The following is a 144,179-nucleotide window of genomic DNA, read 5'->3' as shown; positions in this document are numbered from 1 at the left end:
TCATGTATATTAGAATTCATCTTCTTCATTGGAATGTTAATGTCACTTACAAAATTACTGAGAACCCGACCCCTCGGCGTAAAAAGCCTAGTCTTAATTATTAGACCTCAATTCCTTGAATCCCTAATAATCAATTCCGCATTAAGAAAAGAAGCTTAAGACAACCAAAAGTCCTATCCCTATTCTTAGGCAATATTCCCTTTGGATGAAATCCTCCAGATCATGATTCATAAGATATTTTCCAATACTCAAATAAATCAAACATCAAGTCATGAATGGCCAAAACATAACAAGCATTAAGAAAAGGAGAAAATCACTAACATTCAATGAAAGAAGCATAAAATGTTTAAATCATATTCAAATACATGAAAGTTTAGAGGTTACATCATCCCAACAACAAAATGAGTTTAGTTCTCCATCGTCATGGAGAACCTTGGTGAACAATGGAAGAATGAGATAAAAACCCTAGAAAGAGAAGAGAAGAGTTCTCACATCCCCAAATCTACCTCCAAAGGGGCGAAAAATGTGTTTATATGCTTTAGCCATCAAAAGATACCAACCCTAGGGCGTGCAAGTCCTTAAATAGATCAAAATTGGATCATGGGCCAACGTCGCTGGTGCTCAGCGCCCTAAGTGGGGCAACCATTGAAACTGGCGCTCAACGCCCTGGAAGGGGCAACCAAGCAAGCTTGGGAGAAGGTAGGCGCTGTGCGCCCAAAATAGGGCAAGCAGGCGTCATGCGGTACATTTAACTGGCGCTCAGCACCCCTGCTAAGGAGCCCTCGGCACGGGCACACCAGAAATTAGCTTCTGTGCAGGTGGCGCTCAGGGCCCCTGACCTAGGGCCCTCAGCCTGACTAGGTGGTGCTCAGGGCCCATGACCCAAGGCCCTCAGTCTGACTTTTTTGCACTGCATCTTTTTCTTTTTTTCTGCAAATCTGCTTGCTTCTTGTGGTTGGTTCAGCTCTTTACATTTTTGGAGATTCTTCCAAGCACAATGTTAGCTACAAAATAAAGGGATTATAGATGAAATTACATCAAAGTAATCCAAAACACAATTATTCATAGAACTAAGATAAAAGAGAGGATTTAGCAAGCTTCTAAGTCAAAAAGAGTTGATTTAATATCAAAATTGCATCACAAATAACGATATATTTAACCGTTATCAATAAACTTTAACTATTTTTCTCAAGGTAAATATTCATCGATTGAAGCTTTTAAATTCGTATGTTAAACCTCCCACGATCAAGAAGTTTCGTAAAGATATTGGTTGATTGTTAATCAGTGTTTATTAAAACAAGATGAAACAAATTAATACAAAATTTCTCTTGTACAACATGATAATCTATATCAATATGTCTTACCAATTTGTGAAAATTTGAATTCAAAGCAATGTGTCTAGTGTTTGGAATCCAAGTGAGTTTAAGTCCTACATTAGATAGAATTGAGAAAGTGAAACACTATATAAGGGTGAAAACCCATTAACATATTACCTTAAAGTTTTCTGTTGAGAATGATGTCAATTTCCTATGTAATTGGATTTAGATCTCATTAATGTTGTATCTCCCAAGTGAACCTCCTCCTTAATAAACCTAACAATTAATAGTTCTATAAACCTAGTAGGTTTCTTGTCACAATAGAGCTTTCAATGATGTGGAGGTCACAAAGAAGGTAAGTAAGCCATTGTATCTTTCACATAGTTGAGGCAAGAACTCAATACTTAGCTTTTGAAGATGAATAAAAAATCATACTTTATTTCTTATATTCCTATGAAATTAAGGATAATCCCAAATAGATAAATACTAAGTGTTTGGACGTCTCATGGTATACGAAGCCCAATTAAAGTCACTAAAACTCATTAATAAAATGATATAAGAGAAGAACATCATAGCTTATATCAAGTTTGGTGTTTGTCAAATAAAGCGAAAAACCAATGATTCTTCCATATAAATTGGCTTAATTGATGTAACTATTTTTCCCATAGAAGTGTTTTGTGTCTTTGGTTATGGAAATACAATAAAGCTTGACAACAAGCATCCCATAACCGACAATGATGTCAAGACAATATTTTCATTGACAAAGATGTATTCTTTTAGTTATTCGTGATATTTCTAATCCTATGAAGAATTTTAATTTGTCGAGATCCTTGATTCGGAAAACTTTCTTTAAGATACCTTTAACATAATTTATTTCATCCAAATCATTACTTAAAAGAATTTTATCATTAAGACATATAACTGACATTATGACAAAATTTTTAGTCATCTTGATAAATAAACAGTGATGAGAAGGTGATTACATGAATTGAATATTATGTTAAAATGGGGTAAAAAATTTGTTTCAACACATCAAGACTTTGTAAGACGACAAACTTGATTAGGTTTGTTGGAGTTTAAGCCTTGAGGTAGAGTCATGTACACTTCTTCATTTAAATCACTATATAAGAAAGTATTATTCACATCTAGTTATTTTAGGTGTTAATTATTTGTTATGGAGAGGTAATGGACGAATTATGATGACTTCAACATAGGTGAATATTTATCTAGGTAATAGTGATGTATATCCTCTAACAACGAGACATGTTTTGTATCATTCAATATCACTATTAGCTTTGTATATGATCTTGTAGACACATTTGCTTACAATGAGAATTTTTCCTAAAGGCAAATTTGTTATGTACCAAGTTTTGTTGATTTTTAGATCTTTAATTTCACTTTTCATGGCTTTTGCACCATTTAAGAATTTGGATGGCCTCATCACATATTTGTGGCTCAGCGATGAAATATATATAATATAATGTATCTATTTTGGAGAAATATAATTGTATGAAGCATTAACAACAATAAAAGACACCTTGTTGTCCTTTAATATGTCATAGTTTTCTTTTATGTTGTTGAAAATTTGATTATGGTAATCTTGTTAGAACCCAAAAGATTTTTGTAGACCCCACTTTTAAGATTTTTTGCTTCTTCAAAATGTGCATGATCTTATGTATTCTCAATTAAATGTTTTGTATCTTTATTAATGTTATTGTGTGGATAATCAAATAAAGAATGAAAAATATATTCATATGAATTCTCCAATATTTTCTTTAATACTTGTTCCTATATGCATGAAAACATGTTCATAAAAGATCACATCTCTAGATATAAAAATTTCTCTCATATGTTGGTATCCATGACATCATAACCTTTAGTTCCATTTTCATATCCAAGAAAGATACATTGTTGTGCTCTAAGATCTAGTTTATTTATGTTATTTTATAAAGTAGAAGCAAAAATATAAATAAATAAATAAGGATTTCAGCCTTTTGTGGATAGAGAACTTCATATGAACTTTTATAACCAATGATAGGACAAGGTTGAAAGTTTACTAGAAAAACAACATGACACACTATTAGAGAAAGTACGACGAAAGGATTTCATTTGCAAGAGATCATATAGGATGTTAGTGTTTTGTTTGATAAAAATGTATAACACTTTGCAATCTCATTTCTGTTTGATAAGCAACATTTTTCTCAAATAATAAGAACATAGACTAAAGCTACCTTTGAACTTCATGAAACATTCATTATACTTATTATATATTGTAAGGAATGTTTGTTTCCTCCATTTTTCAAGAGGATCCACAAAAGCATATTTGAACATCAAAGATATCTTCTGATATGAGCTAAAGTATTTATGCATTGGTAATTCCTTAGGGCATGTTTTGCTACTCTAGAAAAGACTATTTGATTGTATGATTTTGCATTTTACATAATATCAACTTAAGGCATTATGACCAAGGACGAATAAGTACTTTCAATTATCAGGATGTTGAATCAAGAGGGAAAGAGGATTTACTCCATGATTGGAGCACACTTAATGTCTTCTCTACCTTCAAGATGATTAAATAAAAGGAACATTTCTCAATGGCTAAAAAGATATTTTTAGCACCTCTTTTCTTCAACACTTAGACAAAGACATCATTCAAGGAAACAAAAACAAGAAAAAAAGGGAGCTATAATTTGCAAAGTGCTTAAATGTTTTTGAAAAATTTTATCCTTAAAAAGTTTTATAAAGACATTGTTGTGTTCAGTGACAAAATAGTAGAATGCTTAAACCATGTATACATCGTAATTATCTGTAAGGTTTGACCAAGTTCAAGAGAGGTGAGTAAAACTCACTCTCAATATTTTGTTTGTCAAAAAGTTTTTCAAAAACAACCTTTATTGTCTCTATTTTGACTAATCATATGAAATAAAATTTACCAAAAGAATCATTTTATTTAATTAGCTAAAATTTGTTTTTAGTTGATAAATAATCTATACAAAATTACAACCTTAATGAAAAATATCACAAATATATTAGATTACTTTGCTTGATTAAATTGTCCAATGATATGTACAAACTTAGTTACACAGAAAGTATTTTTGATGTAAAGATAAAAATAAATTGTGATAAGTTGTAAAAGCTTTGTATACAGAGAAATTCAAATAAAGAGAGGAATGAATACTAGCAAGGTCTATACTAGTTCACTCTTTAAAAGATACATCTAGTCAACTTTGCAACCTAAGCAAAGTGTTCCACTAATCATCATGATAGTACAATGTTACAAGATATACACAACACTATATCACAACAATACTTCTTGAATCCTACAAGAAGCCTTCAACAACATGCAAAACCTTATTGCTATCATATGAACCAGTATAAAAATTTGAGAGTAAATTCTTCTTTTCCTTATCTTCTAAAGATTTCATGTTATTAAATCTTTAATAACTTAAGAATATGAAATTTTCAAAAATTCTTTAAAGGTCTTTAACAAATTATATGTCAAGTTAAAAATTATCATCTAACTATGTGTCATTTGATAATAAGTGTGAAAATTTGTAAAAAACAAAAGTGTGAATATACGACGCAACCTCCCTTTTTGTGTATTTGACATGTTTTCACACACATGGAATAAGACTTGAAAGCCCTAAGCAATTTGGATTGGAACATAATACACCTAATGACATTTAGAATATGTTAATATTTTTTTTTAACAATAGAGTTTTGTTGTGATGTTTCAACACAACTAATATGATGCAGAAGGTTGTCACAAAAATATTTATAATCAAAATCAACCATTATCATATCTAATAATTTTCATGTTTTTGTTAAATTGATTTGAAGTATAAGTAGTGAAACTAGAAATAATATTTTTTATTTCTTCATTTCTTTTTTTTGAAGCATATACCCATGTATGTTTTGTAAAGTCAACAACTGAGTGAGGAAATATTTATGTCCATGCATGGAGGCAATGCTAAAGGACCACGTGTCAACATGTATAAAATCAAACATATCACAAGTTGGAGTTTTAGTCAAAGGAAAAGATAGCCTATGTTATGTAACACGACAACAAGAATTGCAAACTTTTTTCATAATAAATTTTTTTAGTAAGATACTTAATGGACTTTACGATTATTCGTTGATGTTCACGAAAAACTAAACAAGAAAGAAAAAACAAAAAAAAATGAAGAAAGGAACAAATAACATAACATAATTAATATAATCTGGTACTATATTAAGAAATAATATACACGGAAGAAAGAATAAAAATGAAGAAAAAATGATAAAAAAAAAGAGTAAAGAATTATTATTTTTTTCTTGCAACTTACCATAACTAAAGAAGGAATAAGTAAGCAACATAAGGAAGAATTGGGAAAAAGAAAGGAAATGAACTCAAACTCACACTAGTAAATAAACAGCTTTTTAATTTGCACACTACACTTTAGTTTCAAAAAAACTGAAGCGTATAAAAACGCAGTGACAATTTTGTAATTTTCGCCTGTCGCACGAATGTTGTTGCCTCTATTTCTCTTGCGCGAACTACGTTGTTCATTGTCACCACTGGTCGTTCGTCGCCGCCTTTAGCCATTCGTCGCGTCCTTCAGCCATTCGTCACTGCCTCGGTTGTCAAAAAAGAAAAAAAAAGTGATTTTGAATAGTCAAAATACCCCCACATACTGCCTTGGCTGCCTCGGTTCTGAACCGAGGCAAAAAACTTACTCATTTTTGTCTCGCCTATATATACCTTGGTTCATGAACCGTTGCATATAGACAAAAATAACCAGTAATTTTTCCCTTTACTACACTAGTGCCAACAAACTAAATAATTTATCCTATTACACATGTAACATGCCAGACAATCAAATATATCAAACATTCCTATTAGACTCATGTGATAGAGAAAACAGAGGTAATTCTGGTTTCAAAAGTTCTTCATTCTCACTATTCAACTTGCCAATAAAAGTATTGTGTGATGTGAAATTTATACAGCCAAAAGTAAAAAGGCAAGAGACGATTCTAGAAAAGTAATAGTACCAGTTGTAATAGAATATGCAGCAAAGCAAAATAATCATCCTAACAAACTAAAAATAAAGCAACAAATAGAATATGCAGTGGACAAAGATAATAGTGCCAACTGCAATGAGAAGCAGAAAACGTGTCTTTCTCACACCCTCCCTCAAGATGGATGGTGAATGTTTAGCAAACCCATCTTGGACAAATTATCATGAAAGGGTCCAAGATAAAGAGACTTAGTTAACACATCTGCCAATTGATGCTTGGAAAGAACATGTGAAATGACAATGAGACCATCAAGAATCTTAACACATATAAGATGACAATCCACTTCAATATGCTTGGTTCGTTCACGAAAGGATGGATTCTTGGCCAGCTGAATTACAGATTGATTATCACAAAAAGTGGGAAATTGAAGTGGAATTTGAATGCACAAGTCATCAGTAATATATTTTAACCACTGCAGTTCATAAGCAACAAAAGCCAAAGCTTTCTTTATATTCAGCTTCAGTAGTGCTTCTAGAAATGGTGGATTGTTTCTTAGATTTCAAGGAAATAAGACAATGGCCATAAAAAACATAATAGCCCGTGATGGATTTGCGAGTGAAGGAACAAGTAGCCCAATCGAAATCAGAAAAACCTTGAATTATGTGAGGATTGGAAGAAGGATAAAATAAACCGAGACCTTGACAACCTTTGAGGTATTTCAAAATTCGGAAAGCATCATGGAGATGAGATTGTCGGGCTTGGACATGAATTGACTAACTTGCTGAACAACAAAGGAAATGTTTGGGGGAGTGTTAGTTAAGTACTGCAGCTTACCAATCAATCTTCTGTAAGTAGTGGGATATGAAACAAGATCACCCTCATAATCTTTGAGCTTAACAGTGGGATTCGAAGGAGAAGTAGTAGGTTTGCAACCAGTTAGACCAAATTCTACCAAAATTTGTAAACAATACTGACGGGACGGCGAACCAAAAACAAACGGGTTTAAGAAAAGATTTTGGGAGTCGCCACCATAAATTATTCTGTAAAAACTATGGAAAACCATCAAATAAGACATGGTCTACGAAAACTGGATTTTAAGTTCGTGAATCGATTATGCGTAAGGAAGGTATTAGCACCCTATTGTGTCTGCCCAAAAAGCAGAACCTTTAATTAAATATATAAAGTTGACGTAGTTTTTCAAAATGTTTAATTTTCCCTAGAAAAAAAAATATTAAGAAAAAAAAATATTTTTTATTTTATGAACCCCGACAAGGATTGATCATGCTCCTACGTATATCCATTTATGATGGTCAATCAGGGATCACGTAGTTCTTTATCTAGAAAACAGTTTGTGAATTTGTTTGAAAATTATTATGGATTGTTTGAGATTTTTGAAAAGTGAACCCGACAAGGATTAACATTTTTTGGTTTTAAAGATTTTGTATATTTTTTTATTTCAAGAATGGTGGGAAGAAGGAAAGAAACCAGCCATAGGCCGACACATACTCGTACTCTTTAATTTAAAAAAAAAAAACATTATTTGTGTGTAGTAAAAAAAGAATACCTTTAGAAAAAAACTTTCAAAGTACAATAAAAAGAGAAAAAGAAGGATTTAGAGATGACATACCTTTTCAGCTTTTAGTACTTCCCTAGTTCTTCCTTGGTAGCTTCTAGTGGCAAAGTCCCTCTAGCGTGAGAACTCATTTTTCTGTATACTCTCTCACTCTTTCTATTTATTATTTCTGAGTATCTCTCTTGTTTTTTTCGTCCCCTTTTTTTTCTATCACAAGATGCGTATTTATATACACAAATTGTAATATTATGGTAATCTTCCCTTAATTGTGAATTAATTGACAATTAACAAAATAGGGAAAGAAATGGTCTTGGTTGCAACAAATCAAAATAATATTCAAGACATTGATTATAATTGTTGTCAGAAGATTTTGTCCATTTTTAACATCATATTTTTCTCTTTAAAAAGAAATTGACGAAGCAAATTATATCAATATATTATTTTAATTATTGCTTATAACTATTGGCAAAATAGTGATTCAAATTATTACCATATTAAGCTAATATTTCAAAAATAATTTTACGTATACATTTTTTTAAGGAAATTTATTTTATTATTTTCTTCTTCCTTTTTTCTTTACCCACCATTAATTATTATTCTCTTATTCTTTATTTTTATTTATTTATTTACCCAGACGAAATTGAGTGTTGACAAATACTTTCTTTGATTTAGCACAAGGCTTTGTTATGATCGAGCAACCTCAAAACCAAGAAAGAATTTGAGAGAGCCCAAATCTTTGATGCTGAATTTATGATGTAAAAACTGTTTGACATCAATAATGGCCTGCGTGTTATCTTCAGTAAGCACTATATCATCAACACAAACCAATAAAGCAATAAAAGAGTCATGATGGGTAAACAGAGAATGATCAACAGAACTATGTGAGAACCCATAACAATTTAAAGCAAACGTAAGCTTGGAATTCCACTGTCGAGAAGCTTGTCTAAGGTCGTAAAGAGACTTGTATAATTTACAAACTAAATGAGGTTCAGGTAGAAGCAATTCTGGAGGAGGTTTCATATAAACATCTTCATCTAAATCACCATGTAAAAAGGCGTTATCAACATCAAGTTGATATAAAAACACATTGCGAGAAACAACAATGGAGATGAGAAATCTAATAGTGGTGAGCTTCACAACAGGGGAAAAGGTCTCAAAAAAATTCATGCCTTCAGTTCGTGTAAATCCTTTGGCAACAAGATGTGCCTTATGTCTCTCTGTGGAACCAGCTGCATTCAATTTAGTCTTATAGACCAATTTGCAACCAACAACCTTCTTATTTGGTGGTAATTTGACCAATGACTAGGTGCAATTTCTCTATAGAGCTTGTATTTCTGTAAGCATGACCTGTTGCCAATAATCATGCTGACAAGCTTCCTTAAAGGAAGTGGGCTCGATAATGTTAGATAAAGACATGCAAAAGGCACTGTGAGAGTTAGAACAATTGGAATATGATAAATATGAATGTAATGGATAAGGAGTACTATAGGAAATGTTAGCAGAAGAAAGAGTAGGGCAATCATAAGCAGACAAATAAGTAGGGGGCTTCCTCTGTCGAGTTGAAACTCTAGGAAGGTGATCAATAGTTTGAACAACATTATTAGAATCATCATTGAATTGCACAACTAGTTCAACAATAGTGTTATCAATATTGAGAGAAGAAACATCAGAACCAAGTATGTCAAAAACAATTAAAGAATCAAAAATTTGTTGTGATGCAGTAAGCCAGTGTTGTGGTGATGAGAAATGGATTCGGAGCATATGGAAAATGAGACTTATAAAAAACTACATTGCGAGACACAAGAAAATTTTTGTTATGAAGATTATATAAATGATAGCCTTTAACCCCTGGTTTAAAACCAAGAAAAATGCACTTAGAGGCACGTTTGTCTAACTTAGTTCTGCCAGCCATGACAATGCTAGCAAAAGCTAAACAACCAAAAACTCTAAGTGTTCGAAAATCAAGGAGGCTTCCAAAAACATATTGATAAGGAGATTGGTGTTCAAGAAAAGGAGTAGGGAGCCTATTAATAAGATGGACAACATGTCTGATAGCATATGACCATAAAACAAAATGCAAGTGAGACTGGAAAAGTAAGGCGCGGGTTACATTCAAAATATGTTGATGCTTGCGCTCAACTATCCCATTCTGTTGAGGAGATTCAATGCATGAGGTTTCGTGAAAATCTCCTTTGGAAGAAAAAAATCAGTTAAGAAAAATTCATTGCCATTGTCAGACCTTATTCTTTTTAGTTTTGTATCAAATTGATTTTCAATGAAATTGATGAATTTGGGAAGAACAATTTTGACTTCATCTTTGAATTTTAAAAGATGAATCCTTGTGAACCTAATGTAATCATCAACAAGTGTTAAAAGTATTTGAAACCATCAATGGAAACAGTTTGTAAGGGACCTCAAATATCAACATGTAACAGTTCAAAGAGATGAGAGCTTTTGGAGATACTCCCACGAAAAGGTAATTTCTTATGTTTAGCAAAGTGACAAATGTTGTAGTAGATATAATTTTGGTATTTAATATCAGAATATTGAAAAGATAACAATTGTACCGTCCAACCTCATAAACTAACATACTCAAGTATGTAAAGAGAAAACAAAACTCAAGTAGGTAAAGAGAAAACAAAACTAAGAGGTAATTCTTAAACTAAATCTAATATAATTAAGTCAAATATATTTTATATCCAACTACTAAAAAGAGTGTCAAGCTTTTAGATATAACAAAGAGATATCTCCGTACTCTATATTCTTCCTTATATATCACTAATAATTTATTTCCTATTGTTCTCTTTTTTACCAAATCATAATAAGAAACATTACATCTAGATTATATTTATTTTTAGGTTTAATAATATTTTGTCTTAAATTTGTAGTAAATCTTATATTTATCTTTAAATTAAAAAAAAAATAGTCCGTTAAGTTTAAAATAATACATTTTTAGCTACTAAATAGTAAATCTAAAAGACTAAAAAATCATGTTATTCCATCAATTTAAATATTTAAGATTTAAAAATTTAAAATAATATATTTTAAAATTTGAGGAACAAAGTAAACTTTTTTTTTTTAATTTGGCAAACTAAACACATATTTATCCTAAATTTTATAAATTAAAAATATAATTAAGTTTTATTTTTATTTTTATTTCTTTTTAGATAAGTTTTTATTTTTTTCGCAAAAAGGTATTAAAGTTAAAGTTAAAAGACTGCTAAAACCTCATTATTTTTTCCAGAAAAAGTTTATTGAGTTGGAATATACTCCACATAATCATATATAAAGATTCTGTACAAATATACTTACAAAGTATCCATCCTAAAGTTTTTACATCGATGACACCAATCCAATTCACGATTTTTATAAATATGAAATTATAATTATAAACTAGGCTAGTTACTGATAACTCATTTCCATACAATAAAGTATGTTTAAACACAGTGTGATCAAATTTCCTGCCTTAGGGCGAAATCAATAAACAAGACCTCACTTTAATTAATTTTAAAACACCTGTAATCTCAAATACATAACCTCTAAAAAATATTTTTTCTCATAAACAACCATATTATTTAGATTAGTGAAATATTTAGATTAACATTGGATTAAATAGGAGTACCTTAATGAGAAAAGAAAGGTAAAATCGTACACTGGTTTGTTTCTTCAGTGAAGCAAGTTTGACCAGTCTTGTTTCTCAATTATCAGGTCAAATTGTGTTGAGAGATAGTTCCCTTTCAGCAAAGCTTATTGGAGAACTAACAGGGACATGCAGCAGAATTGGTGGGTTCGTCTCTAACCGGTCAGCTACCAACATAGCTTCCATCAATTGATAACTATATGCTATCTTGGACTCATTAGTATTCACGAAAGTCACAAGTTGAATTACATGTAAAAGGAGAAAAAATAAAAAAAAAAAAAATTACTGTCAAATTGAATAGTTGATTTGAGCATAATCAAGAAAACTTAATAAGACTTTTAAGTATAATAGACTTTACAATTTTATCTGTATAAAAATTTTAAGAAAGAGTTATAGTTTTATATCTTGTAAAAATTACACATATCACAGTAGATTATATAATAACAAAGCAATGGAAAACTCTAAGAAGAAGAGAAAGAGTACTCAAGTAAATTTCAGTAATGATCACTATGTTGGATAAACAGACAACAACGTCAAAATAAGGAAAGAAATCACACGGTTTACCATCATAACATTACAGTGTTAAAAGAAACCAATATATAAACATTGAAGCGTCGTCACCGAAATCAGGCGCCCCCACTAATAGTATTCGTTGTCAGCAACTACTGCAACAGTACATTTGCTATTCAAGTATAGCTTAGCACTCTGCTTGGACATAGCAAACGAAAATTAAGTTCTTTCTCACAATTCTATTTGGTTGAACATATGATCGATTGTCTTAAAAGTTGGATTACTATTAGCATATATATATATATATATTTTCTTTCATTTACTTTTAATTTTCCTTGTATGTGTATGTGTCTTCCACTGAAGATTTTGCTTGAAAGTGTTGCATGATTGGGTTGATATATATATGACTTTATCATGGTAAGAAAAAGGAGTGTAGTGTAAGGCAGAAGAGCACAAGAAGAGGAAAAGTATTAAGGCAAAGACACTGGTGCAACGGTGTAAAGAATCTTGACTGGCAGAGCGCAGAACTGATAACTTGCTTTTCAAGTATATATATCAGAACGTGCAGAACGTTCCATGCATGCATAAGCAGACGACTTAAATATGCTTATAAAGGAAAAGGAAAATTATAATTATATATTGTTTCAAATTCATATATTTTAGTATTTAAACTGTTAGAATGAATAAATAATCTTTTTTATTTAATTGTTTTAATTTTTTTTACGTGACAAACACTAAGATAAAGTTTGAATTTACATTATTTTGTTACATTGTAATTCAAATATTAATCTAAAACATTATTTAATAAATCTAAAAATATTAATATTATTAGATTTAAATAATTGTATCTATTTATTTTTAAAATTTGAAGACTAAAATATGTTAAAATTTATAATAAAGACCAATTATAATTTTAAACTCAAATTTAGTGACTAAAAACTTATTTAAGTTTAAATAATAATAATTATAATAGAAAGAAGAAAACAGTATCCAACCACAATTATTGTTCGGTTAAGAAACTGAGTTGGTCTCACGTGAACAAATTTGTATTATAGCACTAACAGAATTGGGGACAGTATAAAAGGTACAATGTACTATATGTATATGTAGTGTATTTTTTGTTCTCTATTAAAGTTTTTGTTTCATGAAAATACTAAATAGTGTTATAGCGTCTCATCTTTTAATTTTCTTCAACCAATAAATGATGGAGGTAAAGTTTGCTCTTAATGAATGAGTATATAAGAAGAAAAGTAATGAATAAAGTACACTAAAATATTTCTTGCTATACAAGCATAGTTCGTCTATATTGGTATAACATTTATCAACAGAGATTGGGAGGTTGAAACAAAAATAGATTTTCAATATATAGAGAAGCATATGTTATATTATGAAAATTGACAAGGGGTTCGAAATTAACGTGCTAAATTTTTTTTTAGCACATTAAAGCATACGACCATATTTATTCAATTTCATATTTAGAATACTTTTACATTATTTAATCAACTACATAGAATTAAAACCACAAAAATATAAGCATAGAATACTTTTATTTAACAGTTTTATATACGCTGAGAAAAATTATCAAATTTCACATTTATGGGTTTTTTTCCTATCAACGTATGAGAGTAAACCTATTAGACATGTTAAAGTATTCCAAAAATATTATTTTTTTAAAAAAATTGGTTTAATGTTTTTTTAATGTTTCAGTAGGTCTCTACTTTTGTCCAGAATCTTAAATAGATCCTTTTCTTTTTCGGCGTCTCAATTGGATCTTATTTTTTGTAAAATTGAATCAATAAGGCTTTCCATCAGATTGAGAAGACGTCGTTAAGGAAGGTGTTACGTGGCATGCTGACATGTCTTTCTAAATGATGTGACATTAAAAACGTGTGTGAAATATATTTTTTTTATTTTTGAATTTAAAAATGGAGTGCAAAGTTGGGGAAATCTTTAAATAAGGGCAAAGTGGTCAAAATAATGTAAATTGTAGCAACTCCTTTCTCTTTCGATTACCAATTCGAAATCAGACTAAGGGAAAAAGATTGGGGTCGTGAACGAGACCAGAGTTCCCTTCTACACAACTTACAAAGATTCCCTTCTGCATTGCTGCGAACGTGCCTATTGTGGTGCTATCATTGAAAAATGGAGGTGGCTCGTTTAGGCCAAGGGATATTGATACATCCACGCCATCCTCTATAGCTGCATCCAATGCAACCAATACACTCTTTCCTGGGCAGTCTTATCCAAAACATACTTTGTATATTGCCAGGTGAGCATGAGGGGCAATCCCTGTTGTTGTACCTTTGGCATTTCCTAGTAAATCTGCATTATCAACAAAAGCACTAGCTGCAGTGCTCGTTGTGTGAGTCCCATGCCCATCTTCATCAATTGGTGTCACTGTTTCTTTCGTTGTCTCTGAAGCGAGGTTGAAAGACCTTGCTCCAATTAGTTTATTGTTACTTGTTGTCCCATTAAGCTCGCATCTCCCTTTCCATTTGGGTGGTGGTGGCATTCCTACATCACTGAATGAAGGATGATTAAGCGTGATTCCAGTTTCGAACGTCGCACATGCACTGTTATTTAAAGTCGATGTTCTTCACCCACCAACTTTCGCGCTTCCAATCGAACAACAACGATTTTTTTTTCTCTCACAAACCCTAATACGAAGCCCCAATCTTCTTCCCCCAATCTGATTTCAATTTCGAAAGAGAAAGGGGTTGCTGCACTTAATTTACATTATTTTGACTACTTTGCCTTTATTTAAATTTTATTTCCCCTCTTTGTACTCCATTTTTAAATTTAAAAATTTTTAAAAATTACTTCACACATATTTTTAATGTCACATCGTTTAAAAAGACAATGTCAGCATGTCACGTAACATCCTCCTTAACAGCGTCTTCTCAATTTGACGGAAAGCTTCTATTTAATTCAATTTTACAAAAATAAAAATTCAATTGAGACATAAAAAAAATAAAGTTATTTAAGATTCTAAACGAAAATAGTAACCTAGCAAAATATTAAACCTTACTAATTTTATATTTAATACTGAGAAATAAAAGTTACATATCAAAGCATCTCAAACCATGAAAATAACAAATGTTAGGTTTTTCATTCTTTCACAATTTATAAGAAGTCCTTTTCAACAAGACAGCACTATGTTCCATACATAGCAAGCCATGTTCGTTATAATAAATTTTACATAAATTAAATATTTTCTTCTAAATAAAATTTACACGATAATCTATAATATTGATGTATTGTATGATTTATAAGTGTGTATATTATCATATTCTCTCAATAACGTAAAATATAATAAAACTTCATTAAAATACTACAAAAATATTTAAACTCTAAAACTAAAAAAAAATATTAACTCAACAAAATCTTTTTTAAATTAAAGAATTATATAATCTTGATTTTCATTATGAATGAAAATGTGTAAAAGTGAGGTTCACTCAAATAAATTTTCTTCAAAATATAATTAGTTAAATAATTGTTTAATATTTTATATTCTTTTATTTTTGGGGAAATAAATTTTTAAAAATTACTTTAATTTTGAAATTTTAGTTAAAAGTAATCAATTTTAGGATAGATGTAGGAAGATGCTAATACCTTTATTATGCACAATCAACTCTCAAACCCAAACTTGGTTTCGAAGACCTTTTAATAAGGATTTGTTTTTTTTCATAGTTTTCATTAATAAAATTTCAAATCATGTAGGACATGTATAGGTTATTTGATATTCTTTCACTACTTTGCTTTGCATGGATTTACTTCTTTTATAAGCACCATAAAGAAAAAATTGTTACCATTGGGTGATTTTTGTGTGTTCTTTGTGTTAATGTCTTTTCGGAATGTTCTTGACCTTATGATGACAACTTTCACTACTAAGCTATTTTACATGGTTATATTTCTATTTTAATAGCACGTGATTTGCATGTGTTTCATCCAATGGTTAAGCTTCTTATAGTTTTAGAGGGGCTTTGGCCCCTCAATTTGTTTAATACATGTAAATTAATATATATATATAACAATTTATTTTAGTTTTAGTATATTTTTGTGTATATTTGTTTTGGCATCCTCAAAATATTTATTGAAGATCCGCCTCTAGTTTCATCTAATCTCGAGATTTTTTATGTTTGAAGGCGAGCATATGTTTTTGTTACTTCATCTATTTGAATGATGCTTGACTTGAGAGTGTTTTAATATCAATTAGGACTCTATTAACATTGTTGTTATCAATGTGTTGTTAATATACGTGAACTAAGTATTTCCAATTAACTTCTGTCATAATTATTTTTTTATCAATATTTGTAGTAGGTATTTTTGTATCATCGATATCAATGTTATTCTAATGTTGAGTTTGAATATTTTCAATAAATGGGTGAATTTTTTAGTCACCAATTACTAAAAGTTAGTAAAAGAAGTTTTGAATAACAATATCACTAAAATAACTCTAATTAGCTAACAACTTTAATAATTATAGTTGACATCAACTAGAAATAATTTTATTTGACGTTAATCAAGAAATACTTTTTTAATGTTAATAAAAAATATTGATAAATTTTGACTGAAAAATAATGTTGAAAAAAAATTAATATTTTTAAATTATTAACTTTGGTATTTAAATAAATGTTTACATTGATCATGATTGAAATACTTTATTTAGAAAATATTTAATTCAATAGATTTAAATTTTAAAAAAAATTAAAAAAAAGGAACCATTTAAAATAAAATTAATTCAAAATTAAATATTTAAATGTTTTAGAAATTGTGAAACTTCATGTCAAAAGTGAAGAATGGAAGGATAAAGACAATGATCATCCATTTTTATCGTTAAACTAGCGTCATTTCATTACATTTTTTTTATTGAACTCTTCCATGTTATTTGGTAAATTTATTTTATGTTATTGAGCAATTCTCCTACATGGAAATGTTAGAGTCTATTCACAATGTTTATGTCAAGAAATTTGTAATTAAAAACATATATCATTAATCACTTTTATATTTTTTAATATAAAGGTATAAGTATATAAATACACATTTTTATTATGTTAGGGTTACCAATATCATTAAGAGCGTGAATGATTGAAATCCTTTATGATAAAGAGTGTGTTTGAGATGACATATTATTTTATTAACTTACCAACTTTAGTACATCAAAAAAATATACTCCAATTAGTACATCAAATTTAATTTGATCAACCTAATCTTTGTCTAAATGATTAATTCTGATCCATGCAAAGTTTTTGGATCCATATGCTTTTAAACATTATAAATTATAATTTTAAAAAATTAAAAATAACATTATTTCAGTCACCCACTTTCAAAGTTTGCTGGCTTCAAACAAACACCACTCAACAAACTCAATTTGTTTTCTCTTCATGCGACAAACAAAACCTAATTTCTTGTTTCTCTTTCTTTTATTCTATTTAGGTCTTTTAACTTAAGCACGATCAAGTATTGTAACATTTTTTTCACGTGGGTGTTGAGAGAGGAATCAATTATCAGTTTCATTTCACGAAAAAACCATGGCTAAAATAATTCCATTTCAAAAATTATCTGAAGTTATATTTAATAATTTTATAATTTTTTTATTTTAAAAGAATTTCAATAAATTAAGATGGATGTGTTTAAAAATTACTTTTGATTTTAATTTGTAAGTGTGTATTAAATTTACTACAATTTTAAAATATTATTAATATCTAAAATAGTTTCTATTATTTATAAATATTTATAATTAATTTATGAATCAAAGTCTAAATTGTTCTATAAAGCTAAAACCTTAATAATTGATCTTAAAGATAAATTTAAATTATGATTCACATGCCAATTATAATTTTTTATTAATAATTGAGATTATATTTTAAATACTAATAATTTTAATATTTATAAAATAATATCTAACTTAATTAATATAAAATTTAATTATTTTTATTTTAAATTAATTGTTATTCAATAATTTTCTTTTACTACTAACATAAAACTTTAATCGAAATTAAAAGAGAGTAGTTTAAGTTCTTTGCTGATTGCATATGAATCATGGTTTTAATGTAAAGTAACTTTATTATGACTTGAATAGAGACAGAAACTGTTTGTGAATTATTATTATGACACGTGTAATTGGTCTCAACACAAACTATTGATACTCTGTGATCCTTGATATAAGGCATTTTTTAAATTGACATAAATTAATTAACTATTAGTACGTAATTCATTTTTTTTATTTATGATATAGATCAGAGATTATTAAATTGGTAATGTTTGTTGAAATTTTTAAACAATACATCAAGTTTATCTTTATTATTAATAGCTTTTAAAATTATATTCACATTATTTCTAATAAAAAAATTCATAATTCAATGAAAAAAGAAAAGAAAAAGGTAATTAAATTAATATTTTATATAAACTATAAAATGCCTTGTAAAAATAATCATCCATCTCTTTTAAATTCTATCTTATATTAAAAAAATGAATGGAACATTTGATATTTAGTGCATATGAACGATTATTTGATGGAGAAGATGAATGAAGATGAAGAAGAAGTAAATGTGATAGTTTAAGAAGGGAGAAAAATAAGAAAAAAAAAACTAGAAAATAATAATATTAATTAACTAAATATTACATATATCAAAGTACGTAGTGTATAATATAAGACTATTTGAAAAGAAAAAAACAGAAATATTTAATTTAATTTTTTAATTGAAGCTATTTGTTTGGAGATGGAATGGAGGGTGAGATGGTTTGATTCCATAGAGATAATTGTAATGGGGTGATGTGAGATAGAATAATATTAAAGCAAAAGGGTTGGATTATGGAATGAGAAAAGGTAAAATTGAAAAATGGTGGTGGTGGGTAAGGGTCACTCTATGAGATAGTGGTTCATGTAGAAGATCCATTGTGGGCCCTTATCCCATCAAATAGAAATCCCATTATTTAAAATAGTTGTAAGCTTAAAATCTTCAAATGCATGAAATCTATTTTATTTTTTTTTACATAAAATCAATTCATTTTAACAAAAATTCCCAAAATCAAACATGTCATTAATTTTTTTATATTTTATTTTTTAAGTTTATCTATGTGTGACCCAAAGAGAAATCTCTATGTAAGTGAGAAGATCAAAGGGGGATTTGATTGGTAGCTTGAAAGTGAGAGGCAAGAACTTCTAAAATAATCTTATATGTTTTTCTTTTAAATTGTTTCCTCATTTAGAATACTAAAGTTAACAATTGTATTTTTCTTTTTGCATTTATTAAGTAAACAAAGTGTTAATTAAATACAAATTCATATAAATAAGTAAACTATAGTGCATAAAATTAAAATTATTTAGTGATTATTTACTTTTATATGTAACCCATCATTGTTTTGAAATTAGTCGAATTAGAAACTAATATCTCATTAGGTTTGTTGGATTAGCTTGTCGGTCATTAATTGGCTAATAGAAAAAATTAATGATGATAAATAAGAAAGTAAGGGGGCATTGATTTTAAGCACAAATAATTAAAGGAAGTACTTTTCTGGTGTCTGGCAACAAAATGTCCTTGTCAATTTTTGAGTCAAATTATTATTTATTGTCTCTGAACAATTGAAAATTGGCTAATTAATTTATTCTTAAGAAAATAAATAAATAAATAAATATTTACACCATAATTATTTTTTAAAATTTTCTGATTTTTTAGTCTTTATTTTTATCAATACCATTTTCTAGAGATCATTACCCCATTGCATATTCTGTAATACTTCAAAGCCATTGCTTATTACTTATCTCTTTTAAAAACGTTTAAATTATGTGGATTTTCCATTTTCTTTTAAAAGTTATACTTTTCATTACTTTTAAAGTCATGAACGAGTTTCTTATAAATATATTTTCCTATTATTTTCACTATCATTAGTTAGTAATGTTGAACACTTTTTTTTTGGGAGTGATTAAACAATGTTGACCACTTTATCATTAGTTTTAAGACTTTAGAGAAAAAAAAAAAAAAAGAATGATGCTTTAAACTTTATAGTACGGAATTTGAAACTTTACAAATTCCTTGTGTTAGCTTCTGAGTTTCAACAATAAAAATGTAATATATATAAAAATAATTAAGGGATGAAATTTAATTTTCCCTTACGTGAATTATGTATATCATTATTAATACATTAATATTTTAATAATTAGTTATTGTTAGAATAAATAATTAAAAATCTTATTCTGGTGAATAACATACACAATCATGTTTTAAGGTTTCAAATGAAGTATTATTTATAACCTTTATTAGACCAAATTATGTCTATATTAGATGATATATGGTCTAAATACAAATAACTGTTTTTATGATATATATACGTGTTATTTAATATTGTTCTTGGGATTTTTTTATATATTTTCCTTAACATTAATGGGGAAATCAAAAATTAATGTTCTAAGAGCATAATCTAGTGGAGAAAACATATTCACTTAAAAATAATCCATGGCGTGAAACCTATCAATTAAATACATTAAATATGATTTAGTGTATAATATTAATGGTCTTTTTATTACCTCATTAAGCATTAGACAATAGCAAGTGAGTATAATGACTATCTATTTTTTAGTACTTTTATATATAAGCAATTTCAAATATGAAAAATAAAATAGAACTATTTATCTATGTCTATTTGAAAAAAAATGTCGCTATGATTTTTCTAAACTCTATACTATTGTATCTTTGAAGATGCTTTTAGTTGAGAAAAACATAAGTTAGTCCTTATATTTATCTATTTTAGACGTTTTGGATCATAACTCCTTTTAATTAATTTATTATAAGTGATATTAAAGCCGAATATATTGAAAAAAAAAATTACTTGGAGTAATTGCTTAGAAAAATAAGTAAACCAGAATAATTAAGTTTTTATTTTATTTTTTCTAAAGGTAGAAACAAAAAAATACTAGTTGTAAATTTTGTTTTTAGTGAAACATGGAGATTTTCAAAAAATGAAGGAAGTTTCATGATTGGGACGAATCATATAAATTCTCTTATCCCTTTCTCTCTTTAACTCTTAAAGGAAAAACATATTTTAAAGAAATATAAAAGGAGTTAAGATTTCTAAGTACTTTTAAGAAAAATACAATTCAACCTCTTCTGCTTTGTTTTTGCACTTTATTGAAAACTTTAAATTTTTAATCCATGTTTAATTTTCTGTAATTAGTATTTTACTTGATATTGACAAATTTTAAGAATGCTTATATTTTTATTTTAAAATATATTTCAAAATGTTCTTATAATAAAAATAAAATACAAATATATGGTGTTCCTAACTTGAATTGTCGAATCACCTAAGATATAGATTTTCCAATATTATCAACAAACATAATATAGTAACATTGAATAACAAAGCATGCCCATTTCCCTCCCATATTAAAAACAAATTAGAAAATAAGTTGGGTAGGCCCAACAAGAAATAGTTAATTCAACAGCCTCTTATTTTCTGTACCTCTATAGTTTCTAATTGAACTCCATTATTTTTAAAACGATATTTTACTTACTGACTTATAGAAGACAGGGGCGGTAATGCCAGTGATGATAAAAGTAGTGGCGGTAATGCACTGAGAAAAAATATTTTAATTTTTTTTTTCTGTTAGTATAGAAATGCAATTAGTAATAATAGGAGTGTAGGAAAAAAAGGCCTAGTTCAAACATGACTTTCAGTTCACAAGCCCAATATTTTCATCCTGCAAATGGACCCATACTTTGGCTATTACTTTCTACACCATATCCTTACACCCTATCATTTCTGAATTCATATTTTTGAAACACATTAAAATAAATTTGGAAATTTTTTCCGTAAACAATCACCCAGCTTCTATATGGAAATAAATTTTTAAAGGCTTTTGATGGGGTGCATAAAGAAATTTGATAGGTGCAGAAAGTCCTTGCCCCATACTTTTCCAATTTGTAATAAAGAAATGTTAGATAATTCAACCCACTTGTGTTATTTACCTTGTGTAATTGACTTACTTGTTTGAACTGTGAAGAAATGCATGTGAAGAAAAGTTCGGTAAGAGAAGAATATCTTTAAAATTTTATTTTTCAATTTCTTCATGCTACTATTTTAAATATTGTTAATTCAGTTTTATTTTCTTTTAACAATGCATCTTTTCTATCAAATTAGTGGTAACGGTAAGTGATACGCATAACAAATGACCACTTCACTTTAAGTATCTAACTTCACCTTAATATTTCTTTTATTAAATTATTCGTAATAACTCTTTAATTTATTTTAATATTTATTTTTCTGATTGAAAATTATTTAAAAAGATTCAAATTAGTTTTTACTTTTGTATACAAGAGTTAATGTGACTCATTTTTTAAATTGGCGCGTATGTGCAAAATTCCTAGGTTTTCATGTGAAAATATGAATTATTTTTTATTTTCATATATTAAAATAAGAAAAATTCAAAGAAGATAATCCAAATTTTGACATGCGACAAACTTAAATTTTAATACACTTCAAAATGATGTTAATGTCAAGTTAACTAAAGTGATTACATTGAATTCTTTTACAAAAATATGGATTCAATTAAGTAAAAAACAAGTATAATGACCAAAATGAATCAAAGGTTAAACATATGACCAAAATTAGTAATTAAAACAATATTATACAATGTGATATAAATAATAAATAAGACGTAATAAGTTAAAATTGACTTGTTAACAAATCAACACATGATATACATATGATATACATAGTGAATGTCACATCTCATTTTAATAATATCGTCATTGTAAATGAAGTATATTTAATCAATAATGTATGGTAAAATGTGTTTTAACTATCTATTTATTTAGTAAGGAATGTCTCGTGCTTTCTTTTGAAGGAGCATGCTTATGAACTTATTTGGTGATTGCAAGTTGTGTTTATTATTATATAAACATATAATATATTCACATATATATGTTGTGTTAAATACAACAAAATGTCATATATTTTGTTAACGAATAAGCAACATAATTAAGAAGGAATCAATTATTTTTATATTGCATAAATAGATACTATATCTAACACATAACAAAGATCTCAATCCACAAGAAAATGTTATATTACGTAAGCGTGTACAAACTTCACCTTAGGAACTTATTTTATAAGGTAAAATTATGTCTAAAGTACATTTTTAAAATAATATTGAAGTTATATAAAATTTATTCTCATGATATTTGTTTTTTGATAAACTTATTATATTGTCTATTATCAAAACACGGTAAGAACATTCATTAATATTTAATCTTACATTTTAAATATATATTTTTTTAGCATGAAAAACTTGTATTAAACATTTTACATCAATAAAAATAAAACAAATTTAAGTAAATATAAACTTTATTTATGAACCAATTTTGTAAGATTCACTTAAAACATTATGATTACTATTTCTTTTATTAATAATTTTATTTTTATTAATATAATTTTTATAAACTCAAATGAAATTCATAATTTATTTGATATTAATTATTTTTGGTATTCCAAAATGTAGTAATATAAAATTCGAATAAATCAAATTTGATATCATTACTTAAATATATATGATTATAATTGATTGAATGAGAAATATTCAATAATCAATCATATATTTTATTTATTTTAAATATCTTTTAAATATTTAAGTCTTGACCTATAAATACATATTGTTCACAAGGAAATATTACTCAATTTTTAATTTATTTCATATTCTATAATTTCTCTAAACTCTCAGTGACTTGAAGATAAGGAAATTTTGTGCAGGTGATCTTCTGTCAGTATTCATCAACTATTCCACGGTCAGTACTTTGAACAATACTACTTTTTGCACTTTAGAAGAATCAAATTGTTCCTTTCGGCTAAAAACAATTTAATGTAATTATTATCATAAAAATATATAATTTTTTTATAGAAATATTTAAATTTTTTTAATTACTATAATTATAAAAATAAAGATAAAATGTTAAAAAATAAGAAAACACGTATATAAAAAATGAATGTCAGTCTTATATATTATAAATTACATTAATCATTTATAGTATATATATAAATAGTATTTCAATATACATAATAGTTAATTATTCCAATTGTAACTAATTAATTCGATTCTAATATGTTATCTTTTTATATCAAGTTAATTTATTTTTGCAATATTATTGTATTTTATGTATTAATGTATTAATGTATTAATATATATTTTAATTTTCGGTTGTATATATATTTTTGTACTTATATAGTTATATAAATTTTTTATTTCTATCTTATCTTGTTTAGATTTAATATATTATTTAAAATACGAATATTTTTATTATCAGGTTAATGTGATGAAAACCAAGTTTAAACTTTGAAAAAAGTTTAAATTGAATAAATTTATCTAAAAACAATAGTATTCTAATCATAAATTAAACTTTTTATAAACAGGAATTTCTGAAATAGTTGAGATATTTACTATTATTCTTGGTAGAGAAAATAAATTATATTTAAATTTGTCATTTTTTTAACATTGTAATTTTAAAATAAAAATATGATAATTTTTTTTATAAACAAATGTTATGTAAGTTTTGTTTTCTAACCCAAACTTCTTTTACTCCTTCTAACTTTTACTTCTAGACCAACATTATAGGTTTTGTTTGTTTTTGTGTAAAATAGAAATTATTTTATGATATATATTATGAGATTATTATTAATGTTATACATTATTTAAATTGATATCAGTTAATACAATCACACTAGTTTGACTCATAATTTATTAATCTAGTAAACTAATCATTGACCAAATTTTAAAATTATTATAAAATTCAATAAATAATTTCTTTAATATAATTTACAGTACCAATTAAAATCAAATGGTGGGATTATCAATTATGATTATAAATGTGTACAAATATTTTAGTTGCAGGAGCAACAGTTTTCTTTTTAATGTCATTCTTATATATAATATTCTTCAAAGTGTGTAAATATGTTCATGTTAGAAAGAAAGTTCGTAAATAGTTGACAAATTTCTTTGCTGTCACAGGGGATTGAAAGTTGAAGAAAAAACTACACAAAAATGGGTTTTGCAGTGAAGCATATATTGGCAGCCTTGGTTTTTGTTTTTCTATTCTCACTAGGTACGTATATCAAACACAAGCATATATTTTTAATTTCAAAAGTTAACTTATTTAATGAAAATAATTGAGTAATAAAATAATATCACGAGTAATAATGATATGAATAAAAATAATTATATTAACTGATTTTTAAAATAAATAAATATGATGATTGTGAACAGGTATGAGCAGACAGCATTGTCTGGGGCCATGCCAAGAATATCCAGACTGTTCTGGAACTTGCAAGAAGGCTTCGTATCAGATAGGACAATGTGTTATGGTTGATCCAAAACATGGCTTCTGTTGTTGTGCAAAGTTTATTGTTAAACCTGCAAAACTGGAACAGTTTAACTAAAGAGGACAAAACAATTTATTGTCATTTTAAATAAATGAATTTATAAGATTTTTATTCTTATTCTAGTTGTTAATGAAAAATTATGTGTTCTCTAAAACATGCATGTATAGTTTCTCTACAATTTTATTTTTAAATTGTTGATAATAAATTAGTTTTATTAAATTTAAATACATTTCAAAATTATTACTTATTTAAGAAGTAGACTTTGTTTATTAAAATGAATTCAAATAAAAAATATATTATATTTGAGTGTTCGTATTTAGATTATTAGTTTAAATTCAATGTCTAAATATAATTTGTATAATTTTATTGTTCCCTTAAATAGGAAATACAAACGCAGTTTTTATAAGTATTTATTTTCCCTTCACTCCTACGTAAATTCATCTTATCTTTTACGTGTTTTTTTTAAATGATAAATTTAAAAAATAACATGATAATTTTTAAAATTCTATTTTAATTATCACCTTATTTTACTTAACATGATAATTTTTAATACTTTATATAGATAAAATTCTATTATCAACTAAATTTGAAATTGAATATAATTCTTTAAAATTAAAACGTAATTAAAATAATTTAATTATAAAATGAGTCATAGAATAACATAATAACTTTTATATTTTCAAACATAATAGACAAAAATTAATTATTAATTTCTGAAACATAAATATAATTCACCATTTTTTAAATTATTACTTAAATGAGAATTTTGATCATCAAATAAACTCTACACTTTCACATAATAATCAATAATTTTTAAAATTTTATGTGAATGATAAAACGAGTTTAAGAATAAACAAGATAGTAATGCTATTAAAAAGTTATTATATAAGAAAATCTTTAATTATCATCCCAGTTTGACTTAATATAATAATATAGTTTAAAATAACAAAAATGATCTAGTTAGTGTTTTTTTATGTGATCGAGATATCTAATTAACATGATCCACGAATGCTATAATCTTTCTATTCTTGAGTGGGACTGCAGGCATGGGTAGTAGCTGTGTAATAGCTCTACATTCAATTCAGTAAAATAATTTACGATATTAAGTATATATACTAAAAAGAGCAATTATCTCTGCCTCTCCTCTTGCACCTCCACAATTTCCTTTTTTATCCTTTTCTTATTAAGAATTAATTAGCTTTCAAAAACTAATTAAAAGTTTTACATATTTTAAAAATTATTAAAATTTTAATCAATTTTGAAAAGCAAAATCTTAATTAGTTTTCAAAAATTGGATTAAAATAATTTTTTAATAAATTTTCTTAAATAATTTTTTAATCGACTTTCAAAAACTGATTAAAAAAAAGTTGCTTAATCAACTTTCAAAAATCGATTACAATTTTTTTTTTAATTATTTGTTTTAGTTTACGTTTTTATATTTTATAATAATTTATAAAATTTAATCTAATATGTTTTAGTGCATAAGAAATTAATATATGATCGTTACTTTTCCAACGGTTAACATATTTTTAATTTTTTTTTGTTTTTAATCTTTTAATATGTACTATTTATTATTATTTAATATTATATTTTATAAATTCAAATATTAATGTGTATTAAATTATATAAAAATATTAAATTAAATAAAGGGTTAAATATGTTTTTAGTCTCTAAACTATCAAGCAAATTTGTTTTTGGTTCCTCAAGTAAGGTACATTTTAGTCCTTATATTTAAAAAAAACGTTAATTTTTTATCCTCCCGGCGGTTAGTTTTGGAAGACCTAAAATTAAGGTTTTTTTTGAAAGAGGAGAACTAAAAATGTAAAAGAGGAACTACAAACAAATTCGTTTGATAGTTTAGGGACTAAAAACATATTTAACCCTTAAATAAATGTCTATTAAATATTAAATGAAAAAATATGTTAACTGGTTTTGAAAATCTTGTTAACATATTACTTTATTATTTTTATTATTATTAAATATTAAATTAAAATATATTATTATTATAAAATATTAAATTAAAAAATATATTTATTATACTATTATTAGTATAAAAAACAAAAAAAGTAAAGTAAATTAAAAAATAAAAAAAAATAAGGAACCTTAACTGGATATGTTAAGAATTTTTTCTTAATTTTTGAAAGTCGGTTAAGGCTTCGTTGATTTTCGAAAGCCAGTTTAGATTTCATCGATTTTCAAAAGCCAGCTAAGGTTTTAATGATTTTCAAAATACGTAAAACTCTTAACCGACTTATGAAAGCGGGTTGGTTTTTAATGAAAAGGATAAAATTGGAATTTTAGAGGTACAGGAAAAAAATAAAGAGGTGTTAAGAGAATCACTCTACTAAAAAAGGTGTTTACTTGGTGATTAATCTCTTATATACCTTTTTATTTGGACTATTATTTAAATGGGTCTAACTTACACCTAGTCTTTCCATTTTAAGAATGTGTCTCTATTTTACGAATGTGTAGATATGTATTAAATCTTGTATTACCACATATATTACTATTTTTAACATGGACTATGATGATATCAGCCACTTTAATCCCTGTCTATTAAAAATACCCTTAGTTGTAGATCAGGATCATCTTGACCTTATACAACACTATCCACCCCACCCCCTGCTACCCCCACCTTGTAGTTTCCACGTAATAATGCATAAAGAGTCTTATGCTAAGATGATATTTAGGTGTTACATTATGTTTTATTCACATTGCATAACTATGACCTAGCATATTCAATAACTGTTGATGAAAGAGATATGATAGATGAGAAGGGCAAAGATAACCACTCTAGATTATTTTCTTGCCCTATAAATAGAGGTTGATGCATGGGAAGGTCTCATTAGTGTAATAATTGTTGGAAGTCTCACATCGATTAGAGATAAAAACAATTTATAATATATAAGTGAGGTGCAAACCTCACCTTATAAGCCAATTTTATTGGGTTGAGTTAGGCTTAAACTCACTTTCTAATATGGTATCAGAGCCATGGTTATAGTCTATCCTAACGATATTTCTTGTTTCTTGGGCTTTTCTATTCCACCCGTTATCGGGCCACTATCGGACCACCAATTTCTACTATCACGCTCGAGATGTCTATACCTCGACGTGAAGGGATGTGTTGGAAGTCCCACATCGACTAGAGATAAATAACCCTACAACATCCGCTTGTGACCTTCTTGTGGCCATCTCCCAAGCATACTTTATAGGGAGTAATTTCTTCTTCCCCAAACCTAGTTCTTTTACCAGTTTGGTAGAAATAAAGTTGTGGCTGACACCACTATCAATCAATACCATCACCCATCTTCCTTTTACCTCACCCAGTAACTTCATTGTGTTGGTTGGTGTCAATCCTCCAGTTGAGAATGCTGAAAATTCCATTTGTTTCTACTTTATTTCTTCCATTTCTTTCCTTTCTTGTACTTCCTCATCCTTCGCCATAATTAAAACTCTAATACTCCTTTTGGGACACCTATGACTAGGGCTATAGGGCCCTCCACAATGAAAACATCTACCCTCTTCCCTCCTCTGTATGTACTCTAAATATGGAAGGGGTTTCTTACCCCCTTTTTTTGTTATTTCCTCCATCGTTATTGCCCATCTTGGAACCTCCAATCGTACTCTGTCCGCTTTTGGTTTCTTTGAACACTTCTGTGCCTGAAATAGCTTCATAACCTCCTTGATACCATATTAGAAAGTGAATTTTAAGCCTAATTCAACCCCAAAACACCGACGTCTAAGGGTGAGGTTTGCACTCCACTTATATATATATATATTATAATTTGATCTTATCTCTAGTCGATATGGGACTTCCAACAATAATAGAGATATCATGGTTGAGATAAAATCGACTCTATTTGTCGATAACGTATGTCACACTCATTTACTTATTGTGATTCTGCATTAAGATCTAGAGTTTCGAGGATGGTGAAGCCATATTTATGTCGTCTTCATCACATAGGTAGTGAGGATATCACCTAACTAATGAGGATAGTGATGTCCATGCCTTGTTTCATAGGTGTTATGATGGAGTAGATTTCAATGTAAATGTTTATTTTTTAAGGTATAGTTGATTATTTTTCGTAAATACATTTGTAAATAGTATTGAGATGGTAAAGTGGATGAGGATGTCAACATAGATCAACTAGGTATAATAGATAACATGTGTTGTGGTTACGAACGTGAAGTCAAAAGAAATTATAGTGGGCAACAGACAAAAGAAACATTAACAATGAATAAATCACTAGTTGATTTAACATTAATCGTTAACTATTATATTTTATATGTGGTATAATATTCAATTATAAACATTATATATATGGAATTCATGTATGGAAGGATATGGAGTTAAAAGTTTAGATTATATATATATATATATATATATATATATATATATATATATATATATATATATATATTTATACGTTAACTAGAAAAAGGATGTAATTTAAGAGGGGTTCATTTTTGGCGATATTAAAACCGCTTTAAATTTTCGGTGATTTTATTAAAACCGCAACTAAGTTTTAAATTTTTATTTTTTAAATACTTTTCGGCGGTTCTCAGAAAACCGCAAATAACGCTTTTAAAATGTTTTAAATTCTCGCAATTTCTATTTCTGCAAAATTGTACTCTACTTCGTCTTCGCTTCTTTTTTTTAAAACGCTGTTCTGCTTCTTTTTTTTGAAAACGTTGTTCTTCTTCTTCCCTTCCCATAATTTCTAAGTTCACTTTTTGCTGTTCTTCACTTCCTGCCACCACGCCGTAGAATGGAAACTCGTGTGGAAAGTTTTATTTCTGACTCCCATTGAAGCTTCTCTGGACAAGCGACACAGAGTATCAAGAGAAGTTCACGAAAGGAGAATGTAAGCATGTCTATCTCCGACACTTTCATTCAGCTTCTATGTTCATCTCCAAGGTTTGGCTTCATTGTGCCTTTCTGTTTGTTGCTTGTGGTAATTTTTATCTTTCCTATTTTATTTTGTAGTAGAATGGGGGAACGAAAATAAATTTAGGGTTTAATTGTTTACAAAAGTGGGAAAGAATTTAAGATTTTACTTTTTGATAATTGATTTGCGTTTTCTAGGATTTTCCCTACAAAACGCGATGGAATCAAGCGAACACAGTGAGATAGATGAGTTGTGCATTGTGATGGAAATCGTGAAGAAGCATGCCTATGGAGGACTTCTTTTTAGGGTTTCTTTTTTTTCTTCTTCTTTCTCCACAATCTCATTTCTCTTCTCTTCTTCTAAATTAAATTTCAAGAATTAGGTTGGAAGATGATGCAAAAGCAGTAGTGAATGGCAGAAGTATGAAGAAAGAGAGAGGGAAATAAGCTCTGATCATCCTTGATGTGAAACTTTGGGTACCTCCGAAGGTTGTCGTGATGATAATTGTAGTGGAGTAGACTCCAGAGTGTCCTTTATCAAAAAAGTTCAATACTATATCATCACCAATTAATTTTCTCTGGTATTTGAATTCCTAGATTGTAATTCCTCTCTTTTATTTGATTTAGTTGCTGTAGTAATTCACTATTTTTTAGCAATATTTCATAATCATCTGATTTGTGTTAATGGATAATTATATGAGAAGAATTAAGTGATTTAAGATTTACACACTTGGTTTCTTGGAGGTAACACTGTTGTAACTGTTATCAAGCAGGTCCATTCAGAACTTCTAACAATTGCATTACCACCTTGTCAATGTTATAATTGACCACATTCTTTCCCCCTTTTGTAAGACCCTGAAAACTAGAGGAAAAATTAAGTCTTGGGTCATTAGAAGATTAAGAAACCCAAAATGTATCAAGTTGTAATAAAAGTTCAAGTTAATATGTAAAATACAATGCTGTCAACTTTGACATGGTTTAGTATTTTAATTATAACTGTTTGTACAAATTAGATATTGAGTTGATTATTTTTCCATTAGAAAGTAGACTCGAATAGCTTCGATTCGAGTACTCATACGCGGAATTCCGACATCGGGAAGGGGTTTAACAGGACTGACAAAGTTGTCCCAGTGATTGAACACGTTTTTGACGCGTTTTGAACGCGTTTTTGACTGGGTAAACGCGTTTTTACTATTTAAACGCGTTTTTACTATTTAAACACGTTTTTATGGTTATTTAAGAGTGTTTTAGGGCTGAGAGAAGTTCCTAAGTTGAATCAGAGGTCAGAGCACGGAGGTTTTGAAGCAGAGAGACTTTGGAGTTCTGTTTTGAGTCGGGGGAACGTTCGCAAAGAGTTTTTGGAAGATTAGCTAAGGAGAAAACCGTAAGGGGAGCTAACCTTGAGTCTTTTTGTTTCTGTATGATCTTAAAATTGGTATATGTTTAGGATTTTGATTCTCTTTATGATTTTAGAGTGAAATGTTGTTTCTGTTGTATCTTTTGAATTGATGTACGGTTTGGAATTGGGATATGCTTCTGTTTGGACGATTTTAAATAGATCTTGTTTGTATTAAGTATTTTGAATCGGTGGAAGTTTTTTTAGGTATACTTATAGTTTGAAGATTTTAAATCTGTTTATGGGTCTAAAAGGAGATTAGGTTTTTGATATGAAATTTTGAGTTGTACTATTTATCCGCTGTCTTTTATTTATATGTTGAGTTTAGATGTTTATAAGATTTGGATGAATATGGGTTGTTGATAGAAGATGAGTTTTTGGATGTCTAGAAGGTCCGTATGATGAAAGGAATAGTCGGTATAGCCCGAAAAGTAAATGTTCGTGATTTTGGAATAGTAATTTCGTTGGAGCGAGTTATGTGTGACAGATTTAGTGATTTTGATGTTTTTGATGTTTTGGGAGTTCTGGATGTCCGTTTTGGACGTTCTTTAGGTCGTTCTGGGGGTTTTTGACCCTTCCGGAGCCATTGGTGAAGGTATCCAATCTGTTTGACATACTTAAGGGTTCAAATTAATAGACCATAAAGAATTATGTGTAAATAAGTGATATTAGCGTTCGGTCGTTGGTGTAGGTTAAACCTTGATTTACATCGTTCGGTTGATATTTGATTGAATAGTTTTCGATTAAGTATTGATCTGTTACAGTTAGGTCTTGAATGTTTAGTACCGTTCGGTTAGAATTGGATTTAGTATCGTTCGGTCAGGCTTTGATTTAATACTGTTCGGTTAAGTGTGGTACTGGTTGGTCATGTGTTAAGTTGTGACATTTGGTCAGGATTCTAGACGATCGTCCAATACTTTAGGTGTTCGACATAGTACTCTAGGTGTTCGATCAATATTCAATACGTTCGTCCTTTGGCAAGTCAAGGAGTTTTAATCTTGTTCTTTTTGTGTGGTGAGGTATTCTTTTCGGTTAAGGTTTCTATTAATCCAGTATGATATTTTAAATGAATTATTCTATGTTGTTTTAAGGGTATATGTATGTCTTATCATGTTGGTATTAAAGTAAAAAGGTATGTGATTCAAAGTAATGGAAAGTGTGGTTTTACAAGTAAGGTTAATGGACGTAATTCCATGAATCTCAAGGGAGATTACATGGTGGTGCCCTATTTTATTGGACGTAATTCCATGGTCTTCAAGGAGAGGATACATGGTGGTGCCCTTATTGTGTGTGGAATGATTTGCATGGGAGCTCAGTCTTGGGGGTTATCCTGAAACTCCAATGGTCTGTCATTCTCAATTGGAGAGGATTGATTCATGTGGTGAGGAGTAGCAGGAGGTCCTAGTCTTGGAGGCTTCCAGTATGCTCCAAGGTGAGTGATAACGGACTAACCTCGTGAGTGTGGTAGGGTGAAACCCATTGGCAATGGTTTTGCAAAGCAGTAGAGGCCACCACGAGTGCACGACCCACCATAGCTCGGCAATCATTCAAGTCCGGACGAGTCAAGTATTAAGTTTATTGAGTCAAGTGTAAAGTATAAAGTGTAACAAGTCATGTGTATAGTTTAATTGATCTGTATTTCTTTGCATGTTGTGTATGATGTGATAACATGATTTTCGTATATCTAGCTTACCCTTGCTTGTGTGTTTGTGTTTGCTTGGGTATGCTTTTTCTTTTGTGATGATCATCCACTTGGATGGGAGCAGATGGCGAGGATGTTCGTGTGGAGGCAGCTTTGGAAGGAGGTAGCGATGCTGCTGTTTAGTCTTCATAGGACTTTCTTAATAATTCCATGTATTTCGGAATACCTTTTCTTTCACGTTTCCAACTTAAACTCTAAGTGTGTTTAAGTTTTAAATTCTGACTCTATTTGGGATGATTGTAATCCTAATTACTCTTAACTGCTTTCCTATATTATGTATGATGACGTCTTTATTTTATATGCATGACGTATATAATTTGGGACGTTACACCTTTCAATTTCAGGTGACCAATTAATAATTGGAAATTTGGGGATTCTCGTGCAGGTCGTTTTACACATTTCAGTTTCCTCAAGGGACATTTTGGTATATGCAATATCAAACAAACTACTAGGCTAGTTATGGTAGAGTATGTTTCCTTAATTTTTTTGTATAACTACTGGAATTTAACACAAATTTCATTTTGAAAATTCTAGCTTCCCTTCATTAACAATGAATTTAACTACTGGATATGTCACCTAAACTTTAATGCCCTTACTTTACCATCACCAACTTTACCATCCTATTTATTTATTAAACTGTGGATCATTTGTAATATTAAATCAAGTATAATATGACAAAGCTCTAGAGTATACACCTTTTTCCCAGAGTATGGATATAAATGGTATAAAAATGATTGTGGATGTTTTAATGTATGGTGTTGTGATTATTAGTGGATCTGATGGGTAGAAATGCATACGCAGGCCGATCGTTCAACTTACATTTCTAGAGAGATTCTTTCAACAGTTCCTGATCCTGGTGCTATGGCTGAAGCGACTTGGTTCAGAGTTGCGACCTTAGCTGTGAAGGAAAAACATGAGAGCTAAGCCTCGACATACATAACTCTTCTTACAATCTCCTTCTGTTTGTGCAGATATAGCCAAGTTTTGTTATGAATTTTGTACTCTTGTAACCAACCATTTAGGCTTTCCGCTTATGTCTGTGCCTTTTTTCGCATAAAACTGAGAGAGTCATTGTCAGTCAGTCACTCAACTTTATACACGCCAAATTTTAAAGTGGATGTAAATTTTACACTTTCTCATTATACAATCGATGATAATATCCATCTCATTTTCAACTCACAAGAAATATGCGTTTTTCTGGCGGCCTCTTACCGAAGGCCTAGGAGCCCTCGGTAATGCAATGGTGAATTCAATTACCGACGACCCAGAGGCCTTCGGTAATGTGCATGTCACTTACCGACGGATTTACCGAAGGCTTTTGGCCGTCGGTAAAAAGTGCGGGAATTTTCCCCCCATGATTTCATTTAATGCCGTTACCGAGTGATTTACCGAAAGCTTTATTGCCGTCGGTAAAAAACCGGAAATTTTCGCACCCACTGCCAATATATGTCGCAAACACTCATTTCTCCTTCTCATTTCGCTCAATCTCACTGTAATACTTCCACCACCACTACTCTCCACCACGGCTGCTCTTCACCGCCGCTGTTCTCCACCACCGCGTCTCCACTACCGTTGCTCTCCACCACGGCTGCTCTCCACCGCCGTTGTTCTCCACCATCGCATCTCCACCACCGTTGCTTCCACCATGGCTGCTCTCCACCACCGCTGTTCTCCACCACCGCATCTGCACCACCGTTGCTCTCCACTACCGCTGTTCTCCACCACCGCGTCTCCACCACCGTTGCTCTCCACCACCGCTGCTCTCTACCACCGCTGCTCTCCACCATCGTTGCTCTCCACCACCGTTGCCATGGGAGAGCACCACTGCCGTGAAAGCATCACTGCCATTGGGGATTTTTTGCTATTTTAGGGTTTCTAAAAATATTGAAGGACCTAAGTGTTGTCATTGATTTTGGTTTTGAAATGAATTGGATTGTTGTTTTCGTTTAGAAATGAAGAAAGTTGGACAAAAAAAAAATGAAATTTGGAGGATACAGAGAAGGGAAAGAGGAAGAAGATGAACCAGATCAACATATTTACCGACGGACTTACCGAAGGCTTTTGGCCGTCGGTAATTACCGAAGGATTTTGGCCTTCGGTAAAGCCTTCGGTAATTACCGAGGGCCAAAAGCCGTCGGTAAATGTTACCGACAACGATATTACCGACGGCCTTTGGTCCGTCGGAAAAATCGCATTACCGAAGACTTTTGTCCATTTCTGAAGGATTTTAGTCGTCGATAATAATTGTTTTTTTTGTAATTGTAAATTTAACGCTTGCTTGGTTGCTTCCTATCTTCTTTTTATCAGTTAAACTATTGTTATGAATACACTCGTCAAAAGCTTTCCACTGAACATGTCCTATACAGGATACCCTTAGTTTTTTCTTTTACATATATTTTCCTGTTGATGTTATTTAGTTTCATTTCAATTTCCTCAGTACAAGATGAGGATACTTGTACTATTGTTATCCACAACACTTTAGGTTATAATGTCGTACTCTTCGTTGACAATCATCATCAACAAAAAGTATATGTCTTTATTTTATTCTCTGTAACTCACACAACCAAGAGTTTTTAGCATTGTTCAATAGCATGAATTTTAGTACTCTATACTTATAACATAATGATTAAAGGTATGTGTAAAGAAGGACTGCTAGATGATGCTAAAGAGATGCTCAATAAAATGGAAGAGAATGGGTGCTCGTCTAATAAAAACTCTTACAATGACTGTTGCGAAAATATGATATTTCAAGGTCTAGAGAATATTTTCAAATAATGGAAGATAGGATTTAGAGTAGTGCCATGCTGGCCACTACTAAATTTATTGTATGTTTTTTTTAAAACCTCTAGATCTTTAGATAACTTTCATGAGAGTGACAGATGTATCATGACTAGCAACAAGACTCCTTTAGAACTTAAGATTCCTTTAGAGATTCTTGCCTTGCTTTTTGACCTCTCCAAAATGTGGCACCAGGGAAATTGATGGGGAGAGAATGAATTGTTTTAAATGCTAAAGTGAAATCCACAAACAAAGCTTCCTTGGTATGCTCATCAATACATTTTTGGCGGTTCATACAAAACTCCGGTCATTTCTGGCTGTTTCTATAAAACCCCGGTCATTTTCGACTGTTTCTATAAAATTTCAGTCATTTCTGGCGGTTTCTATAAAACTCAGTCATTTTCGGCGGTTTCTATAAAACTCCAGTTAGTTCAGACGATTTTAACAAAAACCCTTACAAATATCGGATGTTTCTGCGAAACCCTCGCTAATACCAGTAGTTTTCTCAAAACCCCTGAAAATTGTGACGGTTTTTTAAAAAATCGTCGATAATTACTTAGTGATACAACTTTTTCTAGAGGTTTTCCGAACTGCGGGTAATGTATTTTTTGGAGGTTAAAACCGCCGGAAACAAAAAAAAATAACCTCGAAAAAATTGTAAATTTTTATACTGGCTGTGGATATTGATTTAAGATAAATTCTACTCAAATTCTCTTATTTAGATGGATCATCTTAATTCATCAATTACTCAAAATCAATCCTTCCAATAATACTACTTTTTACATATTGGAAGAATCACATTCTTCCTTTTAGGTAATAACAATTTAATATAATTAGTATGATAAAATTTTATAAAAAATGTTATAGAAATATTTAAGTTTTTTATTAATTATTATAATTACAAAATATAATGATAGAATAGTGAAAAAAAACACGCATATAAAAAATGGTTTAAAAAAATAGTCATATATATTATAAATTATATTAATTATTTTTATTATATATAAATAGTATTTCAATATAAATAATATTTCAATTATTCGACTTGTACCTAATTAATTCGGTATCCTAATATGTTATAATAGTGAAAAGACACCAGTATTAATGTAAAGGTACATGCATTTTTTTTATATTATTTTTTTACATCAAGTTAAAATTTAAATTTTTGTAATATATTTGTATTTTATGTATTAATATAAATGTTAATTTTCTTTTTATATATTTTTTAAGACGTATATCGTTATATAAATTATTTATTTCTATCTTATTTTGCTTAGATTTAAGATATTATTTAAAATACTTAAATTTAAGAAGTAAGGAATTTTGAAGTCTATCAGTCGGAAAAAGAATAAATACAGAAAAGTTGAAAAGTTTAAAAAGCAAACACAACATGAGTGATTAGAAGAACTCAATTTTGAAGGAAAAAGACAGAAAAAGAAAACCGTTTTAAATATATTAAAGGTTATATTAGAAAAATAAAATCATTTCACTATAAAAATGATCTTTATATATGAATAAGGGAAACATATATGTTAACTTTGTTCATTTTCTATATGATGTCTTATTTTAGTGAGTTAAAATACAAGTATATTAATTTTATAAATTGAATAAATTTATCAAAAAAATATATTATTATGTTTAATACTTAATTTTTGTAATCTATAATTTAAATGAAAATAATATTACTTTATTTAAAAATTAAACTTTTCATAAAAATTTCTGAAGCAGTGGAGATATTTATCATTATTTTTGGTACAAAAATAGTTTATATCTATTATATTTTAATATTATAATTTTAAATATAAATAAAATAAAAATATAAAATATATAATGTAACATCCCAAAAACATAATATTAAGCAACTATTACATATTTAATATAATAGAAAAGTTAATCAATATAGGAACTAAAAGTTTTCATTATAATTATACAAAACATAACTAAAAATTTAACTTTATATACCAACTAAAATAAGACTATATACTTATATAACATAAATAATATATAACGTAAATCAAATCAAACATCTTAACATGCAAGGGTTAAATTGGACTATCCAGATTTAATATAAATGTCAAACTATAGCAGGTTGTGCACTTGTGGTGACTTCTACTGCTTTGCAAATTGTCAATGGGTTTCACCTTACCACACTCACAAAGTTAGTCTGTACCACGTCTTAGGCCATACTGGAAGCACCTAGACTAAGATCTTTTGCTACTCTCACCACATGTATCAAATTTCTCTATTTGAGAATGAACGATCATTAGAGTTCAGGATAACCCCCAAGACTAAGCTACCTGCATTCATACCAATAACACTTTGATACAACACCTAAGAATCCTCCTTATGAATCTTATACATCTCATTTCATTCAAACATAAGTTATAAACATTTCTACATATCATACATCAAACCAATATATCTTTTAAAACCATACATATAAGTAAAAAGATTTGAAAACACTTAAGAGCACATACCCACTTGCCCAGCTAACAGACTCTGCTTGCCTAGCAAGAGCCAAAACAATGAGTTTCCCAACCTAAGTGAGCTAGCTCGCTCAACCACTCCAACTCTCTGCCAAAAACCTCAAGTACTCGCTCAACTAGCCAATTCTATTCGCTCAACGAGACCATTTAAAAACATCACCAATTGAATACTACTTTATTGTAGATCATAAATTTACCAAATTATCAACGCAACAAGTCCCAATTAACCATTCAACAAAACTTAAATTACCATATCTCCATTTAGACCTTTATTTCTCCAACTCACTTATTAAAACCTCCATTTTAGACTAAAAACTAACTTCTAACTAAATCAAAACCTTATTTCTCAATGTTACACAAACTTCACACCAAATACATTCCAAAATAGCATCATACATACAATCATTCAGTCTCATTCACCACCATTCATAACAACATGCATCAATTTATCAAACATGCTCATTATACATCATTTTCATTATAACAATCATCTCAATCATAACCAAATAAGTATTACCAATCAACAACTATTATTCACACTACTCAATTTAAAGCTAAAGAAAATTATTAGCTTCTCTTACCTCACAGAGAATTTCTACAGCTCTAAGAACGTCCACTTGTTTCTTAAAATGCAAGGAACTCTAAAAACGCCTACAAATCACTAAATTATGATAAGAGTGATTTCTTAGGACCTCAGACTAACAAGAAACTAGGGAAATGTCCCATATGACACATGCAACAGATAATCAACACGCATTATTTTGACCTAAGAACGAGAGGAAAAAGGAGTCAAAGCTTACTTGCTCAATACTAGGAACTGATCGGGTAGAAAAGGAGATTACTCCACCGTAGGCACCTCCTGATCGTCAAACATATGATCGAGGAGTTAAAAATGGTAGAGATAAGTGGGAGAAGAGAAAGAGAAATAGTTTTAGAGATGATTTGTGTTTTAAATAATGAGACGAATTTAAGAAATTTTATATGTATTATTAAATTATTTTAAAATAAAATACATAGTTTTCTTATTTTAAAACATTTATCTACTATTAATATTATACATTATTTAAATTAATATCAGTCAATACAATTTAATAATATCACACTAGTTTGACTCATAATATATGAATTTAGTACGTTAGTTGACAACTAAAATATAAAATTATGGTAAAATCCAATAAATAATTGTTAAAATTCATTAAATTAAGTTAAAGAGAAGATAAACTAATGACACTGAATTCATTGTTTATAGAAATTCCATGAGCTGATTGAATTGTTGTTTTAATGAAATGAATAGTACCAATTAAAATAAAATGGTGGGGTCAAATATTATTAATTATAATTATAAATGTGTACAAGTATTTCATTCCACCAGCAACACTTTTCTTTTCAATGCCATTCTCGTAAATAATAATCTTCAAAGTGTATATAAATATGTTGCTGTTAGAAAGAAAGTTAATAAAAAGTTGACATATTTCTCTGTTGTCACAGGGGATTGAAAGTTGAAGAGAAAACTACAGAAAAATGGGTTTTGCAGTGAAGCATATGTTGGCAAGCATGGTTTTTGTTCTTCTATTCTCACTAGGTACGTAGATCAAACACAATTTTCTTCTCAGACATGTATTTTTTAATTTCAGAATGTTTGTAATTTGTAATTTTAATAATAATTATATTAACTAATTTTGAAAAGAAATAAAAAATAAAAAATATTTTTAAAAAAATGATGAAGGTTGTGTAAATAGTTATTTTATATAAATAAGTAGTATTATGATGATCTGAGCAGGTATGAGCAGTCAACATTGTATTGGGCCATGCGAAGTATATCCAGACTGTGATGGAACATGCAAGAGGGCTTCGTATCAGATAGGGCAATGCGTTCGCGTTGATCCAGTCCATGGCTTTTGTTGTTGTGCTAAGTTCATTGCAGAAGTGGAACAATTTAACTAAGGGGACTAAACAATGTATTACGACTTTCAAATAAATTAATCTATAAGAACTTTATTCCTGTGAATCAAAGCATATATAATTTTTTTTTCTCATTCTCATTTCTATCAAATATAAGATATACTGTCTTACTTGTACCTATACTCAATTTTTTTAATATTTTATTATTAATTAAATATTTTTTATAAAAAAATAAAACTCACATTAAAGGAAACATAATATTATTCAATGTTCAATATTAAAAAGATGTTTTTTATATTTTTATTCGTTAAATATGTAAAAAGAAATTATATTGATATAAATTTTAAATCAAAATACCAAATAATAAATGGATAAAAATAAAGTAATTATATAAAATATTTCACATTTAATACAAAAAAAATTTTATAACTGAAATATTTACAAATTTTACAAATATTAATAAAACAAAGTTCACAAAGTTAAAAATTATTTTTTTAAATTATAAAAAAAATATTTAAGTTTAAAAATATTCTAAATGTTTTCTTACTAATATACTTTATTATACCTTATAAATATTCTACTCAAAGAAATCGTATAGAAGAAAAATATTAAATTAACATTAATTCAAATTTAGACATAAATATTTTACTTTTTGACTTCAATCTCGATTGGATGATATAAACAAAATTTATGAGAATAATATTAATTCATTATATTATTGCAAATAAAATTGTTAGAAATTTTGGATTATATATATATATATATAACAAATCATTAAATGTATTAAGTTCATTGTGTAAGCATTTTATTTTAATAGTATAAAACTACTAAAATAAGAGCTACAAGATGACAACTATTAAGGAAAAACTACCTATTTTTGAAGAAGAAGATTCTACATTTAAAGAACAAAACCCATCTATGTTGCTGTTTCACCTTTAATCTCGCGCGAAAACAACTGGAAAGATATTTCGCCTAAGCTCATACCATTTAAGGTGATCATTGTATAAGAGAAAACACACACAGACTTGCAAAGACAAAAGCAAAGGTAAATTAATGATAAAAAGAAACTAACAAGATAGATTAATATTTCATCAAATATCACATTTCACTCAGAGTAAAACAACCATCCTAATCATGCCATAGAACTAAACTTGACCATCCGTATATAGTATAAGTGTCGAACTGTGGTAGCTCATGCACTTGTGTGATGGAACAACTGACCCACTCAAAGCTACCACACAAGGTTAGTCCGTTAAAGTGCTTAAGGTCATGTAAAACCTCTATACTAGGATGTCCTACTACTCTCACCACATGCCTCAACCCTCTCTACTTGAGAATGAATGACTATTAGAGTTTCAGGATAAATCCCTAATACAAAGCTCCGTGCATTCATACCAACAACAATTTGAAACCACCAACAAGAAGTTCCTCCTTGTAAATCTTGTAAACCTCACATCCATTTAACCACATGTTCCAAACCATACCACACATTCTATATGATATATCAAACACACATTAAAGTATTAGTGTAATTATCCTTCATAAGAAAATACGAGAAAAGAACACAAAACTCATCATCATCATATATCATACATAATCATTTACATAATCCTGTTTCCAATTCATATTATAAATCCATTTATACTTCAAAATAAGTATTATAAACCAATCATTCAAACAATCACATACATTGAACACACCTTAAGAAGTATATAAAATCTTAGTTGAAAATTATGATATTTTCGCTCAGCCATGAAATATGTTTGGTCAGCTAAAAGTGTCTTTTAGTCCACCCGCTCAGCCACAATGGCTCGCTCTACGAGTACAAAAATAGTGAGTTTTTCTCGCTTAGCGGCTACACTCGCTTAACTAGATATAGTTCTACTCTCTCAGCGACTACACTCGCTCATTGAGACTGCATAATTCTACAAAATACCAGTTACGCAGAATTTGCACCCCTCAACTTCTCATGACCTGTCCTATGCACTTTTACCAAATTCTACCACTTATAGATGAAATTCTAAGCTACAACAGCCCTAACCAAAAATATATGAACCAACTTAAACTAGTTTTAAACTCATTTTACAACCCAATTGTAACTCAAATTAACTAAAATACCACTTTAGAGACCATAAATCCACTCTACAAGTTTTAGCTCATAACTAGGCATCTTAAGGGTTTAGACAAGTCACAAATGACTCAAAGACAGACCCCAAACACTTCAACCTACCTGAAACCTTCCAAATCAAAAAATTACTCTTCATAACCTCTAAAATGCTCCTAAAAGTCACAAAAATACCATTAATTATATACCATACATTTCTAAACCATTTTTCTACTAACTCACTATCCAAATAAGTTCCAAATGACCATAGCATAGAGCTTAAAACATTATTTTTCCACTTAGACCATTTGTCTAAAACTCACCTATTAAAACCTCCATTTTAGACTAAAAGTGACTTATGACTCCACATACTCCTTTTTCCTCAAAATTGCACCCAACTTAACACCACAAAATCTTCACAACAACAAAATTTGTAACAATAAGCATGTCCACACAAATCATCAAAGTACACCATCATCATTCAACCAAATGCATTCATTCAAACATACTCAATTCTTATAACAATAATGTCAAACCTAACAATCAACATGCATTAATCTCACATACTATCAAATATCAATTCATACTTTATAATTCAATTAAAAGAAAATACTAGCTTCCCTTATCTATTAGAAACTTAAACCAGCTCTAGAGAATCCTAGAAACTCAAACTAGCTCTAGAGAATCCTACTATGCTTTCTCAACTCAAAGAGACCAAACAACACCTATAGACATCAACAACATGATCAAGGGATGCCATTAGAACCACTAATCAATAGAGAATGTAAAAGAAGACTCAAACCTTACATGCGATAGAACCAAACATCACATGCATTGGAAAACATGAAGCCATAGAAAAAGAGTAGAAATTAACTTACTCTTTTTGGGAAATTGTTTTAGTAGACTTGAAGATCTTACGACGAGGATCACAATGGCAATCTCTAATCTTTAAACAGGTGAACAAGGTACATAAACTGTTGAATTGGCATCGCACAACAGAAAGGATTTTAATGCATGTTACAGACAATAACCAAGAGGAGAGTGGTGAAATGGTTCTTTTAAAATTATGATTTTCTTTCAGTAATTTTATCGAACAATTTGTAAACAAAGAGTATAAGGATAGAGAAAAACACACAAGGAATTTTATCATGGTTCGAATCAACAAATTCTACGTCTAGTCGTTACTCACTATAAAAAGTGATTCTTTTCACTAGAAATTAGTAACAGATTACCATACAAAAATAAAGATTGAGATTAGAAACCACCTCTCTTAACACATAAGAGATGAACGACACTTCCTTTTGACGCACAAAAGGATAAACAATTTGACTCTGCTTTGTAGGTATACTCCACCACTTAGACACACCAAGAAAGAGTACTTCCTCTAACAAGCACCAAGATCACAAGCTCCGTTTTCACATACAGGGAGTTTCCCTTAGGCACACAACTCTAATACTCTCAAATGAAAAGATTTTTTTCGAAGAGTTGTGGATAACTCTATTTATAAGTCAAGTTTCGTGCAAGGATAGAAACTGAAAAGACATCTCCCAACTACCAGTGATAATCGATTATTATAAGTGATAGACGATTATTTGTGACCGTTATGGGGTTTTCGAAAAAGTGATAATCGATTATCCTAAGTGATAATCAATTATTTGCGCACCCTGGACAATATTAAAACTTGCAGTGATAATCGATTATCCTATGTGATAATCGATTATTTGCGTGAGCAACCCCTTTCTATTTTAGCTTGTGATAATCCATTATTCCCTATGATAATCGATTATTCCCAAAATAAATCACTAAATTAAGAAACCTTCTAAGTACTTACAAAAGTAAAATGATTCCTATACAAATTATTTCTACATTGAATGTTTTTAACATTTACAGAAGGTTCTTCAAGTCTTCAAGTCTTCACTTGCATCATCATCAAAATTACTTCAAAGCAACAATGCTTCACATTGTTAACAAAAACCCTTAAAGAGGAGGCAGAGGACTCTGGAAAAGTAGGGATTGCAATGTTTTAAAATAATGAAACTCGTTTATAACGAAACTATTTATATTAAAACAATTTAACATTAAAATATTCTAGTCTCACTACTTTTCATCCACAACTACTTTTAAAATACCATCTTCTAAGCCTTCACATTCTCTCCAACAATAAAAGTTTTTGTCCTAAAAAATTCACTCATCAGGTAGAAGGAAAAACCTACTTTCCTCATTCCTCTTATCAAAACCACCTAACTTTTCCAAGATACTAGTCCCCAACAACTTAACCGACATGAAAAACCTTGCCTCTATGTTAAAATGCTCTATTATTCAATAATGTAGATTGGTCTAGCCTTTTTCTTTAAACAACTTATAAATCTTCAGATTTCCACTTTAAGGATTCTTCTTTCACATGACCAACCAATTGGTATCTGGCATTCAAACTCACCTCCTATCTATCTTCCACTACCTCTAGTAAATTCCTTTTAAAAATTTAGCTTGCCTTGACTTCAGATCAACACTTGATTGATATTACTTCACCTTCTTTTCCTTCTTCTATGAAACACCATACAATTGACTTGATCACTAAAGACTTCTGATTTACTACAAACCTTACCTCTAAAAATTGTGTTATGTTGTTTTTCTATTCTCATTATGTCACTCAAACTTATTTCCAAAGCCTTAAAAAAATATTTATGTGCATTTTGCGCTTCATCCCAAATATTTAAGTCATCTTGTTTTAATAATTAGTAGGCTTCACTTCCTTGCATAATGTTACAAACTCAATTGTCTAATGTAGGCATTGGAGATTTAAATTTTGAATGTGTTGTCCTTCCTCTAGGAAGAAAAAGAGAGGCTATTCTACTTGAAGAAATATTCAAAATTATTTTTCATTGGGATTGTAAGATGCGTCTAACATCCTAAATGATATAATACCCCACACTGTCTAACATCCTAGACAATTTAACTCCTCAGACGGTCTAACACCTCACACAGTTTAACACCTCAAATTGTCTAACACCCTAGACGGTCTAACACCCTATACTATCTAACACCCCTTACGGTCTAACACTCCAGATGCATCTAGCACCCAATGGTCTAACACCCTAGACTGTGTAACACCCTAAATTATCTAACACCCCAAACGGTCTAACATCCCCACACGGTTTAACACCCCCAAATGGTCTAACACCCTAGGCGCTCTAACACCTAAGATTGTCTAACACCCTAGATGTGTTTAACACCCTAGATGATCTAACACCAGGAGGAAAGTCACCATCCTTAATTTCCTTGATGCTTTTAAAATTGAATGGTTTCTTAGGAATATTGGGGAGTGCTTGTACTTTAACCATAATAGCACCAATAAACAATAACTTAATTTCATGGTCACATACCTGATATTTTAAAATTATGGATGACATAAGTCTTACTCTTTACCCACCTACTCTTCCACACAATTAAATCTTTTTTCCTAACCATAGTTGGTATATGGTCACCATACAACACATACAATCATGTGGACATTTCAGTAAATTACACATAACAAAAGTACGGTTCTCAATAGTCCGACATCTAGGTTGTCTAGAAGTCTGAAACCTAATAGTCTAACTGCCTAACAACTCGGTAGCTTGACTTCCCAATAGCCTGATAGCTCGGCTGCCCAACAACCTGACAGTCAATAGCTCACACTTTCAGCAGCCTAGACTTGTCCAAAATTGACACCCATAGTAAAAAGATTGGAAAAGCATTGGAAAAACATACATAACTTATCATCCATAAGAATAATTTATAGATACTTGCCTTCATCCCTCTATTCTTAATATACCATAAGTCATTGACTCTAACCCTTAATTTAAGTGTCTCCCTTCTACCATCAATCTCTTTTACATTGTTGAACTTCTTAGCCATTGGAAATAATTATATACGATATGTAACAAAAGTAATGAAATACAGGAAAAACACTAGAAATGGGTGAGGTAGCGGCTTGAATAGTGTTTTCAAAAGTTCTTTCACAAAATAATGCTTATCAACTATAATAGGGGTTAGACGATCTGATATAAGTGTTAGACGATTGTGCTTTTAATAAAGATTTTTAAGAAAACATGTCAAATAAAGAAGGCAGTAACACATGTTTTTATAATGGTTCACTTAGAAACCTAAGCTACGTCTAGTCTCGCTTAAGAACTCTTGAGAGGTTCCACTAATCTTATCCAATATTACAATTGAGTTTAATCCACTCTTGGTTGTAAGTATAATTACCACTCCTGGTCTCTTAGTTAATCCTAACTAATCCAATTATTCTAAACCACCCCTGGTTCCCTTGGTCAATCCTCACTAGTCCAAGTTTAACCACTCCTTGTATCCCTAGTCAATCCTGACTAGTCCAACTTTACCCACTCCTAGTTGTCAAGTATTATAACCACTTCTGGTTTACAACAAGGTATTGTCAACCAAAGTTGGTCCCCTAGCCAATCCTAACTAGAACGTTTAGTTCAATACAATGATTTAATACAAACACATTCAGTGTTTGATTATAAATACAAATTTGAATAAATCTCAAGGAGAGGATTAATACAATACAATATAATCTGTAATTATATGAGATTCTTCCTTTAGAGATAGTGTTTAATGATCTTTCTTGAGCATGTTCTTTTTCTCTCTCTCCTTTTCTCTCTCCTATTTCCACCTTCCTGAACTTCAACAACATATTCACCTCAATAAATCTTCTTTATATAGCTTTCTTGAGAAATGACCTTGGACACAGAGTTGACTTCTATAGCCTTTTTAGGTAGCTAGTCAAACTTAGTTCTATGTTACAACATGATAGTGCTTTATCAATGCTTTCATTCAAATGTAGCTTATACGTCCTTTTAGTGCAAAGCTTGAGGAAACATTCTAAGAATGTCTTCTTTTCTTTGAATGTCTTTTTGTCCTTTGTGCAACGCTTCTAAATAAAGCTTTAGTATTGACATTACCTGAACAGGTAACAAGAACAAAACATGCAAGTAGAGAGACACTTTTTTGTACAACATTAAATGTTTTAAACGTTTATGATCGTTAAGCACGTTGTGTGTTCAAAACATTTTGTCAAATGTTGGCATGTTTTGATAAATGCATTGCTTGAAGGCAAAGCATTTGGTATGTTATGATATGATTGATTGAGATCACACCCTGATACAAATTTAATGTGCAATTAAAATACAATATAGACTAGGAAGTGACTCCTAGGTCCTCTCTCAAGAACCAAATGTGGTTCAGGTAATAGGTCGAACACGCGGTGGGGGGTTGGTGAAGAGTTTTGTGATGCGAAAAGAACTAAATTTAAAACACAAATGGTAATGCTAAATGAGAATGACAGTAAACACAGATTCAAATACAGAATAAAAACGGTTGGCCATTAACTCAATTACTATGCTTCCAATCACAGATTAACGACAAGTATACACTACTCTAATTCAAATCCAACACGAATCACCCAACTAAGCGAAGACTAATTCGGTCTTCAAAATTGCAAACTAAGCAAATGCAATGCACAAATCCAATCAGTCCTGCACTATACACTCTAATCAACTAAGCGAAGATTAAACACCTATTAGGCAACTAAGCGTATACCCAATTGTAAGCACAAAACATATTGAATAGTGAGCCAAATCAAAGCAGCGACATGACAATTAAAGTGCAGAGGTCTCATGAATAAACTACTCTAACCTCTAATCCAACATGAATGAATCAACTAAGCGAAGACCAATCATAATCGCGAACTAAGCGAACACAATACACCTATTCCATCTAGTGTGTTCTATACAGATTGATCAACCAAGCAAAGATGCAATCACCAATTGGGCAACTAAGCGTTTACCCATTGCAAGAACACAATCAGATTTCATAAAATGTTTGGCAGAGCAGAATAAACACAAGCACAGTCCAATAATCTCAAAGAAGCAATGTAATATCGCTAATGACCAACCCAACATACTTAAGCTACCATTACAACTAAATTATCACAACCGAACATAATAGAAAGCCGAGTGGCATTGAAGTGTGCATGCATTCCGACTAAAGCGAATGGACACGGAAACAACATGGTGAATAAGAACATCATCCAAGCGGTGATAAATGAACTAGCAAGGGCAGACCGTACGGTCTATATGAAACAAATTCATTACAGTAGATTGTAATCAACGTTGGAAGCACCGTGCAGCAAGAATGAATTTTTAAGGCAACTTGCGTGACCCATTTGAATTACAATTGTAGGTTAACATCCATTTCCAAAATTTGGTTCAAAGTGCACAATTTAATTCAAAAAGTCCTAAACAACTAAATAACAATATAATTAAATTTAAAATGCCTATGTGGAGAGTCTTTAATTATGTGGTAGCCCTTCTAAAGTCCCAAAATGTATTTCCAAAATTTTCCTACAATTAATAATGAAAATAATAAGCTCATATAATTCAAATTAATTAAAATAAGAATTTCTGGTCAAATTAAGCACAATTAGCAAAAATAGGGAAATATTGGACATTCAAACACAATTCCCTAATTAAATCTAGCACAATAAGCTAAGTGAAGTGAAGAAAATATTGACTCATCAATGATCTTTTAGACCTTTTGTTTAATAACTCTCTCTAGGCTTAAGTATATCGTTTAACAAAGCTTAGCATAACTTGATTTCATATGCCTTATCTTTTTGATAAAATGCTATGGTGATTAGACACTCTATTAGAAGTTCTATAGTGTTTGACACTCCTTATGTCTTATGCATGGGGCATGTTTGAGATATCAAATAATGGTGTATCGCTTGATGGAGTTTAGCACGTTTTGTCAAACGCTTGGTGGCTTTCAATGATTGTATCTTGAACTTTTAAGCATTTGCGTTTAGCTCAGCATTCACATAGATTATGTTTCTATTGCATCGACATTGCTTTCATTTAGACAAATTTTACTTCAAGTATTGTATCCTTCGCGTTTGTATTGTTTGATACACTAGATATATTGTTATATCTGATAGACACATGTTTCATCCAATATTATCCTTTAGTACATGTCATCATTAACCATTATATCTTATGATTAATATTTCGTTGAATGTTGTTTGTTAAAATTTAAAACATTAATTGTTGGATAGTCTAGTTTCTCTAGATGATCTTGTCTCAACATGTAAATGAAGGCAAAGTAGTGAAAAAAAATAAAGCCAACAAAAAGATAAGAAAAGGGAAGGGAAGGACACCAACAACATTAGAAGCTTTACATTGTGATCAAAAACTATATCCAATCAATCTTTTCATAAATAGTATTCCGCTTTCATCAATGAAAAACAAAATCCCAAAATAGTGAACAACAAAATCTAATGCTTTAATTGATTCGGAGGTCCCTATTTGTGCAGATTTGCGTCAATTAGGTTTCTGTATTTTGAAGTAGCTCAATTGGGTCCCTATTTATGAAAAATTGAATCAATAAAGTATGTGCCGTTAAATTCTATGGACGGCGTTAAAAGTGTTGCCCGGTGGCTAGGTGAGGTGCATTTGATAGGGATGTGGCACATAAAGACGTACTTAAATGATTTTTAATTTAAAAACAGAGTGTGAATTAGATTGGAAAAGACGATGGAAAAGAAAACAGAGAGACAAATCAGAAGGTTAGTGTGGAAGAAGGGGATTGTGAAGTTTTGGTTAGGGTTCTGAGGAAAATTTGGAAAAGGAATGAACAAAGAGTTGAAAAGGAGGGAATGAGGTTTACAAGTGGGTTAAGAAACAACATGCATTGCAGACACCATACAACCATTGCGTTTTCTCTTTCCCTTTCTTTATTTTCTCTTGTTGGTTGGGTCGGTGCAGTACAAAAACTTTATCATAAAACATATTTCTTATTCTTCTTCTTCTTTTATGTTTACAAGGCAGAACCCTTTCCTATTATCTATCAAAACCTTCAAATCCATTAGATTCAACCTCTGAATTCATCCTTCCAATTCCCTAATTTTCTTTTGGTCATGCAAGTCCTGACCCAGCCATCAGAACCTTGGTAGCCACCGCGTAGCACCTCCACAAAAACTTGCAAAACAGAAAAATCAAACCAGCCCCAATCTATTGCAACCATGGCAGAACACGAACCCTAATCGCGGACAATCCCAAATCGCCATCTTCCACCATCACCATTCATCTTCTGGGAAGTAACCATCATCCACGAACCAGTTGTCGTCGCTCACCACCATCAACAACCATCACTGTCGTTGTTGGCAGAGGGGTCCTTTTCGGTGCGAGGCGCCATAGCTTCCGGCCTTGAGCTTTCCAACCTGGTCATCCAATGAACCATCTTCTGCTTGGATTGTGTTCAGTGCAAATGAGTGGTTCATTGGAGTTGTGCTTAACCCACGAACCCTATTTTCCCCAATTTTGCACACACCCAATATCTGATCCTAATACCTTTTAATTTGATTTCCATAAATAACATTAACGTTATGTGTTTTTATTATATTTACCATATTTTAAACTTTTTAAAATAAAAATCAATTAAGTCCACGTAATGACGTCTTTATATGCCAAGTGGTTATGAAATGCCACTTCACCATACCAGCAGACAACACATTTAACGCCGTTCACATAATTTTATGGCAAGAGTTTTATTGATTCAATTTTACATAAAAAGAGACTAAATTGAATTCTTTCAAAATACGAGGACCTAATTAACACAAATCTACAATAGTCACATTTTCAGAATTTCACTATGAATTTGTTTTCTCGCGGTTTTTCAAAAAGCCTCTAATACAGGGTTTCTTAAACCCCTGCCATGTTAATTGTGACGCTGATAATGCTAATTCTTACCATTATCTAAGCATAATTTTAGTAGTAAAATCAACTCATTTCTAGCTTGTAACTTGCTTAATCCTCTTCTTTTGTCTTGTTTTCTAAATAAATGTATTTTAGGCTACATTGATGTAATTTCATCATTAATCCCCGTATTTTGTAGCTAATACAGTGCTTGGAAGAACCTCTACCAAAGTATAGAGCTTAACCAGCCATAAGAGCAAGCAAAACAGCAAAAATGAGAGAATTCTGGAATGCTGCCGCTGGGGTGCAGCTGGCGTGCAGCTGAGCGCCACTTCTCTGTAATGCTGCCGCTGGGGTGCAGCTGGCGTGCAGCTGAGCGCCACTTCTCTGTAATGCTGCCGCTGGGGTGCAGCTGGCGTGCAGCTGAGCGCCAGCTCTCTGGAATGCTGCCCGTGCAGCTGAGCGGTGACGCTGCTGATGTGTCAAAAATGCCTATTTATTCAAGTTTGCTCGAAGCATTTGGGGTCTTTGGTTCTTTGGAGGTGCATCTCACTTAGAGGAGAGCTTGGAGGGCTGCTAGGGCTCGTGGGAACACTCCCTTCTTCCTCTTTGGTTCTTCATCTTCTTCCATGTCCATTTTGTAAGCTTTAAGGCTCTCCATGGAAGTGGAGAGCCAAACCCATCTTATTAGGGATTGTTGTAGCCTATGAATTCTTGTGTAATGGATGATTGATTTGATAATATATATGCCTTTTCTATCAATTGCTAGTATTCTTGTTTCCGATCTTAAAGCTTGCATGTAATAGGAATGTTCATGACTTGATTTTGGGGTTTCATGGATTATGGGGACGTAAGATGGAACCTTGAACTGAAATAAGAGTCCTTGTGGTCATTGATTCTAGGGATGGAAGATGATGCACATGTTGTCTTAAGATCCTAGCTCATTAATGCGGGTTTGCTTGTTAGATTTTCCAAGGGATTGGAGTTTAATAGGGAAAACCTAGGCTCTTTCACCTAAGGGATTAGGGCTAGAGTGTTTTTGTGGATTGACTTTAGTAAATTGATGGAGAGGAGATGAATTGGGTAAGCACAAGAGTGAAATAGGTGAAAACTAACCTTAGCAATGTCATTTCATACCATTTCTAGTCTTGTCCATATCTAAGTGCCTTTAAAGACCAAGGTCCAACCATTGTATATTTGTAATTTTATCTCTTTGCACATACTTGTAAATGAATGATGTTCTATTGAGTCTAGATGAGTTGGTAATCGCACAATTCTCTAGTATTACGAGTCTCTTGGGAAACGATACCCGGTCTTACCGGTTTTATTACTTGAACGATTCGGTACGCTTGCCGAACCATCAACAGACGCCCGGGCACTGACGAGGGCGGGGAGTGATCGCCGGTACAAAGCGTCACGGACAATGAGCGGCTCCTGGCAGGCTTCCAGTGGAAGGGGTACATGGACGAATAGGACATACACCGGAATGAGAGGGATCTGGAGACTGTATAGGTATGGGACTATACAGTTGAAGGATAGCTTAAAGGAATTGATTTGGCTACTCATATCACCAAAATGCATTTGCTTTTCGGTAGCCTGACCCATAAGAACTCCATGGTTAAGCGTGCTTAGCCTGGAGCAATTTAGGGATGGGTGACCTTCTGGGAAGTTTTCCCGGAAAGTGTGCGAGTGAGGACAAAGCACACTGGAAAGCCACGTGGTGATCTGTGGGGGGTCGACATTCCCTGTAGGCTGCCGGGGGGCGTTACAAATGGTATCAGAGCCTAGCCTCTCCTAGTACGGTGAATCAGACATACACCAATATGAAAGAACGATCCAATCACTTGAGGACTTGCTGAGGACATGTGTTTTGGATCACTTGGGAGTCTGGGATGAGGTATTGTCTTTGGTGGAGTTCACTTACAACAATAGCTTTCATGCTAGTATTTTCACTTACAAAAGTCATATGCTGATCAAAGGAGGAGACCATTGGAGTTTGCAATCGGAGATCATGTCTTTTTGCGGTTGACCTCAACTACAGGAGTAGGAAGGGCTCTTCGTTCGAAGAAACTTTCTCCTAAGTTCATTGGTCCATATCAAATTTTGAGAAGAATTGGGCCAGTCGCTTACGAGATGGCGTTACCTCCTCAGTTAGCCAAACTCCATTCAGTTTTTCACGTTTCTCAACTAAGAAAATATGTTCATGATCCTTCTCACATTTTAGAAGTGGAAGATGTTCAAATCAGAGAGGATCTATCCGTAGAGGTGCAACCTGTTTGTATAGAAGACACTAAAACAAAGGAGCTTAGAGGGAAAACTATCAACTTAGTGAGAGTAGTTTGGGATAGAAAAACAGGTGACTCTACCTGGGAATTAGAAGATGATGTAAAACATTCTTATCCCAATCTTTTTTTGTGAAGTGTCGAATTTTCGAGGTCGAAAATTTTTGTTGTTGGGGAGAATGTAAGACCCATGAAAAATATTTAGATTTAATAAATAATAGTATTTTTTAATTTTTATAAAATTAATAAAAGTATGGTAAGAAAAAATTAAAATTTATGATAGATAATAATAATAATAATTTCAGAGGAAGGAGTTTAAAAATTTGAGAATTTATTTTAAAAGTTAAAAAAAAATGAATAGTAAATAGTGAATAGTGAATAGTGAATAGTTAAAAAAATATTAAAATTGAAGAATCGAAATTTGAGGAGCCACAAATATTTTTGTACGATCTAAAGAACGATAGTTGCAGATATTTGTTGGTGCCTGAAACTAAAGCTTCTGATTTTACTTCTATGTGAGTTTTGAATGGTTGTCTCTGTGTTTCTTTTGATGAACGGATGACAGTCTTTGTTGTATTGACATTGAAGGACGTTCGAGAGGAAAGATCTTGGAGTCGGTTGGTGAGTGTAAGTTATGAAACTCTGAATATCTCTCCTTATTACGATTTCCTGCGGATTTTGTGCATGTGGGGTGATCTTCTGTTTCTCGCATATTCAGAGATTGGGGCTTACAATATCATTATCTTTAATTTGAAGGAGAATAAGGTAGAACGTACTAAAGGTTACTACAACAAAGTTTTCAGTCTCATCTTCTCGTGTCACTATGCTCCAAGCTTGATTTTGCCTATTTGAGACATTTATTTATGTTCAATTATGGTAGTGGTTTCAGAATTTATTTATTTTGATTTTCTCTGTAACCATTATTTTCTTAACCTTTTGTTTATTATAAACACAGCAGATAGCGTCACCACTACCACTGCTAAGAAATTAGTCTCCTACTCTTTATTTAATTAACTTTATTTATTTACTCTCTTTTTTCTGAAACCCTAAATCCCCACCACCCCAAGTCTCCCACTCTCTGTTTTAGTTTTCAGATCCGTTTGTTTCTCATCCCCTACTCTCACTTCCAAATCTGTTTCTTCTCATCCCCCGACTCTGACTTTCTCTCCTTCTCCATATCCGTTTGCACTTCTTCTCCATTTTTGTTTTGGTTCATAGTGCAGTGGCTTTCGTGGTGCGGTGGTCATTCGACGGGTAATGCGGTTGTGTGTGTGGAGGTGCATTCTTATAAGAGAACCATTAATAGTACGTTAATGAAGTAGGTGGATGTGGGTGAAAATTTACTACGGTAAATAAATATTATTGAAGGGACAAAAAAGATATGGAGAGGTGTAGGGAACATTTGGTGATGATGGAGGGAGCAATATTCTTTCAAGAAATACAATTATAACATTTTAATAATTTTGTCTCAACAATCTTCAAATTTCTGATAAAGTGAATTCTTTTAGAGAAAATAAGATCTTGTAACTCATTTAAAACACACTATAATACAATCAAAAAGAGTCGTATGATAATTGATCTATGATTGATTTAAGAACAAAATTTTAGATGCAAGTTTAATTTAGCATAATTGTGATTATTAATTATTTCACTATAAGAAATTTTTTAAATAATAATCAATTTTAATAACTAAAAATATATTTAGAGATTAAATTAAAAATTAATTTTTCAATTAAAGATTAATTCTTTTGATAATCAAAATTCAATAATTAATTTAGAAACTAATTTATAATAAAAAAATATTTTAATTATAAATTTACATAGTAATTATAATTTTTTGAAACTATTTTAATTATAAATATTTTTTAGTTTATAAATTTATCATTATAGTCATTAATTATTTTTTATCACTAAAATTAGTCATTAAAATGTATCATTATAGTCATCAATCCTCAACTGCACACATACAACCAGAAGAGTGCCATATTCATAACCCAACTCATTTTCCTGTTTATATTGTGCATAAAATAGAAACTAAAAAGACTATTCACATAAAACAACCATAGTTTATTTCGAAAGAAAAAAAAAATAATAGTCATTCAAACAGAAATTAGATGAAACAATTATGTGGTCCACATTACACAATTCAAAGCATCTAGTAATAAAGGGGTGCAGGAAGTAAAAGCCCTCCATAAGATGTAAGAAGTAAAACCCTTGTTTAATTTAACTATGTTATGAAAAAAAATGTATTGGCCCAAAGTAGCTTTTATATTTGGATTACACTTTCAAAATTGGTTTTACATTAACAAATATTTTAAGTTCATACTTTCAACATTAGTTATCATTACCATTATAATGTATAACTGTCAACTACATCCGTTTTAAACCAATGTTGAAAGGTGCAAAGTAATGATTTTAAATAAGTTTTTTTTTATATAGTTGAAAAATATTTAAAGACTTAATAAACAATTTTCAAACGATTTATTGAATAATTTATAAGAAAATTATATTATATTGGTAAAAAAATATAAAGAAAAAATAGAAATGCAGTGAGTAATGATATTTTTGGATTTTTTGAGTATTGGTTGAAGAATAAGATACACTAAAATTAGATAAGCACCTTTTATGAGTTTTTTTTTTTTTTTGTAAAACTTTCTTTTTTAGTAGTAGGTCTTATATTATTTTAAGAAAATAACAAAACATTTAAGTAACTTAAAAATGATATAATTTGATATGTTATACTTGAAAAATATTACATTATAAAATTTGAAATGTTACATAATATAACTTTGCAAAATCTTAGATTCTATTACTTTGAAATTCAAATCCAACCCCATGTAGAATTGGAGATCTTGTGTATGAGAAGGAATGGGAAATGGAGGATTGAAAAGGATGGGTTAGATTTTTCACATATATATAAATAAAATATTTAGGATAAATGATTGATATTGGTTCACTATAGATAGTATTAACATATTTCATTATTTTGTTTGAATTTTGTTAATGATTAAGTAAGTTTTTAATTTTTAATAATTGTGATGTTTGTTTATTATACAAACAATTAATGTTAACATACAATTATCCTGAAAGAAACTTATATTTTTTTATTTGTAAATATAAATTTTTTAAGGCTAATTATATTGACGTTATTTTTTTTTCTTTAATAAATTGACTCTAGTAAATGATTTCAAATAAAAGTAAGTTTTTTTAATTTTATAAAACATAACAGATACTAAATATCAATGGACACTAGTATTTAATCTTTGTATTCTTTCATTATAAATTAATTTGAGAGTTTAATGGATTAAGAACAAAAAAAAATAAATTGAATCTGAAATCAAGAAATCAAATGCATTCAAGAGCTGAAATATGAAATTTCTAGAAGACAAAAATTGTATAAAATTAAAGTGCAATTATTAAAGAACAAGAACATTAAAAAGTAAGAACAGTAAAAAGCAAGAAAGTTAAATTGCAAGATCAATAAAGAAATTACTGAAAATGTAAACAATTTAATCACAAATTCAGGAACAAAACAAATTGAAAATATTTTGATTTTAACTTGATATTTATCGTGTGAGTTAATTCCTTTGATAACTGAAAAAATGTGGTAGTAGTAAAAAGAACGAAAAGGCAAAAAAAAAAAACTAAAAGAAGAATAAAAGAAAAAAAAATTAAAACTCTAAAGTTTTACAAATGATTTCCGTATATAGTTTTTAGCACATTAGAGGTTTTATATAACCTCTTAAATATGAAGTTAAAGCGGATCTCATATGATCTATAATATAATTTTTAAGTCCGATTACAAAAGTTAAGCTAAAAATGAAAATAAATTATTTTGTCGGGCTTTCTTTACAATTTTTTTTAAATCTGTCTTAATTTCTAATATAAAATAAAAGGGGAATTCAACTCCAAAGTATATATCCAAATTAAAGCCCTGAAATAATGTAATCCAACAAAACTAAAATCAACCAAAAATTATATAAATTAAAAATGCAAAAATTAAAACAAATATATATCAAATAATCCAATTTATTACCAAAAAGTGAAAATAAGCTAAAAACAAAAAGTAAAACATTTGAAAAGTACAACCATTATGTGAAAGAAAAATTAACATAACATACAAGAAGTAGTGCATCACAGAATGCCTAAGCATCATCATTAACACCGGCCCATCTCCAAATTTTCATTTCCATCACTACTAATATAACTCAACTGCAAGCCTAGAATAACCAAACATCCTACATCTCACATGCAACCACTAGATTTGTATACAGCTAGTAGTCATTTATTCATAAAAAAAATATTAGCATCCCTCTAGCAGTATAGAGTACACAATACTATCACAAAAGCAAAAAAAAACAAGGAACATTATAGAAAGTTAAACTCAGACCATAACTCTTCCTTCCCCAAACTTTCAAAATTAAAAAAAAAAATCATCTCTGATAAAGTTATAGGTGTGCACCCTCGTTACTTTTATCTAGTTAGCTCCACTCATTCTATTATCCAAACTTAAAAAGGCATGATAAGTCATATCACATAGAAGTCACTTGTGATGGCCCTCACTCCTCATACAACAAAATCATGGCCAAATACAATACAACATGTCATTCACAAGGTTAGTCGTTAACGCTTATGTCCAAAACCGGCACATAGACTATGATTTTTTGTCCCTTTCACCACATAACTCATCCTTCTCTACTTCAGACAGGAGAGTTATTAAAGTATCAGGATGACAACCAACAATAGGACTGTCAACATCATTGTGTAAATACCATGCCATTATAGAATCTCTCCACGAGATTCATATCATGTCCATATTCATCAACTCATACCATGCCACTACAAAATCTCTCTGCAATACTTATACCATGTTCAAATGCATAAATTCATATCCAACATAATAGAATACATTCATCACAAAATTCATACCAATTGAATATATACAAAATAACTTAACAGTACATAATTTGTTTGATAAGAATTAAGTATAAAGTCTTTCCTAGTCAAAGTGTTCCTTAACTTGTTTTTAATAAATTTCTTACTTACCATATTCAAAATAACAACACATAATATTAACATAGAAATTCAAATATGAATAATCATACAACAAGCATATAAATTTTTCATTAACAGTATTCACACATAATTTTTAGACATGAATAGTTATACAACAATATTAATTCATAATATAAAAACTTAAAAAAAATTTCTTGATCAGAGATTATTCTTGAAAAACTTCCAAAATCTCCGCTCTAAAATTCTTCCTACTGTGAAATCATCCTCATCTTTCTTTTTCATAGATTTTTCTCTACTTCTTTATAGGCCACTGCTCCTGTTTGAATTTCTTTTACTATTATTTTAGTTAAAAATAGTATTTTAATCACCTAAAGCTATTTTCTCTTCTTCCTTCGTCAGTCACCACGCAAAGGAGTTTTATCATATTTTCAATTTTGGTTCTTTTAAATTTAATTTTTTTTATTTTTTGTAGAAATACATTTTTCAAAAGTCTGAACCCATGCCTCTAAAATGACCATAACTTTTTGTTTAACTTTCAAAAATTTTCTTATTAATCATATTTTCTATCCATAAATTTTTTACTACTAATAATAATATTAAAAAAAATTACTACTATTAATATGAACATTTTCATAGACTTTACAATTAAAGATTCATTAAATATGATAAAAGGGCTTCTAATAACTCAAAGGATATTTTCAATTTTATAGTTCAATTAAGATGTCAAAATTATGAAAAATAAATAAAAATTTTGTTGAATGTGTTTTTTTATATTTTCTTTCACATTAATTTAAATTTCAAATAAAATGAAATAAAAAGGTTAAAATTTCTAATTTATTCAATTTCTAAGTGTAAAAGTTGGCATGTTCTTAACAAATTAAGTTGATCAAACTAAAAATGCAAGCTTTTCAAATATGGTGAGGAAATTTTTACCTTAAAAAAATGACGATTAATTAAATATATTTTTACCTCTTAATTTTTAATAAAAATTAAAATTAGTTTTTTTTTTGAAATTTTAATTTAATAATTTTCGAAATACGTACTAATTTTTTAAAGATATAAGATATTATATTAAGTTTCTTTGTCATTAAAAAAATACACGAGTTTTTGCATATTCTATTTTTTTACAATAAAAATAATGAATGTAATTAAAAAATGAATTAAATATATTTTTTTCATTGAAATTAGTTTGTTTTCAAAATTTTAGTTTAATTTAATCTCCCAAGTTTTGTAAACCATGAAGTTAATTATTTTAACTAATTTTTTATTAAATATATTGACGTTTTAAAAAATTTGAATTTAGTAATCGCTATTTTGACATATTTTATATAAAACTGACAGTTTTTTTTTCATTATAATGATAGGTTCTTAAATAATTTTAAATATTTATAACAACCAAATATATTTTGAATATTTTATATAAAACTGACAGATTTTTTTTTTCTTTTTTTATTTTTTCATTATAATAATGATAGTTTCTTATATTTATAACAACCAAATATATATCGAATATTTTATACAAAACTGAAAGATTTTTTTTTTCTCTTTTTATTTTTTCATTATAGTTATAGTTTCTTAAATAATTTTAAATATTTAAAAAAACAAAATATATTTTAAAGATATTAAATTATTTAAAAGATAATTAAAAAATATTATATTATAATAAAAAAATTAAAATAAAACCTAATTCAATTTCTATATAAAAACATTTAGAAAACACAATTTATAAGCAACAAATAACTGAATAGCTTATTCTTTATTAGTCTCTCTAGTAATTAACTCTCAAGAGAAACAATTACTAGGATTGTGGAAGGAAGATGGCGATAGCGAATTCTTCCACTAGAATACTCCGTGATCGTGATGACCTGATATTGGAAATTCTGTCACGGCTTCCTGTAGAGAGTCTCATGCGATTTAGGTGCGTTTCAAAGACATGGAATTCCATCATCCTCAATCCCGATTTGGTGAAATCGCATCTTAAAAAGTCCTCCAAAAACCCACAAATTCTCTTACTGGAGAAAAAGATAGAAGAGAGGCAATGTTTCTCTGCTGTTTTAAGCTCTTTACCTTGCTTAATCCAAAACCCTACTTCCTCTTCCGCCGGTCGTATCTTACGCTGCCCCAAACCCTATAAATATTTATTCGGTTCTTGCAACGGTTTGCTTTCCCTACATTGTTCTCTTTCCACGTATGAGTGTGAAGAGCACATGGTCTGCTTTTTGAACCCTGCCACCAAGACTTGCTCCTTACCATCACCAAGCTTGCGTCTCAATTACGGCATTGGTGTTCAATATGATATGAATTTTGGGTTTGGGTACGATGATTGGAGGGACAGTTACAAGGTGGTGGCAATGGTTTTGGATTGGAGTACACATCAAACGAGTGTGTGGGTTTACTGCATGGGTGACGTACGTTGGAGACTTACTATAATGACCTCTCCGGCTTTTCTCACCATTGACAGTAATGGATACTTTCTGAATGGCACTGTTAACTGGTTAGGACATTCTTCTAAAGAATCGAAGCTACAAATATTTTCGTACGATCTAAAGAACGATACTAACAGATATTTGTCGGTGCCTGAACTCGTTCCTAAAGATTCTGAATTTAATTCTATGGGAATTTTGAATGATTGTCTTTGTGTTTCTTTTGATGAACGGAGGACAGTCTTTGTTGTATTGACATTGAAGGACACTGGAGACGACAGATCTTGGAGTCAGTTGATGAGTGTAAGTTATGAAACTCTGAATATCTCTCCTTATTACGATTACCTGCGGACTTTGTGCATGTGGGGTGATCTTCTCTTGCTCACATATTCACAGCTTTGGGATGATTACGATATCATCATTATCTTTAATTTGAAGGAGAATAAAGTAGAACGTACTCAAGCTTACTACAAGCACTCTCTCAGTCACATCTTCTCCTGTCACTATGTTCCAAGCTTGATTTGAGACATTATTTATGTTAAATTATGTTAGTGGTTTCAGAATTTTTTTTTCAAACATATTTTTGGTATTTCTTTAGTTTGATTTGTTTTATGATTGTTTTTTGTTTCTGCATTGGTTTTGACTGCAAAAACAATTAAACCTTTATGTACATTGTCAAAATTGTTTCCAGTATCTGTGAACAAGGATCAAAATTGTCATGGTGTTTCTGTTTATCTGCACTTAGTAGTTCAAGCAGGGTTTTCTAGGTATTTTGTTTCAGTTTTTTGTTCCAATGATATACGTAATTTTCAAAATATTTCAGTTAACAATTATATCTTTTAAGAAATTGGTTAATAATTATATTATGAAGGATAAAATAAATACAAGAATTATGTAAATATTCTCTCTAAATATAAATATAAATTAATGTAAATAATTTTTTAAATAGATTTTATTTATTTTGTAAAGAATTTTTTTAATTAAAAATGATTAAATTTAAAAAGACCGTGAAATTAAAAAACAGATAAAAATTTAAAAAAAAAATCACTTAAATACAATAAAATCGATAAAATAATTATTTTAATTTGAAAATTTTTATTTAAAAAATAAATTTGAAAAAAAAGATGTAGAAAACAAAAAGGAATTTTAGTAATAAATGATATCAAGCCGAGTTTATAAATGATAATGGAAGTTTAGGCCGATTGATTACATTTATAAATGATAACACAGGATGAAAATAAGTATTGAAGTACTTTTTTAGTATAGTAAAACTATAGTTTACATTCTTAAATCATTTTTTATTTGTTAATTTTGTTTAACATCTCAATATTAATTTATCTTCACATTAAGGACACTATTAAAAATTAAAATTTTAAAAAAGAAAACAAAACACATGTAAAAACTATTAAAAACGAAAATTATAGTGATTAATTATAATTAAAATTAACGGAATTAAGTTTGTATTATAAGATTGTAGTTTTTATTTGTTATACTAAAATCAAAATTTATATATTATTCTTACTTTTATTAGCGAAAATACAGCTACCATACCATCTGTATGTTCAATTTTTAAATATCTATAATATTATAATAATAGATAATAATATTGTAATCAATAGATAGTGATAATCATAGAAATATATATTTATTTTGAGTAAAGTATAATATTTAATTGTATACTTATATTTTTGTAAAAGGATATATATTAATTTTGTTAAAAAGACATAATAAGTTTTTCAATAAGTTTCCTTAATTTTGTATAGAGTACATCATCCATAAATTCTATAATTTTAAAAAATTTGGTATAAAATATAATGTAATGTATAATACTATGTAATGTAGTACAAAATATTTAATAAATAATTATAATTTCACACATATGTAAGACAGTAAAATATTTGTTTCTTAAACTGTTTTATTATATTATTTTATATATTAATCCAAAAATTTTTTATTATAACCTGTCGTGCGTGTGTTTTTACATTTTTTAAATATTTATATTATAATATAAATTATTAATATTTGTAAATTGAGTAAGTTGATATATAATAAATTTATTTTTGTTAAAAAAATTAAATATATCTTTACATATATGATGTAAAACTGAATGTATTATTTTTAAAATTCTTTTTAATTGGAAAATCGAATAAGTATCGTTCTTAAATTTGTTTTAATTAGAAAATCAAATAAAAATTGATTTTCAGCATATCTTTCAACTTTGGTGTCATTTATTAGAAGTAAATATTTTTGTTAATATATATATATATATATATATATATATATATATATATATATATATATATATATATATATATATATATATATATATATATATATATATATATATATATATATATATATATATATATATATATATAACAGAAATATTATGTAACAATTGAGTTTACGTAAAAATAATAAATAAAAATATTATTTATTTTTGAAGAAGTTTTTTTAATTTTTTATGGAAGACATCATAATTTATTGAATTTTAAAAATTTAAAAATTAAAATTGAATATTTAGATTTACTGAGACATTAATATAATATAGCACCATGATAATAAATAAAATAAAAAAAATAAAATAGTTTAAACCAAGGAAGGAACCACTTTCTCTATCTGAACAAGAAAAAACGAGAAGGAACAAAGGATGGAAGGTATACACTTACACTATCACTAAGAAGATGCCTCTGAATGACAGGACGATCAATCGTGGTCCTTGAAGAAGGCAAAATTACTGGATCCTTCATCAAAGTGTACTGCAATGCACAACATGTATGATGCGTCTGAATTAGCTTATCTTTCTATTCAAAGTACGAACAAATTTTTAGAGCTTCTGATATACAGAAAGCAATTTTTCCCAATAAAAACGAAAAGTAATCACGTATGTAGATGCTATCAAACTTTACACTTTGGCAAATCAATTATTCAATGAGTGATGGTCCGACCCGCCAAAAAAAGGAAAAACATGTTTAACAGACAGAAAGAAGTGGAAAACCCACTTGAATCGTGTTTCGGTATAAATGTTGGGGGATCGAGATAATAACCTGTCTTTGCTGCTTCTATACGTATGGTTGCTCCGTTCTCCTATTGCGACACCACCTTAGCTCCTTTTGTTCACCGAGAGGGGGAGGTACCTGCGAGGATACTCCGACGCTCAAGTCAGTGTGTGTTTAAGAACCTTAGTTCTTCAGAGATAAATAATATCTAATATATTTTCTTAGTATTTCCCATGTAGAAAAAACCAACCTTCATCCTTTACCTTGTCATTCTATTTATAAGCTAACAAATAATTTTACCTGGAAAACCGCTCAAAATATCCTAACCAATCCGTTCCCGAGATTTCGGTTGGTTGAAATATATAACTGCTCAAAATATCTTAACCAACGTGTTAATGAAATTTCGGTTGGTTTAAACATGCAACTGCTTGATCGTGGTTCCACATACTGGATCAGTGGGTTCCGATATTTATGGCGAGATCTTTGCAATCGCTATATTCGGTTATTTTGATTTGAGCTGGTTACTTTAACGGGAGTAACTATGTGAGCGCCTATTTATACTAGGAGCTCGTGACAAAACGATCGCTTGAGATCGCGCTTATTTCAAGACGATCGTTATTAGACGATCGCTTTTATTTCAAGACGATCGTCTAATGATGAATTTGTTTTCGGTCGATCACTTGAAGTTATGTTTGCTTCAAGACGATCACTTGGAACTGGGCTTGTTGTTAGACGCTCGCTTGAGATTTACCTTTGGTCAGTCGATCAGTTTGAGATTCACATTTAATAGCTCTTGTTCCAAAACGATCGTTCTCTACCTCCATTACTTCTTCTTGCGGGCGCACTCAAGGGATTATACTATACATAATGCCCCCCGAGTCCGAGTTAACTATGGCGCGAGACGTAGGACGTGGTCAGTTAACTGTAGGACGGAGAGAGAAAAATGGATGTGGTATTGGAGTTGTTGCTACGCACCGTTTCGATATAGGGTTTTTTAGCGTTTCCCGCTTTTTGGGGAAGTTGAAACACTACAAGAAAAATGAAAATTATCTACTGATATTTATATACGGATTTTGATCCGTATGTAATATAAATATTACATACAGATTTTATTTACGGATCACACAAAAAGAGTTAAATACCAATTTTATATACGGATTTTTTTATGCATATAAAATATGTAATGTTGACGCGTGACGGAAAGATTACCTGAAGATATAATCCATGTGTGACCATTTAAAATTGGCATGTAATCTGATATACATTACCTTCTAATATTACATATGGAATTTTAAAATGAATTATTACAAATTAATAAAAAGTAAAACTAAAAGGATAGGTTTTCGTTTTTCTGTTTTGCCTCCATGCTTCTTTCATTTGTCTCCAAGCTTCTTTCATTTGTCTCAGTGTTAAAAAACCTAGGGTTTTAGGAAGAAGAGCGAGGAGTGTGACGACGACACCATCCATCTCTACGACCTCTCCACCGCCTCCTCCCTCAGTTCCCTTCACCAACACTCTGCCTTTGTCACCGCCTTCTCCTTCTACGCCCCTACCAATATTTCGTTCCCCCGCAACCTCATCTCCGCCAACGTCGCTGGCTCTCTCACCATTTTTTACGCGGACGGCTTCGTCCATCTTACTACGCTTTTCTTCCACTACCACGGCGCTATCAACGACCTTGCCCTGAACCGTTCGGTGAGTGCGCCCTCACCGTTGCTTGTGACAACTGCCTCGCCATCATCAACCTCGTCCGCGGTCGCCGCAACTGCTTCTTGCGCCTCGACAAGGAAGCTACTCTGGTCAAGTTTAATGTGTCCGGCGACCACTTTTTTATGCAAAGAAGAAGGTTTCTGTCCACCACTTTTTGTTAAGTTTTATGGGATTCTTGTGATGCATCTTTAGGAGATCTTCATTGTGCTACCGGTGTTGCGTTTAGGGGGTGTTGCATTTAGGGAAGATTCAGAGGGCTTTTAAGGTATGTTTTGTTTTATGTGTTTGGTGATTGAGAATATTATTGAATGAGTCGCAAATGCAAGATCACAGGTACAAAATGGTAGAGCAAAATCTTATCAGTGAGAAGGTGTTTTCCTTTTTGTTGAATGGGTATCCAAATGCGAAAAAAGGTGGTGAAATGGTTTTCGGTGGTGTTAACCTAAAGCACTTTAAAGGAGACCACACTTATATTCCAGTTACTAAAAAAGGTTACTGGTAGGTTAGCAAAAACACAATTTATTTGATTAGGAATTCCTTTTAAATACACAGACAGATATATGTATGTATGTATGTTGTATGTATGTATTCACACCAGAAAATTCTTGAGCATGAAAGTTATCTTTTGCAGATTGAAATTGGAGAGTTTTTCATTGGAGGTGCTTCTACAGGTGATTTTATTGTTCCTCGACAATAAAAACTTCTATTTTGGGATTTACTAGTGGAGTCATTGAGTGGTTAAGATGCTTTGGAATATGGTATAAGGAGTGAATCTAGACTGAATTTTTTACTTCCTAATACTTGAATTTATTTTCAAGAAATGCAGGGTCAAAAAACTATATCTTTACATCAATGTTTGTGAAATGAGATTCTTTTTCTCCTATTTGTTGCATATGCTTTGATTAATGTGCGTTAAATTCTGAAACATATCAATGTTCTTTTAGGTGTTTGTGAGGGTGGTTGTGCTGCTATTGTGGATTCAGGAACATCTTTGCTTGCTGGTCCAACCTTATGTGCTTCGATAGTTATTATACCTTAGGCTGCACTGCTATCCTTGGGATTTTATAGACCCTAATTTTTCTAATGTTTTGTTTTCCTATATTATTTGATGCTTTGCTAACTGAATTTTCTCTCTTCTTTTTTATTTATATAGCTGGAAAATTATTCAAAAATTGAAGAGGCTAAAATAGAGGAGCTCATGAAGGCAGTAGCAGATTCTAGTGCCAAAGTGATTGTTAATGGAGGAGTAGTTGGAGAGATGGCTTTGCATTTCTGTGACCGTTAAGAGTGTGTGAAGTCTTTTTTCCCTTATGGATGGTTTTAGTTGTTTCTCGCTATTGAATTAATATGAACATTATAAGTATTCAAGTCTAGATTGTTTTCTAACTTAAATATTATTGCATATAGGCTTATGGTTCTGAAAATCAGCTCAAAGTTTGAACTATGACGATTTTGCAGAACAACTGGTTCTATTGCTATGGTTTGTGTTTTTGCTTATTTGGTTATGAAAATGTTTTATGCTTTCCATCTAATCAATTTTATTTTCCTGCTATAGTTGAAACTCAGCCAACCGAATGCAAATGATCTTGGATATGTGGATTCTGTTTCAGTTCAGGAAATTAGTGGTGTCAGGGTATGTTCAAACCGGAATGAGCTCTGTTGTCTTCTTTGTTCCACGTTTCTTGTTTATACTAGTAAAAGAAAATATGTTATGCACGAGAAAATACACTGGTTTATTCCAACTATGGTGTGCACTTAATTGATTGGAGGCATTTCTTTTAAAAGCAATTTAATGCTTAAGCTAATTGAAATATGGATTAATTGTTTGGAGGCACAAGCAGAAGCCATTAACCCTTGATTCACTTTAAAATAGTTGTTCATTATGATGTTCACTTTAAATATTCATTAAAGTATTACTAAGATTTGATATTAAAGAGCATGTTTTCGAATACATGTCTAATCAAAGTAGAGTATTATTTGGATTGATGTATTCCGTGATTTGGTTTATAGATTCGTTTGCCATGGGAGTTTATAGATTCATTTGACTTGGCGTGGAGATGGAAACAGCAGCAATGGCAGAGGAGGCACAAGCAGAAGCCATTAACCCTTGATTCAAAATATAAATTTTTTGTTCAGTGAGTGACTATCTTTGCTTCTGTGTATATGTTTGATGATTAATGGCAAAGAAATGGAAATTTGTTGATGTATGAAGAATCTTATCCGAAAGGATAGGATTGTGAATGGGTAATGAATTTGTGCGTTGCCATGTGGCATGTGAAATCTAATGGGATAGGTTTACCTTAAAAAATTCAAAATCTGGTGGCTCACACGGCCTTCTGCCTTGCATAAAATCTATTTGTTGCCACATGTCATCACAAATCACGGGAGATGCAGATTCTGATATGCTATTTTCCCTGCACACCAATCACACACATTTTGTGGGACCTATATTTCTTAGTTGGATATAAATTATATGTCTAACAATTCCTCCAATTTCTCACCTAAAACTACTCTACACTCAGAACCACATTCGCACATTCAAGTTATAGGAATACTTTAATCAGAACCAAAATTTTTAAAAGTGTTTTTAAATAGTTGTAAAAAATATGCTTTATTACAATTTAATTACTATAAAACAATATACTCATTGTTAATTATTATACAAAAGTTCAGTAAATTTATACTTAATTACCATAAGAAAGTCGTATTTTCGTATGTCAATGTAGAAATGTAGCAGTCTTATTTTTAATAAACTAACATTTGATTGTGTTTGTGTCTTTATAGTTTGTGAGTACTGATGTTACTGCATAATGAGTTATACTGAAACTAATATTCCTACTCTGTATTTTCAATATTTCAAATCTTATACTACACTTCATTGTTTTTATTTTGATGTGAAGAGACGAGAATGAAGGCTGGGAGTGAAAGTGCTGGTACTGGCTGCCTCACTTTTTCATATCCAAAGGTCACTGCTTATAATAAAGCTTTACGAATTTTCTACTATAAATTATTGATTATATATGTTTTTAAATTTATACCATTTAATTTAATTTGTGATGTGTCAGTTTTAGACAAATAGTTTATGACCATCAGTTCATTCCATTACATTAAAGATGAGATTTGATTTATCCATGTGAGATTTGGGAAACTTATGATATTGTTTTCTTCATTATAATGCAAATTTCTAATGAAGAGGTTAAGCATCTTAATTTATTATTACACTTTACTTTTTATATTAAATTATTATATTGTTCACTTTTAGGAGTTAATTTCTTATTACAATTTACTATACATTTTTTATAACAAGATAATTATTTGTTTTAAGCATAACTATATATTATAAATTCTTTACATTTGTTGCTTGTTTCTTTTGCATAGGTTTGACATACTTATACATTAACTTGGATTATTGTCTTCAATGACAAAATTCACTGTGTTGCAGAAACTTGATAATGAGGTGGAAGGAAATACATTCCAAAAAAACAGTGACTTTGACGAAGTCTGAGTATCAGCTTGATCTGTTGTCAAGTACTCCAATTCTGTTTGTGAATATTTGTATAGATAAATTAGTTACAAAAATGTAATGTTCTCATTCTTTTCTGTTCATAAATTTTGAGTGTAATTGTTCACTCTTGAAGATGGAAGTGGTTTGAGATATCCATGTAATGAATAAATGATGATGCTAACATGTCATCCATGTCATGTCAGTTTAAACAAGTTTGCCATCACTTGCACTTCATTTTATGATTTTGTAGTAGTTTTATGATAAAAGCAAATCATCTTGGTACATCTTGATTTAGTTATTTAATATGTAAAAAAATAATAATTATGTTGTAATGTCAAAGAAGATCAATTTGTCATTCAATTATACAAAATATGATTGAGATATTTTTTACATATCTAACAACTAAATTATAATTTTTACTTTTACCAAGACTTTTTAATCACTATATTATCACTCATTTATATTGTAAGTTTCTTTGTTTTAAAGCTTTTTATTTTTGCAAATAAAATTATTTTTTTTCTCTGTTGTATGTTACATACGGATTTATCCGTATGTAAAAAAAATATTTTTTTGATGTATTATATACAGATTTTATATACGGATTTATCCGTATATAAATTATATACGGATTTATCCGTATATAATTTAGCTACGATGATTTTATATACGGATTTTTGTCCGTATATAAGTCGTATGTAACCAAGTGTTATATACGGATTTTGGGTCTTATATACGGATTTTGGTTGTATGTAATTCAACTTTTTCTTGTAGTGAAAGTGCGTAAACGGAGCCGTTGGATTAAGATGATCTAACGGTGCGAGGTGAGTGACGGTCAGTTTGCCACCATTAAGGTGAAATGACATGCGAGTGTCCAACCGCCATCTCATCATTTTGCTATCCGTGACGATTCTTCTTCTATACTCTTCGTCTTTCTTCTGCTTTCTCAAGAAGTAACCAGGCTCTTCCGCGTTCATCACCTTTCTTTCTCTTTACGACAAAACCAGGTAACCCGAAAAATCCTTGCTTGTTTGTAGTTTGTATATTTTTTGCAATGGAAGAAAAGGGGCAGAGTGATAATATTAACATACCAGAGGCGTCCTCGGCTAGGGCTCCCCCTGAAATCGCCACTGTTGTTTTCGGCGAAAGGGCCTTTGTGTATGGCCAAGTACGCACTGAAGATTCGGAGGGGGCCTCATCGTCATCTTTGTCTGATAACGATTACGCATGGGCATCTCGGGAAGTGAGTGAGTATTCCAGCGTATTCAAAAATAAGATTGTATTAGCGGATTGGGTAGAAAATAGTTGTATTCTGAGATCTGTAGGATATAAATCTTGTATAAAAATGGTGGCATGTAGTGAGGACGAAAGGGTTTTTCATGGGAAAGAATCCGCTGCTGATGATTTTTTTTATTTCTATGGTCCGCTATTTTACGATTTGTATATCAGATTGCCACTGAGTGCGTTTCAGATGGATGTGTTGAGAACGCTAAATGTTGCTCCCTCGCAACTACATCCGAATGGGTGGGGTTATGTCCAAGCGTTCGAGACTTTGTGTCAAGCGGTAGGCATTAGGCCTACTGTTCCCTTGTTTCTTCACTTTTTTAGGTGTCGCCCAGTTGCCAAGAAAGGGTGGGTATCGCTGATTTCTGAGTCCGAGAATGCGCTGCTGGAGTTGTATGTTCAGTCGTATAGGGGATTCAAAAATCAATTCCTAAAAGTGTCTATTCTCGATTCTGGGCGATCGTTTTTCTTTGACGAGGGAGGTCGGTCGAAATTCCCCTTGTACTGGACTCAGAATCCATTGAAGTTCACTTCGTGGTCCGAGGACAAGATGACGATCGACGAGCTGGAAGCCCTTGGTCTGTTGATGTCATTACCGCACCCCCTTTCTTCTCGGCACCTAATAAATTGTCTTGAGTATGATGATTTTGGCGCTAGAGTGACCGGTATGTTTCTGTTGTTGACATTTTGTAGGTAGTGTTTACCTGTAGCTGACTGTTTTTGTTATTGATTGTTTGCTTGACAGAGATCATGGGTAGGAAAGGATCAGACCAAGATTGGTTTAAGGCTATCAAATCTGAGAGGAAAGCGGGGCAAACATCTGGTGCTGCTCGCCCTCAATCTTCAGGAGCTGCACGACCCTCTTCCCCTGCCGTGACGGTTGCTAGTCAGGAAGAGGTAATTATCATGGAGGAGCAGTCCTTCGTTAGGAAGAGGACACATCAAGCCGTTTCAAAGAAGGCTGAGCCTTCTAAAAAGGTGAAAGAAACGGGCGATGCAACTGCCCGATCGTTTCCACGGGGTATGTCGGACTCCGCTCTCAACCTCAGCCACAAGATCGACTTCAACTTGGATGAATCGGAGAAAAAGCTTGTTGAAAGCATGACCGAACAACAAATGGCTGATGACCTGTTGGAACTGTCGAGTCGAGCGGCCATGGCTGCATGGCATATGGCGTACGCGTCCGACATGGGCGTGTTGAGAACCGAGCTCCAAAAGGTCAAAGATCAACTGAAGGAACTGTCGGCTACACATGCTGAGTGCGAGGAGCGACAAAGACAGTCCCAGCAGTTGATGTGTGAGGCTCAAACAGTGTTGAAAAACACTCAAAGGGCTGGTATCTGCTTACGGGAAGAGCGCGACCAACTACGGGTCGAGCGTGGTCAGTTAAAGATGACTCTTGAGCAGTCATCAAGAACTGTGTCCACCCTCAACCAACGCCATGACGAACTCCTTGCCGCGTCCGTAGCAGATAAAGAATTAATAGAGGAATTAAAAGAGGCGATCGTAGCGGAACATACCCGAGGATTTGAAAAGGCGTTGAGGCAAGTGTCTCTCCTGCGCCAGGTGAGCAATGAAGGACCAGATTTTGACGTGGACAAAGACGTTTATCAAGGTCAACTGGTACCTATCATGGAGATACCCGACGATGCCTCTCCTGAGAATGAGCAGGTCATAGAGCCGACAGCCGCTGAACAACCTGTGGAGCAAGCGACTGAAGATGTTGCGGATAATTAGATTTTAAGCTTGTACCTTAATCGCAGCATTGGGTTGTAATGTGCTTGAATATCAAACTCTTTTATTTGACCTATTTGTATAACTTTGACTTATTACATATGCTTTGGCATTCTTGGACATATGACGGTGTATATGCTTTTGCTTTAACGCACGGACTGTGTGAACGTTTAGCTTTAAGTGTCTGGGTGTTCTTAGGCGAACATCGACCAGAGGGATTGGATCCCTTTGTGTAGCGTATTTGGGTGTTCAAGGGTGAACATCTACCAAAGGGAGTGTGTCCCTATATGCTAAAGTGTTGGGTGCGCGGTGGCGAACATCTTCCAAACCTCGACGCTTGCCGAGTTCAATACGACATGGATTCAAAGAAATAACATGTTCATTAATTTTGAATAACAATGACGGAAACTGAAATGCAATAGTTCTAGTCACGTAATTAAATAACACATTAACTGAAATAATTTTTTAAATGAGTGGCGTTCCAAGTGTTGGGGATGATAGTTTCGTCGAGGAGTTCCAGCTTATAGGCTCCGTTCATTAGATTTTCTGTGATGCGGAAGGGTCCTTCCCACTTGTCTGCCAGCTTACCATGCATCCGGTTTCGTCTGGCCTCTCCCTTTTTCCGCCACACGAGGTCGCCCTCCTCGAAGGACCTAGACTTGATCTTGGTGTTGTAACGTCGAGACAGTAGCCTTTCTTGTGCGGCTGCCCGAATCATGGCGACTTCTCGTCGTTCTCCCAGCATGTCAAGGTTCATTCGCAACTGATCGTCATTAAGAGCCATGTCAGTAAGGTCACGCCTTAAAGTGGGTTCTCCTAGTTCCACTGGGAGCATGGCATCCGTGCCATACGTCAGATTGAATGGCGTGTCTCCTGTCGATCCGTGAGGGGTGCATCTGTACGCCCATAACACTTCTGGTAGCTCGTCCACCCACAATCCTTTAGCGCCGCCAAGGCGTTTCTTCAACTCATTGAGTATAGCTTTGTTGGCCGCTTCCGCTTGTCCATTGGTTTGGGGGTGCTCGACGGAACTAGTGACGTGTCGGATGCCCAGGTCGCGCAGGAACTTATCTAACTTTTTATCAACAAATTGTCTGCCGTTATCGGTGATGATTTTTTGAGGTAGGCCGAATCGACATACCAAGTGCCAGATGAACTTCTGTACCCGCTGGGCGCTGATGATGGAGAGGGGTTCAGCCTCTATCCATTTGGTGAAATAGTCAACGGCCACTATGAGGAATTTATTTTGAGCTTTGGCGATCGGCAATGGTCCGACTATGTCTATTCCCCACTGAGCAAATGGCCAAGGTGAGACGACGTAATGCAATTCCTCAGAAGGGATGCGGATGTTGTTACCATGAGCTTGACACGACAGACATTTTTTGACGAACGCTTCACAGTCGCTGTCGATAGTTGGCCAATAATAACCTGCTCGAAGTATGCATGCGCGTAGCGTGCGTTTTCCAGAATGGAACCTGCATATTCCTGTGTGCAGTTCGCGCAGAATATAATCGATTTCCTCGGTAGATACACATTTTAACAAAGGAGTAGAGTGGCCACGACGATATAGGTTATCGCCTATATGTAAGTAGCGAGCGATCCGTTTAGAGTCGCCCGCTGTGATTTGTTCCCCGAGCTCCTGTTTCCTCATCAAATCGCTCACCTCTTGTCTCCAATCAGCTTTGGGTGTGGTCAAATCGATTGTTAGAGTTTCCACAACGGGTTGGTCGTGTACCGACCTAATGACGGACGCTAGCTGCGTTTTTTCCTTTGCATGTGTTAATTTTGACAAAAGATCTGCTCTTGAATTTTGCTCCCTTGGGATATGGACAATGCAAACCTATGTAAAATCTTTGAGGAGGGCGGTTGCTTTGTGGAAGTAACGCAGCAGCTGATTGTCTTTGACCTGGTAGGTTCCGTTCATGTGTCCGACTACCAGCTGAGAATCCATCCTGCATTCTACAGCTGGGACTGCTAATTCTCTGGCCAGGGTTAGGCCAGCGATTAAGGCTTCATACTCGGCCTGGTTGTTGCTGGTTTGAAACCGGAAAGTGATGGCTTGTTCAATGATGAAACCGTTGGGCCCTTCAAGTACTACGCCCGCCCCGCCCCCTTTCTTGTCCGACGATCCATCTACATTAAGGAGCCATGTGGGCTCAGGGTCGTCCGGGATGGGGGTCAGGTCGACCACAAAATCCGCCAAGTGTTGCCCTTTGACGGATCCTCGGGGTTCAAATCGTAACCCGAATTCAGATAACTCTATCGACCATGACACCATTCTTACAGCTAGATCGGGTTTTCTGAGGATTTTAGCTATGGGGTGGTTGGTTCGAACGACCACCTGATGGCTCTGGAAGTATGGCCGAAGTCGACGCGAGGCTGTAAGTAAAGCCAAAACTACCTTTTCGATCTGTGAGTATCGCTCCTCTGCCCCCTACAATGTCCGGCTGATGAAATATATCAGCTTAAGGGTGGGGGCTTCTTGAGTCAAAGCGGCACTTACGGCATGATGAGACACCGCAATGTATAACTGTAAGTCGAACTGATCGGTTGGTCGCGCCATGATTGGAGGATGGGTGAGGATGTGTTTAACCGCCCCGAACGCTTTGTCGCAATCTTCGTTCCAAGGCTGAGTGACGCCCTTCTTCATATTTCTTAGAATTGGTTTGATGTGCTCAGCAAGCTTTGGGATGAAACGAGATAAAGCAGTCACTCGACCCACGAGCCTTTGTACCTCTTTAAGGTTTTTCGGATTTGGCATTTCCAGTATGGCTTTGCACTTATCCGGGTTGGCTTCGATACCCCTGCGAGTGAGCATAAACCCTAGAAACTTTCCAGCGGGCACCCCAAAAGTACATTTGGATGGATTCAGCCGCATGTTGTACTGACGCACCTGAAGAAACACTTCCGCTAGATCTTCCAGATGCTGGTCCATAGATCGGCTACGGATGACCATGTCGTCCACGTAGACGTCCATACACTTTCCAATTTGATGATGAAAGATTTTGTCCATGAGGCGCTGGTAAGTAACTCCTGCATTCTTCAGACCGAAAGGCATCACCTCATAGCAATAATTTGCACGTTCGGTTATGAAAGCTGTTTTGCCTTGGTCAGGCCGGTACATGGGTATTTGGTTATACCCCGAATAAGCATCGAGGAAACTCAACACTGTATGGCCGGAAGCTCCATCCACCAACCGGTCAATGCTAGGAAGCGGGTATGAGTCCTTTGGGCAGGCTTTATTCAAGTCTGTGAAATCGACACACATTCGCCACTGTCCATTTGGTTTTTTAACCATAACCACGTTGGATAATCACGTCGTGTATGTCGCTTCCCTAATGAAGCGAGCGTCCAACAATTTGCCGACCTCTGCTTGTACGGCCTCCCGCTTCTCTTCTCCGAGCCTCCTTCTTTTTTGAGCGACCGGGCGCGCTTCTTTAAAAATTGACAATTTATGTGTCATTATTTCTGGGTGGATGCCAGGCATATCTGCCGCTGCCCATGCGAACAGGTCAGCATTGGATTTTAGTACTCTGGTCAGTTTGCGTTCGTCGTTAGATTCCATACCAGCTCCAATACATGTAGCTTGCGAGGAATCTATTCCTAGCTAATAGGCCTTAACGTCGCCCTGCGGGTGCAGACGTTCGTCCAAGTCGGTTCTTGGATCTAATTCAATAGCGGCTGTTTCGGCTCCTCTTGTTTTCCTGGGTGGTATGAAAGGAGTGACTTTTAGCCCGGCCACATAACATTGTCTGGCTGTTCGTTGATCAGCTCTCACCGTACATATGGATCCTTCTTTTGTAGGGAATTTCATGGCCAAATGCGGCGTGGAAACTATAGCTCCAAACTCATTTAGACAAGGTCGTCCTAACAAAGCATTATATGAAGCGTTCGCCTCCACTAGCAAGAATCTGACTCTTAATTCTTTCGCCACGTCACCTGCCCCTAGTCGAGTTCGAAGGTCGAGATATCCTCGTGTGTCCACTCTTTCACCTGCAAAGCCTACGATTTGCTCGTTGAATGGGGCTATTAAATCTTCGGACAAATCCATTTTCAGGAAGGTTGCCCAGTATAGAATATTGACTGAGCTACCTTGATCTACAAGCACTTTTGTCACCTCATATCGGGCTATCTCAGCCGTGATGACCATGGGGTCGTCCTGCTCCGAATCGGGCGCGTGAAAATCTGCATCGGTAAAAGTAATGCTGGGAAATGATCGGGGTTGTCTGCCCACCATGTGCACCGATTTTAGGCTTCTTAGGTGTCTCTTTCGAGCCGATGCCGACGCTCCCCCTCCTGCAAAGCCTCCGGATATGGTGTCAATTCGTCCCCGAATGGTCCTTTCTCGTTGTGGTTGTCTGGAACGACTCCGCGATCGTCGCCTGGATTCTTCCTCCCTACGCGACGATCGTTCCGGACTTGGACGAGCGCTTTCTCTTCTTCGGGGAGTTGGGGCTCGGGACGCCCTGTCCTTTACGTACTCCTGCAAATATCCTGCCCGGATGAGTCTTTCTATTTCCTCCTTCACCATATGACACTCCTCGGTATCATGGCCCTGGTTTACGTGAAGCCTGCAAGTTTTGCTTTCGTCAGCGTTTTTTGGAGTGGCTTTTCGTCGCACGGTAAGCAACTCGGCCTGTAGAGCTTCTTCTAACACTTTGGCCCTGGGGGCATTTAGTGTGGTGTAGCGGTCATACTTGGACGTCCACCCCGCCTCCTTGCGAGGAGGTCCACCAACCTTATAATCACCTAACGGTCGTTTGGTTTCTCTCTTGGATCCATTGCCAGGATTTTCTTATTGCTGTTTTTTCCTTGAGTTTCTGATATCCTCATTGCGTACGAATTTAGCTATCGTTTCTTGGAGCTCTTCGATAGACTTTGGAGGATCGGCATATAGTTGTTCGGCAAAGTAGCCTGGCCTCAGACATGAAGGTAGGTTGCTTATTATAAATGTGTGACTGACATCTTTCACACGCCTAGCTGCTTCGTTGTATCTCAACATGAAAGCCCTCAAGGTTTCATCTTTCTCTTGTTTAGTGTTTACCAGTTCTGCGGGGGTCATGTCTTGTCTCCTGTTAGCGGCATACTGTTTGCGGAAAAGGGTTTTCACGGTAGCGAAGCAGTCAATCGAGTTTGGCGGAAGGGTGTGATACCATTCCAATGCTTCATCCTTGAGAGATAGCGAAAAAGCTCTGCATATTACAGGGTCGTTGTCTGTGTAGAATGCCATAGCACCTATAAAGTTTCGGAGATGGTTGTCAGGATCCGCGGAACCGTCATATCTGTCCAATGACGGCGGAGGCTTCTCCGGCATGTTGGTCTGCAAGATTGCCTCTGTAAAGGGCAGGAGGTTGGAGAGGCGTAGGGAAGCGGGTCCTTTTTTCCCTCCTGCACCCAATTCGGATGGCCCTCCATGATGGCTTCCCTCGTTGTCGTCCTGCCTGTTCGAGGTTGATGCTTCTGGTGGGGGTCGCTGCATCCTCAAGGCCGCGAGTTCCTCCGCTTGCCTGCGTTGAACCTCTTGCTGTTCCCGTATAACTTTGGCCTGCTCCTCTACTTGCGTTTGCAGCTGCCTAATCAATTCTAGAGTGCTGTTGTCTTCCATAGCTCCGGTGGTATTCTTTGGGTATACTAAATCTCGGACCCCACGGTGGGCGCCAAATGTTTCGGTATAAATGTTGGGGGATCGAGATAATAACCTGTCTTTGCTGCTTCTATACGTATGGTTGCTCCGTTCTCCTATTGCGACACCACCTTAGCTCCTTTTGTTCACCGAGAGGGGGAGGTACCTGCGAGGATACTCTGACGCTCAAGTCAGTGTGTGTTTAAGAACCTTAGTTCTTCAGAGATAAATAATATCTAATATATTTTCTTAGTATTTCCCATGTAGAAAAAACCAACCTTCATCCTTTACCTTGTCATTCTATTTATAAGCTAACAAATAATTTTACCTGGAAAACCGCTCAAAATATCCTAACCAATCCGTTCCCGAGATTTCGGTTGGTTGAAATATATAACTGCTCAAAATATCTTAACCAACGTGTTAATGAAATTTCGGTTGGTTTAAACATGCAACTGCTTGATCGTGGTTCCACATACTGGATCAGTGGGTTCCGATATTTATGGCGAGATCTTTGCAATCGCTATATTCGGTTATTTTGATTTGAGCTGGTTACTTTAACGGGAGTAACTATGTGAGCGCCTATTTATACTAGGAGCTCGTGACAAAACGATCGCTTGAGATCGCGCTTATTTCAAGACGATCGTTATTAGACGATCGCTTTTATTTCAAGACGATCGTCTAATGATGAATTTGTTTTCGGTCGATCACTTGAAGTTATGTTTGCTTCAAGACGATCACTTGGAACTGGGCTTGTTGTTAGACGCTCGCTTGAGATTTGCCTTTGGTCAGTCGATCAGTTTGAGATTCGCATTTAATAGCTCTTGTTCCAAAACGATCGTTCTCTACCTCCATTACTTCTTCTTGCGGGCGCACTCAAGGGATTATACTATACAAATCGGATCAAGGAATTCCTCCGGTATTTCTCCTAGAATAGCTTCAGCATCCATGGCCTCCGAAGCAGCAACTTTAGCTTTAGCACCAAGTTGAATAAATTCCTGTATAATTCCTGTATTGTTGAAGGACCAAAGAATAACATTTGCATCCTTAGAGAACCAAAATGATTGTTGAGTTGTGAAGAATGGGAACATATTGGGCCAAGCTTAAGCTGCTATGCATCTTAAGAGAACTCCTAACCACTGTCATATTAAGAACCAAATCTCCACAAAAGCCTAAGCTGTGGAGTAGGGCAAGAGAACGATGTCATATCTCCAAGTCATTTAAGCGGGCTTTCAACATCACCAGCACAAAAGTCAAAACTGTATCATTGGTCGTCCAAAATTGAAGTTATTCAAATTTCTCAGAGTAATGAAGATGTAAATATAACACTTTTAGAATCAATCCTACTACAAGAATGTTAGACTAAGCCTACAGATTACAGAGGATAGCATAGCATCCTTCCTGTCATAATTACTCACCACTAAAAAACTCATTCAAATGTTTTTGAAATATAATTGATGCCAACCTGTTTTAGTAAATGCTTTGGACGAAATTCATATTTCTCAGGATCCTTCAGACTAAGTGATTTTCTTTGCGGACCAACCAATTGCAGCAGGAAGTAATTGAGCATGCTAGCCACTCTCTCAACCTTGAAAAGGTGGGAAAATAAGATTAAACTTGCCATTAGAAGATGAAAATTTTAAAGGAACATCATAGTTAGGCCACAAACTATTTTATGAGATGATGAGATTCATAACCAGCCATGGTTCGAAAGAGAGAAAAAATACCATCTCAGGAAGTAGGAACGGAGCAGTAATCTGTTCTGAAGTAAATGCAAGCATGCTCACATCTTCGTTTGCCAACTTCATATCTATTCGAATAATCTATAAAAGTATCCAGCATTAAAATGATTAGATAAACAAGGAATAAAAAATTATATATTTAAACAAAAAGTCAACAGACATTTTCTTGAGAATGGAATAACCGGGTCCTCTCCTGCCTCTCTTGAACTGGTCGTTGCTCCCACTCAACCGTATCAGACATCTCAGCCTCCAATTCTTTTAGCTCAAGAATTTTTTTCAAACTTTCATCCAGAAGATAAATACTATCATTGATCAGAAAGTTCAAGAAATTCAGATAGACACCCTTTTCCTCCTCCTTAGCAATCTGGAAGAAAATTAGTTCCAGAACAAACTAGATAAGTTGAGCATGGTGTAAGACATAAAAATATTTAAATATCTTTCATTAGTTACCTGTCTCCAAGCATTTCGATGACTAGGGACTTGCCACAGGTATTCGAGGAGTTCCGCAATATTGTGGCGGATATTAAACTTGTCATAGAACTGTAACGGACAAGTGACAACCATAATAATCAGCACGGTCTTGTATTAAACCACCCCAAAAGGATAATGATTAAATACTGAAACCCATGATTTTTAACACATATATCAGATATCAAAATATTAATAATATAGGAAATATTAATAGGGTTAGGCATGATTAACTAAATTATACTAAACTATGGATTATCTATACTATTTTGCACTATAAAAACTAAACTACTTTTTATAAAAACTGAACTATACTTATTTGCAGTTCAGTTTAAAAAATCTGAACTTCTTTTATTAACAGTTTAGTTAACTACTTCAAACTATATACTTTATTTTACTTTTGCTTGTTTAATTGTTTTGCTCTTCTTCTGTTTTCAGCAACACAAACATAAGAAATAAAAGCACGGGTATATATATATATATAAATAAATGTTTTTAACACTAAAATGATATTAACACAAACATAAGAAATAAAAGCACGGGTATATATATATAAAGAAGTGATATAGATAAATAAATAAATGTTTTTTTTCAAGTCTCTTAAAAAGTTAACTATTATTATAATAATTATTAAAATAAAATGATATTAATAATTTATACTAAAATAATTATATATTTAAAAAAAACTAAATTTTATTATATTGTAATTATATGTCAAAAACTGGTAATTATTTTTATAACTTAATAAAATTAACTATAATTGTAAAAATAAAAAGATAAAAGTACTTATATATGTAAATAATTATAAAATATAATATTATATATATATATATATATATATATATATATATATATATATATATATATATATATATATATATATATATATATATATATATGAGAATTCAGAAAAAGGTGAGAAGAGAAGAAAGATGAGAACTTTTATATTAAACTAGATAATTGTCAAAATAAAAATATTTCGAATAACGCAAAACAGAGATAAACAGAGATATTTTTTAGAGATTAAGTTTTTAATCTATATAAAATAATATATAAACAAATTTATATTATTAAATTAAACTATATTTAATATGAGAATCAAATTTTAGACATTTTATATCTTTAAATTAATAATAAATAGTAATGATAAATAGTTATAGTTATTAATTTAATTTTAATAATATGATAAAATAGTACCTATAATATTTCATTAATTTTTTTAAATTTTTTATTATAATTATTTACTAATTCTAATTATATAGATTTATAATATAATTTTTTTTAAATGCTGTGATGTTATTGAATATTAATTTATTTGTTTGTCATTATTAAAAAAAATTAAATTGAACTAATTATTTTAACTCTATCGATGATTAGCCATTGACAGTTGTACTAGTGCAAAATCACATTTATTTATTAGAAAGCATAACGAATGAGATAGTGAAGGGAAGAGGTTGCAGGCATAACTATGCTTCCTTTAAGTTTAAAATAGTACAGTACAGTTTAAAAGAAAAAAAAAAAGTAGTTTAGTTCAGTTTAATTGAACTTATTTTTAGTTCAATTCAATTTAAACAAATTAATTTTTGGTTTAATATAGTTTTTAAGAGTATAATGCAGTACAATTCATTTTGCCCACCCTTAAATATTAACAGGGGCATAATATTAATCGTATAAAAAATTGGTGCAGTTTGAAATACAGCTCAGAAGTTCCTCTCACTGGCTAATCAATCACATGCATAGGATTTCAACGAAACATTATTATTTATCCATCTTAAGTCATCATAAAGTAAAAACAAAAACACTAACATAGTCCCCATTTTGACAATCAAGCTTAAGTTTCAACACAATCAAGAAGAGAGGTGAGATTTCCAAACAACTTGACTTTATTCTCTTTAACTTAATCTAGAAATTGAAAGCATTAGGGGAAAAATAGGTTGACCATGCGACCAATAGTCTTAAAATGCAGACTAACCTGTGTGTGAGAACCAGTGAACTCAATGTCAACATAAAGTTTAAGAAGATTCCTCACAAGATAATAATACAGTATTATTTTGTTAAGATAATATTGTTAAAACTTATCAGTATTATTTTGAAGTATAAAGTTCTATCATAAATTTATTCTTAAGAAACATTAAAAAATTTGAAAGAAAAAAAATATTCAAATTATCTCTAATCTTAAATCATAAATTGTATAAAATGATGGAACGAAATAATATCAATAATGCATGATAATAATTTAAAGTATCCATTAAAAAAAAGTAATAATACAGCAAGAACAAAGTTAGGGAAAAGAAAATGAGTGTACAAGAACAAAATTTTAGATAAGTTTAATTTAGCATAATTGTGATTATTATTTTCTAAGTGACTATGCTTTTATTTTAACCCTTTTTTATCTAATCTTTTTTCTATATTAATATTTTCTAAACTAAAATAACTATTTATAAAAAAAAGTATCTACAAAATAAATAAAAATTGTCTTTTATTGTAAAAATTATTTATATTTACTTTTATAATTATAATTTTATAATATCATAATATATTTGAATTTTTCAAATTAGTAAAAAAACAATCATTTAAATTATTTTTATTTTTGTTCTAAGTATGAAAAATTTTGTTATTGGATTAAAGGGAGCTTCTTCTTATACATTCATGTTTTCTTCATGACCCTCAACTTTTGTTATCCTTCCCATTTTGTCTCTTTAAATTATGTAAATTGAATTTTGAAATTCAATATTGTTCTTCAATAACGTTAACCTGATTTGGTAAACCGAGGTATTAGTGAATCGAAATATAAAATTTAGTGTTTGTTTTTTGGTGGTGTAATCATTGGACTTTAGAATCAATTGTGTATTTGGAAAAGGTAATTGGATTGTAAAATTTAGTGACCAATATCATATATAGAGATACACATTGGATTCTAAATTTTGGTGACTACATCACCAACAAACACATACTTGATTCTATATTTCGGTCCACTAATACCTTCTACCACAAAAATCCTGTTAACAATACCATATTTAGAAAATAATACCAGATTTCAAAATTTTGTTAACATTAAATGAATATTAAATTATGTATTCCGGTTAACAATAATTTGTATGTTAATGAACAAAAATAATTTCAAAATCTGAAACACTTTCAAGCAACACGAGTTCCAAATACCAGGCCAAGAAAAGAAGAACAAAGAAGATAAAGAAATTCTGAAAGAACTTATGTAATTTTTATATGTTTGCAACATCATTTACTAATAAGGTTATAAAAGTATGTCTAAAGGCATATGCATGTTTAGTGAGTTATATTTTTTTTTAATTTTTGTAAAAACAATATGTTTGTATTTTGGATTCCACAGTTAATACAAAGTTATATATATATACATATATATATATATATATATATATATATATATATATATATATATGTAAATTGTTTGTATCGTGGATCAATTTTACAAATACGTTTAATTTATTGAATTGTCTTATGTGAATATCAATCAAAAATTTATGTATTGGTTTCTAGCGATTGTATTTTTGTGTTTTTAGATTAAAATGGAATTGTGTAAATGGAGAAAAAAGTAGTGTGAAGTAGAATGGTGAAGATGAAGATGATTAAAGTGAAAGTTGTTAGAAATATAAAGAGAAAAAAATATATATGCATGAAAATATAAATTGATAAAATAAATGAATGAAAGTTAGAAAAATTATTGACCCAGTTTGAAATTAAGTGAATAGGTTGTTTCTAAATTATTTTAAAACTTAAAAGAAATATTTATAATTACAATTTGCATGGTATCTATTCTTATGGGAGTAAACTCTATTGCTGTCAAAATGAGTTGTAATTCGCGAGCTAACGTGTCTCACCACGGGTTTGAGCCGGGTTGGATTTGAAAAAAATGTAATTTTCTTATGCGGTGTCAAAATGAGTTGTAACCCGCGAGCCAACCCAGCTTATCAAGAGTTTGAGCCAGATTGAATTTGAAAAAAATGTAATTTTTTTATGCGAAGTAGTTTTCAATCCGGCTCACTTAGAACTCGGCTCACCGGGTTAAACCTGTAGTGAGCCGGGTTGGCTCACCAACCCACATAATTTTATTTATTTATTTATTATTTTGTGTTTCAATATTATTAGTTAGCAATTATTTTATTACATTGTAGATGGTAATAAAAAAGAAATGTTTGAAGAGAGAAAAATATTATAGATTTATCTGTTTAAGACTCTAATATTATAAATGGAAGTGATAGAAAAATTATCAATATTAAAATTTTAATTATTCGCTTTTTGTACATATTTTGAGATTTGTATGATATTTTTTTAATTGTCTTTAGAATTTAACATTAGTAACGTTTATTTAGATTTAAAATAAAAAATTATAATTTTTTTATTTAAAAAAAAAAGTGAATTAAGTCGTTTAACCCGTAACTCAAATAAACTATATATTGTAAACTATATATTAGGGTTGCGACAGCCGATCTCACAGGATTTTGGAAGAAAGATCAATGGCAATTTCTTCTGGTAGAATACTCCTTGATGAACTCATACTGGAAATTCTGTCATGGCTTCCTGTGACGAGTCTCATGCGATTCAGGTGCGTTTCAAAGACATGGAAATTTCTTATATCCGATCCTTACTTGGTGAAATTGCACCTTGAAAGGTCTTTCAGAAACCCACAAATCCTCTTACTGACGACACAGAAATTCAAGAGTCAATGTTTCTCTGCTCGTTTATGCTATCTACCTTGTTTAATCCAAAAGCCTGCACGCTCTTCTTGTGGTCGTATCTTGCGATGCCCCAAACCCTATAAATATTTATTGGGTTCTTGCAATGGTTTGCTTTCTCTACATCACTCTCTTTCCACAAAGGAGTATGTAGAGCACTGGGTCTGCTTTTGGAACCCTGCCACCAAAATTTGCTCCAAACCTTCACCAAGACTGCGTCTCGGCACTGATGTTCGCCATGATATGAATTTTGGGTTTGGGTACGATGATAGGAGGGAAGTTACAAGGTGGTAGCAATGGTTGTGAAATTTCGTACACGTCAAACGAGTGTGTGGGTTTACTCCATGAGTGACGTATGTTGGAGACGTTCTTTAATGACCTATCCGATGACTTTTTTCACTCTTGACAGTAATGGATACTCTCTGAATGGCACTGTTAACTGGATAGGAGCTTCTTTGGGAGAATCGAGAACTAAGAAGCTACAAATATTTTCCTATGATCTAAATAACGATACTTTCAGATGTTTGTCGGTGCCTGAATTCGTCCCCATAGATTTTGCTTTTCTTTCTATGGGAGTTTTCAATGGTTGTCTTTGTGTTTCTTTAGAGAAAGGGAAGACAGTCTTTGTTGTATTGGCATTGAAGGACGTTCGAGACGAAAGATCTTGGAGTCGATTGGTGAGTGTAAGTTATGAAACTCTGAATATCTCTCCTTATTACTATAAGGTGCGGAATTTGTGCATGTGGGGTGATCTTCTGTTTGTCGCATATTCAAATGGGGGTGCTTCCAATATCATTATCTCTAATTTGAAGGAGAATAAAGTAGAACGTACTCAAACTTACTACAAGAAATTTCTCTATTACATCTTCTCGTGTCACTATGTTCCAAGCTTGATTTTGCCTATTTGAGACATTTATTTATGTTAAATTAAGGTAGTGGTTTCAGAACTTTTTCAAAGGTATGGACATAATTTTGGTATTTCCTTAGTTTGATTTGTTCCATGATTGTTTCACTATTAATAAAATTTCGTTTCTGCATTGATTTTGGCTGAAAAAAATTAAACTTATGTACATTGTCAAAATTGTTTCCAGTGAGCTAGAATTTTCTAATCCAAGGTTCAAAATTGTCATGGTGTTTCTGTCTTATTTGTGTAAATGGAGAAGAAAAGGAGTGAAAGTAGAATGGTGAAGTTGATAATGAAGATTATTAAAGTGAAAGTGCTTGAGAAACCAGATATGTAATTTATCTTTTGATTTTATCTAACCGATGTCTTTCTTATTGCATTTCTTGAATTCTAAATCATTTTTTAATTTCCACTATGTTGACTTTATTTTAATTTCCTATATATGTAACGCTTATTTTCTTAACTTTGTCCTTAATATCTTCATCTTTTGATGCAGATACTTGCCTTATTCTTTTTACGTATTTATTCCTCTATCTTTTGATGTCCTTATAACAAAAATGTTATGTTATGGATATTATGTTTAAGATGATATTATTTAAAAATGTATTTCAACCTTAAATAAATATGTTGATATGGTCAATCATCATTGTATTATTTTTTTAAAAAATTTTGTTTGACAATATGTTTCAACACCAATCCGTTAAGATAATATATTGTTAAAATTTATCAGTGTTATCTATTTTGGAGATTAAAGTTCTACTATAATTTTATTCTTAAAGAAAATTAAAAAATTTGAAAGAAAAAAAAATTCAAATTATCTCTTATCTTAAATCATAAATTGTATGAAACTACAGCAAGAACAAAGTTAGGGAAAAGAAAATGAGTGTGCAACAGAGTCTTCAAGCAAAGTTGACCGATTTCAAGAAATACAATTATAACATTTTAATAATTTTGTCTCAACAATCTTCAAAAGTTGATTGTAACTCATTTAGAACACACTACAATACAGTCAAAGCCCTCAGAATAATTGTGATTATTATTTCACTATAAGAAAATTCTTAAATAATAATCAATTTTAATAACTAAAAATATCTTTAGAGATTAACTTAAAAATTAATTTTTCAATTAAAGATTAATTCTTTTGATAATCAAAATTTTAATAATTAATGATAATAATTAATTAGAAACTAATTTATAATAAAAACTACTTTAACTATAAATTTAAATAGTTATTATAATATTTTGAAACTATTTTAATTATTAATAATTTTTAGTTTATAAATTTATCATTATAGTCATTAATTATTTTTTATCAATAAAATTAGTTATTATTTAAGAATTTTCTTTATAAATAAAATTTTTCCACAATTGAAAACTTTGACTCAAATTTTCAGTAATTTTCTAAAACTCCACTAATGTAGAATTTATCTCTACCAGGTGTATGGTTAAGAAGAGTGGGTGAGTTGATATATTCAGTAATTTAGGCATAAAATCTTTTCGTATAAATTCTTTTTATAGTAATATAAAACGAGATTAAAGATTCATTAAATATGATAAAAGGGCTTCTAATAACCTAAAGGATATATTTCCAATTTTATAGTATAATTAGATGTCAAAATTATGAAAAAAAAACTTTTTTGTTGAATGTGTTAATTAGTTTTTTTTTTACATTAATTAAATTTCAAATAAAATGAAATAAAAAGGTTAAAATTTCTAATTTATTCAATTTCTAAGTGTAAAAGTTGGCATGTTCTTAACTAGTAAATTAAGTTGAGCAAACTAAAAAAAAAAAGGAAGATGTAAGCTTTTCAATTATGGTGACTATATTTTTACCTTAAAAAGAAAATGACGATTATCATTAATACTAAGTCACGCATTTTCGCTTTGACTACGGGTTTTGAGGAATTCTTCGTTACCTTTTCTATAGCAATAATTTTTTTAACCTTAAAAAAATGTTTGAAATATTAACGTCTTAATTATTAAATAAACACACAAATATTATTGTATTAATGTCGATTACACACGAGAAGGAGTGATGTTTTAAAAAAAAAATGTGACGATGTTACGTATGCATACACTTTTATTTAAGTAATTTAAAATTTAATTATCATGTATATTAATTTTAAATTTAATATTTTTTAATACATATTTATTTATATAATTTATTTATTTTATATTTTTTCCTTTTAAACATGATATATTATTTTAAATGTTTAAAGTTTTAGCTTTCAAGTTATCATATAAATTAGTTAGTTTATAAGAGAATAAAGAAGTTGGAAAAATACATACCCATTTTTTAAAGATATAAGATATTATATTAAATTTCTTTTACATTAAAAATAATACATGAGTTTTTGAATATTTTATTTTTTTACAATTAAAATAATGAATATAATTAAAAAAATGAGTTAAATATATTTTTGTCTCTCAACTTTTAATAAAAATTGAAATTAGTTTTTTTCAAAATTTAATTTAATTTAATCTCAAAATTTTTGTAAACCATGAAGTTAATTATTTTAACTAAATTTTTATTAAATTTATTGACGTTTTAAAAAATTTGAATTTAGTAATCGCTATTTTGACATATTTTTATATAAAACTGACAATTTTTTTTTCTTTTTTATTTTTTCATTATAATGATAGTTTCTTAAATAGTTTTAAATATTTGTAAAAATCAAATATATTTTGAATATTTTATATTAAACTGGCAGATTTTTTTATCTTTTTTTTTGCCTTATAATTATAGTTTCTTAAATAGTTTTAAATATTTAAAACAACCAAATATATTTTGAGTCTTTTATATAAAACTGACAGATTTTTTTTCTCTTTTAATTTTTTCATTATAGTTATAGTTTCTTAAATAGTTTTAAATATTTATAACAACCAAATATATTTTAAAATATTAAATTATAAAAAAAATAATTAAAAAAGATATTATAATAAAAAATTAAAATAAACTTTAATTCAAGCATTTCAGAGGAACAGATTCAAGCATGGTATCTATTCTTATATGTTGGGGTTGCCACAGCCGATCTCACATGATTTTGAAAGAAAGACCGATGACGATTTCTTCTGCTGGAATACTCCCTCATGAAATCATACTGGAAATTGTGTCATGGCTTCCTGTGACGAGTCTCGTGCGATTCAGGTGCTTTTCAAAGACATGGAAATTTCTTATATCCGATCCTTACTTGGTGAAATTGCACCTTGAAAGGTCTTCCAGAAACCCACAAATCCTCTTACTGGCCAGACAGAGATACAAGAGTCAATGTTTCATGGCTCGTTTACGCTCTTTACCTTGTTTAATCCAAAAGCCTGCACCATCTTCTTGTGGTCGTATCTTGCGATGTCCCAAACCCTATAAATATTTATTCGGTTCTTGCAATGGTTTGCTTTCTCTACATCACTCTCTTTCAACAAATGAGTGTGAAGAGCACTGGGTCTGCTTTTGGAACCCCGCCACCAAGATTTGCTCCAGACCTTCACCAAGCTTGCGTCTTAATTATGGCATTGGTGTTCAATATGATATAAATTTTGGGTTTGGGTACGATGATCGGAGGGACAGTTACAAGGTGGTGGCAATGGTTTTGGATTGCAGTACACAACGAACGAGTGTGTGGGTTTACTGCATGGGTGACGTATGCTGGAGACGTACTATAACGACCTCTCCAGCTTTTCTCACTTTTGAAAATAATGGATACTCTCTGAATGGTACTGTTAACTGGATAGGATATTCTTTTGAAGAATCGAAATTTGAGGAGCCACAAATATTTTTGTACGATCTAAAGAACGATAGTTGCAGATATTTGTTGGTGCCTGAAACTAAAGCTTCTGATTTTACTTCTATGTGAGTTTTGAATGGTTGTCTCTGTGTTTCTTTTGATGAACGGATGACAGTCTTTGTTGTATTGACATTGAAGGACGTTCGAGAGGAAAGATCTTGGAGTCGGTTGGTGAGTGTAAGTTATGAAATTCTGAATATCTCTCCTTATTACGATTTCCTGCGGATTTTGTGCATGTGGGGTGATCTTCTGTTTCTCGCATATTCAGAGATTGGGGCTTATAATATCATTATCTTTAATTTGAAGGAGAATAAGGTAGAACGTACTGAAGGTTACTACAACAAAGTTTTCAGTCTCATCTTCTCGTGTCACTATGCTCCAAGCTTGATTTTGCCTATTTGAGACATTTATTTATGTTCAATTATGGTAGTGGTTTCAGAATTTATTTATTTTGATTTTCTCTGTAACCATTATTTTCTTAACCTTTTGTTTATTATAAACACAGCAGATAGCGTCACCACTACCACTGCTAAGAAATTAGTCTCCTACTCTTTATTTAATTAACTTTATTTATTTACTCTTTTTTTTTCTGAAACCCTAAATCCCCACCACCCCAAGTCTCCCACTCTCTGTTTTAGTTTTCAGATCCGTTTGTTTCTCATCCCCTACTCTCACTTCCAAATCTGTTTCTTCTCATCCCCCGACTCTCACTTTCTCTCCTTCTCCATATCCGTTTGCACTTCTTCTCCATTTTTGTTTTGGTTCATAGTGCAGTGGCTTTCGTGGTGCAGTGGTCATTCGACGGGTAATGTGGTTGTGTGTGTGGAGGTGCATTCTTATAAGAGAACCATTAATAGTACGTTAATGAAGTAGGTGGATGTGGGTGAAAATTTACTACGGTAAAAAAATATTATTGAAGGGACAAAAAAGATATGGAGAGGTGTAGGGAACATTTGGTGGTGATGGAGGGAGCAATATTCTTGAAAGAAATACAATTATAACATTTTAAAAATTTTGTCTCAACAATCCTCAAATTTATGATAAAGTGATATCTTTTAGAGAAAATAAGATCTTGTAACTCATTTAGAACACACTATAATACAATCAAAGAGTCGTATGATAATTGATCTATGATTGATTTAAGAACAAAATTTTAGATGCAAGTTTAATTTAGCATAATTGTGATTATTAATTATTTCACTATAAGAAATTTTTTAAATAATAATCAATTTTAATAACTAAAAATATATTTAGAGATTAAATTAAAAATTAATTTTTCAATTAAAGATTAATTCTTTTGATAATCAAAACTTTAATAATTAATTTAGAAACTAATTTATAATAAAAAAAATATTTTAATTATAAATTTACATAGTAATTATAATTTTTTAAAACTATTTTAATTATAAATATTTTTTAGTTTATAAATTTATCATTATAGTCATTAATTATTTTTTATCACTAAAATTAGTCATTAAAATGTATCATTATAGTCATCAATCCTCAACTGCACACATACAACCAGAAGAGTGCCATATTCATAACCCAACTCATTTTCCTGTTTATATTGTGCATAAAATAGAAACTAAAAAGACTATTCACATAAAACAACCATAGTTTATTTCGAAAGAAAAAAAAATAATAGTCATTCAAACATAAATTAGATGAAACAATTATGTGGTCCACATTACACAATTCAAAGCATCTAGTAATAAAGGGGTGCAGGAAGTAAAAGCCCTCCATAAGATGAGAATGGTGAATAAAAAATAATTTTTGAATAGTAAAAATGAATAGTAAAAATGAATAGTAAAAATTTTTGGCTATAAATAGCCAAGGGGGAGGCTGAAAACTTGCACCAAAATTCTAGAAATTTTGTGAGAGAAGAGAGTTGGAGGAAATTCTAGTTGAAGAGGGGAAATTCTGGAAGTTTTTGGAGAACGGTTTCAGAGGAGGAAACTAAGTCTGGAATAGAGGTAAGGGGAGCTAACTTTGAGTATTTCATTTTGTATTATCTTGAGTCTTGAATATGCTATATTTTGCTTTTGTCTTATCTTAAATCTTGAATATGAAGTATTTTGTTTCTATATGATCTTGAATTTTGAATGAGAACATGCTTCTGTGTTTAGATCCAAGTGTGATAGTTGTAAAATGTGATGTTGATTATGTTATGCCATTTGTATGTTATTAGTTGTTTATTTTTGTATTTTTGGGATGGATTAGAAGTTGTCTAACCGACTCTGCCAGATTCAACTTCTTGTTTCCCCAAACTTTTATTTGTTTTTCCTGATTTATTTTATTGTATTTTTGGAAGGATTAGAAGTTGTCTAACCGGCTCTGCCAGATTCAACTTCTTATTTCCCCAAACTTTTATTTGCTTTCCTTATTTATTTTATTGCATTTTTGGAAGCATTAGTAGTTGTCTAACCGGCTCTGCCAGATTCAACTTCTTATTTCCCCAAACTTTTATTGCTTTACTTATTTATTTTTATTGCATTTTTGGAAGGATTAGAAGTTGTCTAACCGGCTCTGCCAGACTCAACTTCTTGTTTCCCCAAACTATTTATTGCTTTACTTATTTATTTTATTGCATTTTTGGAAGGATTAGAAGTTGTCTAACCGGCTCTGCCAGATTCAACTTCTTATTTCCCCAGACATGTTATTGTTCTTGTTATTTAATTATATTGTATTTTTGGATGGATTGGAAGTTGTCTAACCGGCTCTGCCAGATTCAACTTCTTGTTTCCCCAAAAATTTTTATATTAAGATTATTTTTATGATTGTCAAATATTGTATTCTTCTATGACCATTTATAGTAATATTTTATTATATTTAATTTGTTTATAATTATCTTGTATGAATTCTATTATGAATGTTTATTGTGATGTTTGATATGAAATTATGCATTTGAAATATAGTATGAGTCTCAGGGAGAGACTCTATAATGGTATGGTATTAGTGTATATGTTGATGTTGAGGGTCCTGTTGTTGGTGGTGATCCTAAAGCTCTAATAATTTTCCAGTCTCAATTAGAGAAGGATGTGTTATGTGGTGAGAGTAGTAGGAGGTCCTAGTCTATGTTTATAGACATTAATGGATTAACCTTGTGGGTGATATGATATATTCTATTTGGCCAAAAATTTTATTGTAGAAATCACCACAAGTGCATGACCACCCGAGACTTCCATCAACATTATATCCGGATAATAGAGTCTAGTATGATAATTGCATCTTACTAGAATTTATGGTGAATGTATTACGTATAATAATAGTGTCATGCTTTTCTTTGAATTTTGCATGGTAGCTCACCCTTACTTGTTTGTGTCATTTCTCTGTTCACACAGAGAATTATTGTTATTACGATTTATAATATGAGTTCGTAGGATAAATCCACAACTCTTAGGTCGTCTTAAGGACGAATCGCTCTGATACCACTAAATGTAACACCCCAAAATATAAAACATCTCATACCAATTATTTCATTAATAATATAAATATTTTACATTATTACAATCATCCATTTATGAGTAAAATGGTTCACACTGGAAATACATTATATTTTTACACATAAATAAAACACTCTTAATTTTATTTTTTCTTCTTAAAATACTCTTCATTTTTCTGCTGCTTCCTCCTTCACTTGAATTGGTTCAGACGTCGTTCCCTCATCTACTCCCGTATAACAAAAACATTATACGATCATCACGATCATCGCAAAAATAAGATTTTTCCGGCACAAACAAACAAGTAAGGGTGAGCTACCATGCAAAATTCAAAGAAAAGCATGACACTATTATTATACGTAATACATTCACCATAAATTCTTGTAAGATGCAATTATCATACTAGACTCTATTATCCGGATATAATGTTGATGGAAGTCTCGGGTGGTCATGCACTTGTGGTGATTTCAACAACAAAATTTTTGGCCAAATATAATATATCATATCACCCACAAGGTTAATCCATAATGTCTATAAACATAGACTAGGACCTCCTACTACTCTCACCACATAACACATCCTTCTCTAATTGAGACTGGAAAATTATTAGAGTTTTAGGATTACCACCAACAACAGGACCCTCAACATCAACATATACACTAATACCATACCATTATAGAGTCTCTCCCCGAGACTCATACTATATTTCAAATGCATAATTTCATATCAAACATCACAATATACATTCATAATAGAATTCATACAAGATAATTATAAACAAATTAACAATAATAAAATATTACTATAAATGGTCAGAGAAGAATAAAGTATTTGACAATCATAAAAAATAATCCCAATATAAAAATTCTTGGGAAAACAAGAAGTTGAATCTGGCAGAGCCGGTTAGACAATTTCTAATCCTTCCAGAAATACAATATAATTAAATAATAAGAACAATAACAGGTCTGGAGAAATAAGAAGTTGAATCTGGCAGAGCCGGTTAGACAACTTCTAATCCATCCAAAAATACAAAAAAGAAACAACTAATAACATACAAATGGCATAACATAATCAACATAACATAATCAACATCACATTTTACAACTATCACACTTGCATATCAGCACAGAAGCATATTCTCATTTAAAATTCAAGATCATACAGAAACAAAATACTTCATATTCAATATTTAAGATCAAACAAAAACAAAATATTACATATGCAAGACTCAAGATAATACAAAATAAAAGACGTAAAAGTAACTCCCCTTACCTCTATTCCAGACTTAATCTCCTCCTCTGAAACCGTTCTCCGAAAACTTCTAGAATTTCCCCTCTACAACTAGAATTTCCTCCCACTCTCTTCTCTCACAAATTTTTCTAAAATTTTGGTGCAAGTTTCAGCCTTCCCTCCCTTGCTATTGATAGCCAAAAAATTTACTATTCAATTTTTACTATTCATTTTTACTATTCATTTACTATTACAAAAATTATTTTTTTATTCTCAATTATGAGCTGATCTTTTATGACTCAAGGAACGTGTAAAACTTCTCTTCTAATTTTGTATAATTTTTTTTTACTATTCACTTTTTTTTTTTAAACCTTCTAAAATAAATTCTCAAATTTTTAAACTCCTGAAATTATTATTATTATTATTATCTATCATAAATTTTAATTTTTTTTTCTTACCATACTTTTATTAACTTTATAAAAATTAAAAATTACTACTATTTATTAAATTTAAATATTTTTCATGGTCTTACAAAAAATGCAAGCTTTTCAAATATGGTGAGGATATTTTTACCTTAAAAAAATGACGATTAATTAAATATATTTTTACCTCTTAATTTTTAATAAAAATTAAAATTAGTTTTTTTTGAAATTTTAATTTAATAATTTTCGAAATACGTACTACTTTTTTAAAGATATAAGATATTATATTAAGTTTCTTTGTCATTAAAAAAATACACGAGTTTTTGCATATTCTATTTTTTTACAATAAAAATAATGAATGTAATTAAAAAATGAATTAAATATATTTTTTTCATTGAAATTAGTTTGTTTTCAAAATTTTAGTTTAATTTAATCTCCCAAGTTTTGTAAACCATGAAGTTAATTATTTTAACTAAATTTTTATTAAATATATTGACGTTTTAACAAATTTGAATTTAGTAATCGCTATTTTGACATATTTTATATAAAACTGACAGTTTATTTTTAATTATAATGATAGTTTCTTAAATAATTTTAAATATTTATAAACACCAAATATATTTTGAATATTTTATATAACACTGACAGATTTTTTTTTCTTTTTTTATTTTTTCATTATAATGATAGTTTCTTATATTTATAACAACCAAATATATATCGAATATTTTATACAAAACTGAAAGATTTTTTTTTTCTCTTTTTATTTTTTCATTAGTTATAGTTTTATTAAATAATTTTAAATATTTAAAAAAACAAAATATATTTTAAAGATATTAAATTATTTAAAAAATAATTAAAAAATATTATATTATAATAAAAAAATTAAAATAAAACCTATTTCAATTTCTATATAAAAACATTTAGAAAACACAATTTATAAGCAACAAATAACTGAATAGCTTATTCTTTATTGGTCTCTCTAGTAATTAACTCTCAAGAGCAACAATTACTAGGATTGTGGAAGGAAGACATGGCGATGGCGAATTCTTCCGCTAGAATACTCCGTGATCGTGATGACCTGATATTGGAAATTCTGTCACGGCTTCCTGTAGAGAGTCTCATGCGATTCAGGTGCGTTTCAAAGACATGGAATTCCATCATCCTCAATCCCGATTTGGTGAAATTGCATCTTAAAAAGTCCTCCAAAAACCCACAAATTCTCTTACTGGAGAAAAAGATAGAAGAGAGGCAATGTTTCTCTGCTGTTTTACGCTCTTTACCTTGCTTAATCCAAAACCCTACTTCCTCTTCCGCCGGTCGTATCTTACGCTGCCCCAAACCCTATAAATATTTATTCGGTTCTTGCAACGGTTTGCTTTCCCTACATTGTTCTCTTTCCACGTATGAGTGTGAAGAGCACATGGTCTGCTTTTTGAACCCTTCCACCAAGACTTTCTCCTTACCATCACCAAGCTTGCGTCTCAATTACGGCATTGGTGTTCAATATGATATGAATTTTGGGTTTGGGTACGATGATTGGAGGGACAGTTACAAGGTGGTGGTAATGGTTTTGGATTGGAGTACACATCGAACGAGTGTGTGGGTTTACTGCATGGGTGACGTACGTTGGAGACTTACTATAATGACCTCTCTGGCTTTTCTCACTGTTGAGAGTAATGGATACTTTCTGAATGGCACTGTTAACTGGTTAGGACATTCTTCTAAAGAATCGAAGCTACAAATATTTTCGTACGATCTAAAGAACGATACTAACAGATATTTGTCGGTGCCTGAACTCGTTCCTAAAGATTCTGAATTTACTTCTATGGGAATTTTGAATGATTGTCTTTGTGTTTCTTTTGATGAACGGAGGACAGTCTTTGTTGTATTGACATTGAAGGACGTTGGAGACGACAGATCTTGGAGTCGGTTGATGAGTGTAAGTTATGAAACTCTGAATATCTCTCCTTATTACGATTACCTACGGACTTTGTGCATGTGGGGTGATCTTCTCTTGCTCACATATTCACAGCTTTGGGATGATTACGATATCATCATTATCTTTAATTTGAAGGAGAATAAAGTAGAACGTACTCAAGCTTACTACAAGCACTCTCTCAGTCACATTTTCTCCTGTCACTATGTTCCAAGCTTGATTTGAGACATTATTTATGTTAAATTATGTTAGTGGTTTCAGAATTTTTTTTTCAAACATATTTTTGGTATTTCTTTAGTTTGATTTGTTTTATGATTGTTTTTTGTTTCTGCATTGGTTTTGGCTGCAAAAACAATTAAACCTTTATGTACATTGTCAAAATTGTTTCCAGTATCTTTGAAGAAGGTTCAAAATTGTCATGGTGTTTCTGTTTATCTGCACTTAGTAGTTCATGCAGGGTTTTCTTGGTATTTTGTTTCAGTTTTTTGTTCCAATGATATACGTAATTTTCAAAATATTTCAGTTAACAATTATATCTTTTAAGAAATTGGTTAATAATTATATTATGAAGGATAAAATAAATACAAGAATTATGTAAATATTCTCTCTAAATATAAATATAAATTAATGTAAATAATTTTTTAAATAGATTTTATTTATTTTGTAAAGAATGTTTTTAATTAAAAATGATTAAATTTAAAAAGACCGTGAAATTAAAAAACAGATAAAAATTTAAAAAAAAAATCACTTAAATACAATAAAATCGATAAAATAATTATTTTAATTTGAAAATTTTTATTTAAAAAATAAATTTGAAAAAAAAGATGTAGAAAACAAAAAGGAATTTTTAGTAATAAATGATATCAAGCCGAGTTTATAAATGATAATGGAAGTTTAGGCCGATTGATTACATTTATAAATGATAACACAGGATGAAAATAGTATTGAAGTATTTTTTTAGTATAGTAAAACTATAGTGTACATTCTTAAATCATTTTTTATTTGTTAATTTTGTTTAACATCTCAATATTAATTTATCTTCACATTAAGGACACTATTAAAAATTAAAATTTTAAAAAAGAAAACAAAACACATGTAAAAACTATTAAAAACGAAAATTATAGTGATTAATTATTAATAAAATTAACGGAATTAAGTTTGTATTATAAGATTGTAGTTTTTATTTGTTATACTAAAATCAAAATTTATATATTATTCTTACTTTTATTAGCGAAAATACAGCTACCATACCATCTGTATGTTCAATTTTTAAATATCTATAATATTATAATAATAGATAATAATATTGTAATCAATAGATAGTGATAATCATAGAAATATATATTTATTTTGAGTAAAGTATAATATTTAATTGTATACTTATATTTTTGTAAAAGGATATATATTAATTTTGTTAAAAAGACATAATATGTTTTTCAATAAGTTTCCTTAATTTTGTATAGAGTACATCATCCATAAATTCTATAATTTTAAAAAATTTGGAATAAAATATAATGTAATGTATAATACTATGTAATGTGGTACAAAATATTTAATAAATAATTATAATTTCACACAAATGTAAGACAGTAAAATATTTGTTTCTTAAACTGTTTTATTATATTATTTATATATTAATCCAAAAATTATTTATTATAACCTGTCGTGCGTGTGTTTTTACATTTTTTAAATATTTATATTATAATATAAATTATTAATATTTGTAAATTGAGTAAGTTGATATATAATAAATTTATTTTTGTTAAAAAAATTAAATATATCTTTACATATATGATGTAAAACTGAATGTATTATTTTTAAAATTCTTTTTAATTGGAAAATCGAATAAGTATCGTTCTTAAATTTGTTTTAATTAGAAAATCAAATAAAAATTGATTTTCAGCATATCTTTCAACTTTGGTGTCATTTATTAGAAGTAAATATTTTTGTTAATATATATATATATATATATATATATATATATATATATATATATATATATATATATATATATATATATATATATATAACAGAAATATTATGTAACAATTGAGTTTACGTAAAAATAATAAATAAAAATATTATTTATTTTTGAAGAAGTTTTTTTAATTTTTTATGGAAGACATCATCATTTATTGAATTTTAAAAATTTAAAAATTAAAATTGAATATTTAGATTTACTGAGACATTAATATAATATAGCACCATGATAATAAATAAAATAAAATAGTTTAAAAACTAAATACTACCTATGTGAGATTATGCTTATTTATTCAATATTTCATACTACATTATATATTATTAATGTGTCATACATGCATTACATTATCTTTTGTTTTCAATTCTTTAAAATTGAAAAAATTATGTATAATTTGTTTTATACAAAATTTTAAAAAAAATCATTAAAAAGTTTATCATATTTTTTAAAGAAAATTAATGTGTATTTTTTAAAACATATGTACAAATGAATATTACATTTTGTTCATAATGAATATTTAAAAAAATTCATACACACTGTAAGAACCTCATTTTCCATTCTCTCGGCCATCTCTCTACACCAACCTCTTCCTTCTCTCTTCCATTCTCTTCTCTGAACCGGTTGATCTCTGATTAGGTGGTGGAAGACAGGTTAGTGAAGAAAGTCTTCCAAAGAAAAAGGAAGAAGAAGAAGATGCGTGTAAATATGACATGATTTTGGTGTGAGATATGTGATATGTATGTTGACCCAGAATTGTCTCCTTGTTTGAGCGGTGGGAACTGCCTTGATAAGCTCACTAGATGAGTGGTGGGAGTTGCCCTGATAAGCTCTTGAGTGGTGGGAGTTGCCCTGATAAGCTCTTTGAGCAGTGGGAACTGCCCTGATAAACTTTTGAGTGGTGGGAGTTACCCTGATAAGCTCTTTGAGCAGTGGGAACTGCCCTGATAAACTTTTGAGTGGTGGGAGTTGCCCTGATAAGCTCTTTGAGCGGTGGGAACTGCCCTGATAAACTCTTGAGTGGTGGGAGTTGTCCTGATAAGCTCTCTGAGCAGTGGGAACTGCCCTGATAAACTCTTGAGTGGTGGGAGTTGCCCTGATAAGCTCTCTGAGCAATGGGAACTGCCCTGATAAACTTTTGAGTGGTGGGAGTTGCCCTGATAAGCTCTTTGAGCGGTGGAACTGCCCTGATAAGCTCACTAGAGTAGTGGTGGGAGTTGTCCTGATAAGCTCTTTGAGCAGTGGGAACTGCCCTGATAAGTTCATTATACGAGTTGTGGGAGGCAACTTTACACATCAGAGACGATGTACATCAACCTTAACAATCTCTTTTATAGAGTGATGGGAATGACGTTGAGCCTGGACCTCAAAGTAATTCTGATTGAAAGATAATAATCTTTTGGATGAAACAGTGACTGTGTTCATAACTCAATTTTCGAGGACGAAAATTTTTGTAGAGGAGGAGAATGTAAGAACCTCATTTTCCATTCTCTCGGCCATCTCTCTACACCAACCTCTTCCTTCTCTCTTCCATTCTCTTCTCTGAACCGGTTGATCTCTGATTAGGTGGTGGAAGACAGGTTAGTGAAGAAAGTCTTCCAAAGAAAAAGGAAGAAGAAGAAGATGTTGGATGAAAGGCCTGGAGTAGATGATAGAGAAGTGGAAAACAAAGGAAATCAAATGCTTCAAGAGGTGAGCATTCATCCTCGTTTGTAGCGAGCGTTCGTCCTCGTTTGTAGCGAGCGTTCGTCCTCGTTTGTAGCGAGCGTTCGTCCTCGTTTGTAGCGAGCGTTCGTCCTCGTTTGTAGCGAGCGTTCGTCTTCGTTTGTTAGCGAGCGTTCGTCTTCGTTTGTAGCGAGCGTTCGTCTTCGTTTGTTAGCGAACGTTCGTCCTTGTTTGTGAGCGAGCGACCATCCTCATTTGTATGTGAGCGTTCGTCCTTGTTGTTAGTAAGCGTTCGTCCTAGTTTGTTTAATATAATAAAATAATGTTTGATCACGGACGTCACCTGTTTGATCACGGACGTCACAACTGTTTGATCACGGGAGAGTGTCACTAAATGAGTAAAAAAAAAAGAGAAAGGGAGAAAGGAAAAAGGAGAAAGGGAACCAGGGAAGATGGGGGAACTCCACTGGAAAAGGATCGGAGGGAGAACCTGTGGTGGAAGATGAAGTTAGTGAAGGAAGTCTTCAAGAGGTAAGGGAAGCTAGATTACTTTCTTAAGATTTATTATGTGTTAGGTGTATGGGTTGAATTATGCATGGTTTGGTTGTTTGGAAACTGTGTTGTGCTGTTTGGAATTGATTTGGATGAGTTTGGATTGCTGTAATTGATCAATTGGAAGTGATTTATGTATGAAATATGGTATGTCTTTGGTTGGAGAGAAATTGGGAGTTGGGTGGTCCGTTAGGTCACTTTGAGAGGAAGTGAGGTAGTGAAATTGGGTATTTGTGGCCTAAAACGAAATTGGGTTGTTGGGACAGTCTTAGCTGCTGTATTGTGACTTGTTTGAGTCACTGAATGGATCAAAATAGGTGCAAAGTAGTAGAATTGGTTTTGGGTATTTAAGTTGGAGAAATTGGTGGTTTAGAGTTGAATTTGTGTCTTAATCACTTTAGAATAGAAGTAGGAATGTTTATAATCATTTAGGTAAGCCCAATTAAGTATAAAACAATAATTAAGGGTGTTAGAAGTTGATAAAAATGGTTGAAAATGGTCAAGGGGAAGTTCTGGCTTCATTCTGCAGAATTTTGCAGAACGCCAAAAAACTGACCGTTCGTCCATGTCTAATTTGGATGATAGGTCATGTGCTGACTGAATTGACCGTTCGGTCAGATGTTGGTCTGGCGTTAAGTCACTTAACGTTCGTCCATATTAATGCTCGATCATTTGTAGCATTCGGTATTGATGGTGTTCGGCCTTCTGGTTAGCGTTCGGTGTTTGTTGAACTAAATCGCGTTCCGTCATAGCGGGTGGACTGGATATCGTTCGGTTTTAGTGGATGATATTGATATCGTTTGGCCAAGAGTGTAGCGTTCGGCCTATCTCGTAATGTTAAGACTTACTAACGCTCGTAATCGTTATGTACTAGCGTTCGTCCAAATAGTGTTCGTCTTGAGCTTATAGCGTTCGACAAGGACCATCAGCGTTCGGCAAGGACCATCAGCGTTCGGCCAGGACTATTAGCGTTCGGTCAAGTTCTGTAGCGTCCAGCCAAGCTCAATGACGTTCGGCTAAGTTCAATAGGGTCCGGCTAGATCCGTAACGTTCGTCCCCTTTGATAGTCCTTTAAACCGTTCGTCCTGTTCTTTGGAGAAGTGAGTAAACGTTTGGTATTTTCCAGTGAGGGAGTTTTAATATTGCTCTTTATGTGGTGATTTTTTCTTGATGTTTCTATTTATTCCAGTATGCTAATTTCATTACTTATTCTATGTTGCTTTAAGGGTGTATGTATGCGTTATAATGTTGGTATTAAAGTGAAAGAGTATGTGTTCAAAGTGATGGAAAGTGTGTGGTTTTACAAGTATGATTGTGATATCATGATTTTTGTATATCTAGCTTACCCTTGCTTGTGTGTTTGTGGTTGCTTGGGTATGCTTTTCTTTTGCGATGATCATCCACTTGGATGGGAGCAGATGGCGAGGAGGTTCGTTTGGAGGCAGCTTTGGAAGAAGATAACGATGTTGCTGTTTAGTTCTCATAGGACTTTCTGAGTTATTCCCTGTATCTTGGAATACCTTTCCTTTCAAGTTTCCAACTTAAACCCTGATCGCGTTTAAGTTTTAAATTTTGACTCTTTTAGGATGATTGTAATCCTAATTACTCTTAACTACTTTCTTATATTATGTATGATGACGTCTTTATTATATATGCATGACGTATATAATTTGGGACGTTACACTAATGGTATCAGAGCAGTTCATTCCTTAGGAATCCTGTAGATTATGAGTTTTACACGTTTCAGTAGTGTGCTCTAGTCGTGTCTTTCTAATATAGTAAATAATTTTATGCTAATGGTTGCTATCGTTGGACAGAACCATGGCACCCATGTGGAATTAATGAACTGGTGGTTTTTACCCCAGCATCAGGACAAATCCCGACCAGTTCAGTCTGTGTTGGATGCTCAATTATCGTCGCCGGATGCAAGTTCATGGTGAACTTGATCTCTTTACCTTTTCAAGGCCTGGATGTCATTCTGGGAATGGATTGGTTGACTGTCAACCATATTCTTCTTGATTGTGGTCGAAAGAAGTTGGTGTTTCCAGACTCAGATGGTTTGGAGCTGATCTCGACCAAGGAAGTCTTGAAGGATGTTAGGGATGGAGCCATGTGTTTTGTGATGATAGCTTAGGAGAAATTGTGATATTTAAGTGTATTCAAATTAGGGTGTTTCAAATTCAGTCGTGATGCTTGAATGAATATATTGTTTGGCGCGGTTAGTGGTATAATTCGTGTAGATACTTTAAAGAATATAATTTTATGTGTTCTTGTTTCGTAATTGGAATATTACAAATATGTGTTTGCATAAGAGTATGAAAATGGGAGCTATTCTCAAAGAAATTTAAATTTCATTATTGAAAATGAATAAGACAATGGCGTATGATATGACAAATATCATATATTTCAATAACTCAGGTCTATAAGGTCATGGGGATTACATAGTTTTCCGAATCTCATAGTTATAACCAGATACCTTAATCTTCGTGTGAAAATGGTACCACATGCGTTAAGCAAACATATCTTATAAAAAAAAATCATTAAAGAGCAAAGCAGATAAATATTACATTGCATAATTAAAATAAAATGTTCAAGTGTCGGCCACAAGTGACCGTTAAGAGTACAGACCATAAAAATATATTACATAAATAAAATAGTCCCCTTAGGGAGACTACTGATCGGCGAACGGCAATCTCAAAGAAAGCTCTGTGGAGGGAGCTTGGGTGCGAAACGACATGGGTTGAGTAACTTTCTCTTCTTCTTTACGTATAGCGGGAATGGGAAAGAGATCTAGGAGTCTCGGAGCCTGTGGAATTACCCATGAAGGATCTGTGGTAGTGCAAAAATAATAGTAGTCAGAGACAACAAAAAAAAAAGGAAGAAGAGGAAAAGAAAGAAAGTTTACCATACATAAACGGCGGAAGGAGGGAATATGAAGATCCAGAGGTACCAGGGACGCCTTGGTGTCAGCCTCGATTCTTCACCCGATTTCCATGGTTTTGAAACCAACAATAGACGCTGTATTCTCCGACTTCCCCGTACTCCTGGAGTCGTCCTGTAATCTCGCGAACTTGATCTCGATTAGGGTTGACGATTCCATAGTTGAAGATGTTCAACAAGATGCTAACTTGTTCCGGGGTGGACCGCCATCGTTTATGAACTGTCTTGGCTTCGATATCCATTTTCTAAGTTTTTGTTCATAAAGAAAGTAAAAGTAAAAAGATTTATTACAGTGAAGTCAGGTTCCAATTTAAGTCAAGTTTTCCATTTTTGCTTCTTCTCTTTTTAGTTCAATTTTTATCGTCCTCTTTTTGAAGTCTCAATGTCCAAAAATAGATCTGTTTCACGGTCCTTGCAAATGTTCCTAAACGGATCTACATCCAAGTTTGTTCGTGTCCATTTTGTGCATACAAATAAAGTGTTCTTTCTAAGTTTCATTTTATGGGGTACGTGGCGTTGTTCTACCCAATTGTCTCTGCCATACCTTCAAACGAAGGGAGATTAACGTCTGGTTTCCAGCCGATATACCCCTTATCTTTGTTAAGACAGTGTGTTGTGATTTGTTTAGTTATTAAAAAGGAAATTAGAAGAAGAAGAAGAAGAAAGCAAATAAAGGAACAGAAGTAAAATAACAAGCAGAAAGCAAATAAGAGAGCAGAATATAAATTGCGATTAATAAAAGCTCAGAAAAGAAAAGTGCATGAAAGGAAGCAGAAAGAAGAAAGGAAAGAAAAGAAGCAAGAAGTAAAGAAGAAGGAGAAGTTGGGTAAAGGAAAGGAAAAGATAAGAGAAAAGAAGTACTTACTCGAGGCGGAGCAAAGCCCTGGAACATGAAGTTGAAGCTTGGCGGAAAGGTTTCCGATCTCGTGTTCAAGCTCTCCGATCTCCAACACTCAGGCGTTCAGATCCCACAAGCTCTCACACTCAGAACTCTCGATGCTCAGATCTCACTCACACCCAAAGGATCGCTCGAAAGCTCTATCACTCAGAAGATCTCACACTCTCTCTCACACGCTCCAAATCGCAACGTCTCAAAGTGTCGCCCAACGCGGTTCGCTCCTCCTTTTATAGCCAAAAATCTCACTATGCCCATAGTTCCGGTCATGCATACCGGAGGCTTCAATAGTATCGGTTAAAAAAAAATAGTAGTATGCGATTTTTACTACATTTTGGGAGTACGAAATATTCAAATTAGAGAGGATCTCTTACTATATGAGTGCGTGTAAATATGACATGATTTTGGTGTGAGATATGTGATATGTATGTTGACCCAGAATTGTCTCCTTGTTTGAGCGGTGGGAACGAAATAATATCAATAATGCATGATAATAATTTAAAGTATCCACTAAAAAAAAGTAATAGTACAGCAAGAACAAAGTTAGAGAAAAGAAAATGAGTGTACAGAGTCTTCAAGCAAAGTTGACCGATTTCAAAAAATAAAATTATAACATTTTAATAATTTTGTCTTAACAATCCTCAAATTCCTGATAAAGTAAATTCTTTTACAGAAGATAAGATCTTGTTACTTATTTATAACACACTAGAAAACAATCAAAGAGTCGCATGATATAGATGCTCTTGTTGATTTAAGAACAAAATTTTAGATAAGTTTAATTTAGTATAATTGTGATTATTATTTTCTAAGTGACTATGCTTTTATTTTAACCCTTTTTTATCTAATCTTTTTTCTATATTAATATTTTCTAAACTAAAATAACTATTTATAAAAAACAAGTATCTACAAAATAAATAAAAATTGTCTTTTATTGTAAAAATTATTTATATTTACTTTTATAATTATAATTTTATAATATCATAATATATTTGAATTTTTCAAATTAGTAAAAAAAACAATCATTTAAATTATTTTTATTTTTGTTCTAAGTATGAAAAATTTTGTTATTGGATTAAAGGGAGCTTCTTCTTATACATTCATGTTTTCTTCATGACCCTCAACTTTTCTTATCCTTCCCATTTTGTCTCTTTAAATTATGTAAATTGAATTTTGAAATTCAATATTGTTCTTCAATAACATTAACCTGATTTGGTAAACCGAGGTATTAGTGAATCGAAATATAAAATTTAGTGTTTGTTTTTTGGTGGTGTAATCATTGGACTTTAGAATCAATTGTGTATTTGGAAAAGGTAATTGGATTGTAAAATTTAGTGACCAATACCATATATAGAGATACACATTGGATTCTAAATTTTGGTGACTACATCACCAACAAACACATACTTGATTCTATATTTCGGTCCACTAATACCTTCTACCACAAAAATCCTGTTAACAATACCATATTTAGAAAATAATATCAGATTTCAAAATTTTGTTAACATTAAATGAATATTAAATTATGTATTCCGGTTAACAATAATTTGTATGTTAATGAACAAAAATAATTTCAAAATCTGAAACACTTTCAAGTAACACGAATTCCAAATACCAGGCCAAGAAAAGAAGAACAAAGAAGATAAACAAATTCTGAAACAACTTGTGTAATTTTTATATGTTTGCAACATCATTTACTAATAAGGTTATAAAAGTATGTCTAAAGGCATATGCATGTTTAGTGAGTTATATTTTTTTTTAATTTTTGTAAAAACAATATGTTTGTATTTTGGATTCCACAGTTAATACAAAGTTATATATATATACATATATATATATATATATATATATATATATATATATATATATATATATATGTAAATTGTTTGTATCGTGGATCAATTTTACAAATACGTTTAATTTATTGAATTGTCTTATGTGAATATCAATCAAAAATTTATGTATTGGTTTCTAGCGATTGTATTTTTGTGTTTTTAGATTAAAATGGAATTGTGTAAATGGAGAAAAAAGTAGTGTGAAGTAGAATGGTGAAGATGAAGATGATTAAAGTGAAAGTTGTTAGAAATATAAAGAGAAAAAAATATATATGCATGAAAATATAAATTGATAAAATAAATGAATGAAAGTTAGAAAAATTATTGACCCAGTTTGAAATTAAGTGAATAGGTTGTTTCTAAATTATTTTAAAACTTAAAAGAAATATTTATAATTACAATTTGCATGGTATCTATTCTTATGGGAGTAAACTCTATTGCTGTCAAAATGAGTTGTAATTCGCGAGCTAACGTGTCTCACCACGGGTTTGAGCCGGGTTGGATTTGAAAAAAATGTAATTTTCTTATGCGGTGTCAAAATGAGTTGTAACCCGCGAGCCAACCCAGCTTATCAAGAGTTTGAGCCAGATTGAATTTGAAAAAAATGTAATTTTTTTATGCGAAGTAGTTTTCAATCCGGCTCACTTAGAACTCGGCTCACCGGGTTAAACCTGTAGTGAGCCGGGTTGGCTCACCAACCCACATAATTTTATTTATTTATTTATTATTTTGTGTTTCAATATTATTAGTTAGCAATTATTTTATTACATTGTAGATGGTAATAAAAAAGAAATGTTTGAAGAGAGAAAAATATTATAGATTTATCTGTTTAAGACTCTAATATTATAAATGGAAGTGATAGAAAAATTATCAATATTAAAATTTTAATTATTCGCTTTTTGTACATATTTTGAGATTTGTATGATATTTTTTTAATTGTCTTTAGAATTTAACATTAGTAACGTTTATTTAGATTTAAAATAAAAAATTATAATTTTTTTATTTAAAAAAAAAAGTGAATTAAGTCGTTTAACCCGTAACTCAAATAAACTATATATTGTAAACTATATATTAGGGTTGCGACAGCCGATCTCACAGGATTTTGGAAGAAAGATCAATGGCAATTTCTTCTGGTAGAATACTCCTTGATGAACTCATACTGGAAATTCTGTCATGGCTTCCTGTGACGAGTCTCATGCGATTCAGGTGCGTTTCAAAGACATGGAAATTTCTTATATCCGATCCTTACTTGGTGAAATTGCACCTTGAAAGGTCTTTCAGAAACCCACAAATCCTCTTACTGACGACACAGAAATTCAAGAGTCAATGTTTCTCTGCTCGTTTATGCTATCTACCTTGTTTAATCCAAAAGCCTGCACGCTCTTCTTGTGGTCGTATCTTGCGATGCCCCAAACCCTATAAATATTTATTGGGTTCTTGCAATGGTTTGCTTTCTCTACATCACTCTCTTTCCACAAAGGAGTATGTAGAGCACTGGGTCTGCTTTTGGAACCCTGCCACCAAAATTTGCTCCAAACCTTCACCAAGACTGCGTCTCGGCACTGATGTTCGCCATGATATGAATTTTGGGTTTGGGTACGATGATAGGAGGGAAGTTACAAGGTGGTAGCAATGGTTGTGAAATTTCGTACACGTCAAACGAGTGTGTGGGTTTACTCCATGAGTGACGTATGTTGGAGACGTTCTTTAATGACCTATCCGATGACTTTTTTCACTCTTGACAGTAATGGATACTCTCTGAATGGCACTGTTAACTGGATAGGAGCTTCTTTGGGAGAATCGAGAACTAAGAAGCTACAAATATTTTCCTATGATCTAAATAACGATACTTTCAGATGTTTGTCGGTGCCTGAATTCGTCCCCATAGATTTTGCTTTTCTTTCTATGGGAGTTTTCAATGGTTGTCTTTGTGTTTCTTTAGAGAAAGGGAAGACAGTCTTTGTTGTATTGGCATTGAAGGACGTTCGAGACGAAAGATCTTGGAGTCGATTGGTGAGTGTAAGTTATGAAACTCTGAATATCTCTCCTTATTACTATAAGGTGCGGAATTTGTGCATGTGGGGTGATCTTCTGTTTGTCGCATATTCAAATGGGGGTGCTTCCAATATCATTATCTCTAATTTGAAGGAGAATAAAGTAGAACGTACTCAAACTTACTACAAGAAATTTCTCTATTACATCTTCTCGTGTCACTATGTTCCAAGCTTGATTTTGCCTATTTGAGACATTTATTTATGTTAAATTAAGGTAGTGGTTTCAGAACTTTTTCAAAGGTATGGACATAATTTTGGTATTTCCTTAGTTTGATTTGTTCCATGATTGTTTCACTATTAATAAAATTTCGTTTCTGCATTGATTTTGGCTGAAAAAAATTAAACTTATGTACATTGTCAAAATTGTTTCCAGTGAGCTAGAATTTTCTAATCCAAGGTTCAAAATTGTCATGGTGTTTCTGTCTTATTTGTGTAAATGGAGAAGAAAAGGAGTGAAAGTAGAATGGTGAAGTTGATAATGAAGATTATTAAAGTGAAAGTGCTTGAGAAACCAGATATGTAATTTATCTTTTGATTTTATCTAACCGATGTCTTTCTTATTGCATTTCTTGAATTCTAAATCATTTTTTAATTTCCACTATGTTGACTTTATTTTAATTTCCTATATATGTAACGCTTATTTTCTTAACTTTGTCCTTAATATCTTCATCTTTTGATGCAGATACTTGCCTTATTCTTTTTACGTATTTATTCCTCTATCTTTTGATGTCCTTATAACAAAAATGTTATGTTATGGATATTATGTTTAAGATGATATTATTTAAAAATGTATTTCAACCTTAAATAAATATGTTGATATGGTCAATCATCATTGTATTATTTTTTTAAAAAATTTTGTTTGACAATATGTTTCAACACCAATCCGTTAAGATAATATATTGTTAAAATTTATCAGTGTTATCTATTTTGGAGATTAAAGTTCTACTATAATTTTATTCTTAAAGAAAATTAAAAAATTTGAAAGAAAAAAAAATTCAAATTATCTCTTATCTTAAATCATAAATTGTATGAAACTACAGCAAGAACAAAGTTAGGGAAAAGAAAATGAGTGTGCAACAGAGTCTTCAAGCAAAGTTGACCGATTTCAAGAAATACAATTATAACATTTTAATAATTTTGTCTCAACAATCTTCAAAAGTTGATTGTAACTCATTTAGAACACACTACAATACAGTCAAAGCCCTCAGAATAATTGTGATTATTATTTCACTATAAGAAAATTCTTAAATAATAATCAATTTTAATAACTAAAAATATCTTTAGAGATTAACTTAAAAATTAATTTTTCAATTAAAGATTAATTCTTTTGATAATCAAAATTTTAATAATTAATGATAATAATTAATTAGAAACTAATTTATAATAAAAACTACTTTAACTATAAATTTAAATAGTTATTATAATATTTTGAAACTATTTTAATTATTAATAATTTTTAGTTTATAAATTTATCATTATAGTCATTAATTATTTTTTATCAATAAAATTAGTTATTATTTAAGAATTTTCTTTATAAATAAAATTTTTCCACAATTGAAAACTTTGACTCAAATTTTCAGTAATTTTCTAAAACTCCACTAATGTAGAATTTATCTCTACCAGGTGTATGGTTAAGAAGAGTGGGTGAGTTGATATATTCAGTAATTTAGGCATAAAATCTTTTCGTATAAATTCTTTTTATAGTAATATAAAACGAGATTAAAGATTCATTAAATATGATAAAAGGGCTTCTAATAACCTAAAGGATATATTTCCAATTTTATAGTATAATTAGATGTCAAAATTATGAAAAAAAAACTTTTTTGTTGAATGTGTTAATTAGTTTTTTTTTTACATTAATTAAATTTCAAATAAAATGAAATAAAAAGGTTAAAATTTCTAATTTATTCAATTTCTAAGTGTAAAAGTTGGCATGTTCTTAACTAGTAAATTAAGTTGAGCAAACTAAAAAAAAAAAGGAAGATGTAAGCTTTTCAATTATGGTGACTATATTTTTACCTTAAAAAGAAAATGACGATTATCATTAATACTAAGTCACGCATTTTCGCTTTGACTACGGGTTTTGAGGAATTCTTCGTTACCTTTTCTATAGCAATAATTTTTTTAACCTTAAAAAAATGTTTGAAATATTAACGTCTTAATTATTAAATAAACACACAAATATTATTGTATTAATGTCGATTACACACGAGAAGGAGTGATGTTTTAAAAAAAAAATGTGACGATGTTACGTATGCATACACTTTTATTTAAGTAATTTAAAATTTAATTATCATGTATATTAATTTTAAATTTAATATTTTTTAATACATATTTATTTATATAATTTATTTATTTTATATTTTTTCCTTTTAAACATGATATATTATTTTAAATGTTTAAAGTTTTAGCTTTCAAGTTATCATATAAATTAGTTAGTTTATAAGAGAATAAAGAAGTTGGAAAAATACATACCCATTTTTTAAAGATATAAGATATTATATTAAATTTCTTTTACATTAAAAATAATACATGAGTTTTTGAATATTTTATTTTTTTACAATTAAAATAATGAATATAATTAAAAAAATGAGTTAAATATATTTTTGTCTCTCAACTTTTAATAAAAATTGAAATTAGTTTTTTTCAAAATTTAATTTAATTTAATCTCAAAATTTTTGTAAACCATGAAGTTAATTATTTTAACTAAATTTTTATTAAATTTATTGACGTTTTAAAAAATTTGAATTTAGTAATCGCTATTTTGACATATTTTTATATAAAACTGACAATTTTTTTTTCTTTTTTATTTTTTCATTATAATGATAGTTTCTTAAATAGTTTTAAATATTTGTAAAAATCAAATATATTTTGAATATTTTATATTAAACTGGCAGATTTTTTTATCTTTTTTTTTGCCTTATAATTATAGTTTCTTAAATAGTTTTAAATATTTAAAACAACCAAATATATTTTGAGTCTTTTATATAAAACTGACAGATTTTTTTTCTCTTTTAATTTTTTCATTATAGTTATAGTTTCTTAAATAGTTTTAAATATTTATAACAACCAAATATATTTTAAAATATTAAATTATAAAAAAAATAATTAAAAAAGATATTATAATAAAAAATTAAAATAAACTTTAATTCAAGCATTTCAGAGGAACAGATTCAAGCATGGTATCTATTCTTATATGTTGGGGTTGCCACAGCCGATCTCACATGATTTTGAAAGAAAGACCGATGACGATTTCTTCTGCTGGAATACTCCCTCATGAAATCATACTGGAAATTGTGTCATGGCTTCCTGTGACGAGTCTCGTGCGATTCAGGTGCTTTTCAAAGACATGGAAATTTCTTATATCCGATCCTTACTTGGTGAAATTGCACCTTGAAAGGTCTTCCAGAAACCCACAAATCCTCTTACTGGCCAGACAGAGATACAAGAGTCAATGTTTCATGGCTCGTTTACGCTCTTTACCTTGTTTAATCCAAAAGCCTGCACCATCTTCTTGTGGTCGTATCTTGCGATGTCCCAAACCCTATAAATATTTATTCGGTTCTTGCAATGGTTTGCTTTCTCTACATCACTCTCTTTCAACAAATGAGTGTGAAGAGCACTGGGTCTGCTTTTGGAACCCCGCCACCAAGATTTGCTCCAGACCTTCACCAAGCTTGCGTCTTAATTATGGCATTGGTGTTCAATATGATATAAATTTTGGGTTTGGGTACGATGATCGGAGGGACAGTTACAAGGTGGTGGCAATGGTTTTGGATTGCAGTACACAACGAACGAGTGTGTGGGTTTACTGCATGGGTGACGTATGCTGGAGACGTACTATAACGACCTCTCCAGCTTTTCTCACTTTTGAAAATAATGGATACTCTCTGAATGGTACTGTTAACTGGATAGGATATTCTTTTGAAGAATCGAAATTTGAGGAGCCACAAATATTTTTGTACGATCTAAAGAACGATAGTTGCAGATATTTGTTGGTGCCTGAAACTAAAGCTTCTGATTTTACTTCTATGTGAGTTTTGAATGGTTGTCTCTGTGTTTCTTTTGATGAACGGATGACAGTCTTTGTTGTATTGACATTGAAGGACGTTCGAGAGGAAAGATCTTGGAGTCGGTTGGTGAGTGTAAGTTATGAAATTCTGAATATCTCTCCTTATTACGATTTCCTGCGGATTTTGTGCATGTGGGGTGATCTTCTGTTTCTCGCATATTCAGAGATTGGGGCTTATAATATCATTATCTTTAATTTGAAGGAGAATAAGGTAGAACGTACTGAAGGTTACTACAACAAAGTTTTCAGTCTCATCTTCTCGTGTCACTATGCTCCAAGCTTGATTTTGCCTATTTGAGACATTTATTTATGTTCAATTATGGTAGTGGTTTCAGAATTTATTTATTTTGATTTTCTCTGTAACCATTATTTTCTTAACCTTTTGTTTATTATAAACACAGCAGATAGCGTCACCACTACCACTGCTAAGAAATTAGTCTCCTACTCTTTATTTAATTAACTTTATTTATTTACTCTTTTTTTTTCTGAAACCCTAAATCCCCACCACCCCAAGTCTCCCACTCTCTGTTTTAGTTTTCAGATCCGTTTGTTTCTCATCCCCTACTCTCACTTCCAAATCTGTTTCTTCTCATCCCCCGACTCTCACTTTCTCTCCTTCTCCATATCCGTTTGCACTTCTTCTCCATTTTTGTTTTGGTTCATAGTGCAGTGGCTTTCGTGGTGCAGTGGTCATTCGACGGGTAATGTGGTTGTGTGTGTGGAGGTGCATTCTTATAAGAGAACCATTAATAGTACGTTAATGAAGTAGGTGGATGTGGGTGAAAATTTACTACGGTAAAAAAATATTATTGAAGGGACAAAAAAGATATGGAGAGGTGTAGGGAACATTTGGTGGTGATGGAGGGAGCAATATTCTTGAAAGAAATACAATTATAACATTTTAAAAATTTTGTCTCAACAATCCTCAAATTTATGATAAAGTGATATCTTTTAGAGAAAATAAGATCTTGTAACTCATTTAGAACACACTATAATACAATCAAAGAGTCGTATGATAATTGATCTATGATTGATTTAAGAACAAAATTTTAGATGCAAGTTTAATTTAGCATAATTGTGATTATTAATTATTTCACTATAAGAAATTTTTTAAATAATAATCAATTTTAATAACTAAAAATATATTTAGAGATTAAATTAAAAATTAATTTTTCAATTAAAGATTAATTCTTTTGATAATCAAAACTTTAATAATTAATTTAGAAACTAATTTATAATAAAAAAAATATTTTAATTATAAATTTACATAGTAATTATAATTTTTTAAAACTATTTTAATTATAAATATTTTTTAGTTTATAAATTTATCATTATAGTCATTAATTATTTTTTATCACTAAAATTAGTCATTAAAATGTATCATTATAGTCATCAATCCTCAACTGCACACATACAACCAGAAGAGTGCCATATTCATAACCCAACTCATTTTCCTGTTTATATTGTGCATAAAATAGAAACTAAAAAGACTATTCACATAAAACAACCATAGTTTATTTCGAAAGAAAAAAAAATAATAGTCATTCAAACATAAATTAGATGAAACAATTATGTGGTCCACATTACACAATTCAAAGCATCTAGTAATAAAGGGGTGCAGGAAGTAAAAGCCCTCCATAAGATGAGAATGGTGAATAAAAAATAATTTTTGAATAGTAAAAATGAATAGTAAAAATGAATAGTAAAAATTTTTGGCTATAAATAGCCAAGGGGGAGGCTGAAAACTTGCACCAAAATTCTAGAAATTTTGTGAGAGAAGAGAGTTGGAGGAAATTCTAGTTGAAGAGGGGAAATTCTGGAAGTTTTTGGAGAACGGTTTCAGAGGAGGAAACTAAGTCTGGAATAGAGGTAAGGGGAGCTAACTTTGAGTATTTCATTTTGTATTATCTTGAGTCTTGAATATGCTATATTTTGCTTTTGTCTTATCTTAAATCTTGAATATGAAGTATTTTGTTTCTATATGATCTTGAATTTTGAATGAGAACATGCTTCTGTGTTTAGATCCAAGTGTGATAGTTGTAAAATGTGATGTTGATTATGTTATGCCATTTGTATGTTATTAGTTGTTTATTTTTGTATTTTTGGGATGGATTAGAAGTTGTCTAACCGACTCTGCCAGATTCAACTTCTTGTTTCCCCAAACTTTTATTTGTTTTTCCTGATTTATTTTATTGTATTTTTGGAAGGATTAGAAGTTGTCTAACCGGCTCTGCCAGATTCAACTTCTTATTTCCCCAAACTTTTATTTGCTTTCCTTATTTATTTTATTGCATTTTTGGAAGCATTAGTAGTTGTCTAACCGGCTCTGCCAGATTCAACTTCTTATTTCCCCAAACTTTTATTGCTTTACTTATTTATTTTTATTGCATTTTTGGAAGGATTAGAAGTTGTCTAACCGGCTCTGCCAGACTCAACTTCTTGTTTCCCCAAACTATTTATTGCTTTACTTATTTATTTTATTGCATTTTTGGAAGGATTAGAAGTTGTCTAACCGGCTCTGCCAGATTCAACTTCTTATTTCCCCAGACATGTTATTGTTCTTGTTATTTAATTATATTGTATTTTTGGATGGATTGGAAGTTGTCTAACCGGCTCTGCCAGATTCAACTTCTTGTTTCCCCAAAAATTTTTATATTAAGATTATTTTTATGATTGTCAAATATTGTATTCTTCTATGACCATTTATAGTAATATTTTATTATATTTAATTTGTTTATAATTATCTTGTATGAATTCTATTATGAATGTTTATTGTGATGTTTGATATGAAATTATGCATTTGAAATATAGTATGAGTCTCAGGGAGAGACTCTATAATGGTATGGTATTAGTGTATATGTTGATGTTGAGGGTCCTGTTGTTGGTGGTGATCCTAAAGCTCTAATAATTTTCCAGTCTCAATTAGAGAAGGATGTGTTATGTGGTGAGAGTAGTAGGAGGTCCTAGTCTATGTTTATAGACATTAATGGATTAACCTTGTGGGTGATATGATATATTCTATTTGGCCAAAAATTTTATTGTAGAAATCACCACAAGTGCATGACCACCCGAGACTTCCATCAACATTATATCCGGATAATAGAGTCTAGTATGATAATTGCATCTTACTAGAATTTATGGTGAATGTATTACGTATAATAATAGTGTCATGCTTTTCTTTGAATTTTGCATGGTAGCTCACCCTTACTTGTTTGTGTCATTTCTCTGTTCACACAGAGAATTATTGTTATTACGATTTATAATATGAGTTCGTAGGATAAATCCACAACTCTTAGGTCGTCTTAAGGACGAATCGCTCTGATACCACTAAATGTAACACCCCAAAATATAAAACATCTCACACCAATTATTTCATTAATAATATAAATATTTTACATTATTACAATCATCCATTTATGAGTAAAATGGTTCACACTGGAAATACATTATATTTTTACACATAAATAAAACACTCTTAATTTTATTTTTTCTTCTTAAAATACTCTTCATTTTTCTGCTGCTTCCTCCTTCACTTGAATTGGTTCAGACGTCGTTCCCTCATCTACTCCCGTATAACAAAAACATTATACGATCATCACGATCATCGCAAAAATAAGATTTTTCCGGCACAAACAAACAAGTAAGGGTGAGCTACCATGCAAAATTCAAAGAAAAGCATGACACTATTATTATACGTAATACATTCACCATAAATTCTTGTAAGATGCAATTATCATACTAGACTCTATTATCCGGATATAATGTTGATGGAAGTCTCGGGTGGTCATGCACTTGTGGTGATTTCAACAACAAAATTTTTGGCCAAATATAATATATCATATCACCCACAAGGTTAATCCATAATGTCTATAAACATAGACTAGGACCTCCTACTACTCTCACCACATAACACATCCTTCTCTAATTGAGACTGGAAAATTATTAGAGTTTTAGGATTACCACCAACAACAGGACCCTCAACATCAACATATACACTAATACCATACCATTATAGAGTCTCTCCCCGAGACTCATACTATATTTCAAATGCATAATTTCATATCAAACATCACAATATACATTCATAATAGAATTCATACAAGATAATTATAAACAAATTAACAATAATAAAATATTACTATAAATGGTCAGAGAAGAATAAAGTATTTGACAATCATAAAAAATAATCCCAATATAAAAATTCTTGGGAAAACAAGAAGTTGAATCTGGCAGAGCCGGTTAGACAATTTCTAATCCTTCCAGAAATACAATATAATTAAATAATAAGAACAATAACAGGTCTGGAGAAATAAGAAGTTGAATCTGGCAGAGCCGGTTAGACAACTTCTAATCCATCCAAAAATACAAAAAAGAAACAACTAATAACATACAAATGGCATAACATAATCAACATAACATAATCAACATCACATTTTACAACTATCACACTTGCATATCAGCACAGAAGCATATTCTCATTTAAAATTCAAGATCATACAGAAACAAAATACTTCATATTCAATATTTAAGATCAAACAAAAACAAAATATTACATATGCAAGACTCAAGATAATACAAAATAAAAGACGTAAAAGTAACTCCCCTTACCTCTATTCCAGACTTAATCTCCTCCTCTGAAACCGTTCTCCGAAAACTTCTAGAATTTCCCCTCTACAACTAGAATTTCCTCCCACTCTCTTCTCTCACAAATTTTTCTAAAATTTTGGTGCAAGTTTCAGCCTTCCCTCCCTTGCTATTGATAGCCAAAAAATTTACTATTCAATTTTTACTATTCATTTTTACTATTCATTTACTATTACAAAAATTATTTTTTTATTCTCAATTATGAGCTGATCTTTTATGACTCAAGGAACGTGTAAAACTTCTCTTCTAATTTTGTATAATTTTTTTTTACTATTCACTTTTTTTTTTTAAACCTTCTAAAATAAATTCTCAAATTTTTAAACTCCTGAAATTATTATTATTATTATTATCTATCATAAATTTTAATTTTTTTTTCTTACCATACTTTTATTAACTTTATAAAAATTAAAAATTACTACTATTTATTAAATTTAAATATTTTTCATGGTCTTACAAAAAATGCAAGCTTTTCAAATATGGTGAGGATATTTTTACCTTAAAAAAATGACGATTAATTAAATATATTTTTACCTCTTAATTTTTAATAAAAATTAAAATTAGTTTTTTTTGAAATTTTAATTTAATAATTTTCGAAATACGTACTACTTTTTTAAAGATATAAGATATTATATTAAGTTTCTTTGTCATTAAAAAAATACACGAGTTTTTGCATATTCTATTTTTTTACAATAAAAATAATGAATGTAATTAAAAAATGAATTAAATATATTTTTTTCATTGAAATTAGTTTGTTTTCAAAATTTTAGTTTAATTTAATCTCCCAAGTTTTGTAAACCATGAAGTTAATTATTTTAACTAAATTTTTATTAAATATATTGACGTTTTAACAAATTTGAATTTAGTAATCGCTATTTTGACATATTTTATATAAAACTGACAGTTTATTTTTAATTATAATGATAGTTTCTTAAATAATTTTAAATATTTATAAACACCAAATATATTTTGAATATTTTATATAACACTGACAGATTTTTTTTTCTTTTTTTATTTTTTCATTATAATGATAGTTTCTTATATTTATAACAACCAAATATATATCGAATATTTTATACAAAACTGAAAGATTTTTTTTTTCTCTTTTTATTTTTTCATTAGTTATAGTTTTATTAAATAATTTTAAATATTTAAAAAAACAAAATATATTTTAAAGATATTAAATTATTTAAAAAATAATTAAAAAATATTATATTATAATAAAAAAATTAAAATAAAACCTATTTCAATTTCTATATAAAAACATTTAGAAAACACAATTTATAAGCAACAAATAACTGAATAGCTTATTCTTTATTGGTCTCTCTAGTAATTAACTCTCAAGAGCAACAATTACTAGGATTGTGGAAGGAAGACATGGCGATGGCGAATTCTTCCGCTAGAATACTCCGTGATCGTGATGACCTGATATTGGAAATTCTGTCACGGCTTCCTGTAGAGAGTCTCATGCGATTCAGGTGCGTTTCAAAGACATGGAATTCCATCATCCTCAATCCCGATTTGGTGAAATTGCATCTTAAAAAGTCCTCCAAAAACCCACAAATTCTCTTACTGGAGAAAAAGATAGAAGAGAGGCAATGTTTCTCTGCTGTTTTACGCTCTTTACCTTGCTTAATCCAAAACCCTACTTCCTCTTCCGCCGGTCGTATCTTACGCTGCCCCAAACCCTATAAATATTTATTCGGTTCTTGCAACGGTTTGCTTTCCCTACATTGTTCTCTTTCCACGTATGAGTGTGAAGAGCACATGGTCTGCTTTTTGAACCCTTCCACCAAGACTTTCTCCTTACCATCACCAAGCTTGCGTCTCAATTACGGCATTGGTGTTCAATATGATATGAATTTTGGGTTTGGGTACGATGATTGGAGGGACAGTTACAAGGTGGTGGTAATGGTTTTGGATTGGAGTACACATCGAACGAGTGTGTGGGTTTACTGCATGGGTGACGTACGTTGGAGACTTACTATAATGACCTCTCTGGCTTTTCTCACTGTTGAGAGTAATGGATACTTTCTGAATGGCACTGTTAACTGGTTAGGACATTCTTCTAAAGAATCGAAGCTACAAATATTTTCGTACGATCTAAAGAACGATACTAACAGATATTTGTCGGTGCCTGAACTCGTTCCTAAAGATTCTGAATTTACTTCTATGGGAATTTTGAATGATTGTCTTTGTGTTTCTTTTGATGAACGGAGGACAGTCTTTGTTGTATTGACATTGAAGGACGTTGGAGACGACAGATCTTGGAGTCGGTTGATGAGTGTAAGTTATGAAACTCTGAATATCTCTCCTTATTACGATTACCTACGGACTTTGTGCATGTGGGGTGATCTTCTCTTGCTCACATATTCACAGCTTTGGGATGATTACGATATCATCATTATCTTTAATTTGAAGGAGAATAAAGTAGAACGTACTCAAGCTTACTACAAGCACTCTCTCAGTCACATTTTCTCCTGTCACTATGTTCCAAGCTTGATTTGAGACATTATTTATGTTAAATTATGTTAGTGGTTTCAGAATTTTTTTTTCAAACATATTTTTGGTATTTCTTTAGTTTGATTTGTTTTATGATTGTTTTTTGTTTCTGCATTGGTTTTGGCTGCAAAAACAATTAAACCTTTATGTACATTGTCAAAATTGTTTCCAGTATCTTTGAAGAAGGTTCAAAATTGTCATGGTATTTCTGTTTATCTGCACTTAGTAGTTCATGCAGGGTTTTCTTGGTATTTTGTTTCAGTTTTTTGTTCCAATGATATACGTAATTTTCAAAATATTTCAGTTAACAATTATATCTTTTAAGAAATTGGTTAATAATTATATTATGAAGGATAAAATAAATACAAGAATTATGTAAATATTCTCTCTAAATATAAATATAAATTAATGTAAATAATTTTTTAAATAGATTTTATTTATTTTGTAAAGAATGTTTTTAATTAAAAATGATTAAATTTAAAAAGACCGTGAAATTAAAAAACAGATAAAAATTTAAAAAAAAAATCACTTAAATACAATAAAATCGATAAAATAATTATTTTAATTTGAAAATTTTTATTTAAAAAATAAATTTGAAAAAAAAGATGTAGAAAACAAAAAGGAATTTTTAGTAATAAATGATATCAAGCCGAGTTTATAAATGATAATGGAAGTTTAGGCCGATTGATTACATTTATAAATGATAACACAGGATGAAAATAGTATTGAAGTATTTTTTTAGTATAGTAAAACTATAGTGTACATTCTTAAATCATTTTTTATTTGTTAATTTTGTTTAACATCTCAATATTAATTTATCTTCACATTAAGGACACTATTAAAAATTAAAATTTTAAAAAAGAAAACAAAACACATGTAAAAACTATTAAAAACGAAAATTATAGTGATTAATTATTAATAAAATTAACGGAATTAAGTTTGTATTATAAGATTGTAGTTTTTATTTGTTATACTAAAATCAAAATTTATATATTATTCTTACTTTTATTAGCGAAAATACAGCTACCATACCATCTGTATGTTCAATTTTTAAATATCTATAATATTATAATAATAGATAATAATATTGTAATCAATAGATAGTGATAATCATAGAAATATATATTTATTTTGAGTAAAGTATAATATTTAATTGTATACTTATATTTTTGTAAAAGGATATATATTAATTTTGTTAAAAAGACATAATATGTTTTTCAATAAGTTTCCTTAATTTTGTATAGAGTACATCATCCATAAATTCTATAATTTTAAAAAATTTGGAATAAAATATAATGTAATGTATAATACTATGTAATGTGGTACAAAATATTTAATAAATAATTATAATTTCACACAAATGTAAGACAGTAAAATATTTGTTTCTTAAACTGTTTTATTATATTATTTATATATTAATCCAAAAATTATTTATTATAACCTGTCGTGCGTGTGTTTTTACATTTTTTAAATATTTATATTATAATATAAATTATTAATATTTGTAAATTGAGTAAGTTGATATATAATAAATTTATTTTTGTTAAAAAAATTAAATATATCTTTACATATATGATGTAAAACTGAATGTATTATTTTTAAAATTCTTTTTAATTGGAAAATCGAATAAGTATCGTTCTTAAATTTGTTTTAATTAGAAAATCAAATAAAAATTGATTTTCAGCATATCTTTCAACTTTGGTGTCATTTATTAGAAGTAAATATTTTTGTTAATATATATATATATATATATATATATATATATATATATATATATAACAGAAATATTATGTAACAATTGAGTTTACGTAAAAATAATAAATAAAAATATTATTTATTTTTGAAGAAGTTTTTTTAATTTTTTATGGAAGACATCATCATTTATTGAATTTTAAAAATTTAAAAATTAAAATTGAATATTTAGATTTACTGAGACATTAATATAATATAGCACCATGATAATAAATAAAATAAAATAGTTTAAAAACTAAATACTACCTATGTGAGATTATGCTTATTTATTCAATATTTCATACTACATTATATATTATTAATGTGTCATACATGCATTACATTATCTTTTGTTTTCAATTCTTTAAAATTGAAAAAATTATGTATAATTTGTTTTATACAAAATTTTAAAAAAAATCATTAAAAAGTTTATCATATTTTTTAAAGAAAATTAATGTGTATTTTTTAAAACATATGTACAAATGAATATTACATTTTGTTCATAATGAATATTTAAAAAAATTCATACACACTGTAAGAACCTCATTTTCCATTCTCTCGGCCATCTCTCTACACCAACCTCTTCCTTCTCTCTTCCATTCTCTTCTCTGAACCGGTTGATCTCTGATTAGGTGGTGGAAGACAGGTTAGTGAAGAAAGTCTTCCAAAGAAAAAGGAAGAAGAAGAAGATGCGTGTAAATATGACATGATTTTGGTGTGAGATATGTGATATGTATGTTGACCCAGAATTGTCTCCTTGTTTGAGCGGTGGGAACTGCCTTGATAAGCTCACTAGATGAGTGGTGGGAGTTGCCCTGATAAGCTCTTGAGTGGTGGGAGTTGCCCTGATAAGCTCTTTGAGCAGTGGGAACTGCCCTGATAAACTTTTGAGTGGTGGGAGTTGCCCTGATAAGCTCTTTGAGCGGTGGGAACTGCCCTGATAAACTCTTGAGTGGTGGGAGTTGTCCTGATAAGCTCTCTGAGCAGTGGGAACTGCCCTGATAAACTCTTGAGTGGTGGGAGTTGCCCTGATAAGCTCTCTGAGCAATGGGAACTGCCCTGATAAACTTTTGAGTGGTGGGAGTTGCCCTGATAAGCTCTTTGAGCGGTGGAACTGCCCTGATAAGCTCACTAGAGTAGTGGTGGGAGTTGTCCTGATAAGCTCTTTGAGCAGTGGGAACTGCCCTGATAAGTTCATTATACGAGTTGTGGGAGGCAACTTTACACATCAGAGACGATGTACATCAACCTTAACAATCTCTTTTATAGAGTGATGGGAATGACGTTGAGCCTGGACCTCAAAGTAATTCTGATTGAAAGATAATAATCTTTTGGATGAAACAGTGACTGTGTTCATAACTCAATTTTCGAGGACGAAAATTTTTGTAGAGGAGGAGAATGTAAGAACCTCATTTTCCATTCTCTCGGCCATCTCTCTACACCAACCTCTTCCTTCTCTCTTCCATTCTCTTCTCTGAACCGGTTGATCTCTGATTAGGTGGTGGAAGACAGGTTAGTGAAGAAAGTCTTCCAAAGAAAAAGGAAGAAGAAGAAGATGCTGGATGAAAGGCCTGGAGTAGATGACAGAGAAGTGGAAAACAAAGGAAATCAAATGCTTCAAGAGGTGAGCATTCATCCTCATTTGTAGCGAGCGTTCGTCCTCGTTTGTAGCGAGCGTTCGTCCTCGTTTGTAGCGAGCGTTCGTCCTCGTTTGTAGCGAGCGTTCGTCTTCGTTTGTTAGCGAGCGTTCGTCTTCGTTTGTAGCGAGCGTTCGTCTTCGTTTGTTAGCGAACGTTCGTCCTTGTTTGTGAGCGAGCGACCATCCTCATTTGTATGTGAGCGTTCGTCCTTGTTGTTAGTAAGCGTTCGTCCTAGTTTGTTTAATATAATAAAATAATGTTTGATCACGGACGTCACCTGTTTGATCACGGACGTCACAACTGTTTGATCACGGGAGAGTGTCACTAAATGAGTAAAAAAAAAAGAGAAAGGGAGAAAGGAAAAAGGAGAAAGGGAACCAGGGAAGATGGGGGAACTCCACTGGAAAAGGATCGGAGGGAGAACCTGTGGTGGAAGATGAAGTTAGTGAAGGAAGTCTTCAAGAGGTAAGGGAAGCTAGATTACTTTCTTAAGATTTATTATGTGTTAGGTGTATGGGTTGAATTATGCATGGTTTGGTTGTTTGGAAACTGTGTTGTGCTGTTTGGAATTGATTTGGATGAGTTTGGATTGCTGTAATTGATCAATTGGAAGTGATTTATGTATGAAATATGGTATGTCTTTGGTTGGAGAGAAATTGGGAGTTGGGTGGTCCGTTAGGTCACTTTGAGAGGAAGTGAGGTAGTGAAATTGGGTATTTGTGGCCTAAAACGAAATTGGGTTGTTGGGACAGTCTTAGCTGCTGTATTGTGACTTGTTTGAGTCACTGAATGGATCAAAATAGGTGCAAAGTAGTAGAATTGGTTTTGGGTATTTAAGTTGGAGAAATTGGTGGTTTAGAGTTGAATTTGTGTCTTAATCACTTTAGAATAGAAGTAGGAATGTTTATAATCATTTAGGTAAGCCCAATTAAGTATAAAACAATAATTAAGGGTGTTAGAAGTTGATAAAAATGGTTGAAAATGGTCAAGGGGAAGTTCTGGCTTCATTCTGCAGAATTTTGCAGAACGCCAAAAAACTGACCGTTCGTCCATGTCTAATTTGGATGATAGGTCATGTGCTGACTGAATTGACCGTTCGGTCAGATGTTGGTCTGGCGTTAAGTCACTTAACGTTCGTCCATATTAATGCTCGATCATTTGTAGCATTCGGTATTGATGGTGTTCGGCCTTCTGGTTAGCGTTCGGTGTTTGTTGAACTAAATCGCGTTCCGTCATAGCGGGTGGACTGGATATCGTTCGGTTTTAGTGGATGATATTGATATCGTTTGGCCAAGAGTGTAGCGTTCGGCCTATCTCGTAATGTTAAGACTTACTAACGCTCGTAATCGTTATGTACTAGCGTTCGTCCAAATAGTGTTCGTCTTGAGCTTATAGCGTTCGACAAGGACCATCAGCGTTCGGCAAGGACCATCAGCGTTCGGCCAGGACTATTAGCGTTCGGTCAAGTTCTGTAGCGTCCAGCCAAGCTCAATGACGTTCGGCTAAGTTCAATAGGGTCCGGCTAGATCCGTAACGTTCGTCCCCTTTGATAGTCCTTTAAACCATTCGTCCTGTTCTTTGGAGAAGTGAGTAAACGTTTGGTATTTTCCAGTGAGGGAGTTTTAATATTGCTCTTTATGTGGTGATTTTTTCTTGATGTTTCTATTTATTCCAGTATGCTAATTTCATTACTTATTCTATGTTGCTTTAAGGGTGTATGTATGCGTTATAATGTTGGTATTAAAGTGAAAGAGTATGTGTTCAAAGTGATGGAAAGTGTGTGGTTTTACAAGTATGATTGTGATATCATGATTTTTGTATATCTAGCTTACCCTTGCTTGTGTGTTTGTGGTTGCTTGGGTATGCTTTTCTTTTGCGATGATCATCCACTTGGATGGGAGCATATGGCGAGGAGGTTCGTTTGGAGGCAGCTTTGGAAGAAGATAACGATGTTGCTGTTTAGTTCTCATAGGACTTTCTGAGTTATTCCCTGTATCTTGGAATACCTTTCCTTTCAAGTTTCCAACTTAAACCCTGATCGCGTTTAAGTTTTAAATTTTGACTCTTTTAGGATGATTGTAATCCTAATTACTCTTAACTACTTTCTTATATTATGTATGATGACGTCTTTATTATATATGCATGACGTATATAATTTGGGACGTTACACTAATGGTATCAGAGCAGTTCATTCCTTAGGAATCCTGTAGATTATGAGTTTTACACGTTTCAGTAGTGTGCTCTAGTCGTGTCTTTCTAATATAGTAAATAATTTTATGCTAATGGTTGCTATCGTTGGACAGAACCATGGCACCCATGTGGAATTAATGAACTGGTGGTTTTTACCCCAGCATCAGGACAAATCCCGACCAGTTCAGTCTGTGTTGGATGCTCAATTATCGTCGCCGGATGCAAGTTCATGGTGAACTTGATCTCTTTACCTTTTCAAGGCCTGGATGTCATTCTGGGAATGGATTGGTTGACTGTCAACCATATTCTTCTTGATTGTGGTCGAAAGAAGTTGGTGTTTCCAGACTCAGATGGTTTGGAGCTGATCTCGACCAAGGAAGTCTTGAAGGATGTTAGGGATGGAGCCATGTGTTTTGTGATGATAGCTTAGGAGAAATTGTGATATTTAAGTGTATTCAAATTAGGGTGTTTCAAATTCAGTCGTGATGCTTGAATGAATATATTGTTTGGCGCGGTTAGTGGTATAATTCGTGTAGATACTTTAAAGAATATAATTTTATGTGTTCTTGTTTCGTAATTGGAATATTACAAATATGTGTTTGCATAAGAGTATGAAAATGGGAGCTATTCTCAAAGAAATTTAAATTTCATTATTGAAAATGAATAAGACAATGGCGTATGATATGACAAATATCATATATTTCAATAACTCAGGTCTATAAGGTCATGGGGATTACATAGTTTTCCGAATCTCATAGTTATAACCAGATACCTTAATCTTCGTGTGAAAATGGTACCACATGCGTTAAGCAAACATATCTTATAAAAAAAAATCATTAAAGAGCAAAGCAGATAAATATTACATTGCATAATTAAAATAAAATGTTCAAGTGTCGGCCACAAGTGACCGTTAAGAGTACAGACCATAAAAATATATTACATAAATAAAATAGTCCCCTTAGGGAGACTACTGATCGGCGAACGGCAATCTCAAAGAAAGCTCTGTGGAGGGAGCTTGGGTGCGAAACGACATTGGTTGAGTAACTTTCTCTTCTTCTTTACGTATAGCGGGAATGGGAAAGAGATCTAGGAGTCTCGGAGCCTGTGGAATTACCCATGAAGGATCTGTGGTAGTGCAAAAATAATAGTAGTCAGAGACAACAAAAAAAAAAGGAAGAAGAGGAAAAGAAAGAAAGTTTACCATACATAAACGGCGGAAAGAGGGAATATGAAGATCCAGAGGTACCAGGGACGCCTTGGTGTCAGCCTCGATTCTTCACCCGATTTCCATGGTTTTGAAACCAACAATAGACGCTGTATTCTCCGACTTCCCCGTACTCCTGGAGTCGTCCTGTAATCTCGCGAACTTGATCTCGATTAGGGTTGACGATTCCATAGTTGAAGATGTTCAACAAGATGCTAACTTGTTCCGGGGTGGACCGCCATCGTTTATGAACTGTCTTGGCTTCGATATCCATTTTCTAAGTTTTTGTTCATAAAGAAAGTAAAAGTAAAAAGATTTATTACAGTGAAGTCAGGTTCCAATTTAAGTCAAGTTTTCCATTTTTGCTTCTTCTCTTTTTAGTTCAATTTTTATCGTCCTCTTTTTGAAGTCTCAATGTCCAAAAATAGATCTGTTTCACGGTCCTTGCAAATGTTCCTAAACGGATCTACATCCAAGTTTGTTCGTGTCCATTTTGTGCATACAAATAAAGTGTTCTTTCTAAGTTTCATTTTATGGGGTACGTGGCGTTGTTCTACCCAATTGTCTCTGCCATACCTTCAAACGAAGGGAGATTAACGTCTGGTTTCCAGCCGATATACCCCTTATCTTTGTTAAGACAGTGTGTTGTGATTTGTTTAGTTATTAAAAAGGAAATTAGAAGAAGAAGAAGAAGAAAGCAAATAAAGGAACAGAAGTAAAATAACAAGCAGAAAGCAAATAAGAGAGCAGAATATAAATTGCGATTAATAAAAGCTCAGAAAAGAAAAGTGCATGAAAGGAAGCAGAAAGAAGAAAGGAAAGAAAAGAAGCAAGAAGTAAAGAAGAAGGAGAAGTTGGGTAAAGGAAAGGAAAAGATAAGAGAAAAGAAGTACTTACTCGAGGCGGAGCAAAGCCCTGGAACATGAAGTTGAAGCTTGGCGGAAAGGTTTCCGATCTCGTGTTCAAGCTCTCCGATCTCCAACACTCAGGCGTTCAGATCCCACAAGCTCTCACACTCAGAACTCTCGATGCTCAGATCTCACTCACACCCAAAGGATCGCTCGAAAGCTCTATCACTCAGAAGATCTCACACTCTCTCTCACACGCTCCAAATCGCAACGTCTCAAAGTGTCGCCCAACGCGGTTCGCTCCTCCTTTTATAGCCAAAAATCTCACTATGCCCATAGTTCCGGTCATGCATACCGGAGGCTTCAATAGTATCGGTTAAAAAAAAATAGTAGTATGCGATTTTTACTACATTTTGGGAGTACGAAATATTCAAATTAGAGAGGATCTCTTACTATATGAGTGCGTGTAAATATGACATGATTTTGGTGTGAGATATGTGATATGTATGTTGACCCAGAATTGTCTCCTTGTTTGAGCGGTGGGAACGAAATAATATCAATAATGCATGATAATAATTTAAAGTATCCACTAAAAAAAAGTAATAGTACAGCAAGAACAAAGTTAGAGAAAAGAAAATGAGTGTACAGAGTCTTCAAGCAAAGTTGACCGATTTCAAAAAATAAAATTATAACATTTTAATAATTTTGTCTTAACAATCCTCAAATTCCTGATAAAGTAAATTCTTTTACAGAAGATAAGATCTTGTTACTTATTTATAACACACTAGAAAACAATCAAAGAGTCGCATGATATAGATGCTCTTGTTGATTTAAGAACAAAATTTTAGATAAGTTTAATTTAGTATAATTGTGATTATTATTTTCTAAGTGACTATGCTTTTATTTTAACCCTTTTTTATCTAATCTTTTTTCTATATTAATATTTTCTAAACTAAAATAACTATTTATAAAAAACAAGTATCTACAAAATAAATAAAAATTGTCTTTTATTGTAAAAATTATTTATATTTACTTTTATAATTATAATTTTATAATATCATAATATATTTGAATTTTTCAAATTAGTAAAAAAAACAATCATTTAAATTATTTTTATTTTTGTTCTAAGTATGAAAAATTTTGTTATTGGATTAAAGGGAGCTTCTTCTTATACATTCATGTTTTCTTCATGACCCTCAACTTTTCTTATCCTTCCCATTTTGTCTCTTTAAATTATGTAAATTGAATTTTGAAATTCAATATTGTTCTTCAATAACATTAACCTGATTTGGTAAACCGAGGTATTAGTGAATCGAAATATAAAATTTAGTGTTTGTTTTTTGGTGGTGTAATCATTGGACTTTAGAATCAATTGTGTATTTGGAAAAGGTAATTGGATTGTAAAATTTAGTGACCAATACCATATATAGAGATACACATTGGATTCTAAATTTTGGTGACTACATCACCAACAAACACATACTTGATTCTATATTTCGGTCCACTAATACCTTCTACCACAAAAATCCTGTTAACAATACCATATTTAGAAAATAATATCAGATTTCAAAATTTTGTTAACATTAAATGAATATTAAATTATGTATTCCGGTTAACAATAATTTGTATGTTAATGAACAAAAATAATTTCAAAATCTGAAACACTTTCAAGTAACACGAATTCCAAATACCAGGCCAAGAAAAGAAGAACAAAGAAGATAAACAAATTCTGAAACAACTTGTGTAATTTTTATATGTTTGCAACATCATTTACTAATAAGGTTATAAAAGTATGTCTAAAGGCATATGCATGTTTAGTGAGTTATATTTTTTTTTAATTTTTGTAAAAACAATATGTTTGTATTTTGGATTCCACAGTTAATACAAAGTTATATATATATATACATATATATATATATATATATATATATATATATATATATATATATATATATATATATATATATGTAAATTGTTTGTATCGTGGATCAATTTTACAAATACGTTTAATTTATTGAATTGTCTTATGTGAATATCAATCAAAAATTTATGTATTGGTTTCTAGCGATTGTATTTTTGTGTTTTTAGATTAAAATGGAATTGTGTAAATGGAGAAAAAAGTAGTGTGAAGTAGAATGGTGAAGATGAAGATGATTAAAGTGAAAGTTGTTAGAAATATAAAGAGAAAAAAATATATATGCATGAAAATATAAATTGATAAAATAAATGAATGAAAGTTAGAAAAATTATTGACCCAGTTTGAAATTAAGTGAATAGGTTGTTTCTAAATTATTTTAAAACTTAAAAGAAATATTTATAATTACAATTTGCATGGTATCTATTCTTATGGGAGTAAACTCTATTGCTGTCAAAATGAGTTGTAATTCGCGAGCTAACGTGTCTCACCACGGGTTTGAGCCGGGTTGGATTTGAAAAAAATGTAATTTTCTTATGCGGTGTCAAAATGAGTTGTAACCCGCGAGCCAACCCAGCTTATCAAGAGTTTGAGCCAGATTGAATTTGAAAAAAATGTAATTTTTTTATGCGAAGTAGTTTTCAATCCGGCTCACTTAGAACTCGGCTCACCGGGTTAAACCTGTAGTGAGCCGGGTTGGCTCACCAACCCACATAATTTTATTTATTTATTTATTATTTTGTGTTTCAATATTATTAGTTAGCAATTATTTTATTACATTGTAGATGGTAATAAAAAAGAAATGTTTGAAGAGAGAAAAATATTATAGATTTATCTGTTTAAGACTCTAATATTATAAATGGAAGTGATAGAAAAATTATCAATATTAAAATTTTAATTATTCGCTTTTTGTACATATTTTGAGATTTGTATGATATTTTTTTAATTGTCTTTAGAATTTAACATTAGTAACGTTTATTTAGATTTAAAATAAAAAATTATAATTTTTTTATTTAAAAAAAAAAGTGAATTAAGTCGTTTAACCCGTAACTCAAATAAACTATATATTGTAAACTATATATTAGGGTTGCGACAGCCGATCTCACAGGATTTTGGAAGAAAGATCAATGGCAATTTCTTCTGGTAGAATACTCCTTGATGAACTCATACTGGAAATTCTGTCATGGCTTCCTGTGACGAGTCTCATGCGATTCAGGTGCGTTTCAAAGACATGGAAATTTCTTATATCCGATCCTTACTTGGTGAAATTGCACCTTGAAAGGTCTTTCAGAAACCCACAAATCCTCTTACTGACGACACAGAAATTCAAGAGTCAATGTTTCTCTGCTCGTTTATGCTATCTACCTTGTTTAATCCAAAAGCCTGCACGCTCTTCTTGTGGTCGTATCTTGCGATGCCCCAAACCCTATAAATATTTATTGGGTTCTTGCAATGGTTTGCTTTCTCTACATCACTCTCTTTCCACAAAGGAGTATGTAGAGCACTGGGTCTGCTTTTGGAACCCTGCCACCAAAATTTGCTCCAAACCTTCACCAAGACTGCGTCTCGGCACTGATGTTCGCCATGATATGAATTTTGGGTTTGGGTACGATGATAGGAGGGAAGTTACAAGGTGGTAGCAATGGTTGTGAAATTTCGTACACGTCAAACGAGTGTGTGGGTTTACTCCATGAGTGACGTATGTTGGAGACGTTCTTTAATGACCTATCCGATGACTTTTTTCACTCTTGACAGTAATGGATACTCTCTGAATGGCACTGTTAACTGGATAGGAGCTTCTTTGGGAGAATCGAGAACTAAGAAGCTACAAATATTTTCCTATGATCTAAATAACGATACTTTCAGATGTTTGTCGGTGCCTGAATTCGTCCCCATAGATTTTGCTTTTCTTTCTATGGGAGTTTTCAATGGTTGTCTTTGTGTTTCTTTAGAGAAAGGGAAGACAGTCTTTGTTGTATTGGCATTGAAGGACGTTCGAGACGAAAGATCTTGGAGTCGATTGGTGAGTGTAAGTTATGAAACTCTGAATATCTCTCCTTATTACTATAAGGTGCGGAATTTGTGCATGTGGGGTGATCTTCTGTTTGTCGCATATTCAAATGGGGGTGCTTCCAATATCATTATCTCTAATTTGAAGGAGAATAAAGTAGAACGTACTCAAACTTACTACAAGAAATTTCTCTATTACATCTTCTCGTGTCACTATGTTCCAAGCTTGATTTTGCCTATTTGAGACATTTATTTATGTTAAATTAAGGTAGTGGTTTCAGAACTTTTTCAAAGGTATGGACATAATTTTGGTATTTCCTTAGTTTGATTTGTTCCATGATTGTTTCACTATTAATAAAATTTCGTTTCTGCATTGATTTTGGCTGAAAAAAATTAAACTTATGTACATTGTCAAAATTGTTTCCAGTGAGCTAGAATTTTCTAATCCAAGGTTCAAAATTGTCATGGTGTTTCTGTCTTATTTGTGTAAATGGAGAAGAAAAGGAGTGAAAGTAGAATGGTGAAGTTGATAATGAAGATTATTAAAGTGAAAGTGCTTGAGAAACCAGATATGTAATTTATCTTTTGATTTTATCTAACCGATGTCTTTCTTATTGCATTTCTTGAATTCTAAATCATTTTTTAATTTCCACTATGTTGACTTTATTTTAATTTCCTATATATGTAACGCTTATTTTCTTAACTTTGTCCTTAATATCTTCATCTTTTGATGCAGATACTTGCCTTATTCTTTTTACGTATTTATTCCTCTATCTTTTGATGTCCTTATAACAAAAATGTTATGTTATGGATATTATGTTTAAGATGATATTATTTAAAAATGTATTTCAACCTTAAATAAATATGTTGATATGGTCAATCATCATTGTATTATTTTTTTAAAAAATTTTGTTTGACAATATGTTTCAACACCAATCCGTTAAGATAATATATTGTTAAAATTTATCAGTGTTATCTATTTTGGAGATTAAAGTTCTACTATAATTTTATTCTTAAAGAAAATTAAAAAATTTGAAAGAAAAAAAAATTCAAATTATCTCTTATCTTAAATCATAAATTGTATGAAACTACAGCAAGAACAAAGTTAGGGAAAAGAAAATGAGTGTGCAACAGAGTCTTCAAGCAAAGTTGACCGATTTCAAGAAATACAATTATAACATTTTAATAATTTTGTCTCAACAATCTTCAAAAGTTGATTGTAACTCATTTAGAACACACTACAATACAGTCAAAGCCCTCAGAATAATTGTGATTATTATTTCACTATAAGAAAATTCTTAAATAATAATCAATTTTAATAACTAAAAATATCTTTAGAGATTAACTTAAAAATTAATTTTTCAATTAAAGATTAATTCTTTTGATAATCAAAATTTTAATAATTAATGATAATAATTAATTAGAAACTAATTTATAATAAAAACTACTTTAACTATAAATTTAAATAGTTATTATAATATTTTGAAACTATTTTAATTATTAATAATTTTTAGTTTATAAATTTATCATTATAGTCATTAATTATTTTTTATCAATAAAATTAGTTATTATTTAAGAATTTTCTTTATAAATAAAATTTTTCCACAATTGAAAACTTTGACTCAAATTTTCAGTAATTTTCTAAAACTCCACTAATGTAGAATTTATCTCTACCAGGTGTATGGTTAAGAAGAGTGGGTGAGTTGATATATTCAGTAATTTAGGCATAAAATCTTTTCGTATAAATTCTTTTTATAGTAATATAAAACGAGATTAAAGATTCATTAAATATGATAAAAGGGCTTCTAATAACCTAAAGGATATATTTCCAATTTTATAGTATAATTAGATGTCAAAATTATGAAAAAAAAACTTTTTTGTTGAATGTGTTAATTAGTTTTTTTTTTACATTAATTAAATTTCAAATAAAATGAAATAAAAAGGTTAAAATTTCTAATTTATTCAATTTCTAAGTGTAAAAGTTGGCATGTTCTTAACTAGTAAATTAAGTTGAGCAAACTAAAAAAAAAAAGGAAGATGTAAGCTTTTCAATTATGGTGACTATATTTTTACCTTAAAAAGAAAATGACGATTATCATTAATACTAAGTCACGCATTTTCGCTTTGACTACGGGTTTTGAGGAATTCTTCGTTACCTTTTCTATAGCAATAATTTTTTTAACCTTAAAAAAATGTTTGAAATATTAACGTCTTAATTATTAAATAAACACACAAATATTATTGTATTAATGTCGATTACACACGAGAAGGAGTGATGTTTTAAAAAAAAAATGTGACGATGTTACGTATGCATACACTTTTATTTAAGTAATTTAAAATTTAATTATCATGTATATTAATTTTAAATTTAATATTTTTTAATACATATTTATTTATATAATTTATTTATTTTATATTTTTTCCTTTTAAACATGATATATTATTTTAAATGTTTAAAGTTTTAGCTTTCAAGTTATCATATAAATTAGTTAGTTTATAAGAGAATAAAGAAGTTGGAAAAATACATACCCATTTTTTAAAGATATAAGATATTATATTAAATTTCTTTTACATTAAAAATAATACATGAGTTTTTGAATATTTTATTTTTTTACAATTAAAATAATGAATATAATTAAAAAAATGAGTTAAATATATTTTTGTCTCTCAACTTTTAATAAAAATTGAAATTAGTTTTTTTCAAAATTTAATTTAATTTAATCTCAAAATTTTTGTAAACCATGAAGTTAATTATTTTAACTAAATTTTTATTAAATTTATTGACGTTTTAAAAAATTTGAATTTAGTAATCGCTATTTTGACATATTTTTATATAAAACTGACAATTTTTTTTTCTTTTTTATTTTTTCATTATAATGATAGTTTCTTAAATAGTTTTAAATATTTGTAAAAATCAAATATATTTTGAATATTTTATATTAAACTGGCAGATTTTTTTATCTTTTTTTTTGCCTTATAATTATAGTTTCTTAAATAGTTTTAAATATTTAAAACAACCAAATATATTTTGAGTCTTTTATATAAAACTGACAGATTTTTTTTCTCTTTTAATTTTTTCATTATAGTTATAGTTTCTTAAATAGTTTTAAATATTTATAACAACCAAATATATTTTAAAATATTAAATTATAAAAAAAATAATTAAAAAAGATATTATAATAAAAAATTAAAATAAACTTTAATTCAAGCATTTCAGAGGAACAGATTCAAGCATGGTATCTATTCTTATATGTTGGGGTTGCCACAGCCGATCTCACATGATTTTGAAAGAAAGACCGATGACGATTTCTTCTGCTGGAATACTCCCTCATGAAATCATACTGGAAATTGTGTCATGGCTTCCTGTGACGAGTCTCGTGCGATTCAGGTGCTTTTCAAAGACATGGAAATTTCTTATATCCGATCCTTACTTGGTGAAATTGCACCTTGAAAGGTCTTCCAGAAACCCACAAATCCTCTTACTGGCCAGACAGAGATACAAGAGTCAATGTTTCATGGCTCGTTTACGCTCTTTACCTTGTTTAATCCAAAAGCCTGCACCATCTTCTTGTGGTCGTATCTTGCGATGTCCCAAACCCTATAAATATTTATTCGGTTCTTGCAATGGTTTGCTTTCTCTACATCACTCTCTTTCAACAAATGAGTGTGAAGAGCACTGGGTCTGCTTTTGGAACCCCGCCACCAAGATTTGCTCCAGACCTTCACCAAGCTTGCGTCTTAATTATGGCATTGGTGTTCAATATGATATAAATTTTGGGTTTGGGTACGATGATCGGAGGGACAGTTACAAGGTGGTGGCAATGGTTTTGGATTGCAGTACACAACGAACGAGTGTGTGGGTTTACTGCATGGGTGACGTATGCTGGAGACGTACTATAACGACCTCTCCAGCTTTTCTCACTTTTGAAAATAATGGATACTCTCTGAATGGTACTGTTAACTGGATAGGATATTCTTTTGAAGAATCGAAATTTGAGGAGCCACAAATATTTTTGTACGATCTAAAGAACGATAGTTGCAGATATTTGTTGGTGCCTGAAACTAAAGCTTCTGATTTTACTTCTATGTGAGTTTTGAATGGTTGTCTCTGTGTTTCTTTTGATGAACGGATGACAGTCTTTGTTGTATTGACATTGAAGGACGTTCGAGAGGAAAGATCTTGGAGTCGGTTGGTGAGTGTAAGTTATGAAATTCTGAATATCTCTCCTTATTACGATTTCCTGCGGATTTTGTGCATGTGGGGTGATCTTCTGTTTCTCGCATATTCAGAGATTGGGGCTTATAATATCATTATCTTTAATTTGAAGGAGAATAAGGTAGAACGTACTGAAGGTTACTACAACAAAGTTTTCAGTCTCATCTTCTCGTGTCACTATGCTCCAAGCTTGATTTTGCCTATTTGAGACATTTATTTATGTTCAATTATGGTAGTGGTTTCAGAATTTATTTATTTTGATTTTCTCTGTAACCATTATTTTCTTAACCTTTTGTTTATTATAAACACAGCAGATAGCGTCACCACTACCACTGCTAAGAAATTAGTCTCCTACTCTTTATTTAATTAACTTTATTTATTTACTCTTTTTTTTTCTAAAACCCTAAATCCCCACCACCCCAAGTCTCCCACTCTCTGTTTTAGTTTTCAGATCCGTTTGTTTCTCATCCCCTACTCTCACTTCCAAATCTGTTTCTTCTCATCCCCCGACTCTCACTTTCTCTCCTTCTCCATATCCGTTTGCACTTCTTCTCCATTTTTGTTTTGGTTCATAGTGCAGTGGCTTTCGTGGTGCAGTGGTCATTCGACGGGTAATGTGGTTGTGTGTGTGGAGGTGCATTCTTATAAGAGAACCATTAATAGTACGTTAATGAAGTAGGTGGATGTGGGTGAAAATTTACTACGGTAAAAAAATATTATTGAAGGGACAAAAAAGATATGGAGAGGTGTAGGGAACATTTGGTGGTGATGGAGGGAGCAATATTCTTGAAAGAAATACAATTATAACATTTTAAAAATTTTGTCTCAACAATCCTCAAATTTATGATAAAGTGATATCTTTTAGAGAAAATAAGATCTTGTAACTCATTTAGAACACACTATAATACAATCAAAGAGTCGTATGATAATTGATCTATGATTGATTTAAGAACAAAATTTTAGATGCAAGTTTAATTTAGCATAATTGTGATTATTAATTATTTCACTATAAGAAATTTTTTAAATAATAATCAATTTTAATAACTAAAAATATATTTAGAGATTAAATTAAAAATTAATTTTTCAATTAAAGATTAATTCTTTTGATAATCAAAACTTTAATAATTAATTTAGAAACTAATTTATAATAAAAAAAATATTTTAATTATAAATTTACATAGTAATTATAATTTTTTAAAACTATTTTAATTATAAATATTTTTTAGTTTATAAATTTATCATTATAGTCATTAATTATTTTTTATCACTAAAATTAGTCATTAAAATGTATCATTATAGTCATCAATCCTCAACTGCACACATACAACCAGAAGAGTGCCATATTCATAACCCAACTCATTTTCCTGTTTATATTGTGCATAAAATAGAAACTAAAAAGACTATTCACATAAAACAACCATAGTTTATTTCGAAAGAAAAAAAAATAATAGTCATTCAAACATAAATTAGATGAAACAATTATGTGGTCCACATTACACAATTCAAAGCATCTAGTAATAAAGGGGTGCAGGAAGTAAAAGCCCTCCATAAGATGAGAATGGTGAATAAAAAATAATTTTTGAATAGTAAAAATGAATAGTAAAAATGAATAGTAAAAATGAATAGTAAAAATTTTTGGCTATAAATAGCCAAGGGGGAGGCTGAAAACTTGCACCAAAATTCTAGAAATTTTGTGAGAGAAGAGAGTTGGAGGAAATTCTAGTTGAAGAGGGGAAATTCTGGAAGTTTTTGGAGAACGGTTTCAGAGGAGGAAACTAAGTCTGGAATAGAGGTAAGGGGAGCTAACTTTGAGTATTTCATTTTGTATTATCTTGAGTCTTGAATATGCTATATTTTGCTTTTGTCTTATCTTAAATCTTGAATATGAAGTATTTTGTTTCTATATGATCTTGAATTTTGAATGAGAACATGCTTCTGTGTTTAGATCCAAGTGTGATAGTTGTAAAATGTGATGTTGATTATGTTATGCCATTTGTATGTTATTAGTTGTTTATTTTTGTATTTTTGGGATGGATTAGAAGTTGTCTAACCGACTCTGCCAGATTCAACTTCTTGTTTCCCCAAACTTTTATTTGTTTTTCCTGATTTATTTTATTGTATTTTTGGAAGGATTAGAAGTTGTCTAACCGGCTCTGCCAGATTCAACTTCTTATTTCCCCAAACTTTTATTTGCTTTCCTTATTTATTTTATTGCATTTTTGGAAGCATTAGTAGTTGTCTAACCGGCTCTGCCAGATTCAACTTCTTATTTCCCCAAACTTTTATTGCTTTACTTATTTATTTTTATTGCATTTTTGGAAGGATTAGAAGTTGTCTAACCGGCTCTGCCAGACTCAACTTCTTGTTTCCCCAAACTATTTATTGCTTTACTTATTTATTTTATTGCATTTTTGGAAGGATTAGAAGTTGTCTAACCGGCTCTGCCAGATTCAACTTCTTATTTCCCCAGACATGTTATTGTTCTTGTTATTTAATTATATTGTATTTTTGGATGGATTGGAAGTTGTCTAACCGGCTCTGCCAGATTCAACTTCTTGTTTCCCCAAAAATTTTTATATTAAGATTATTTTTATGATTGTCAAATATTGTATTCTTCTATGACCATTTATAGTAATATTTTATTATATTTAATTTGTTTATAATTATCTTGTATGAATTCTATTATGAATGTTTATTGTGATGTTTGATATGAAATTATGCATTTGAAATATAGTATGAGTCTCAGGGAGAGACTCTATAATGGTATGGTATTAGTGTATATGTTGATGTTGAGGGTCCTGTTGTTGGTGGTGATCCTAAAGCTCTAATAATTTTCCAGTCTCAATTAGAGAAGGATGTGTTATGTGGTGAGAGTAGTAGGAGGTCCTAGTCTATGTTTATAGACATTAATGGATTAACCTTGTGGGTGATATGATATATTCTATTTGGCCAAAAATTTTATTGTAGAAATCACCACAAGTGCATGACCACCCGAGACTTCCATCAACATTATATCCGGATAATAGAGTCTAGTATGATAATTGCATCTTACTAGAATTTATGGTGAATGTATTACGTATAATAATAGTGTCATGCTTTTCTTTGAATTTTGCATGGTAGCTCACCCTTACTTGTTTGTGTCATTTCTCTGTTCACACAGAGAATTATTGTTATTACGATTTATAATATGAGTTCGTAGGATAAATCCACAACTCTTAGGTCGTCTTAAGGACGAATCGCTCTGATACCACTAAATGTAACACCCCAAAATATAAAACATCTCACACCAATTATTTCATTAATAATATAAATATTTTACATTATTACAATCATCCATTTATGAGTAAAATGGTTCACACTGGAAATACATTATATTTTTACACATAAATAAAACACTCTTAATTTTATTTTTTCTTCTTAAAATACTCTTCATTTTTCTGCTGCTTCCTCCTTCACTTGAATTGGTTCAGACGTCGTTCCCTCATCTACTCCCGTATAACAAAAACATTATACGATCATCACGATCATCGCAAAAATAAGATTTTTCCGGCACAAACAAACAAGTAAGGGTGAGCTACCATGCAAAATTCAAAGAAAAGCATGACACTATTATTATACGTAATACATTCACCATAAATTCTTGTAAGATGCAATTATCATACTAGACTCTATTATCCGGATATAATGTTGATGGAAGTCTCGGGTGGTCATGCACTTGTGGTGATTTCAACAACAAAATTTTTGGCCAAATATAATATATCATATCACCCACAAGGTTAATCCATAATGTCTATAAACATAGACTAGGACCTCCTACTACTCTCACCACATAACACATCCTTCTCTAATTGAGACTGGAAAATTATTAGAGTTTTAGGATTACCACCAACAACAGGACCCTCAACATCAACATATACACTAATACCATACCATTATAGAGTCTCTCCCCGAGACTCATACTATATTTCAAATGCATAATTTCATATCAAACATCACAATATACATTCATAATAGAATTCATACAAGATAATTATAAACAAATTAACAATAATAAAATATTACTATAAATGGTCAGAGAAGAATAAAGTATTTGACAATCATAAAAAATAATCCCAATATAAAAATTCTTGGGAAAACAAGAAGTTGAATCTGGCAGAGCCGGTTAGACAATTTCTAATCCTTCCAGAAATACAATATAATTAAATAATAAGAACAATAACAGGTCTGGAGAAATAAGAAGTTGAATCTGGCAGAGCCGGTTAGACAACTTCTAATCCATCCAAAAATACAAAAAAGAAACAACTAATAACATACAAATGGCATAACATAATCAACATAACATAATCAACATCACATTTTACAACTATCACACTTGCATATCAGCACAGAAGCATATTCTCATTTAAAATTCAAGATCATACAGAAACAAAATACTTCATATTCAATATTTAAGATCAAACAAAAACAAAATATTACATATGCAAGACTCAAGATAATACAAAATAAAAGACGTAAAAGTAACTCCCCTTACCTCTATTCCAGACTTAATCTCCTCCTCTGAAACCGTTCTCCGAAAACTTCTAGAATTTCCCCTCTACAACTAGAATTTCCTCCCACTCTCTTCTCTCACAAATTTTTCTAAAATTTTGGTGCAAGTTTCAGCCTTCCCTCCCTTGCTATTGATAGCCAAAAAATTTACTATTCAATTTTTACTATTCATTTTTACTATTCATTTACTATTACAAAAATTATTTTTTTATTCTCAATTATGAGCTGATCTTTTATGACTCAAGGAACGTGTAAAACTTCTCTTCTAATTTTGTATAATTTTTTTTTACTATTCACTTTTTTTTTTTAAACCTTCTAAAATAAATTCTCAAATTTTTAAACTCCTGAAATTATTATTATTATTATTATCTATCATAAATTTTAATTTTTTTTTCTTACCATACTTTTATTAACTTTATAAAAATTAAAAATTACTACTATTTATTAAATTTAAATATTTTTCATGGTCTTACAAAAAATGCAAGCTTTTCAAATATGGTGAGGATATTTTTACCTTAAAAAAATGACGATTAATTAAATATATTTTTACCTCTTAATTTTTAATAAAAATTAAAATTAGTTTTTTTTGAAATTTTAATTTAATAATTTTCGAAATACGTACTACTTTTTTAAAGATATAAGATATTATATTAAGTTTCTTTGTCATTAAAAAAATACACGAGTTTTTGCATATTCTATTTTTTTACAATAAAAATAATGAATGTAATTAAAAAATGAATTAAATATATTTTTTTCATTGAAATTAGTTTGTTTTCAAAATTTTAGTTTAATTTAATCTCCCAAGTTTTGTAAACCATGAAGTTAATTATTTTAACTAAATTTTTATTAAATATATTGACGTTTTAACAAATTTGAATTTAGTAATCGCTATTTTGACATATTTTATATAAAACTGACAGTTTATTTTTAATTATAATGATAGTTTCTTAAATAATTTTAAATATTTATAAACACCAAATATATTTTGAATATTTTATATAACACTGACAGATTTTTTTTTCTTTTTTTATTTTTTCATTATAATGATAGTTTCTTATATTTATAACAACCAAATATATATCGAATATTTTATACAAAACTGAAAGATTTTTTTTTTCTCTTTTTATTTTTTCATTAGTTATAGTTTTATTAAATAATTTTAAATATTTAAAAAAACAAAATATATTTTAAAGATATTAAATTATTTAAAAAATAATTAAAAAATATTATATTATAATAAAAAAATTAAAATAAAACCTATTTCAATTTCTATATAAAAACATTTAGAAAACACAATTTATAAGCAACAAATAACTGAATAGCTTATTCTTTATTGGTCTCTCTAGTAATTAACTCTCAAGAGCAACAATTACTAGGATTGTGGAAGGAAGACATGGCGATGGCGAATTCTTCCGCTAGAATACTCCGTGATCGTGATGACCTGATATTGGAAATTCTGTCACGGCTTCCTGTAGAGAGTCTCATGCGATTCAGGTGCGTTTCAAAGACATGGAATTCCATCATCCTCAATCCCGATTTGGTGAAATTGCATCTTAAAAAGTCCTCCAAAAACCCACAAATTCTCTTACTGGAGAAAAAGATAGAAGAGAGGCAATGTTTCTCTGCTGTTTTACGCTCTTTACCTTGCTTAATCCAAAACCCTACTTCCTCTTCCGCCGGTCGTATCTTACGCTGCCCCAAACCCTATAAATATTTATTCGGTTCTTGCAACGGTTTGCTTTCCCTACATTGTTCTCTTTCCACGTATGAGTGTGAAGAGCACATGGTCTGCTTTTTGAACCCTTCCACCAAGACTTTCTCCTTACCATCACCAAGCTTGCGTCTCAATTACGGCATTGGTGTTCAATATGATATGAATTTTGGGTTTGGGTACGATGATTGGAGGGACAGTTACAAGGTGGTGGTAATGGTTTTGGATTGGAGTACACATCGAACGAGTGTGTGGGTTTACTGCATGGGTGACGTACGTTGGAGACTTACTATAATGACCTCTCTGGCTTTTCTCACTGTTGAGAGTAATGGATACTTTCTGAATGGCACTGTTAACTGGTTAGGACATTCTTCTAAAGAATCGAAGCTACAAATATTTTCGTACGATCTAAAGAACGATACTAACAGATATTTGTCGGTGCCTGAACTCGTTCCTAAAGATTCTGAATTTACTTCTATGGGAATTTTGAATGATTGTCTTTGTGTTTCTTTTGATGAACGGAGGACAGTCTTTGTTGTATTGACATTGAAGGACGTTGGAGACGACAGATCTTGGAGTCGGTTGATGAGTGTAAGTTATGAAACTCTGAATATCTCTCCTTATTACGATTACCTACGGACTTTGTGCATGTGGGGTGATCTTCTCTTGCTCACATATTCACAGCTTTGGGATGATTACGATATCATCATTATCTTTAATTTGAAGGAGAATAAAGTAGAACGTACTCAAGCTTACTACAAGCACTCTCTCAGTCACATTTTCTCCTGTCACTATGTTCCAAGCTTGATTTGAGACATTATTTATGTTAAATTATGTTAGTGGTTTCAGAATTTTTTTTTCAAACATATTTTTGGTATTTCTTTAGTTTGATTTGTTTTATGATTGTTTTTTGTTTCTGCATTGGTTTTGGCTGCAAAAACAATTAAACCTTTATGTACATTGTCAAAATTGTTTCCAGTATCTTTGAAGAAGGTTCAAAATTGTCATGGTGTTTCTGTTTATCTGCACTTAGTAGTTCATGCAGGGTTTTCTTGGTATTTTGTTTCAGTTTTTTGTTCCAATGATATACGTAATTTTCAAAATATTTCAGTTAACAATTATATCTTTTAAGAAATTGGTTAATAATTATATTATGAAGGATAAAATAAATACAAGAATTATGTAAATATTCTCTCTAAATATAAATATAAATTAATGTAAATAATTTTTTAAATAGATTTTATTTATTTTGTAAAGAATGTTTTTAATTAAAAATGATTAAATTTAAAAAGACCGTGAAATTAAAAAACAGATAAAAATTTAAAAAAAAAATCACTTAAATACAATAAAATCGATAAAATAATTATTTTAATTTGAAAATTTTTATTTAAAAAATAAATTTGAAAAAAAAGATGTAGAAAACAAAAAGGAATTTTTAGTAATAAATGATATCAAGCCGAGTTTATAAATGATAATGGAAGTTTAGGCCGATTGATTACATTTATAAATGATAACACAGGATGAAAATAGTATTGAAGTATTTTTTTAGTATAGTAAAACTATAGTGTACATTCTTAAATCATTTTTTATTTGTTAATTTTGTTTAACATCTCAATATTAATTTATCTTCACATTAAGGACACTATTAAAAATTAAAATTTTAAAAAAGAAAACAAAACACATGTAAAAACTATTAAAAACGAAAATTATAGTGATTAATTATTAATAAAATTAACGGAATTAAGTTTGTATTATAAGATTGTAGTTTTTATTTGTTATACTAAAATCAAAATTTATATATTATTCTTACTTTTATTAGCGAAAATACAGCTACCATACCATCTGTATGTTCAATTTTTAAATATCTATAATATTATAATAATAGATAATAATATTGTAATCAATAGATAGTGATAATCATAGAAATATATATTTATTTTGAGTAAAGTATAATATTTAATTGTATACTTATATTTTTGTAAAAGGATATATATTAATTTTGTTAAAAAGACATAATATGTTTTTCAATAAGTTTCCTTAATTTTGTATAGAGTACATCATCCATAAATTCTATAATTTTAAAAAATTTGGAATAAAATATAATGTAATGTATAATACTATGTAATGTGGTACAAAATATTTAATAAATAATTATAATTTCACACAAATGTAAGACAGTAAAATATTTGTTTCTTAAACTGTTTTATTATATTATTTATATATTAATCCAAAAATTATTTATTATAACCTGTCGTGCGTGTGTTTTTACATTTTTTAAATATTTATATTATAATATAAATTATTAATATTTGTAAATTGAGTAAGTTGATATATAATAAATTTATTTTTGTTAAAAAAATTAAATATATCTTTACATATATGATGTAAAACTGAATGTATTATTTTTAAAATTCTTTT

The 144,179-nt window shown here is 30.8% G+C and overlaps 13 protein-coding genes and 1 long non-coding RNA gene across 35 annotated transcripts; 12 read left to right on the top strand and 2 right to left on the bottom strand.

Annotated features, from left to right (window-relative positions):
• The first annotated feature begins 31,563 nt into the window (after positions 1 to 31,563).
• LOC128195719 (uncharacterized) lies at positions 31,564 to 33,649 on the top strand. Its single transcript, XR_008247520.1, has 2 exons — positions 31,564 to 31,677; positions 33,456 to 33,649. It is a non-coding gene; the product is annotated as an uncharacterized LOC128195719 (long non-coding RNA).
• Positions 33,650 to 60,529: 26,880 nt separating this feature from the next.
• Positions 60,530 to 61,660, top strand: LOC108324539 (F-box/kelch-repeat protein At3g23880). The gene has a single exon (XM_017557479.2). It carries the CDS (start codon positions 60,530 to 60,532, stop codon positions 61,658 to 61,660), a length of 1,131 nt encoding a protein of 376 aa, XP_017412968.2.
• Positions 61,661 to 65,474: 3,814 nt separating this feature from the next.
• Positions 65,475 to 69,561, top strand: LOC128195889 (uncharacterized). Of its 22 annotated transcripts, XR_008247708.1 has the most exons (10): positions 65,475 to 65,980; positions 66,071 to 66,109; positions 66,178 to 66,342; positions 66,476 to 66,515; positions 66,789 to 67,131; positions 67,252 to 67,324; positions 67,400 to 67,477; positions 67,855 to 67,979; positions 68,745 to 68,809; positions 69,287 to 69,561. XR_008247708.1 is itself a non-coding variant. In XM_052874646.1 (5 exons), the coding sequence occupies exons 2-5, from the start codon at positions 67,322 to 67,324 to the stop codon at positions 69,426 to 69,428; spliced, it is 348 nt and encodes a 115-aa protein (XP_052730606.1). In that variant the 5' UTR covers positions 66,992 to 67,131; positions 67,252 to 67,321; the 3' UTR covers positions 69,429 to 69,561. The 22 variants fall into 22 exon arrangements, 1 of the variants encoding a protein (XP_052730606.1); XR_008247706.1 differs by having other exon boundaries at positions 66,071 to 66,342; XR_008247710.1 differs by lacking the exon at positions 66,071 to 66,109 and having other exon boundaries at positions 65,476 to 65,980.
• A 6,410-nt stretch (positions 69,562 to 75,971) lies between these two features.
• LOC108324541 (uncharacterized) lies at positions 75,972 to 77,969 on the bottom strand. Its single transcript, XM_017557482.1, has 2 exons — positions 77,205 to 77,969; positions 75,972 to 77,102 (listed from the first exon to the last, which is right to left on the bottom strand). The coding sequence occupies exons 1-2, from the start codon at positions 77,967 to 77,969 to the stop codon at positions 75,972 to 75,974; spliced, it is 1,896 nt and encodes a 631-aa protein (XP_017412971.1).
• Positions 77,970 to 79,398: 1,429 nt separating this feature from the next.
• LOC108325661 (probable ubiquitin conjugation factor E4) lies at positions 79,399 to 80,290 on the bottom strand. The gene is made up of 4 exons (XM_017558756.2): positions 80,177 to 80,290; positions 79,887 to 80,090; positions 79,712 to 79,807; positions 79,399 to 79,572 (listed from the first exon to the last, which is right to left on the bottom strand). The coding sequence occupies exons 1-4, from the start codon at positions 80,288 to 80,290 to the stop codon at positions 79,414 to 79,416; spliced, it is 573 nt and encodes a 190-aa protein (XP_017414245.2). The 3' UTR covers positions 79,399 to 79,413.
• A 4,397-nt stretch (positions 80,291 to 84,687) lies between these two features.
• LOC128195855 (F-box/kelch-repeat protein At3g23880-like) lies at positions 84,688 to 85,814 on the top strand. Its single transcript, XM_052874547.1, has 2 exons — positions 84,688 to 85,193; positions 85,316 to 85,814. The coding sequence occupies exons 1-2, from the start codon at positions 84,688 to 84,690 to the stop codon at positions 85,812 to 85,814; spliced, it is 1,005 nt and encodes a 334-aa protein (XP_052730507.1).
• A 3,055-nt stretch (positions 85,815 to 88,869) lies between these two features.
• Positions 88,870 to 89,661, top strand: LOC128195854 (F-box/kelch-repeat protein At3g23880-like). Its single transcript, XM_052874546.1, has one exon. It carries the CDS (start codon positions 88,870 to 88,872, stop codon positions 89,659 to 89,661), a length of 792 nt encoding a protein of 263 aa, XP_052730506.1.
• A 6,059-nt stretch (positions 89,662 to 95,720) lies between these two features.
• LOC128195853 (F-box/kelch-repeat protein At3g23880-like) lies at positions 95,721 to 96,845 on the top strand. The gene has a single exon (XM_052874545.1). It carries the CDS (start codon positions 95,721 to 95,723, stop codon positions 96,843 to 96,845), a length of 1,125 nt encoding a protein of 374 aa, XP_052730505.1.
• Positions 96,846 to 107,596: 10,751 nt separating this feature from the next.
• Positions 107,597 to 108,723, top strand: LOC128195852 (F-box/kelch-repeat protein At3g23880-like). The gene is made up of 2 exons (XM_052874544.1): positions 107,597 to 108,102; positions 108,225 to 108,723. The coding sequence occupies exons 1-2, from the start codon at positions 107,597 to 107,599 to the stop codon at positions 108,721 to 108,723; spliced, it is 1,005 nt and encodes a 334-aa protein (XP_052730504.1).
• A 3,055-nt stretch (positions 108,724 to 111,778) lies between these two features.
• LOC128195851 (F-box/kelch-repeat protein At3g23880-like) lies at positions 111,779 to 112,570 on the top strand. Its single transcript, XM_052874543.1, has one exon. The coding sequence runs from the start codon at positions 111,779 to 111,781 to the stop codon at positions 112,568 to 112,570; it is 792 nt and encodes a 263-aa protein (XP_052730503.1).
• Positions 112,571 to 118,629: 6,059 nt separating this feature from the next.
• Positions 118,630 to 119,754, top strand: LOC128195850 (F-box/kelch-repeat protein At3g23880-like). Its single transcript, XM_052874542.1, has one exon. It carries the CDS (start codon positions 118,630 to 118,632, stop codon positions 119,752 to 119,754), a length of 1,125 nt encoding a protein of 374 aa, XP_052730502.1.
• Positions 119,755 to 130,403: 10,649 nt separating this feature from the next.
• On the top strand, positions 130,404 to 131,530 carry LOC128195849 (F-box/kelch-repeat protein At3g23880-like). Its single transcript, XM_052874541.1, has 2 exons — positions 130,404 to 130,909; positions 131,032 to 131,530. The coding sequence occupies exons 1-2, from the start codon at positions 130,404 to 130,406 to the stop codon at positions 131,528 to 131,530; spliced, it is 1,005 nt and encodes a 334-aa protein (XP_052730501.1).
• A 3,055-nt stretch (positions 131,531 to 134,585) lies between these two features.
• LOC128195848 (F-box/kelch-repeat protein At3g23880-like) lies at positions 134,586 to 135,377 on the top strand. Its single transcript, XM_052874540.1, has one exon. The coding sequence runs from the start codon at positions 134,586 to 134,588 to the stop codon at positions 135,375 to 135,377; it is 792 nt and encodes a 263-aa protein (XP_052730500.1).
• Positions 135,378 to 141,449: 6,072 nt separating this feature from the next.
• Positions 141,450 to 142,574, top strand: LOC128195847 (F-box/kelch-repeat protein At3g23880-like). Its single transcript, XM_052874539.1, has one exon. The coding sequence runs from the start codon at positions 141,450 to 141,452 to the stop codon at positions 142,572 to 142,574; it is 1,125 nt and encodes a 374-aa protein (XP_052730499.1).
• Positions 142,575 to 144,179: the final 1,605 nt, after the last annotated feature.

This window comes from Vigna angularis, chromosome 3 (assembly GCF_016808095.1).
Source record: "Vigna angularis cultivar LongXiaoDou No.4 chromosome 3, ASM1680809v1, whole genome shotgun sequence".
NCBI lineage: Eukaryota > Viridiplantae > Streptophyta > Magnoliopsida > Fabales > Fabaceae > Vigna > Vigna angularis.
The sequence above is the reverse complement of the archived record's forward strand: the minus strand, read 5'-3'. Positions and strand labels throughout refer to the sequence as shown.

Excerpts from the sequence above, each read along its gene's own strand:
- LOC128195853 (XM_052874545.1), top strand. The coding sequence starts at position 95,721 with ATGGCGAATTCTTCCGCTAGAATACTCCGTGATCGTGATGACCTGATA.
- LOC108324541 (XM_017557482.1), bottom strand. The coding sequence starts at position 77,969 with ATGGAAGACAACAGCACTCTAGAATTGATTAGGCAGCTGCAAACGCAA. Across the intron at positions 77,103-77,204 it reads AAGAAACGATAGCTAAATTC|GTTGGTGGACCTCCTCGCAA; the intron begins GTACGCAATGAG and ends GGTGATTATAAG.
- LOC128195849 (XM_052874541.1), top strand. The coding sequence starts at position 130,404 with ATGGCAATTTCTTCTGGTAGAATACTCCTTGATGAACTCATACTGGAA. Across the intron at positions 130,910-131,031 it reads GATAGGAGGGAAGTTACAAG|TAATGGATACTCTCTGAATG; the intron begins GTGGTAGCAATG and ends CACTCTTGACAG.
- LOC108324539 (XM_017557479.2), top strand. The coding sequence starts at position 60,530 with ATGGCGATAGCGAATTCTTCCACTAGAATACTCCGTGATCGTGATGAC.
- LOC128195850 (XM_052874542.1), top strand. The coding sequence starts at position 118,630 with ATGGCGAATTCTTCCGCTAGAATACTCCGTGATCGTGATGACCTGATA.
- LOC128195851 (XM_052874543.1), top strand. The coding sequence starts at position 111,779 with ATGACGATTTCTTCTGCTGGAATACTCCCTCATGAAATCATACTGGAA.
- LOC128195889 (XM_052874646.1), top strand. Across the intron at positions 67,478-67,854 it reads AGGAAATTAGTGGTGTCAGG|ATTCGTTTGCCATGGGAGTT; the intron begins GTATGTTCAAAC and ends TTTGGTTTATAG. Across the intron at positions 67,980-69,286 it reads AAATATAAATTTTTTGTTCA|AAACTTGATAATGAGGTGGA; the intron begins GTGAGTGACTAT and ends ACTGTGTTGCAG.
- LOC128195852 (XM_052874544.1), top strand. The coding sequence starts at position 107,597 with ATGGCAATTTCTTCTGGTAGAATACTCCTTGATGAACTCATACTGGAA. Across the intron at positions 108,103-108,224 it reads GATAGGAGGGAAGTTACAAG|TAATGGATACTCTCTGAATG; the intron begins GTGGTAGCAATG and ends CACTCTTGACAG.
- LOC128195847 (XM_052874539.1), top strand. The coding sequence starts at position 141,450 with ATGGCGAATTCTTCCGCTAGAATACTCCGTGATCGTGATGACCTGATA.
- LOC108325661 (XM_017558756.2), bottom strand. The coding sequence starts at position 80,290 with ATGGTTGTCACTTGTCCGTTACAGTTCTATGACAAGTTTAATATCCGC. Across the intron at positions 80,091-80,176 it reads ATCGAAATGCTTGGAGACAG|ATTGCTAAGGAGGAGGAAAA; the intron begins GTAACTAATGAA and ends ATTTTCTTCCAG. Across the intron at positions 79,573-79,711 it reads CGTTCCTACTTCCTGAGATG|GTTGAGAGAGTGGCTAGCAT; the intron begins GTATTTTTTCTC and ends CACCTTTTCAAG.
- LOC128195848 (XM_052874540.1), top strand. The coding sequence starts at position 134,586 with ATGACGATTTCTTCTGCTGGAATACTCCCTCATGAAATCATACTGGAA.
- LOC128195854 (XM_052874546.1), top strand. The coding sequence starts at position 88,870 with ATGACGATTTCTTCTGCTGGAATACTCCCTCATGAAATCATACTGGAA.
- LOC128195855 (XM_052874547.1), top strand. The coding sequence starts at position 84,688 with ATGGCAATTTCTTCTGGTAGAATACTCCTTGATGAACTCATACTGGAA. Across the intron at positions 85,194-85,315 it reads GATAGGAGGGAAGTTACAAG|TAATGGATACTCTCTGAATG; the intron begins GTGGTAGCAATG and ends CACTCTTGACAG.